Raw genomic sequence first — 107,692 nt, 5'->3', positions numbered from 1 at the left:
TTTGGCAACATTGCTTGAATACCTCCCCCAGTGGTGACAATTAGAATATATCCTCTGTCATTTTACAAGGCAAAATAAATTTCCACTTTTTGTGTCAAATTAAATAGGTTTTATTAAGATTTATTGGGGTAACTTTGTAACAAAATATTTCTGTTCATGATTCACTACATTATTCTTACTACAAAAAATATGGAAACAATTGACCATAAATTCATTTTATTATTGACCAATTTTTTTTACAAGTTTGTGTGAGCATTAAATCTAATTTAAATATCAAAGTAACAACTGATACAGATCTAGGGAATTGGGAGGTTGTTGTTTCCATCCCCCTCAAAGTGTACCTATCCTCATTTTTTTTCTACTTTGTGAAGATTTTTATTACCTGCCGACCTAGCTCTTTTTGTAGTCAGCCAACAAACAAGACAGCCTAATCAGACTGCAAAGCCGTAAAATACTCGACTGGTAGCCATGGTAGCAATTCCCATAAACCACCCGGGCTGTCACATAGGAGGCTGTAAAATAACCGACGCGAAAGGTCAAATGACATTTTCGTCAATTTCCTGCCCATGTTGGCAGGGAGTCGTGTAAAACTCACCCAGGGTGGGGATATCGACATCTTACATCGTGTCGGCAGACTTATTTTTATGTTTGGGCATTCATAATGCAGGTTTTCCTTGTCGGTATTTGAATGCTCTCGTAGATAGTAAAACTAAAATTTACGACCCAGGATATTTAGTCTTGTGTGGCAAGCACAGACGAAGGTCGTACTAATAGAGGGGCCTAAACTAGGTAAAAGGGCAGACTTCCAGTTAAAAAACAAATACAAAATGCAACAAAAATTTGTGTTTGCCTTTATTATTTTTCCAAGCTCATGAAAACGAGGAGTTTTCTCCTAAAAAAGTCTGGTATATATATTACTAATTATTACCCGTTGTTTAACATCAGACAGCTTTACGGACATCTTCAATGATATTTATTATACCGAAATTTGGTTGTTATTCTGACCTGGTGACGTGGCCACCCCTCTTCATCAATGGAAGAACCCAGTTGTGATTGTATTTGTTATTTAGTATATTGTGTTTTTGTTTTGTTTTTTATATATATTTTTCTCCTTGTACTTTGTGACCATTTTCTTTCCCTCCGGGGATTGTGTAAGAGTCAATAAGTAAATAAATAAATAAATAAATAAATAAATGTAATCTTTGATGTGTAAGCTACTGCAGAAATCATCTCAACTGAGACAACTGCGGTCTGAGGGATGGGGGCAAAGCTCGGATGGGACAGGTGAGAGATTTGAGAGTGGGGACGTATTCAACAGAGACGGAAACCGGGTACGCAGACATAGAAAGCAAGGTGGTGCAATATTTCACAACATAAAAAAGTTAATCAGATTTCCGTCGGGTGGTCCAGATAATAAAAACGGAAAACATAAAATTTAATAGAATTTTTATGACTGACCGTACTGAAAGGAATTTTTTTGTTCACACGTGCAAAGAGAGGTTATGTTACCTCACAAAACATGTGAAGAGATGGAATTCCTGTGTGACTAGTGTTAGCAATGAAAATGATCACAGATGCAACTGAAATCTGGTGCAATTCCACTTTTATGTCTTTCAAAAAGAGGTAAATATGAGTAGTTGTACTTCAAGTCACCAGCAAGCCCCAGTAACCATGACAACATCTGATAATTTATTTCTGCAATTTTCACATTGAATTTTGAAGAGCCACAGCAAGACACACGCACAAAAACAAAACATATTATTTAAAAAGATTTTTTATGAAAAATTTAATTAATTTATTAATCTGAAAAAAAAAACACACAATGCGTTGTATGTATCCAAGAGTGCAGCGCGAATATTCGAATTGCAAGTATCCCAAGGTGCAATGCGAGTATCCCACCATTATGAAGCACTTTGGATATACCTCTCCATGAAATAGACATGGATGGATAAACTTATAAAATTTACTTAATACATTTCATTCACAAAGAACCACATCGCATGATTCAACGTGATCTTGCAAGCACACTGTGGTAAATCACTTCGTTAGGGAACTGATCATTCTGAATTCTGGGGTTAGGATTTGAGTATACAAGTCTACACAGCAAACACTTTGAAAAAAAAAACTATAAGGAAATCGATAGAAAACATAAATATCGCAAAATCTAGCTCAAACACTAAATTAAAGGAAACTAATACACAGTTTTCCAACTATCACGCAGAGTTGGTCTTGCCTTACTACAGGGTGGAGGAGTTGCACCAAACGAAGCAATAGTCCGTCATCATAACGTACGCCTATAGTATCCTGCCATGCACTCTTACTGGATACATGCCAACCAATCGAAGCTGTAATTATTTGTGATAGATTGATTTTTTTCAGTCTTTGTCCAATAATTGATGGTCTGAGTTTCCGTCAAGTACCCAAATCATCTCACCCCTAGCCAATACATGTGTGATATTATTGCCAAAGAAACCAATGCTGATACACTACACAGTGCCATGGTTTTGTGGATGTCAACGAAGATTCTACAAGCCATAACAAACTACAAAACTTTCCCATCTCTGAATGCAATAACTTCTAATTCAAACTCGGATATAAATCAAATAACAGTTGTCCACAACATGGGATAATAACATGTTTCAATAAAACTTTGAAACAATAGAAGAAAGAAACAAACTAAACTAACATAGGTGTGTATTTAATCAGATAATATGTTCCAAACAGCACTCACATTAGTTCCCAGAACAAAAAAGACAAAAAGACAACTTGTGTGGAAAGAGACAATGCTTTTGCCATTATTTCCTGAATGAGGCAATTAATCATGGCAATGGAATCAACGTAACTACGGCTAAGAGTGTCTGAACCGGCAGACACGTGGTCGGTCCAGTACCGAGGTTAGTCCCACACCTCGTAAATTATGCCATTCCACACCATTAGCAGTTGTAGAACATGACAGCTACCAATACGTACTACTTCACACACAAAGTGGACCTGTCAAGGAATTCGTCCCCCTCAACAAATTGCTCCGTTTTGCTGCCATGATAGATTCGACTTGGATTTTTTTTTTTTTGTACTTTCTAAAATATCTGATAAAGTTTGTTTTCTTTTTCTTTTAGATACACAAGGTGGGCGTGAAGCTATGATCGTTGAAAGAATCTGATTGACCGTGTTAATCTGTCTCTAAACAAGGGATTGGTGAGGTTTTCGGGAATTGTACGATTTTTCTGCAATGTTGTTTTAAAGATTTTTATTGAATTACGTGTTTTTGTATTCGAACGTGTTTTTGTTTTGTTTTGTTTTTCCATAAAGTACATAATAAAACTAGTTCAAACTTGATTTTCATGTGCACTATTCTGGGTATGTCTCAACACATGTTTTAAACACAACAACCAACTTCTAATTTCGTAGATTATATCAGCATAGTTTCTGTTCTTCTCAATTTAGTCTCATGAAATTCTGGTCAGGATCTGTGAAGATTTTCATCTATATAGCTTATATTAAAAACAAGACTAAACCACAAGTGAACATTGAAAAAGTTGAATGAGATTGCTAAATAAGAAATGTTGAGCCATCATACAAAGATTGAACAATAGTTGAGGGAGATAGGTTTACGTATTCAGTTTATATTATTAAGTATAACAAATTAATACTTAATACTTACATAGACTATCAACTGAATATTATTCATAAATAATACCACATTCACTCTACTAGTAGAGTGATTGTGATAATATGAAACGTTGGAAAACGTTACACTTCAAAGAAACCTTTAAAAAGACACACTCACGAAATTCAAAGCACATTTGATTTTTTAATATTTGATAAAATTCACTTTTTACTATCGTAAAAGTACAAAGTATGATCTTCTCAAAATGTTAGGTTATGGTAAGATACAAATAATTGAAGGGAATGTCAGCCAAATGTTCTTAAAAGGCAGGACCAGTCTCTCTTACCTAGCTGGACAGAGAAACTCACAGCTGTTGAATGGACAGCTAACACTGTCTTATTAAGAGTACATAATTTTAGGACATCTTACTACTTCATCAAGACCATACCTATACACCAACACTATAAAACCATTGATACAAACTAGGATGTCCTCATCACAAAACCAACCTTCATGTCTGAGAACTCCTTATCTGGCATGAGATCTGGGAAAGCTTTCAAGAAATGTGTGTAGGAAAACACCAAACTGAATAACATAGTCTAGGAGTCTACCCTAGGTGATATTAGACATTAAATTATTGGCAATAATCCGCACTCAGTATAAAAGGAATAACTCAACCTATGTGTTCTGGTGGACAAGGATCATTTCCTCAGAAAAGTCCACTGAGGCAGCAGAAGGCAGTTGGTGGTTAACTGACGAGATTGATTCACAGTCCAAGAGACCAGGAAAACCGTTGTGACCAATAAAAGAGAACCCCCGGAATGAGTCCGGAATTCCATGGCTGATATATAGGGTATAACTCCCAATTTCTTGTCATCTGGCGGCATCATCTACTGATAGAACCGATATGTAAACAAAACAATCACATGAATCCGCTTTTGGTTAGTAGGAAGACCCCTGGATTGTTGCACAGTTGTTGCAGTATCCTTTCACATCTAGTAGATACAATTCAATTAGGGTAATGAAAATAAATTACCGAATCCAGTCTACAGAGTGATTACTTGTCTGCAACGACTGGGTACAATGCTCCGCATGTGTAGAACCTTACGACTAGATAACTTTGGTGGGTGATCCCACTTAAATTCATATTGAAATGTTGATAACAAGGGTCAGTTTAAAACGTGCACTATACCATTTAATCTATATATAAGTTATTATTTGAAAATATCAACAATTAAACAAGAAAATTAGAATGCCATAGAAGCAGAACAAGAGACAAGTATCAATCAAGGACAAGTAGAGGGGTAAAGACAACAAGGATGACCAAAGAGACAGTAGATGGACGATATCACAGATATAACTGACCAACATCAGATGTACCAGGGTCTCCAACCATCTTGTTAGAAACTCACTCCTCACACAATGGGTATATCAAACACATTTGCTGTTGCTAACCCATGGTTGGTTAAACTTGTCATATTGATTAGTGTCAGAATGGTTATGCTTGAGATCTGACTGTGGACAAGAATTGGTGTTACTGATTCTGGGCTTCTGACAGACAGAATCATCACGAAGCAGGCTTTTTCGAGCAAACTTATCGAAAACTTTATCAAACAAGGTGTCATAGCTGAAATCAGTGCTGGACAGCATGGTCTGTGCTGCATTGGCTGTTGTAGGTGGACTGGTAGTAGATAGACTGAAAAATCAAGGCTCTATTACCCTCTTTTACCCTCAAGGTGACATTGGCTCTGAGGTCTGACAAAGCGATGCACTCGTGATCAAAGGCAGGTCGACCAGACAATTGATGATGATGTATACTGATGCCTTGAATGTCTGGGTCATGGCCAGAAGTTTCCACAAGGAAATAATAGTGGCGAGGATAGGCGTCAATATGATTGTCCGGAAGCACATGTTGTTGGTGGGATCGGTTAATTATATATATTGAGGTAGAAGTTCCCCAGGAAGGAATTGCTTGAACCGAATCATGCAATATATGCAAGTTTTACACCTCCTGCTTAGTGTATGAATCTTGTATGTCTTGCTCTAGCTATGATAGTGCGTCTTGTTTTGGGGGGAACCAAGGACAACCACAGATTTAGTTTGGCGTTGGTGAATCCATTGGCTCCGATTTGTCCCAGTGGAGCTGTGGCCGTTTTCCAACACGAGGATCAGCTTCACAGGGGTATGGAGAAAAGCATTCAACTCTTGGATGATATCACATGAAGTGGGATCTCCCGCCAAAATATCTGAACCAACCAGCGCGCACACCACAAATGGCCTAATGTTTATTGTACTATTCCTGCAATACATCACCTCCCTGACAGAAATGTGGATGGAAATATGTATAGCAATGTATGCAGCCTGCCCAAACTAGGGCTTGTAACATGAGACGCTTAGAATGGTTGCCCATCTTGAAAAACGGGTTAATGGTGATAATTTTGGAAAGCCACTGGACAACAGTACGCCCTCAGAAATACTCCAATCTTAGATCAGATTATTTTAACTGCTAGTGTTGATGTCATGGACCAGAATATTTTTACTGGCCTATTGTTCGAACTTTGGACCAGATTATTTTTACTGGACATTGTGTACTGTTAGAATCTTGGACCAGATTATTTTTTATGGACTATTGATGTACTGTTACAATCTTGGGCCAGGCTATTCTGACAGGATATTGATGTACCAGATTATCTTTACCGGACTACAATGTATTTTAGCATCTTGGACCAGATTATTTTTACTGAATTATTGATGTACTGTTAGAAGCTTGGGATTATTGTTAGAATCGTAGAAAAGATTATTTTTACTGGACATTGGACTATTGATGTATTGTTGTAAAAGCTTGGACCAGATTATTTTTCTGGACTATTGCTAGAACCTTTGACCAGAATATTCTTACTGGACTATTGGTGTACTCTTAAAAGCTTGGACATGATTATTTTTTACTGGACATTGATGTACTGTTACAATCTTGAACCAGACTATTCTGACTGGACATTGATGTAACGTTACAATCTTGGACCAGACTATTCTGACTGGACATTGATGTACTGTTATAATCTTGGACCAGACTATTCTGACTGGACATTGACGTACTGTTACAATCTTGGACCAGACTATTCTGACTAGACATTGATGTACAGTTACAATCTTGGGCAAGACTATTCTGTCTGGACATTGATGTACTGTTACAATCTTGGACCAGACTATTTTGATTGAACATTGATGTACTGTTACAATCTTGGACCAGACTATTCTGACTGGACATTGATATACTGTTACAATCTTGGACCAGACTATTCTGACTGGACATTGATATACTGTTACAATCTTGGACCAGACTATTCTGACTGGACATTGATATACTGTTACAATCTTGGACCAGACTATTCTGACTGGACATTGATGTACTGTTACAATCTTGGACCAGACTATTCTGACTGGACATTGATATACTGTTACAATCTTGGACCAGACTATTCTGACTGGACATTGATGTACTGTTACAGTCTTGGACCAGACTATTCTGACTGGACATTGATGTACTGTTACAATCTTGGACCAGACTATTCTGACTGGACATTGATATACTGTTACAATCTTGGACCAGACTATTCTGACTGGACATTGATGTACTGTTACAATCTTGGACCAGACTATTCTGACTTGACATTGATGTACTGTTACAATCTTGGACCAGACTATTTTGACTGGACATTGATGTACTGTTACAATCTTGGACCAGACTATTCTGACTGGACATTGATGTACTGTTACAATCTTGGACCAGACTATTCTGACTGGACATTGATGTACTGTTACAATCTTGGACCAGACTATTCTGACTGGACATTGATGTACTGTTACAATCTTGGACCAGACTATTCTGACTGGACATTGATGTACTGTTACAATCTTGGACCAGACTATTCCGTCTGGACATTGATGTACTGTTACAATCTTGGACCAGACTATTCTGACTGGACATTGATGTACTGTTACAATCTTGGACCAGACTATTCTGACTGGACATTGATGTACTGTTACAATCTTGGACCAGACTATTCTGACTGGACATTGATGTACTGTTACAATCTTGGACCAGACTATTCCGTCTGGACATTGATGTACTGTTACAATCTTGGACCAGACTATTCTGACTGGACATTGATATACTGTTAACTGACTTTAAAACTTGAAAAACCAATGAATAGGTGCATCACAGGATCACAGTCCTCACAATAAAACATGTTCAACTGGTACTGGCAACATTGGAAAATTGTAGCCACCTGAGTTACACCCTCTAAATTTGTGAGTGCAACATTTCAAAACCAGTTAGTTCTCACAAACATTCCACTGAGAAATCTTATACTTCCCATATTCTGGTATTGCATGAAATAAAACAATTTGAATTCAAGCATGACAACCCTTGAAAGTTTGTTCGCAAAATATAAATGTTTCAAATTCGAGGCCTACAGTCTGTCAAATACATCTCTCATTCTATTGAGCAAACTTAGATTTTAGATAACAATCCAAACTTTATTTTATGGGTTACGTCTGTGCATGTGTCCATCTGTACCTGATACCTTTTCTCAGACTATTTTGTTCAAAGTTGACACAAAGACAAGTCATTATGAAGTACTTGTGCATGTAAATTTGTCGCTTGTTTTATTGGACTTTGATTGGCATACAGTCATTTTTGATCAAAAATCAACCTTTTAACTTTCTATAAACTTTTTCTCAGGTAAGTCAGGGATAGATTTCATTAAAACTTGGCATTGACATCACTTATTTGATTCAAAGTTCTCAGATGCACTTTCACTTTTTTTTATAATTTTTTTTAAGATAGGTTTTGGTGAAATTTAACTGCTACTGGCAATTTTATTTTTTAAATAACTTTTATCACAGAATAGGAGAATGTTTCTCAGGCATCCCTGGCCCATTTGCATATGCTTTGTAAACTAACATTTCGTAAAATAATGATTTTGTTTAAACACCCTGAATTGGTCATGTGATAAAAAAATTATCACCTAATATCACTTAAGATATCAAGTGATATTCTCATATTAGCGTATTTATTATTTTGTTTTGCTAAATTATGTGCATTTTATTCAGCTATTTAGCATAATCATTAAGACAGATGGTAGATGTACCTAGATGGTATTCTGCTTATATAAAACTTGACACACCTACAACTTTTATAGCTCACCTAGATACCCCAATCTGATTATTATAATATGATGTAATGTGTGCATATTTTGTTCTTATTTTTTATATTTTATTTTTACTATTTGTTTTTATTTTTATTACAAAATCTTTATTTTAAATTATTTTAATTATCATGGACATTCATGCTTACCAGAACTTTAAAAACTAATATGGTTACATGATTAAAAATAATAAATTAAAAATAAATTTTAATCAGACTGTGATGTCCCCGCACCGCACAGATCAATATTAAAGTCCTCAATACACACCCAACCATAAAAAAAAACATGAAACATACTCACAATGCTTAGTAACCTAATTATAATAACATTTTATATGACACTTTTGAGTTGTGCCGACATTTCTAAATTCATAAACAAGATTAACATAAACAGTTCACTGCTCTGAGACAAACCAGGGGTTTTAAATTATATGAGGCTAAATATTTTGCAAAAAAAGGAAGCATTTTTGGAAATGCCAATGTAATGCAAAAGTTTTGAGAACAAACACCTGTATAGATATGCAACAGACATAATCAAGTATTTTATTTTATTTTTATTTCCCTAAAAGATCTGTGCACATTTTTTTCTCTATTTTTAAGGATTAAATTGTTCATTTATTTATTTTTTTCTAATTTGTACTAAAATTCCAACAAATAACATTGGGGCCTGACCAACTTGCATATCTTAGCACAAAAACACAGATAGTGTTTGGTTTGAATGGCCCTGTAATCTGAATACTTTATTATAGAGCTTTGAGTTTTATGACTATTTGGAGAGAACAAAAAAAATGTTTTCAAGGCCGGGTGGATGGAGTCTGATCATATCCTGTGTAGCCCACTATTGTAACTATCCTTTGCAATCAGACAAGTGAGGTCAAGTACTGGCCCACCGACACTATAATTTGACCTAAAAATGGGGAAATTTACAACCAAACTAGCATTGTGATGTAAGAGGGCCTGAGGTTATCCGCCGTCTTCCACTGCAATGTGGCAGCTATGGAATTTACTAAAGAGTTATAAACAGTGCAACTAATATAGCCAAGTAACAATGCAATAAAACAAAAATAATACTAATTTTCTTTCGCTTGAAAAAAGACGAGGTACCTGTGTAAATCAATTGAGGATATTTCCATTTGTGGTCAAAGTGCACTCCATATCTGTGTTAATGGCAGCCCTCTGAGGGTCAAATGGGGGCATGTTTTGGCCTGCTGTCTGAAATTGTTCTGGTTTATGGGACCAAACGAGACTGCTATAAATTCAATTCAGTCAAGCTTTAATTTAGTCGCTGAATCTGATGCCGATGCTGTGGTACAGTCAGACATATATTATCATACTGATATCACCGGATAATGAGGGTTGACTTGTGAACGTCTCAGAAACCTCAATTTGAATTCTGGTTACGGTGTGTGATTGTATGTTGTGGTGGTTTAGTAGTGGGTTCCTGAATTTGTAAAACTTATTAAGCACCGATTTGCAATATGCGACATAAGAATGTATCGAATAGTTATCTAGACAACATGGTTTGATTGAATTTAACATCATATCACCCCCACCCGACCAGACCCCTCCATTAAGTCCAATCAAAGTTGCAGCAAATATATAAAATCAATGTTTTTACCTCAATCAGTTTTCATTTTATAAATTGTCTGACTTAAAAAAAAAATACAGAAGAGTTCACGCTCTATAAAACATTAAGCACTGCATCTATTGTTTCCATGGTTACAATCATATGCCCGTTTCCCATATAGCACCTTATGGCAAGTGTTTATAGTTAAACTGGAATGCTGACAGAACAAAATATGGTGACTGATGCAACACAATATCGTTACCATGGAAAAAAAAAATATACTTACAAAAGTATAGGTTTATATTCTATACCTCTGAGCTGTTATAAAAGTGGGACAATCCATTATTTCACAGGGAAGGTCATGATGATTCGGATGGTTGGTAGTAGCTCATTTTCAATTTTGAATTTCGTGAATGAGAATTTTGGTGGTTTAAAATACCTGAAAATAAAGTTAACAAATTTGCTCAGACAAGTGCTTGTCACTATAATTTGCTGAATTTATAGAAGCTTTTTTTTGTATTTATGAATGCATCCTCTCAAAAGATATTAAATTACAAAATAGAAAACATTTCTACAGCACAATTTTTTTTTTTTTTTTTTTTTTTTTTACAGAAATTATCATGATATTAATGTTATGTTTGTGTTCATATTATTTTACTGCTGTAACAATCTGCAGTATTTAATTCATAATACACTATATCTTTTGAATCAAAGGGGTTATTTTCGCCCTTGGTCAAAAACTTCAATTCAGAGATTCTTCTTTCCCTGCAACCTTACTATTGATGGTCATGCTCTTTGTATTAAAATGCATGATCATTATGAATATTGACAAAAATAATTTGCGAGGACCAATGCTTTCATTGGAATCAATTTTGGCACAATTCTTGGGCGATTTCATTCTATTGTGGATTCTCTTAAAAGTATGCATATTCAAAATTGTAAATATAACAAACATCTCAGGGATTACGTTTACATTTTTGTGTAGAGAGTCCCAATGAAAAAATGAACTTGAACTCACAATATATTCTGTGTAAAAATCAGACTCCTTTCTGTACTTAGGTAGGGTTCCCTAATGTCTGGGAAGCAGAATATGGAGTTAACGCAATCCCTGAACACAGTACGTTTCAATAATTTCAAATATTGTTATCATTTTATTTTGATTTAGTGATTCAGCGAGTCAAATCGTAAGATGTTGGACATCAATTCCCATATCCATATTAGTGTATTCTACAGCAATAACAAGTATGTGTACTTGACACGATCTCTGTCATTATCACATGTATTTGCCTTCTACTTTACAAGCTTGTCCACTTACTCATGGTCATTCTTGTTAATGTAGTAGTACAAGAGGTTATTCATGGCTAATACAATAGATAAGAAGTGATATTGTTCAAAAACAATGAATGCTGTTTATAATATCTCCAGCAGCAAGTAATGCCAAAAAACACTTAAATCAAAATATGCAAAAGAAGTCCTCAATAATTTTGTTAAATTATGATATTTTTTTTTTAAATTACAGAAAAGTACCATGAATACATTATTTTTACTTTGACTAAATGTTCCATATTTTCATGAAATGAAAAAGCAACAAAAGCAACAAAAAGTCCAGTGACTTTTAGATTATATCTATATTTATACATTCACTTTATGACAAATCAATGAATCAAATAAATTGACAGGTTCCAACAAGAAATAAATTCCAGGTAAAATAAATAATCTATGAAAGATTAAAATGAAAATAATACTTTTTTTATTATTGTATACAAATCATTTTGACTATGAAATATTTTGTAAATCCCATTTGTAAATGACAGCAGTCAATATTTCATCTGGTGTTCATTGTTCCAATAAATGTAAGCATGTATGAATTGTTTTGCTTGAATCAAATATAATCTGTTTTAAAGCCAACTGGAATGAATACAGATTTGAGAAAAGTGCTCTGTATAGAACCCCGCAAATTGAATTCCCCTCATCTCCCAGACCAGAATGGATCAACAAGTCTGATTAAAATTTTATAAAGGTATAGATGATTTTTTTCTCATACATGTATTTTAGGTAATTATTATTAGCAGGGTTTACCCCCGGTAATTGTTATTATTAGCAGGGTTTACCCCCGGTAATTGTTATTATTAGCAGGGTTTACCCCCGGTAATTGTTATTATTAGCAGGGTTTACCCCCGGTAATTGCTGTTATTAAATTTTTTTTTTAATTTTTCACCTCGGCAACCAAGATACAAAATAAAAAAAACTTAATACAGCAACAACAAAAATAGACAAAAATGCCAAAAAGATATTTCTAGCCCATACTCAGACTGCATTTTAATCAGCTTGGGATCAATAAATGCCAATACATTTCATTTTTGCACTCTCAATTCGGTGGAGGGGAAGATTTAACTCACAATTTCTTTATCAATATTATTATTCCACTGTGTTATATTACAAATGTGCTTATATTGCAAATTAATGACTGCACAAATTACACAAACATATTGAAGCTATACATATCAAACGTTCGGCTTATTAAGAATGCCATTCACTGTGTAGGTCTTGAACTTCACAGAGACTTCAATGCCAATATTGCCAAGACGTCCAATCAGTTTGTTGACCCTAATTGACCTAACAGAATTAAAATGCAAACAAAATTTATAATGATATAGTTCAATTATACTCGCTGTATTTCAGTTTGCTTTCAAGAAAATGTAAATAAATTAACTTTGAAGGGTAAGCCTATCTGCTTTTGGTTTCTCAAACAAGGTCTTCTGAAAAAAAATGAAATGGACTCTTTCAAAGAAATGAACATTGGAAATTTAAGCAATTTTTAATATATGCACGCATAGAGCATATTTTAACATTTAATCAAATAAAATATTAGTAATTGAATATGATTCAAACTTATTGAATATTTCATCATCAGTGTTTCCCTTCACCGTCTAAGCATCACAGTCAACTTTCGTCACTATTAAGAAAAATTATTCAAAGATAATTTTTTTCAAAAACATTGCTCAAAACCTGTATGGCAACATAAAATTATATAATATTTAAAATTAATCAAAAAATTCAAGAGATACACAAATATGTATAAAATGGGTGTATCAAAAATGAACCAAAATGAATATAATTTTCCATTGGAGATGACAATCATTTTATTTTGTGAAACGTTAGTAGAGTAGACTTTGGAATTCAAAGGTTTTGAAAAAACTAAGCATCTCAGCATTCTGCCATGGAACCATTGGCTTAGATGGAACACTGCATATCAGCAGTCTGCCATTGGACCATTGGTTTAGATGGAACACTGCATATCAGCAGTCTGCCATTGGACCATTGGTTTAGATGGAACACTGCATCTCAGCATTCTGCCATTGGACCATTGGCTTAGATGGAACACTGCATCTCAGCATTCTTCCATGGAACCATTGGTTTAGATGGAACATTGCATCTCTTTATTCTGCCATAAAACCATTGGCTTTGATGGAACACTGCATCTCAGCATTCTGCCATTGGACCATTGGTTTAGATGGAACTCTGCATCTCTACATTCTGCCATAAAACCATTGGCTTTGATGGAACACTGCATCTCAGCATTCTGCCATGGAACCATTGGCTTTGATGGAACACTGCATCTCTACATTCTGCCATTGGACCATTGGTTTAGATGGAACACTGCATCTCTACATTCTGCCATAAAACCATTGGCTTTGATGGAACACTGCATCTCTACATTCTGCCATTGGACCATTGGTTTAGATGGAACACTGCATCTCTACATTCTGCCATTGGACCATTGGTTTAGATGGAACACTGCATCTCTACATTCTGCCATTGGACCATTGGTTTAGATGGAACACTGCATCTCTACATTCTGCCATAAAACCATTGGTTTAGATGGAACACTGCATCTCTACATTCTGCCATAAAACCATTGGCTTTGATGGAACACTGTATCTCAGCATTCTGTCATGGGACCATTGGCTCAGATGGAACACGGCATCCTATCATTCTACCATGGGACAATTGGCTTGGATGGAACACTGCATCTCAGCATTCTGCCATGGGACCATTGGCTTAGATGGAACACTGCATCTCAGCATTCTACCATGGGACCATTGGCTTAGATGGAACACTGCATCAAACACTGAAAAACACTGAAAAAATCATTGATTCAGTCCAGTGGTTAGATGGGTTATTTATTAGGTGCAATGAAAAATCAGTAATAATAACCAAGATGTGAGATACTATTTACCAGCAACAGTGATTGCTACCACAAACATATTCAACTTTTAGTAAGCGATGGTGAAAACACGCGAGGCATGAGAAACGTTCCGAGTCGTAGTGTAAAGTAGGGGACTAAACCATTGTTTACCCAACAGAGGAATGGAAATCACTCACTTTTGAGGGTGTTACAAGAGAAAACCATGGGGGGATTCTGGGCGTACAAAAATGGACAAAATGATACAACAATGTAAATATATCAATAATTTTACCTAGTACATGTATCTTTTTTGTGTATACATAACAAAGCAATAAAAAAATCATGGTGCGACAAGAAAATAGTAACAGAATGTGTGTGTCACATGAGGAAGCATGGTAACATAAGAAAGTAATAACAAAATCCTGGTGATATAAGGAAGTAATAATAGAATTTCTAGTGGCAAGAACAAACATAATTGAAATTTGCTTACACAAAAAGTATTAACCAAATTCCTGGTGCGTATAGAACGAAATTCTTCCAGATATTTAAAAGAACAGAATTCCTTGGTGAGTGCAGAATGCAATAACAAAATCTTTGGTGACATGAGGAACAATGACAGAATATCTGGTGGCATGAGAAAGCAATGACAGAATATCTGGTGACATGAGGAACAATGACAGAATTCCTGGTGGCATGAGGAACAATGACAGAATATCTGGTGGCATGAGAAAGCAATGACAGAATATCTGGTGACATGAGGAACAATGACAGAATATCTGGTGGCATGAGAAAGCAATGACAGAATATCTGGTGACATGAGGAACAATGACAAAATATCTGGTGGCATGAGAAAGCAATGACAGAATATCTGGTGACATGAGGAACAATGACAGAATATCTGGTGACATGAGGAACAATGACAGAATATCTGGTGGCATGAGAAAGCAACGACAGAATATCTGGTGACAAGAGGAACAATGACAGAATATCTGGTGACATGAGAAAGCAATGACAGAATATCTGGTGACATGAGGAACAATGACAGAATATCTGGTGACATGAGAAAGCAATGACAGAATATCTGGTGGCATGAGGAACAATGACAGAATATCTGGTGACATGAGGAACAATGACAGAATATCTGGTGACATGAGAAAGCAATGACAGAATATCTGGTGGCATGAGGAACAATGACAGAATATCTGGTGGCATGAGGAACAATGACAGAATATCTGGTGGCATGAGGAACAATGACAGAATATCTGGTGACATGAGGAACAATGACAGAATATCTGGTGACATGAGAAAGCAATGACACAATATCTGGTGGCATGAGGAACAATGACAGAATATCTGGTGACATGAGGAACAATGACAGAATATCTGGTGGCATGAGAAAGCAATGACAGAATATCTGGTGGCATGAGGAACAATGACAGAATATCTGGTGGCATGAGGAACAATGACAGAATATCTGGTGACATGAGAAAGCAATGACAGAATATCTGGTGGCATGAGGAACAATGACAGAATATCTGGTGACATGAGGAACAATGACAGAATATCTGGTGACATGAGAAAGCAATGACAGAATATCTGGTGGCATGAGGAACAATGACAGAATATCTGGTGGCATGAGGAACAATGACAGAATATCTGGTGGCATGAGGAACAATGACAGAATATCTGGTGGCATGAGGAACAATGACAGAATATCTGGTGGCATGAGGAACAATGACAGAATATCTGGTGACATGAGGAACAATGACAGAATATCTGGTGACATGAGAAAGCAATGACAGAATATCTGGTGACATGAGGAACAATGACAGAATATCTGGTGACATGAGAAAGCAATGACAGAATATCTGGTGACATGAGGAACAATGACAGAATATCTGGTGGCATGAGGAACAATGACAGAATATCTGGTGGCATGAGGAACAATGACAGAATATCTGGTGGCACGAGGAACAATGACAGAATATCTGGTGACATGAGAAAGCAATGACAGAATATCTGGTGACATGAGAAAGCAATGACAGAATATCTGGTGGCATGAGGAACAATGACAGAATATCTGGTGACATGAGGAACAATGACAGAATATCTGGTGGCATGAGGAACAATGACAGAATATCTGGTGACATGAGGAACAATGACAGAATATCTGGTGACATGAGGAACAATGACAGAATATCTGGTGACATGAGGAACAATGACAGAATATCTGGTGGCATGAGAAAGCAACGACAGAATATCTGGTGACATGAGGAACAATGACAGAATATCTGGTGACATGAGAAAGCAATGACAGAATATCTGGTGACATGAGGAACAATGACAGAATATCTGGTGACATGAGAAAGCAATGACAGAATATCTGGTGGCATGAGGAACAATGACAGAATATCTGGTGACATGAGGAACAATGACAGAATATCTGGTGGCATGAGAAAGCAACGACAGAATATCTGGTGACATGAGGAACAATGACAGAATATCTGGTGACATGAGAAAGCAGTGACAGAATATCTGGTGGCATGAGGAACAATGACAGAATATCTGGTGGCATGAGGAACAATGACAGAATATCTGGTGACATGAGAAAGCAATGACAGAATATCTGGTGGCATGAGGAACAATGACAGAATATCTGGTGGCATGAGGAACAATGACAGAATATCTGGTGGCATGAGGAACAATGACAGAATATCTGGTGACATGAGGAACAATGACAGAATATCTGGTGGCATGAGGAACAATGACAGAATATCTGGTGGCATGAGGAACAATGACAGAATATCTGGTGACATGAGAAAGCAATGACAGAATATCTGGTGACATGAGAGAGCAAAAATATAATTCCTGGTTACATGAGAGAGCTATAACTGAATTCCTGGTGACATGAGAGAGCAATAACAGAATTCCTGGTTACATGAGAGAGCAATAACAGAACTCCTGGTGACATGAGAGAGCAATAACTGAATTCCTGGTGACATGAGAGAGCAATAATTGAATTCCTGGTGTCATGAGAGAGCAATAATTGAATTCCTGGTGTCATGAGAGAGCAATAACAGAATTTCTGGTGACATGAGAAAGCAATAACAGAATAACTGGTGACATGAAAGAGCAGTAACATAATTCCTGGTGTCATGAGAGAGCAATAACAGAATTTATGGTGACATGAGAAAGCAGTAATAGAATTCCTGGTGACATGAGAGAGCAATAAAGAATTCCTGGTGACATGAGAAAGCAATAACTGAATTCCTGGTGACATGAGAGAGCAATAATTGAATTCCTGGTGACAGAGAGCAATAATTGAATTCCTGGTGTCATGAGAGAGCAATAATTGAATTCCTGGTGTCATGAGAGAGCAATAACAGAATTTCTGGTGACATGAGAAAGCAATAACAGAATTCCTGGTGACATGAGAGAGCAATAACAGAATTCCTGGTGTCATGAGAGAGCAATAACAGAATTTATGGTGACATGAGAAAGCAGTAATAGAATTCCTGGTGACATGAGAGAGCAATAAAGAATTCCTGGTGACATGAGAAAGCAATAACTGAATTCCTGGTGACATGAGAGAGCAATAATTGAATTCCTGGTGACATGAGAGAGCAATAACAGAACTCCTGGTGACATGAGAGAGCAATAACTGAATTCCTGGTGACATGAGAGAGCAATAACTGAATTCCTGGTGACATGAGAGAGCAATAACTGAATTCCTGGTGACATGAGAGAGCAATAACAGAATTTCTGGTGTCATGAGAAAGCAATAACAGAATTTCTGGTGACATGAGAGAAAAATAATAGAATTCCTGGTTACATGAGAGAGCTATAACTGAATTTCTGGTGACATGAGAGAGCAATAACAGAATTCCTGGTGACATGAGAAAGCAATAATTGAATTCCAGGTTACATGAGAGAGCAATAACAGAATTCCTGGTGTCATGAGAGAGCAATAACAGAATTTCTGGTGACATGAAAAAACAGTAATAGAATTCCTGGTGACATGAGAGAGCAATAAAAGAATTCCTGGTTACATGAGAGAGCAATAACAGAACTCCTGGTGACATGAGAGAGCAATAACTGAATTCCTGGTGACATGAGAGAGCAATAACTGAATTCCTGGTGACATGAGAGAGCAATAACAGAATTCCTGGTGACATGAGAGAGCAATAACAGAACTCCTGGTGACATGAGAGAGCAATAACAGAACTCCTGGTGACATGAGAGAGCAATAACTGAATTCCTGGTGACATGAGAGAGCAATAACTGAATTCCTGGTGACATGAGAGAGCAATAACTGAATTCCTGGTGACATGAGAGAGCAATAACAGAATTTCTGGTGTCATGAGAAAGCAATAACAGAATTTCTGGTGACATGAGAGAAAAATAATAGAATTCCTGGTTACATGAGAGAGCTATAACTGAATTTCTGGTGACATGAGAGAGCAATAACAGAATTCCTGGTGACATGAGAAAGCAATAATTGAATTCCAGGTTACATGAGAGAGCAATAACAGAATTCCTGGTGTCATGAGAGAGCAATAACAGAATTTCTGGTGACATGAAAAAACAGTAATAGAATTCCTGGTGACATGAGAGAACAATAACAGAATTCCTTGTGATATGAGAGAGCAATAACAGAATTCCTGGTGACATGAGAGAGCAATAACTGAATTCCTGGTGACATGAGGGAGCAATAATATAATTCCTGGTTACATGAAAGAGCAATAACAGAATTCCTGGTGACATGAGAAAGCAGTAATAGAATTCCTGGAGACATGAGAGAGCAATAACAGAATTCCTTGTGATATGAGAGAGCAATAACAGAATTCCTGGTGACATGAGAGAGCAATAACTGAATTCCTGGTGACATGAGGGAGCAATAATATAATTCCTGGTTACATGAAAGAGCAATAACAGAATTCCTGGTGTCATGAGAGAGCAATAACAGAATTTCTGGTGACATGGTAAAGCAATAACTGAATTCCTGGTGACATGAGAGAACAATAACAGAATTCATGGTGACATGAAAATGCAATAACTGAATTCCTGGTTACATGAGAGAGCAATAACTGAATTCCTGTTGACATGAGAGAGCAATAACAGAACTCCTGGTGACATGAGAGAGCAATAACAGAACTCCTGGTGACATGAGAGAGCAATAACTGAATTCCTGGTGACATGAGAGAGCAATAACTGAATTCCTGGTGACATGAGAGAGCAATAACTGAATTCCTGGTGACATGAGAGAGCAATAACAGAATTTCTGGTGTCATGAGAAAGCAATAACAGAATTTCTGGTGACATGAGAGAAAAATAATAGAATTCCTGGTTACATGAGAGAGCTATAACTGAATTTCTGGTGACATGAGAGAGCAATAACAGAATTCCTGGTGACATGAGAAAGCAATAATTGAATTCCAGGTTACATGAGAGAGCAATAACAGAATTCCTGGTGTCATGAGAGAGCAATAACAGAATTTCTGGTGACATGAAAAAACAGTAATAGAATTCCTGGTGACATGAGAGAACAATAACAGAATACATGGTGACATGAGAAAGCAATAACTGAATTCCTGGTGACATGAGAGAGCAATAATAGAATTCCTAGTTACATGAGAGAGCTATAACTGAATTCCTGGTGACATGAGAGAGCAATAACAGAATTCCTGGTTACATGAGAGAGCAAAAATATAATTCCTGGTTACATGAGAGAGCTATAACTGAATTCCTGGTGACATGAGAGAGCAATAACAGAATTCCTGGTTACATGAGAGAGCAATAACAGAACTCCTGGTGACATGAGAGAGCAATAACTGAATTCCTGGTGACATGAGAGAGCAATAATTGAATTCCTGGTGTCATGAGAGAGCAATAATTGAATTCCTGGTGTCATGAGAGAGCAATAACAGAATTTCCGGTGACATGAGAAAGCAATAACAGAATAACTGGTGACATGAAAGAGCAGTAACATAATTCCTGGTGTCATGAGAGAGCAATAACAGAATTTATGGTGACATGAGAAAGCAGTAATAGAATTCCTGGTGACATGAGAGAGCAATAAAGAATTCCTGGTGACATGAGAAAGCAATAACTGAATTCCTGGTGACATGAGAGAGCAATAATTGAATTCCTGGTGACAGAGAGCAATAATTGAATTCCTGGTGTCATGAGAGAGCAATAATTGAATTCCTGGTGTCATGAGAGAGCAATAACAGAATTTCTGGTGACATGAGAAAGCAATAACAGAATTCCTGGTGACATGAGAGAGCAATAACAGAATTCCTGGTGTCATGAGAGAGCAATAACTGAATTCCTGGTGACATGAGAGAGCAATAATTGAATTCCTGGTGACAGAGAGCAATAACTGAATTCCTGGTGACATGAGGGAGCAATAATATAATTCCTGGTTACATGAAAGAGCAATAACAGAATTCATGGTGACATGAGAAAGCAGTAATAGAATTCCTGGAGACATGAGAGAGCAATAAAGAATTCCTGGTGACATGAGAAAGCAATAACTGAATTCCTGGTGACATGAGAGAGCAATAATTGAATTCCTGGTGACAGAGAGCAATAACTGAATTCCTGGTGACATGAGGGAGCAATAATATAATTCCTGGTTACATGAAAGAGCAATAACAGAATTCATGGTGACATGAGAAAGCAGTAATAGAATTCCTGGAGACATGAGAGAGCAATAACAGAATTCCTTGTGATATGAGAGAGCAATAACAGAATTCCTGGTGACATGAGAGAGCAATAACTGAATTCCTGGTGACATGAGGGAGCAATAATATAATTCCTGGTTACATGAAAGAGCAATAACAGAATTCCACAGAATTCCTGGTGTCATGAGAGAGCAATAACAGAATTTCTGGTGACATGATAAAGCAATAACTGAATTCCTGGTGACATGAGAGAACAATAACAGAATTCCTGGTGACATGAGAATGCAATAACTGAATTCCTGGTGACATGAGAGAGCAATAACTGAATTCCTGGTGACATGAGAGAGCAATAACAGAATTCCTGGTGTCATGAGAGAGCAATAACATAATTCCTGGGGACATGAGAGAGCAATAACAAACTTTCTGGTGACATGAGAGCTATAACTGAATTCCTGGTGACATGAGAGAGCAATAACTGAATTCCTGGTGACATGAGGGAGCAATAATATAATTCCTGGTTACATGAAAGAGCAATAACAGAATTCCTGGTGACATGAGAAAGCAGTAATAGAATTCCTGGAGACATGAGAGAGCAATAACAGAATTCCTTGTGATATGAGAGAGCAATAACAGAATTCCTGGTGACATGAGAGAGCAATAACTGAATTCCTGGTGACATGAGGGAGCAATAATATAATTCCTGGTTACATGAAAGAGCAATAACAGAATTCCTGGTGTCATGAGAGAGCAATAACAGAATTTCTGGTGACATGGTAAAGCAATAACTGAATTCCTGGTGACATGAGAGAACAATAACAGAATTCATGGTGACATGAAAATGCAATAACTGAATTCCTGGTTACATGAGAGAGCAATAACTGAATTCCTGTTGACATGAGAGAGCAATAACAGAACTCCTGGTGACATGAGAGAGCAATAACAGAACTCCTGGTGACATGAGAGAGCAATAACTGAATTCCTGGTGACATGAGAGAGCAATAACTGAATTCCTGGTGACATGAGAGAGCAATAACTGAATTCCTGGTGACATGAGAGAGCAATAACAGAATTTCTGGTGTCATGAGAGAGCAATAACAGAATTTCTGGTGACATGAGAGAAAAATAATAGAATTCCTGGTTACATGAGAGAGCTATAACTGAATTTCTGGTGACATGAGAGAGCAATAACAGAATTCCTGGTGACATGAGAAAGCAATAATTGAATTCCAGGTTACATGAGAGAGCAATAACAGAATTCCTGGTGTCATGAGAGAGCAATAACAGAATTTCTGGTGACATGAAAAAACAGTAATAGAATTCCTGGTGACATGAGAGAACAATAACAGAATACATGGTGACATGAGAAAGCAATAACTGAATTCCTGGTGACATGAGAGAGCAATAATAGAATTCCTAGTTACATGAGAGAGCTATAACTGAATTCCTGGTGACATGAGAGAGCAATAACAGAATTCCTGGTTACATGAGAGAGCAAAAATATAATTCCTGGTGACATGAGAGAGCAATAAAAGAATTCCTGGTTACATGAGAGAGCAATAACAGAACTCCTGGTGACATGAGAGAGCAATAACTGAATTCCTGGTGACATGAGAGAGCAATAACTGAATTCCTGGTGACATGAGAGAGCAATAACAGAATTCCTGGTGACATGAGAGAGCAATAACAGAACTCCTGGTGACATGAGAGAGCAATAACAGAACTCCTGGTGACATGAGAGAGCAATAACTGAATTCCTGGTGACATGAGAGAGCAATAACTGAATTCCTGGTGACATGAGAGAGCAATAACTGAATTCCTGGTGACATGAGAGAGCAATAACAGAATTTCTGGTGTCATGAGAAAGCAATAACAGAATTTCTGGTGACATGAGAGAAAAATAATAGAATTCCTGGTTACATGAGAGAGCTATAACTGAATTTCTGGTGACATGAGAGAGCAATAACAGAATTCCTGGTGACATGAGAAAGCAATAATTGAATTCCAGGTTACATGAGAGAGCAATAACAGAATTCCTGGTGTCATGAGAGAGCAATAACAGAATTTCTGGTGACATGAAAAAACAGTAATAGAATTCCTGGTGACATGAGAGAACAATAACAGAATTCCTTGTGATATGAGAGAGCAATAACAGAATTCCTGGTGACATGAGAGAGCAATAACTGAATTCCTGGTGACATGAGGGAGCAATAATATAATTCCTGGTTACATGAAAGAGCAATAACAGAATTCCTGGTGACATGAGAAAGCAGTAATAGAATTCCTGGAGACATGAGAGAGCAATAACAGAATTCCTTGTGATATGAGAGAGCAATAACAGAATTCCTGGTGACATGAGAGAGCAATAACTGAATTCCTGGTGACATGAGGGAGCAATAATATAATTCCTGGTTACATGAAAGAGCAATAACAGAATTCCTGGTGTCATGAGAGAGCAATAACAGAATTTCTGGTGACATGGTAAAGCAATAACTGAATTCCTGGTGACATGAGAGAACAATAACAGAATTCATGGTGACATGAAAATGCAATAACTGAATTCCTGGTTACATGAGAGAGCAATAACTGAATTCCTGTTGACATGAGAGAGCAATAACAGAACTCCTGGTGACATGAGAGAGCAATAACAGAACTCCTGGTGACATGAGAGAGCAATAACTGAATTCCTGGTGACATGAGAGAGCAATAACTGAATTCCTGGTGACATGAGAGAGCAATAATATAATTCCTGGTGACATGAGAGAGCAATAACAGAATTTCTGGTGTCATGAGAAAGCAATAACAGAATTTCTGGTGACATGAGAGAAAAATAATAGAATTCCTGGTTACATGAGAGAGCTATAACTGAATTTCTGGTGACATGAGAGAGCAATAACAGAATTCCTGGTGACATGAGAAAGCAATAATTGAATTCCAGGTTACATGAGAGAGCAATAACAGAATTCCTGGTGTCATGAGAGAGCAATAACAGAATTTCTGGTGACATGAAAAAACAGTAATAGAATTCCTGGTGACATGAGAGAACAATAACTGAATTCCTGGTGACATGAGAGAGCAATAACAGAATTCCTGGTGTCATGAGAGAGCAATAACATAATTCCTGGGGACATGAGAGAGCAATAACAAACTTTCTGGTGACATGAGAGCTATAACTGAATTCCTGGTGACATGAGAGAGCAATAACTGAATTCCTGGTGACATGAGGGAGCAATAATATAATTCCTGGTTACATGAAAGAGCAATAACAGAATTCCTGGTGACATGAGAAAGCAGTAATAGAATTCCTGGAGACATGAGAGAGCAATAACAGAATTCCTTGTGATATGAGAGAGCAATAACAGAATTCCTGGTGACATGAGAGAGCAATAACTGAATTCCTGGTGACATGAGGGAGCAATAATATAATTCCTGGTTACATGAAAGAGCAATAACAGAATTCCTGGTGTCATGAGAGAGCAATAACAGAATTTCTGGTGACATGGTAAAGCAATAACTGAATTCCTGGTGACATGAGAGAACAATAACAGAATTCATGGTGACATGAAAATGCAATAAACTGAATTCCTGGTTACATGAGAGAGCAATAACTGAATTCCTGTTGACATGAGAGAGCAATAACAGAACTCCTGGTGACATGAGAGAGCAATAACAGAACTCCTGGTGACATGAGAGAGCAATAACTGAATTCCTGGTGACATGAGAGAGCAATAACTGAATTCCTGGTGACATGAGAGAGCAATAACTGAATTCCTGGTGACATGAGAGAGCAATAACAGAATTTCTGGTGTCATGAGAAAGCAATAACAGAATTTCTGGTGACATGAGAGAAAAATAATAGAATTCCTGGTTACATGAGAGAGCTATAACTGAATTTCTGGTGACATGAGAGAGCAATAACAGAATTCCTGGTGACATGAGAAAGCAATAATTGAATTCCAGGTTACATGAGAGAGCAATAACAGAATTCCTGGTGTCATGAGAGAGCAATAACAGAATTTCTGGTGACATGAAAAAACAGTAATAGAATTCCTGGTGACATGAGAGAACAATAACAGAATACATGGTGACATGAGAAAGCAATAACTGAATTCCTGGTGACATGAGAGAGCAATAATAGAATTCCTAGTTACATGAGAGAGCTATAACTGAATTCCTGGTGACATGAGAGAGCAATAACAGAATTCCTGGTTACATGAGAGAGCAAAAATATAATTCCTGGTTACATGAGAGAGCTATAACTGAATTCCTGGTGACATGAGAGAGCAATAACAGAATTCCTGGTTACATGAGAGAGCAATAACAGAACTCCTGGTGACATGAGAGAGCAATAACTGAATTCCTGGTGACATGAGAGAGCAATAATTGAATTCCTGGTGTCATGAGAGAGCAATAATTGAATTCCTGGTGTCATGAGAGAGCAATAACAGAATTTCCGGTGACATGAGAAAGCAATAACAGAATAACTGGTGACATGAAAGAGCAGTAACATAATTCCTGGTGTCATGAGAGAGCAATAACAGAATTTATGGTGACATGAGAAAGCAGTAATAGAATTCCTGGTGACATGAGAGAGCAATAAAGAATTCCTGGTGACATGAGAAAGCAATAACTGAATTCCTGGTGACATGAGAGAGCAATAATTGAATTCCTGGTGACAGAGAGCAATAATTGAATTCCTGGTGTCATGAGAGAGCAATAATTGAATTCCTGGTGTCATGAGAGAGCAATAACAGAATTTCTGGTGACATGAGAAAGCAATAACAGAATTCCTGGTGACATGAGAGAGCAATAACAGAATTCCTGGTGTCATGAGAGAGCAATAACTGAATTCCTGGTGACATGAGAGAGCAATAATTGAATTCCTGGTGACAGAGAGCAATAACTGAATTCCTGGTGACATGAGGGAGCAATAATATAATTCCTGGTTACATGAAAGAGCAATAACAGAATTCATGGTGACATGAGAAAGCAGTAATAGAATTCCTGGAGACATGAGAGAGCAATAAAGAATTCCTGGTGACATGAGAAAGCAATAACTGAATTCCTGGTGACATGAGAGAGCAATAATTGAATTCCTGGTGACAGAGAGCAATAACTGAATTCCTGGTGACATGAGGGAGCAATAATATAATTCCTGGTTACATGAAAGAGCAATAACAGAATTCATGGTGACATGAGAAAGCAGTAATAGAATTCCTGGAGACATGAGAGAGCAATAACAGAATTCCTTGTGATATGAGAGAGCAATAACAGAATTCCTGGTGACATGAGAGAGCAATAACTGAATTCCTGGTGACATGAGGGAGCAATAATATAATTCCTGGTTACATGAAAGAGCAATAACAGAATTCCACAGAATTCCTGGTGTCATGAGAGAGCAATAACAGAATTTCTGGTGACATGATAAAGCAATAACTGAATTCCTGGTGACATGAGAGAACAATAACAGAATTCCTGGTGACATGAGAATGCAATAACTGAATTCCTGGTGACATGAGAGAGCAATAACTGAATTCCTGGTGACATGAGAGAGCAATAACAGAATTCCTGGTGTCATGAGAGAGCAATAACATAATTCCTGGGGACATGAGAGAGCAATAACAAACTTTCTGGTGACATGAGAGCTATAACTGAATTCCTGGTGACATGAGAGAGCAATAACTGAATTCCTGGTGACATGAGGGAGCAATAATATAATTCCTGGTTACATGAAAGAGCAATAACAGAATTCCTGGTGACATGAGAAAGCAGTAATAGAATTCCTGGAGACATGAGAGAGCAATAACAGAATTCCTTGTGATATGAGAGAGCAATAACAGAATTCCTGGTGACATGAGAGAGCAATAACTGAATTCCTGGTGACATGAGGGAGCAATAATATAATTCCTGGTTACATGAAAGAGCAATAACAGAATTCCTGGTGTCATGAGAGAGCAATAACAGAATTTCTGGTGACATGGTAAAGCAATAACTGAATTCCTGGTGACATGAGAGAACAATAACAGAATTCATGGTGACATGAAAATGCAATAACTGAATTCCTGGTTACATGAGAGAGCAATAACTGAATTCCTGTTGACATGAGAGAGCAATAACAGAACTCCTGGTGACATGAGAGAGCAATAACAGAACTCCTGGTGACATGAGAGAGCAATAACTGAATTCCTGGTGACATGAGAGAGCAATAACTGAATTCCTGGTGACATGAGAGAGCAATAACTGAATTCCTGGTGACATGAGAGAGCAATAACAGAATTTCTGGTGTCATGAGAAAGCAATAACAGAATTTCTGGTGACATGAGAGAAAAATAATAGAATTCCTGGTTACATGAGAGAGCTATAACTGAATTTCTGGTGACATGAGAGAGCAATAACAGAATTCCTGGTGACATGAGAAAGCAATAATTGAATTCCAGGTTACATGAGAGAGCAATAACAGAATTCCTGGTGTCATGAGAGAGCAATAACAGAATTTCTGGTGACATGAAAAAACAGTAATAGAATTCCTGGTGACATGAGAGAACAATAACAGAATACATGGTGACATGAGAAAGCAATAACTGAATTCCTGGTGACATGAGAGAGCAATAATAGAATTCCTAGTTACATGAGAGAGCTATAACTGAATTCCTGGTGACATGAGAGAGCAATAACAGAATTCCTGGTTACATGAGAGAGCAAAAATATAATTCCTGGTTACATGAGAGAGCTATAACTGAATTCCTGGTGACATGAGAGAGCAATAAAAGAATTCCTGGTTACATGAGAGAGCAATAACAGAACTCCTGGTGACATGAGAGAGCAATAACTGAATTCCTGGTGACATGAGAGAGCAATAACTGAATTCCTGGTGACATGAGAGAGCAATAACAGAATTCCTGGTGACATGAGAGAGCAATAACAGAACTCCTGGTGACATGAGAGAGCAATAACAGAACTCCTGGTGACATGAGAGAGCAATAACTGAATTCCTGGTGACATGAGAGAGCAATAACTGAATTCCTGGTGACATGAGAGAGCAATAACTGAATTCCTGGTGACATGAGAGAGCAATAACAGAATTTCTGGTGTCATGAGAAAGCAATAACAGAATTTCTGGTGACATGAGAGAAAAATAATAGAATTCCTGGTTACATGAGAGAGCTATAACTGAATTTCTGGTGACATGAGAGAGCAATAACAGAATTCCTGGTGACATGAGAAAGCAATAATTGAATTCCAGGTTACATGAGAGAGCAATAACAGAATTCCTGGTGTCATGAGAGAGCAATAACAGAATTTCTGGTGACATGAAAAAACAGTAATAGAATTCCTGGTGACATGAGAGAACAATAACAGAATTCCTTGTGATATGAGAGAGCAATAACAGAATTCCTGGTGACATGAGAGAGCAATAACTGAATTCCTGGTGACATGAGGGAGCAATAATATAATTCCTGGTTACATGAAAGAGCAATAACAGAATTCCTGGTGACATGAGAAAGCAGTAATAGAATTCCTGGAGACATGAGAGAGCAATAACAGAATTCCTTGTGATATGAGAGAGCAATAACAGAATTCCTGGTGACATGAGAGAGCAATAACTGAATTCCTGGTGACATGAGGGAGCAATAATATAATTCCTGGTTACATGAAAGAGCAATAACAGAATTCCTGGTGTCATGAGAGAGCAATAACAGAATTTCTGGTGACATGGTAAAGCAATAACTGAATTCCTGGTGACATGAGAGAACAATAACAGAATTCATGGTGACATGAAAATGCAATAACTGAATTCCTGGTTACATGAGAGAGCAATAACTGAATTCCTGTTGACATGAGAGAGCAATAACAGAACTCCTGGTGACATGAGAGAGCAATAACAGAACTCCTGGTGACATGAGAGAGCAATAACTGAATTCCTGGTGACATGAGAGAGCAATAACTGAATTCCTGGTGACATGAGAGAGCAATAATATAATTCCTGGTGACATGAGAGAGCAATAACAGAATTTCTGGTGTCATGAGAAAGCAATAACAGAATTTCTGGTGACATGAGAGAAAAATAATAGAATTCCTGGTTACATGAGAGAGCTATAACTGAATTTCTGGTGACATGAGAGAGCAATAACAGAATTCCTGGTGACATGAGAAAGCAATAATTGAATTCCAGGTTACATGAGAGAGCAATAACAGAATTCCTGGTGTCATGAGAGAGCAATAACAGAATTTCTGGTGACATGAAAAAACAGTAATAGAATTCCTGGTGACATGAGAGAACAATAACTGAATTCCTGGTGACATGAGAGAGCAATAACAGAATTCCTGGTGTCATGAGAGAGCAATAACATAATTCCTGGGGACATGAGAGAGCAATAACAAACTTTCTGGTGACATGAGAGCTATAACTGAATTCCTGGTGACATGAGAGAGCAATAACTGAATTCCTGGTGACATGAGGGAGCAATAATATAATTCCTGGTTACATGAAAGAGCAATAACAGAATTCCTGGTGACATGAGAAAGCAGTAATAGAATTCCTGGAGACATGAGAGAGCAATAACAGAATTCCTTGTGATATGAGAGAGCAATAACAGAATTCCTGGTGACATGAGAGAGCAATAACTGAATTCCTGGTGACATGAGGGAGCAATAATATAATTCCTGGTTACATGAAAGAGCAATAACAGAATTCCTGGTGTCATGAGAGAGCAATAACAGAATTTCTGGTGACATGGTAAAGCAATAACTGAATTCCTGGTGACATGAGAGAACAATAACAGAATTCATGGTGACATGAAAATGCAATAAACTGAATTCCTGGTTACATGAGAGAGCAATAACTGAATTCCTGTTGACATGAGAGAGCAATAACAGAACTCCTGGTGACATGAGAGAGCAATAACAGAACTCCTGGTGACATGAGAGAGCAATAACTGAATTCCTGGTGACATGAGAGAGCAATAACTGAATTCCTGGTGACATGAGAGAGCAATAACTGAATTCCTGGTGACATGAGAGAGCAATAACAGAATTTCTGGTGTCATGAGAAAGCAATAACAGAATTTCTGGTGACATGAGAGAAAAATAATAGAATTCCTGGTTACATGAGAGAGCTATAACTGAATTTCTGGTGACATGAGAGAGCAATAACAGAATTCCTGGTGACATGAGAAAGCAATAATTGAATTCCAGGTTACATGAGAGAGCAATAACAGAATTCCTGGTGTCATGAGAGAGCAATAACAGAATTTCTGGTGACATGAAAAAACAGTAATAGAATTCCTGGTGACATGAGAGAACAATAACAGAATACATGGTGACATGAGAAAGCAATAACTGAATTCCTGGTGACATGAGAGAGCAATAATAGAATTCCTAGTTACATGAGAGAGCTATAACTGAATTCCTGGTGACATGAGAGAGCAATAACAGAATTCCTGGTTACATGAGAGAGCAAAAATATAATTCCTGGTTACATGAGAGAGCTATAACTGAATTCCTGGTGACATGAGAGAGCAATAAAAGAATTCCTGGTTACATGAGAGAGCAATAACAGAACTCCTGGTGACATGAGAGAGCAATAACTGAATTCCTGGTGACATGAGAGAGCAATAACTGAATTCCTGGTGACATGAGAGAGCAATAACAGAATTCCGGGTGACATGAGAGAGCAATAACAGAACTCCTGGTGACATGAGAGAGCAATAACAGAACTCCTGGTGACATGAGAGAGCAATAACTGAATTTCTGGTGACATGAGAGAGCAATAACTGAATTCCTGGTGACATGAGAGAGCAATAACTGAATTCCTGGTGACATGAGAGAGCAATAACAGAATTTCTGGTGTCATGAGAAAGCAATAACAGAATTTCTGGTGACATGAGAGAAAAATAATAGAATTCCTGGTTACATGAGAGAGCTATAACTGAATTTCTGGTGACATGAGAGAGCAATAACAGAATTCCTGGTGACATGAGAAAGCAATAATTGAATTCCAGGTTACATGAGAGAGCAATAACAGAATTCCTGGTGTCATGAGAGAGCAATAACAGAATTTCTGGTGACATGAAAAAACAGTAATAGAATTCCTGGTGACATGAGAGAACAATAACAGAATTCCTTGTGATATGAGAGAGCAATAACAGAATTCCTGGTGACATGAGAGAGCAATAACTGAATTCCTGGTGACATGAGGGAGCAATAATATAATTCCTGGTTACATGAAAGAGCAATAACAGAATTCCTGGTGACATGAGAAAGCAGTAATAGAATTCCTGGAGACATGAGAGAGCAATAACAGAATTCCTTGTGATATGAGAGAGCAATAACAGAATTCCTGGTGACATGAGAGAGCAATAACTGAATTCCTGGTGACATGAGGGAGCAATAATATAATTCCTGGTTACATGAAAGAGCAATAACAGAATTCCTGGTGTCATGAGAGAGCAATAACAGAATTTCTGGTGACATGGTAAAGCAATAACTGAATTCCTGGTGACATGAGAGAACAATAACAGAATTCATGGTGACATGAAAATGCAATAACTGAATTCCTGGTTACATGAGAGAGCAATAACTGAATTCCTGTTGACATGAGAGAGCAATAACAGAACTCCTGGTGACATGAGAGAGCAATAACAGAACTCCTGGTGACATGAGAGAGCAATAACTGAATTCCTGGTGACATGAGAGAGCAATAACTGAATTCCTGGTGACATGAGAGAGCAATAACTGAATTCCTGGTGACATGAGAGAGCAATAACAGAATTTCTGGTGTCATGAGAAAGCAATAACAGAATTTCTGGTGACATGAGAGAAAAATAATAGAATTCCTGGTTACATGAGAGAGCTATAACTGAATTTCTGGTGACATGAGAGAGCAATAACAGAATTCCTGGTGACATGAGAAAGCAATAATTGAATTCCAGGTTACATGAGAGAGCAATAACAGAATTCCTGGTGTCATGAGAGAGCAATAACAGAATTTCTGGTGACATGAAAAAACAGTAATAGAATTCCTGGTGACATGAGAGAACAATAACAGAATACATGGTGACATGAGAAAGCAATAACTGAATTCCTGGTGACATGAGAGAGCAATAATAGAATTCCTAGTTACATGAGAGAGCTATAACTGAATTCCTGGTGACATGAGAGAGCAATAACAGAATTCCTGGTTACATGAGAGAGCAAAAATATAATTCCTGGTTACATGAGAGAGCTATAACTGAATTCCTGGTGACATGAGAGAGCAATAACAGAATTCCTGGTTACATGAGAGAGCAATAACAGAACTCCTGGTGACATGAGAGAGCAATAACTGAATTCCTGGTGACATGAGAGAGCAATAATTGAATTCCTGGTGTCATGAGAGAGCAATAATTGAATTCCTGGTGTCATGAGAGAGCAATAACAGAATTTCTGGTGACATGAGAAAGCAATAACAGAATAACTGGTGACATGAAAGAGCAGTAACATAATTCCTGGTGTCATGAGAGAGCAATAACAGAATTTATGGTGACATGAGAAAGCAGTAATAGAATTCCTGGTGACATGAGAGAGCAATAAAGAATTCCTGGTGACATGAGAAAGCAATAACTGAATTCCTGGTGACATGAGAGAGCAATAATTGAATTCCTGGTGACAGAGAGCAATAATTGAATTCCTGGTGTCATGAGAGAGCAATAATTGAATTCCTGGTGTCATGAGAGAGCAATAACAGAATTTCTGGTGACATGAGAAAGCAATAACAGAATTCCTGGTGACATGAGAGAGCAATAACAGAATTCCTGGTGTCATGAGAGAGCAATAACAGAATTTATGGTGACATGAGAAAGCAGTAATAGAATTCCTGGTGACATGAGAGAGCAATAAAGAATTCCTGGTGACATGAGAAAGCAATAACTGAATTGCTGGTGACATGAGAGAAAAATAATAGAATTCCTGGTTACATGAGAAAGCTATAACTGAATTCCTGGTTACATGAGAGAGCAATAACAGAATTCCTAGTTACATGAGAGTGCAATAACAGAATTCCTGGTGACATGAGAGAGCAATAACATAATTCCTGGTGACATGAGAGAGCAATAACAGAACTCCTGGTGACATGAGAAAGCAATAACTGAATTCCTGGTGACATGAGGGAGCAATAATATAATTCCTGGTTACATGAAAGAGCAATAACAGAATTCATGGTGACATGAGAAAGCAGTAATAGAATTCCTGGAGACATGAGAGAGCAATAACAGAATTCCTTGTGATATGAGAGAGCAATAACAGAATTCCTGGTGACATGAGAGAGCAATAACTGAATTCCTGGTGACATGAGGGAGCAATAATATAATTCCTGGTTACATGAAAGAGCAATAACAGAATTCCTGGTGTCATGAGAGAGCAATAACAGAATTTCTGGTGACATGATAAAGCAATAACTGAATTCCTGGTGACATGAGAGAACAATAACAGAATTCCTGGTGACATGAGAATGCAATAACTGAATTCCTGGTGACATGAGAGAGCAATAACTGAATTCCTGGTGACATGAGAGAGCAATAACAGAATTCCTAGTTACATGAGAGCGCAATAACATAATTCCTGGTGACATGAGAGAGCAATAACATAATTCCTGGTGACATGAGAGAGCAATAACAGAACTCCTGGTGACATGAGAAAGCAATAACTGAATTCCTGGTGACATGAGGGAGCAATAATATAATTCCTGGTTACATGAAAGAGCAATAACAGAATTCATGGTGACATGAGAAAGCAGTAATAGAATTCCTGGAGACATGAGAGAGCAATAACAGAATTCCTTGTGATATGAGAGAGCAATAACAGAATTCCTGGTGACATGAGAGAGCAATAACTGAATTCCTGGTGACATGAGGGAGCAATAATATAATTCCTGGTTACATGAAAGAGCAATAAGAGAATTCCACAGAATTCCTGGTGTCATGAGAGAGCAATAACAGAATTTCTGGTGACATGATAAAGCAATAACTGAATTCCTGGTGACATGAGAGAACAATAACAGAATTCCTGGTGACATGAGAATGCAATAACTGAATTCCTGGTGACATGAGAGAGCAATAACTGAATTCCTGGTGACATGAGAGAGCAATAACAGAATTCCTGGTGTCATGAGAGAGCAATAACATAATTCCTGGGGACATGAGAGAGCAATAACAAACTTTCTGGTGACATGAGAGCTATAACTGAATTCCTGGTGACATGAGAGAGCAATAACTGAATTCCTGGTGACATGAGGGAGCAATAATATAATTCCTGGTTACATGAAAGAGCAATAACAGAATTCCTGGTGACATGAGAAAGCAGTAATAGAATTCCTGGAGACATGAGAGAGCAATAACAGAATTCCTTGTGATATGAGAGAGCAATAACAGAATTCCTGGTGACATGAGAGAGCAATAACTGAATTCCTGGTGACATGAGGGAGCAATAATATAATTCCTGGTTACATGAAAGAGCAATAACAGAATTCCTGGTGTCATGAGAGAGCAATAACAGAATTTCTGGTGACATGGTAAAGCAATAACTGAATTCCTGGTGACATGAGAGAACAATAACAGAATTCATGGTGACATGAAAATGCAATAACTGAATTCCTGGTTACATGAGAGAGCAATAACTGAATTCCTGGTGACATGAGAGAGCAATAACAGAATTCCTGGTGTCATGAGAGAGCAATAACATAATTCCTGGTGACATGAGAGCTATAACTGAATTCCTGGTGACATGAGAGAGCAATAACAGAATTCCTGGTTACATGAGAAAGCAATAACAGAACTCCTGGTGACATGAGAGAGCAATAACTGAATTTCTGGTGACATGAGAAAGCAATAACAGAATTCCTGGTGTCATGAGAGAGCAATAAAAGAATTTCTGGTTACATGAGAGAGCAATAACAGAACTCCTGGTTACATGAGAGAGCAATAACAGAATTCCTGGTGTCATGAGAGAGCAATAACATAATTCCTGGTGACATGAGAGCTATAACTGAATTCCTGGTGACATGAGAGAGCAATAACAGAATTTCTGGTTACATGAGAGAGCAATAACAGAACTCCTGGTGACATGAGAGAGCAATAACTGAATTTCTGGTGACATGAGAAAGCAATAACAGAATTCCTGGTGAAATGAGAGACCAACAATAGAATTCCTGGTGTCATGAGAGAGCAATAACAGAGTTTCTGTATCATGAGAAAGCAGTAATAGAATTCCTGGTGACTTAAGAAAGCAATAACTGAATTCCTGGTGACATGAGAGAGCAATAACTGAATTCCTGGTGACATGAGAGAGCAATAACAGAATTCCTGGTGTCATGAGAGAGCAATAACAAAATTGCTGGTGACATGAGAGCTATAACTGAATACCTGGTGACATGAGAGAGCAATAACAGAATTCCTGGTTACATGAGAGAGCAACAACAGAACTCCTGGTGACATGAGAGATCAATAACTGAATTCCTGGTGACACGAGAGAGCAATAACTGAATTCCTGGTGACATGAGAGCAATAACAGAATTCCTGGTGTCATGAGAAAGCAATAAGAGAATTTCTGGTGATATCAGAGAAAAATAATAGAATTCCTGGTTACATGAGAGAGCTATAACTGAATTTCTGGTGACATGAGAGAGCAATAACAGAATTCCTGGTGACATGAGAGAGCAATAACAGAATTCCTGGTGACATGAAAGAGCAATAACAGAATTCCTGGTGGCATGAAAGTGCAATAACAGAATACATGGTGACATGAGAAAGCAATAACTGAATTCCTGGTGACATGAGAGAGCAATAATAGAATTCCTAGTTACATGAGAGAGCTATAACTGAATTCCTGGTGACATGAGAGAGCAATAACAGAATTCCTGGTTACATGAGAGAGCAAAAATATAATTCCTGGTTACATGAGAGAGCTATAACTGAATTCCTGGTGACATGAGAGAGCAATAAAAGAATTCCTGGTTACATGAGAGAGCAATAACAGAACTCCTGGTGACATGAGAGAGCAATAACTGAATTCCTGGTGACATGAGAGAGCAATAACTGAATTCCTGGTGACATGAGAGAGCAATAACAGAATTCCTGGTGACATGAGAGAGCAATAACAGAACTCCTGGTGACATGAGAGAGCAATAACAGAACTCCTGGTGACATGAGAGAGCAATAACTGAATTCCTGGTGACATGAGAGAGCAATAACTGAATTCCTGGTGACATGAGAGAGCAATAACTGAATTCCTGGTGACATGAGAGAGCAATAACAGAATTTCTGGTGTCATGAGAAAGCAATAACAGAATTTCTGGTGACATGAGAGAAAAATAATAGAATTCCTGGTTACATGAGAGAGCTATAACTGAATTTCTGGTGACATGAGAGAGCAATAACAGAATTCCTGGTGACATGAGAAAGCAATAATTGAATTCCAGGTTACATGAGAGAGCAATAACAGAATTCCTGGTGTCATGAGAGAGCAATAACAGAATTTCTGGTGACATGAAAAAACAGTAATAGAATTCCTGGTGACATGAGAGAACAATAACAGAATTCCTTGTGATATGAGAGAGCAATAACAGAATTCCTGGTGACATGAGAGAGCAATAACTGAATTCCTGGTGACATGAGGGAGCAATAACAGAATTCCTGGTGACATGAGGGAGCAATAATATAATTCCTGGTTACATGAAAGAGCAATAACAGAATTCCTGGTGACATGAGAAAGCAGTAATAGAATTCCTGGAGACATGAGAGAGCAATAACAGAATTCCTTGTGATATGAGAGAGCAATAACAGAATTCCTGGTGACATGAGAGAGCAATAACTGAATTCCTGGTGACATGAGGGAGCAATAATATAATTCCTGGTTACATGAAAGAGCAATAACAGAATTCCTGGTGTCATGAGAGAGCAATAACAGAATTTCTGGTGACATGGTAAAGCAATAACTGAATTCCTGGTGACATGAGAGAACAATAACAGAATTCATGGTGACATGAAAATGCAATAACTGAATTCCTGGTTACATGAGAGAGCAATAACTGAATTCCTGGTGACATGAGAGAGCAATAACAGAATTCCTGGTGTCATGAGAGAGCAATAACATAATTCCTGGTGACATGAGAGCTATAACTGAATTCCTGGTGACATGAGAGAGCAATAACAGAATTCCTGGTTACATGAGAAAGCAATAACAGAACTCCTGGTGACATGAGAGAGCAATAACTGAATTTCTGGTGACATGAGAAAGCAATAACAGAATTCCTGGTGTCATGAGAGAGCAATAAAAGAATTTCTGGTTACATGAGAGAGCAATAACAGAACTCCTGGTTACATGAGAGAGCAATAACAGAATTCCTGGTGTCATGAGAGAGCAATAACATAATTCCTGGTGACATGAGAGCTATAACTGAATTCCTGGTGACATGAGAGAGCAATAACAGAATTTCTGGTTACATGAGAGAGCAATAACAGAACTCCTGGTGACATGAGAGAGCAATAACTGAATTTCTGGTGACATGAGAAAGCAATAACAGAATTCCTGGTGAAATGAGAGACCAACAATAGAATTCCTGGTGTCATGAGAGAGCAATAACAGAGTTTCTGTATCATGAGAAAGCAGTAATAGAATTCCTGGTGACTTAAGAAAGCAATAACTGAATTCCTGGTGACATGAGAGAGCAATAACTGAATTCCTGGTGACATGAGAGAGCAATAACAGAATTCCTGGTGTCATGAGAGAGCAATAACAAAATTGCTGGTGACATGAGAGCTATAACTGAATACCTGGTGACATGAGAGAGCAATAACAGAATTCCTGGTTACATGAGAGAGCAACAACAGAACTCCTGGTGACATGAGAGATCAATAACTGAATTCCTGGTGACACGAGAGAGCAATAACTGAATTCCTGGTGACATGAGAGCAATAACAGAATTCCTGGTGTCATGAGAAAGCAATAAGAGAATTTCTGGTGATATCAGAGAAAAATAATAGAATTCCTGGTTACATGAGAGAGCTATAACTGAATTTCTGGTGACATGAGAGAGCAATAACAGAATTCCTGGTGACATGAGAGAGCAATAACAGAATTCCTGGTGACATGAAAGAGCAATAACAGAATTCCTGGTGGCATGAAAGTGCAATAACAGAATACATGGTGACATGAGAAAGCAATAACTGAATTCCTGGTGACATGAGAGAGCAATAATAGAATTCCTAGTTACATGAGAGAGCTATAACTGAATTCCTGGTGACATGAGAGAGCAATAACAGAATTCCTGGTTACATGAGAGAGCAAAAATATAATTCCTGGTTACATGAGAGAGCTATAACTGAATTCCTGGTGACATGAGAGAGCAATAAAAGAATTCCTGGTTACATGAGAGAGCAATAACAGAACTCCTGGTGACATGAGAGAGCAATAACTGAATTCCTGGTGACATGAGAGAGCAATAACTGAATTCCTGGTGACATGAGAGAGCAATAACAGAATTCCTGGTGACATGAGAGAGCAATAACAGAACTCCTGGTGACATGAGAGAGCAATAACAGAACTCCTGGTGACATGAGAGAGCAATAACTGAATTCCTGGTGACATGAGAGAGCAATAACTGAATTCCTGGTGACATGAGAGAGCAATAACTGAATTCCTGGTGACATGAGAGAGCAATAACAGAATTTCTGGTGTCATGAGAAAGCAATAACAGAATTTCTGGTGACATGAGAGAAAAATAATAGAATTCCTGGTTACATGAGAGAGCTATAACTGAATTTCTGGTGACATGAGAGAGCAATAACAGAATTCCTGGTGACATGAGAAAGCAATAATTGAATTCCAGGTTACATGAGAGAGCAATAACAGAATTCCTGGTGTCATGAGAGAGCAATAACAGAATTTCTGGTGACATGAAAAAACAGTAATAGAATTCCTGGTGACATGAGAGAACAATAACAGAATTCCTTGTGATATGAGAGAGCAATAACAGAATTCCTGGTGACATGAGAGAGCAATAACTGAATTCCTGGTGACATGAGGGAGCAATAATATAATTCCTGGTTACATGAAAGAGCAATAACAGAATTCCTGGTGACATGAGAAAGCAGTAATAGAATTCCTGGAGACATGAGAGAGCAATAACAGAATTCCTTGTGATATGAGAGAGCAATAACAGAATTCCTGGTGACATGAGAGAGCAATAACTGAATTCCTGGTGACATGAGGGAGCAATAATATAATTCCTGGTTACATGAAAGAGCAATAACAGAATTCCTGGTGTCATGAGAGAGCAATAACAGAATTTCTGGTGACATGGTAAAGCAATAACTGAATTCCTGGTGACATGAGAGAACAATAACAGAATTCATGGTGACATGAAAATGCAATAACTGAATTCCTGGTTACATGAGAGAGCAATAACTGAATTCCTGTTGACATGAGAGAGCAATAACAGAACTCCTGGTGACATGAGAGAGCAATAACAGAACTCCTGGTGACATGAGAGAGCAATAACTGAATTCCTGGTGACATGAGAGAGCAATAACTGAATTCCTGGTGACATGAGAGAGCAATAACTGAATTCCTGGTGACATGAGAGAGCAATAACAGAATTTCTGTTGTCATGAGAAAGCAATAACAGAATTTCTGGTGACATGAGAGAAAAATAATAGAATTCCTGGTTACATGAGAGAGCTATAACTGAATTTCTGGTGACATGAGAGAGCAATAACAGAATTCCTGGTGACATGAGAAAGCAATAATTGAATTCCAGGTTACATGAGAGAGCAATAACAGAATTCCTGGTGTCATGAGAGAGCAATAACAGAATTTCTGGTGACATGAAAAAACAGTAATAGAATTCCTGGTGACATGAGAGAACAATAACAGAATACATGGTGACATGAGAAAGCAATAACTGAATTCCTGGTGACATGAGAGAGCAATAACAGAATTCCTGGTTACATGAGAGAGCAAAAATATAATTCCTGGTTACATGAGAGAGCTATAACTGAATTCCTGGTGACATGAGAGAGCAATAACAGAATTCCTGGTTACATGAGAGAGCAATAACAGAACTCCTGGTGACATGAGAGAGCAATAACTGAATTCCTGGTGACATGAGAGAGCAATAATTGAATTCCTGGTGTCATGAGAGAGCAATAATTGAATTCCTGGTGTCATGAGAGAGCAATAACAGAATTTCTGGTGACATGAGAAAGCAATAACAGAATAACTGGTGACATGAAAGAGCAGTAACATAATTCCTGGTGTCATGAGAGAGCAATAACAGAATTTATGGTGACATGAGAAAGCAGTAATAGAATTCCTGGTGACATGAGAGAGCAATAAAGAATTCCTGGTGACATGAGAAAGCAATAACTGAATTCCTGGTGACATGAGAGAGCAATAATTGAATTCCTGGTGACAGAGAGCAATAATTGAATTCCTGGTGTCATGAGAGAGCAATAATTGAATTCCTGGTGTCATGAGAGAGCAATAACAGAATTTCTGGTGACATGAGAAAGCAATAACAGAATTCCTGGTGACATGAGAGAGCAATAACAGAATTCCTGGTGTCATGAGAGAGCAATAACAGAATTTATGGTGACATGAGAAAGCAGTAATAGAATTCCTGGTGACATGAGAGAGCAATAAAGAATTCCTGGTGACATGAGAAAGCAATAACTGAATTGCTGGTGACATGAGAGAAAAATAATAGAATTCCTGGTTACATGAGAAAGCTATAACTGAATTCCTGGTTACATGAGAGAGCAATAACAGAATTCCTAGTTACATGAGAGTGCAATAACAGAATTCCTGGTGACATGAGAGAGCAATAACATAATTCCTGGTGACATGAGAGAGCAATAACAGAACTCCTGGTGACATGAGAAAGCAATAACTGAATTCCTGGTGACATGAGGGAGCAATAATATAATTCCTGGTTACATGAAAGAGCAATAACAGAATTCATGGTGACATGAGAAAGCAGTAATAGAATTCCTGGAGACATGAGAGAGCAATAACAGAATTCCTTGTGATATGAGAGAGCAATAACAGAATTCCTGGTGACATGAGAGAGCAATAACTGAATTCCTGGTGACATGAGGGAGCAATAATATAATTCCTGGTTACATGAAAGAGCAATAACAGAATTCCTGGTGTCATGAGAGAGCAATAACAGAATTTCTGGTGACATGATAAAGCAATAACTGAATTCCTGGTGACATGAGAGAACAATAACAGAATTCCTGGTGACATGAGAATGCAATAACTGAATTCCTGGTGACATGAGAGAGCAATAACTGAATTCCTGGTGACATGAGAGAGCAATAACAGAATTCCTAGTTACATGAGAGCGCAATAACATAATTCCTGGTGACATGAGAGAGCAATAACATAATTCCTGGTGACATGAGAGAGCAATAACAGAACTCCTGGTGACATGAGAAAGCAATAACTGAATTCCTGGTGACATGAGGGAGCAATAATATAATTCCTGGTTACATGAAAGAGCAATAACAGAATTCATGGTGACATGAGAAAGCAGTAATAGAATTCCTGGAGACATGAGAGAGCAATAACAGAATTCCTTGTGATATGAGAGAGCAATAACAGAATTCCTGGTGACATGAGAGAGCAATAACTGAATTCCTGGTGACATGAGGGAGCAATAATATAATTCCTGGTTACATGAAAGAGCAATAAGAGAATTCCACAGAATTCCTGGTGTCATGAGAGAGCAATAACAGAATTTCTGGTGACATGATAAAGCAATAACTGAATTCCTGGTGACATGAGAGAACAATAACAGAATTCCTGGTGACATGAGAATGCAATAACTGAATTCCTGGTGACATGAGAGAGCAATAACTGAATTCCTGGTGACATGAGAGAGCAATAACAGAATTCCTGGTGTCATGAGAGAGCAATAACATAATTCCTGGGGACATGAGAGAGCAATAACAAACTTTCTGGTGACATGAGAGCTATAACTGAATTCCTGGTGACATGAGAGAGCAATAACTGAATTCCTGGTGACATGAGGGAGCAATAATATAATTCCTGGTTACATGAAAGAGCAATAACAGAATTCCTGGTGACATGAGAAAGCAGTAATAGAATTCCTGGAGACATGAGAGAGCAATAACAGAATTCCTTGTGATATGAGAGAGCAATAACAGAATTCCTGGTGACATGAGAGAGCAATAACTGAATTCCTGGTGACATGAGGGAGCAATAATATAATTCCTGGTTACATGAAAGAGCAATAACAGAATTCCTGGTGTCATGAGAGAGCAATAACAGAATTTCTGGTGACATGGTAAAGCAATAACTGAATTCCTGGTGACATGAGAGAACAATAACAGAATTCATGGTGACATGAAAATGCAATAACTGAATTCCTGGTTACATGAGAGAGCAATAACTGAATTCCTGGTGACATGAGAGAGCAATAACAGAATTCCTGGTGTCATGAGAGAGCAATAACATAATTCCTGGTGACATGAGAGCTATAACTGAATTCCTGGTGACATGAGAGAGCAATAACAGAATTCCTGGTTACATGAGAAAGCAATAACAGAACTCCTGGTGACATGAGAGAGCAATAACTGAATTTCTGGTGACATGAGAAAGCAATAACAGAATTCCTGGTGTCATGAGAGAGCAATAAAAGAATTTCTGGTTACATGAGAGAGCAATAACAGAACTCCTGGTTACATGAGAGAGCAATAACAGAATTCCTGGTGTCATGAGAGAGCAATAACATAATTCCTGGTGACATGAGAGCTATAACTGAATTCCTGGTGACATGAGAGAGCAATAACAGAATTTCTGGTTACATGAGAGAGCAATAACAGAACTCCTGGTGACATGAGAGAGCAATAACTGAATTTCTGGTGACATGAGAAAGCAATAACAGAATTCCTGGTGAAATGAGAGACCAACAATAGAATTCCTGGTGTCATGAGAGAGCAATAACAGAGTTTCTGTATCATGAGAAAGCAGTAATAGAATTCCTGGTGACTTAAGAAAGCAATAACTGAATTCCTGGTGACATGAGAGAGCAATAACTGAATTCCTGGTGACATGAGAGAGCAATAACAGAATTCCTGGTGTCATGAGAGAGCAATAACAAAATTGCTGGTGACATGAGAGCTATAACTGAATACCTGGTGACATGAGAGAGCAATAACAGAATTCCTGGTTACATGAGAGAGCAACAACAGAACTCCTGGTGACATGAGAGATCAATAACTGAATTCCTGGTGACACGAGAGAGCAATAACTGAATTCCTGGTGACATGAGAGCAATAACAGAATTCCTGGTGTCATGAGAAAGCAATAAGAGAATTTCTGGTGATATCAGAGAAAAATAATAGAATTCCTGGTTACATGAGAGAGCTATAACTGAATTTCTGGTGACATGAGAGAGCAATAACAGAATTCCTGGTGACATGAGAGAGCAATAACAGAATTCCTGGTGACATGAAAGAGCAATAACAGAATTCCTGGTGGCATGAAAGTGCAATAACAGAATTCCTGGTGACATGAGAGAGCAATAACAGAATTCCTAGTGACATGAGAGAGCAATAATTGAATTCCTGGTGTCATGAGAGAGCAACAACAGAATTTCTGGTGACATGAGAAAGCAATAACAGAATTTCTGGTGACATGAGAAAGCAATAACAGAATTTCTGGTGACATGAGAAAGCAGTAATAGAATTCCTGGTGACATGAGAATGCAATAACTGAATTCCTGGTGACATGAGAGAGCAATAACAGAATTCCTGGTTACATGAGAGAGCAATAACAGAATTCCTGGTGACACGAGAGAGCAATAACTGAATTCCTGGTGACATGAGAGAGCAATAACTGAATTCCTGTTGACATGAGAGAGCAATAACAGAATTCCTGGTGTCATGAGAGAGCAATAACAGAATTTCTGGTGACATGAGAAAGCAATAACAGAATTCCTGGTGACATGAGAGAGCAATAACAGAATTCCTGGTGTCATGAGAGAGCAATAACAGAATTCCTGGTGTCACGAGAAAGCAGTAACAGAATTCTTGGTGACATGAGAAAGCAATAACTGAATTGCTGGTGACATGAGAGAAAAATAATAGAATTCCTGGTTACATGAGAGAGCTATAACTGAATTCCTGGTGACATGAGAGAGCAATAACAGAATTCCTGGTGTCATGAGAGAGCAATAACAGAATTCCGGGTGACATGAGAAAGCAGTAATAGGTGACCTAAGAAAGACTAAACATTTACCTTTGTGTATAAATTTATTTATTTTCACTGAAACGTTATTTTTCTATTCCATATGTTTTAGGTATAGCCAGTGAATCACAAATAACATTCTATATATTTCTATTGTATTTTATATTTTCTCATAAATTATATAATATCTATATAGTTATAAAAAATAACATAATAAATAATTATACACAATATGTCTATGTATTGCTCCAAACTATGTTTAATTATTTATTAATAACATATACTTTGGTATGATTTTTTAACTTAAATAAAATATTTATAACTATACAAAAAAGGTTTATTTCCGCTTGACTGATACTCCATCTCCAAATCACTACATTGGGCATTAAACAACTAAAATAAATAATGATCCTCTCTTGCATCCGTTGCCATGGCAATAAGAGTATTATTATTATAATATACAACGAATTACGGCAGTGAGCAGTCGGTAGCAATTCAAATTTCGAAGAAAAAAAATCACGAATAATATATTTTGGTCCGTGATTAATAATTTGTTTCCACAAGCAATAAGTATGGTAGGTTATTTTATATATAATAGCAAACGTATTAAACGCCAGTGACGCGGGATCCATGGACCGATCAGCCACCCGCAAGTCGGTGATGAAAAATGACTTTCCCCGGCTGTCATCAGGCGGTGCCTTTGTGGTTTTAAAATTTTACTATTTCCGACGAAAACAGCAGGACTTCTAAAGTCATGTGGCGGTACTGATAGTAGTTTCTCTCATCTATGTCTGTAGTCGTAATTGTACTACCTGCATTCAACTGAGCTATCTTTTAACGGAGATATCGTGGAAATAAAATATATCACAGCAATTTGCTTGAGGAAAAAAATGGTTGTTTTTATTAGCTGCCATAGTGATAAAACGTAACACCAGCTCACGAACTACGTAGGTTAACCCTAACTTGCATTTACATTGGATAATATACTGTACCGTTAAACTGATCCGAATCCCTTCGGTTCAGCGAACAACTGAAGCTGTTCATCGTTGCATTTTTATCGTCAGCTGTTTTAGACGTCCCCGTGACCCGGAATTACTTGCTCAGACAGGAAGTATTGATATAATCAAGCGTTAATGACATTGTTTGTCGGCATGCGGCATACACAAAGCTATCCGATTTCAAAGGCGCTGAATAGAAATTAAGTCGAGAAACGAACAGCCAATTACAAACTTTTATTAGCATGATCACGTGTCAACGCTGTTTATGACACAGCCGGAGTGTGCAGTCGCTGATAATCTTCCGCGACCCATGAAAGTACCCGTTAAACTTTGAACAAGCGGTACATTTTCAAACTAAAATTACTTTTCGCGTCATTATTGCATCGCATTGATTTGGACATAAATTTGGTGAAATAAAATTACGCCAACTCGAAGAATATCGCGAAAGACCTCGGCGGATGGGTTTCTTTGTTTATATGTTAAGCGTCTAGTAGCATGTGTATATGGAAATAAGTGGTAGGGTTCTATTACTCGTACAGGCAACCTGTATTATGCCATTCGCTAACTATGATGTTTGGGTTTTAGCCGATTATCAGATATCTACAGAACATTGTTACCGTTTCATCGTGGATCGTTAACGGGAGGAAGCCATGCCCGTCGTTTGCAGGTCATGCAGACGGTCTGTCTCTGCTACGACGGTGGTATTTCGAGTACTGTATTGCTCTACACCGGTGACCGTATTACTACTGTTGTCGCTCGTCAACGGTGAGTATAGAGGGATTATCGTAATACACTGAAGTATGAACCACTACACGGTGTGACAAATATAGTCAAAGGACTTGAATGGGACCGCAAATCGCATTCATACAATTAGGGGGGGGGGGGTCGTTCGATCGACGATCGTAGGCTCCGACCTTCGACATTGCCCGTGTGTATGTAGCCCTGACTTCCCGGTGATCTCCACAGTATCACTGAAACTCTCATTTTATCACTGGGGCAATCTCTCCGTGTTAAACCCCGCTGTGTATTAAAACAAAACTTGGTATTTTAACAGCGCGAAATCACTTGGAGAAACTCACACTAACTCTAAGTATGAATGTTGATTAAAAATAAGTGTTTCTCAAGAACCGAGAAATATATACGGCTTTAGGTATGTCCTGGAGTGCGACGCAAGGTAATACGAACCGAGGCTGCGATTGCTACACAGTTTTCAGCCCCACTGCCATTGAAAGGTTTATCGCTTCGCGAGGGGGTCGTACATTGTGAAGGTAGCTTCGGTCGGATAAATGTTACACTACTCAACGTTATTTCGTGCGACGACAGAAACATTACAGTTTATGCATGCACTTTTGCCACTCAATGATGGAAGAAAGCTTTTTTATACTTGCTCGAGCATTTGTCAAACCCGAACAATACCGCCAATGTAGGTATTTTCTTGTAATGATCGGGGCTCGACAGCCCGTCCCAGCTCGATGTGACAGTTCACAAACACCGGCGAGCGCGACATTGTTTTTGTAGCGTCGCGGTCTCCGGGGTTTTATTGATAAATTAAATTAAATTATTTTCATTACTGAAAAAAATAACATTGATACCATTTATCCCCCCGAAATTACCCCTCTTATAGTCAGTTAATATAATAATTCTCTAAACTATGCGTGGGGTCAATTAAATTGTGTTAATTCGGACGCTGGTTAAAAAGTAGCAGAGACTGTAAGTAAAGTGCAAACAGTTTACGACTTCTCCGTGCATCTGAACCCGCCTAGTAGCCAGCTGGTAGCGCACATATTCACACAACCGTCGTTGACACTATTTTACCCAACACGTTGGGACTTTGAAATGTTTGCGCTACGAAAATAATGTATTTACCAGTGCTATTATGCGTCGACAATAGTCTTTGCATACGTGTTCTGAGCGAGTAAAAGGGGAGTCTTGTTTAGGGCTGAGAGTGATACCGTATTGTGCGAATGACTCGACTTCATTTATAAATGTTTTCTCTCTTTTCAATATTCAATTCTTTAACTTTATGTTCAAACTCAGACATTCGCTTCTAACCCGAACGTAAATTTCAGGGATTTCCTGTTATGTCGTCTATTTAGTTCGCCCACGTTATTTTGTTAGCTTATCGGCAACAGCAACTACGACCGTACGTGCCGCTATCGAATTGCAAGAGGGGAGACCGGCGTGGATCAGAATTATGCCTAAGAATTCGCCTTTGTTTGACTGTTTGCGGCTTAACATGGCTAAAGTCGGGTCGGTTTGCTAAGAGACTGATCTAGGTAACAGTAATAACCCCTGTGCGTGACTGGGACCAAAGTTCTTGACTGCGTTCGATTGCCGTTTTAAAGCGTTTCGCACGACTTTTTTTGGACCTTGGATGTCTAATTTCAATATTTGTAAAATGAAATAAAAATCCTTGTCGGCATGTTTGATATATATAATCTAATTCTGTTAGCTTTTTATAGTTTTTTTAATGTTGTTACATGTAGACAAGGCTTATCAGATGTTCAATAAAACTGAGAAAAGAGTATGAGTAAACATGACTAGAACAAAAAATCACGCATTAGCATATAAATGAAATAGTGTAATTTTATTAGGCTCCAACACAATGAGAAGAAGCCATACAACAGTCTGTTTAGATGAATACAGTTTCACAGTAAAGCCAAAAAAACAAAACAGTGAAAACCAGTTCACACTATCATTAAACATGACATTGACACACAATAGTGAGAATAGTGGTGCCAATCTATTTGAAACTAGAGAACTTGTCTGCAAGAGTCCCCCTGGCTGGAAATTTAAGCATGCATGCAACTCCTTTCTTCTCATGTGTGAAAAAAAGTTAGCAGGACAGTGCAATCTAGTCTAGTGTTTTGGCTTGGCTGCCAGACTGAATGTGTATGTCAATACACTCCCATTACCAAGCCGATATCTTACAGTAAAAGTCCTGGTTTAGGAATTCTATCAAAGAAACTGATCCAGTGCCAGGAAATTTAGAATAATTTAAACGACAGGATGATATTTTTGATGATAATTTCACTGCAAAACATTTTCTAATGATTTGAATATCTGTTGACTAGGAAGGGACGTTTTACAAATATATATATATAAGAGAGCAAAAAAAGGCTGCTTAACTCGCTAGGAAATATTCTTGCTCTGACAGTTGCAAGACTTTAAAACGAATATCAATCCTACATATTGAAATGTTTTTTTTTTGCTTGAAAAAAAAAATTGTGTTGTGGCTGCAAATGCTATACCGTACTGTTTTCTGTTTTCCAAACAACTGACCTAGATGGCCTAGCACTAATGTATATGATTGGAGTTTGTGTTTTCTAACTTAAGCAGTGTTGCGGTTTAGTAGTACTTTAATATGTTTAACTGCCCGACAAACAAGACAGGCTCTCAGGTGCCAGGATCCCCAATGTACGGCCATAAAATTTTATTAACCCACAGTCTTTGCAATAAAATCCCCTACAAAAGCTGTAGGCTTCGCTAAAAACAAAGGCCGAGTGGCCATGAACGCTTTGCACTCTGCCAAATGGATGATTTTTACGGTGCGAAAACTGGGTGAAGTACAAAGTTGTAAATACGTCGGGAACATTTAATTGAACAATTCCTGTGTACACGGGTGTATTGGTGAAACATCAGAAACATTCATTATGTGCTTAAACAAGGTCGAGATAAGAAATACATTAGTACCTCGCTATGGTACAAAGGGTGGCAGTAAACCCATTCCGTTGTTAATGTCTGATAATGGTAGCGTTAAAGATTGGAAAAAAAACATCTCTCAGCCCCTCCCTAAACACCCTGTAACCCCCTCTCTTCTGAGAAAAAATGGAGCAAGTGGGTTTTTATGACCCCCTAGTGAAATATTTGCTAGGGACATAAAACCAGATTTTAGCATGTGTATGTTTCTTTATGACCGGCATCAATAAAATGGTTTTTACCTATCCAATTCAGAATTTTTATGTCCTCTTCAGAAAGGCTGTCTAGCATGTTGAGAATTCCCTGGCTTCAAGACTCCTCAAGTCTGTCTTTATTTTCCCCAGTCCCTTTGATAATTTTCTCAAAACACTGCTCATCTTCCCAAATATACATAACTGTTTAAAATAGAAAATATTAGGTCATGCATTCGATGAAATTGAATAAAAACTTAGATTTAGTATGTATAAATTAAATGTGTATCCCTACACCTATCATCCTAGACACTCCTGAATTTCTATTTAATTAAAAAAAAAATTAATAAAAAATATTCTAATGTTTAAAGATAACAATTACAAAGATCAGAATCTCTGTTATTAAAAAAATATTTTTTTTTTTCTTTAGAAAGTGAATTGATGAAATAAATAGGTACTTTATTCGAGTGGGAGAACAGATATTTTGAAGCAGGAAATACATTGGTGTATCAGATATATCTGATCATAGGGATACCATTATTAATAAATTTAAATTTGAAGCTGCTATCACTCTTCTACTAATTTTTTTTTATTTTCAGTTAATAAAAATTATTAATAGAATTGTTGCAGCAATTCAAACTTCATTCATCAAATAATAAAACAAATCTTAAACAATATTGAAAAGAAAAGAATTAATTCTAGTAAACATTATATCTTTAGCGGGAAAGCTTCTTATGCAAGCTTAATATTTTTCACAAATACAATACAATCTTAGCGTACATGTCTTGTTTATTTCTTGGCCTCCTTGCGGAAGATGAGTCTAAGTTAGCAGGTGGCAAGACCAAAGCTTTCGACAGTGTAATAGGGGACAATGGGGACAAAAATCAGCTAAAATTTTAGCTCCAAGCTGTTCAGATTTTAAAAGGACCACTTCGCCCACCCCTTCTGGGGTTGACCAATCAGGAAGCCAGGTGAAGTGGATTAGAGATAGCTTGCCCCAAGCCTGGGATTTTCCATCTTTCACTTTATCCCCCACCAGAGGGAAAAGAACCATCAAACAGAAGGGCGACCTTTTTAAGGTTAAACCCTGCCAGGAGTAGCTGAAAACCCCTCCAGAAATGTTGCATTTTTACAGAACTCCCCTTTTGTAATCATCTTTGGAGTAATCCAAGCTTTTAGAAGCCCTCTAGCAATCTCAACAAAACATGTCCCTTTTTTAGGACGTGCCCTCATTTGCACTTTCAAATATACCCTATTTTATGTTCACATTTTCTTTAAACAGCAATTTCTTTCACGAATTGTCATTCACATGTGCGTAGGGATGGGTCTCTATGGATTTTAACTGTACTGTGTTTTAAACTGTCCGCTTCCTTACAGTTATGTCAACAGTGTCTAGTGAACGACATTTAAGTACGTTTACATAAATACATGCAGACAACAAAAACAAACAAACAGCTGGCCTAGAAGAAATATCAGTTTTAGAACAGCCATCTCTTCATACTCAGACATCCAATAGTTTAGACGAACGGACATACTATTTCTACGAAGTCACAATCTCATGCAAACATGTAAAGATAACGTGTTAGATGAGGTTTTCCAAAAATGAAAAAAAAAAAACATGTGTTATCTGATTGTCTTGTTTCTCAACTCATAAACAAGTTGTTTACAATATTGATAGTTTGAACTTGAATGCAATACTGTAGAATACTTTATTTTCGCTTGGAATTTATTTTCACTATTTTCGCTGAAGGGATGATTCTGTGAAAATAAAATCCAGCGAATATACTTTTTTTCCTATATTTCACATTAAACTCATCAAAAATCAGTGAAAATAAATTCCATACAAAATGCCCAAAAAGCCTTTTCAGCGAAAATTAATTCCAGCGAAAATAAAGTATTCCACAGTATTGTAATATGCATTTGCTTTTTAAAATAGAAGCACACACACATAAAAAATTATGTTTATCTCATGTTGGCTATTCAAATGGGACTCATATTGTCCGTGGAATACTTGTCAATTACAAATGTGTAAGCACATGTGCTACTAATAGAGCAAATACAATAACGCACACATTTGTTAGTTTCAGTATATCACCGTTCATGTAAATTTCAACAAAATATCATAAAATTTTTTAATAGTTACTATTCATGTATCAGTACAATTTTATAAATGATCCACTGAAAAATGAAAGAAGGAAGTTGCCAATTTCCTTTCCTCATGGATGCGTTTTCCTTATTTCTAATTAGGTGAAAATTGAAATTGCAGGAATAGTATCCTTGATGAACTTCCATCAATCATTGTTGGTCTAAATAGATTGTTATCTTTAGCATGACAGGTTAGGGCATCCTAATGAAAGGTTTGTGATTAGATTGGCCCTGGTGTCTACCACACAAGGTTGCTACCCTACTACACCTGTATTGATAACACCAGATAGCCATTTGAAAATCTCAACAGCCCAAAGTCAAAGTCAAATTTTTCACATTTCACAAAATAAAGCTGCATAATTATTTCCACATTCTGATCAATATTTGCAGCCAGTAGAGAAATTACGTATGTTTTGGGTTAAAATAAATAAGGAAATGAAATAAAAATATATGAAAATGTTCAAATTGTTACAGAATAAGAACAGCAAATTATAATTTCTTGTTTTAATTAATGTTTCAACTTTTTGTCGGTAAAACTCGTCCATGAAAATTTTGTCTAATACCAGTTCTCAACATTTCCCTTCTGAAAGAATTAACATTTCAACTTTTTAAGATTTTATTGACTTCTGAGGCATTAAAACATTAGATTTCCAAACTATTTAGTATTAAACTGCTTAAGGGTCAAAAGGTAAACAAGTAACGTTGTCATCGCGCGGACCGCTGATTAGAGAAGGATTCATTAGCAAAGGAGGGGGAAACGAGAAAGTTGGAGTGAGCTGAATTACCTAGTCAATATCACTGTGTCCTACTTTTACTTCATTATAAAAGAAATGACCCGATACAACTGTCAAAATGGGCTGGTCTCGTAGTTCAACGCGATGACAGAGCTTGTCACAATTTCCAATTTCAGAGGTGGTGGGATGACAAGCTCTTTGGGTTAAAGGTGAAAGGTTGGAGATCAGTTATCATGTGTATTTCCTCCCCCAAAAAACAAGCAAAAAGGAAAAAAAATGCTTGCTATTATTAGTCATAGCTTATAATAAAAATTAAATGATAGTTTAAAGTTGAGTACATTCAGGTTTCTTAGATGTTAAAAATAGCCTTGACAATGACAATTTTTTGTTAATGTATAATTGTTTTTATTCAATTTTTGAATGCCGAAGTCAAAATAAATTTGCATAAATATTTCAAATGTTGATCAAGACCTGCAGAAAAGGGAAATTATGTACATTTTGTCCAAAATTTACAAAGAAATTATTAAAAAGTACATAAAATTGGAGAAAATGTGTTGTTTTTTTTGTGAGGAACTGTGATAAATTTCTAGTTTAATGCCAAGATATGTATATTTAGGTAGCTCTACATATCACACACACATTTTGGTTGGTTTCCATAGCGTTCCACCTGACTGGTCAGCTTACATACTGGGCTATAGCGGCTCTAATTTCCCAACACAGTGCTAAGCTGTGAAATCATACACCCTGCTTAGTACTGGACAGTCTGCTTAAGCTTTGAAATCATACACCCTGCTTAGTACACGGCGGTTTGTGTAAGATGTTTTACTGTGCCATGTCATACTAAAAAACTAAAAACTTACTTTTTATAATCCATATCATAACAGGGATTGTCATTTAGTTTTTAGTTTCATTTCTCTTTTATTTCATGAAATACATCTTTGTACATTGTGTAGAGTTAGCGACGTCCAGTTGCCAAATTTATATAATTCTCATTTCAAAGTTTCCAGGTATTTATTAATAAGGTTAGAATTGGATAAGGTTACCATCTTGGATTCTAAAAAAAACGTTCACATGGGTGTATGCACTTCTTCAAAGCTCCCTGTTTTTTTTCTCTCTGCTTTAAAACATTTTTTTTTTATTGTGGATGAATTCATAAATCTAGCCCGCATCTTTTTGTGTTCATGAAAACGTTTCAGATTATAATAGTAAGCAGAAGTGTCACTGTACATGTTTTTTTTTCACTCGCTAGAACATACTGAACAAAGTTGCAGTGGGGGGGGGGGAGACTCTTAGCTTCGCAGTTGATTGCCAGTCATCCGTTCTCTGCTTTCTATTGTTGATTAGCAAACATTACGCTGTGAGCTGCTGCCAAATCGATCCATCACGGCATGAACTTGTCACTTTTCCACTGAAGAGGGCCTTTCTTCTCGCTTGGCTGTCTGAAGCTACCGGGCTCTGAGAGGTCTCGACCCAGTCGGTTGTCACAAAAGCCCTAATACGCATAGTAAACTGAATACCCTCGCAATGGATAGCTTAGGCTTTGGTTAAGTTACACACGAAATGCTAAGTCAAGCAATGGGAGTAGGGTCCTGGTATGGAATTGATGATGGTGTTTTTAGGGTGCGTGAAACAAAAGCCTCTACCGCATTGAGGCGTGACTCGTATGCCAAGGGAACACAACTGAGCCCACGTTGAGCAAAAAAACACCAAACTAAATGACACCCTCACGGAATGTGTGACTCATCGCAAATCTGTTTTGTTTAGTCTTCAAGTTTTTTTTGTTTACAAGATCAAAGAAAAAAAACTGGTAGAAAAACACAATTAAGTCATTGTTCTTATGCGACAAGGTTAACTAAGCAATCAAAGGGGACAGTTGTCTCTCGATAATTGGTATTTCAACATTACTGCTCTTCAATAGGGGTAATGTCTCAAACTCACAAAGACAGAAAAAGCAATCAAAACTGTTAGCAAAGTGTTATCATACTCTTTAACTCCACTGAAATTATGCTGTTGAACCCCTAAGCCTGTCTGTAATTATAACTGCCAATGTTACTCAGATTTATGCCTTTATAAATTTGATAAATGTACTTTAAAAGAAAAACAGTTATTCAACAAAACAAACATTTATTTCATTGAATCTTTATATTCTCCTTTGTTGCTTATGGGAGGGAGGGAGGTGAGAGGGGCTGAGAGGGTGCCATCATGTTAGTTTATGGTTTCCTTATAAAAGAAATCAGTTCACTTGATTTATTCCCCTGCTTGTGAATAGAATTTTAGTTTTAATGCAGAATTAAAAAAATCTCTAAAAGAAGGTAACACTAAATATAATGAACAGATGTTCGGTTTTATTCTTATACAAACTAGTCCATGGAGAACCAACTAGAAATTATATTCATTCATTAAAAACGTTTTTGGTTTCTGAAGAGTTTTGTTTAGTTGGATTTCGCGAAATTGTCCGATATTTTAACATGTACACATGTAAGAATCCTCCTTGCCTATTTTCGCTCACTTAAGTAGTCTTCTCATGCATTAGTTTGGAAGAGAGCAAAAATTTGCGGTTAAATCTTTGAATACCTCGTTTGTAAGATTATCACTACATCATCGAGACATAAAAAATATATATGCTTCCTGTGCATTACCCACTCTAGTTTTATTGAGAAAACTCGGTCTCTTTGATCTCGTAATTTCTTTTACTATCAAATAGAAGATATTTTTATGGATGATAAAAAAAGATCAAAAGGATAGATTTTGTTGATCTATTGTTAAGTTATTTATAATCTTTTCTGTAAAAAAAAAATGGAACAGTGCTCATCATTTATATAACAACAAAATTTGTTTTCACAGATTCTAATTTGGTTGAAATAGTCTTTTTTCTATAAGCTGAATATTTAGTTATGTATACCAGAGAAATATGAAGGTCTATTAACTAAAACTGTAATGTAATTTTTCTTTAGATTTTATGGTTACAATCCTCACATTTACCAGGCTGTATTTTCAGACAATATTCAAAAGTTTTTTAAAACAAAACAATTGATACATGTGTGCTGGTTTGTCTATAGAACCCTTACCTGTGTTAAAAGAGTTTTTTTCGAGTTAAGTAATTGGTGTATGTAAGTTCTCTTATCGTAAGAGTGCCTCTTATAAGATATGTATTAAATACAATTGCTACTTTGAAACTTGTGAAGTAGACAATAACCATATTCAATCAATTTCAAATCAGATCTTTTGTACTTTTTAGCATTTCATTAATAACTGGTTAGCATTATCGTCCTCATTAATAAAAAAGTTTACTGAACGCTATTTCATTGCTCACAGTCATGGGCCAGATTTTCAACATTATTTAATCAGAATTATATTATGGCGCCCTGTACTGTTACTATGGAAACCAATTTATGTTATTGCAAGCATAAAGCTACAAATGATGTGTTTGTCTCATGATCTGGAGGGGATATCTGGCTTAATAGCGTTTGCTACCGTTGCGTGAATAATTAATCGTATTTTGTAATCTTCTGTGACGTCATTCATAACTTAAACATTATTTCAGTTGATTCACCTTTATTTCACCTTGTTGCCTACCTCTCAAAAATAAAAATAGAATTGAAAAAAACAAACATCAAAATAGGATGAGGCGTTATTTTTGCATTTTTCCTCTATAATTTTCTTGTCCTATAGTTGCCATGGTTACTATCCAGGTAAACTGTTCCATGCAGTATAATCTTAAAATCTGTCCTAGTGTGTGCTATAAGGCAACAATATATTTGACAATTTTTCAATTATTTTTTTTTTTTAGGAAAAAATAATCTTCCCATTTTTTAGAGGCTGTTAAAAAGCATTGCAGGATTGCAGCTCAATTGTCATTCACACTAACACGTTTTAAACACCAGTACATTTCTCCCAGAAAATCCTTGCGCAAGTTTAATTTCCAACTGACATCCCGGTTTTATATATTTACCAAAATCCGGGAAATTTTACAATGATAATGCTCGATGATTAATTGTTTTCACATTTATCTATCTTTATAAGTATGTGTATAGTATTATAACATTGATGTCCATATACACACAGGAAGGTAGCTGCAAAGCATGATGGGATTTTTTCAGAATGCTCTTCTATTTATAGAAGTATACTAGAGGGGGAAATGATCGTCGGAATCTTTTATTGAAAAAAATGAATGCTATGTAAATATTGTGACTGTCCTTTCGCTGTATATATTTCACCAAATCGGTGACTGAGACTTGGGAAATTTTCATATTATTTGATTGTGCACAGCTGTTGGTTCAGGTGGACTCATAGATTTATAGTCATAGATGGGTCTAAACAAATTAATTATCATCGCTTGGTGAAACATGAATAATATTATGTTACAGATCCTTTAACATGACTGGTTTTTGTACATTGATGATGGGCAATTCGTTTTGGCTTTGATAATTTGTCTGGATGAGGGGGGGGGGGGTCCTCTTACCTATTTGTCAGTATTAGTTTAAACCCTCTTCGACAAATCTGAATTTTGTTGATTTAAAAAAATGAATTCAAAATGGCTGCCTGTGAAAGTGTTTCCATGGAAACAAAATGGAAAACCCCCGTCGGCTTGATGCAGCATGTTGTTGAGTGGAATATGTTGTAGAAATATACATTGCCTAAAATTCTCCGTTTTCTGCCATTTTTTAATAATATACACTGTACTGTGCTGCATATTTTTAAAAAAAAAATGCTTTCGTATTAAATTTTATCCTATTTATTGATTGGATGCAGAATTCGAATTTTACTGCGAATACTCAATTAAACAGACACATCTCATTAACATATTTGAAGTAAGCAAGCAGTTACGCATATACCTAGCTGTTGATAGATAATCCTATACTGTTTAAAATGTTTGACATTTTTGTAAACTGAGATATACCATACGATTTGTGTAATTTGGACTCATTGAAGGAGTCCGCGGTACATTGCACTAGTAACCGGGTACTGCAGACTTGTTTGCAGTAGATGTCATTCCATGCCAGTGATGAAGCTACAGCAAATATTCGCTTTCCAGAGAGGGCAAATATTGATTCCCCTCTTTTATGGTTTCCCGCCAATCATCCTGACTAACTTTTTTTCTGTATCTTTTTATTTAGTCACTACTTCCGGTAAGCCGGGCAACCAGGATGAGTGGAGTTCGTTGTCAAGGTTACCAGCTGAGTTTTCAGTGACTGACCGTAGAGGAGTGTTTTTTCTGAGCAGTAGTGTGCCGGTGCCGATAAACAGGCTGAATTCTACGGAATCGTACTCCGAGGAACTTATCGGTATTGTGAACTCACAGAATCATGTCATAAGGGCATCATACGGACCTTTTCATGTAGAACAAGAGATATTGAGGCAGAATACATCTAGTAAATATTATTCGCATACTGATATTGCTTCATATATCGTTAGGCCAAATGTTAGGACATTTCGGCCAGCTATTAAAGTGGTCTTTCACATTACCAATGGGCTGGAAGCCCACAACGGGGCCACGAATATTAATCTCAATAAGCAGGTGCCATGTTTGAAACTTTACGTACTTTACAATGACCATGAACTTACAACAGCGTGCAGGCCGCACGGTCACAAACTTATCTGTCTCGCTGAAGTTATCGTTCCGCAGAAGTGGTGGAACGAAATGTCACACAATAGGAATGATCAAGTCAAAGTGTATTATACAATAGAGGACTACAAGGAAAATTCTCCGTGCGAGCAGAACAGCGATAACTCAATCAGAATAGGGAAGTTAACTGGTGGCCAGAAGGAGCAAGCGTTGCACCGCATTGGAGACGTTACAATGTTGTCGCCACTTTCGAATTTTGACATTATTAAAGATGATCCTCACATATGGCTGAATATCTCGCAGGAAGATTTCTTTCCTGGCTCACAATTTGGGGTTAATGTAGTCCTTCCTCCAAATTCTACTTTGACAACTTTTTCTTTGAGGTAAGTTTAATAATATTTATTTTGGTCGTTAATTTTTCTTAATTTTGGTAATTTAACGTCTTTCGTAAAGTTACAGTCAGTCATTGTCTTTAAAGCGTGGTAGTCGACGCGTGGCGCTTATTCAAATTTCATGTAAATAAACAATGTATTTTACACGCGTTGTGTACGCCGCTATGAGTCCCATATCGAACAGGACGTGGCATGACGACTGCTGCCCTTTCAGATTCCAAAATATAAATGTTCACTGCTAAAATAATGTTGAACTTCTCGTTGTGCAATTCGCCAAACAATCTTCCACTAATATTAACATCAGAAATTTTTTTTTTAAATTAAAAAAAAGAAAATCCTAAACATTAAAACTCTGGTTCAAGTTAACACCTCTGAAGTGCTGAAACCTGGTGTACCTTCCCTTAATCTATTGCTAGTGTGAATATAATATAATTAAATCTACCCAGCTTATATGTTGTTTTTTTTCTTTGCTTGAGTGTCCTCCATTTAAACCATGCTAGAGATAATAATCATCTGGTTGTCATAGTAACTCAAGAACCCTTTATCAGCTTGTTAGTCTCATGTAAGTTATGTAAGTTTCAAAGTCCAAAAGTCTCCTTCAGTAGTTCAATATCAAGTTACAAAGTCAATGCTATCCAGGTTAAAAAACTAATAATAGAATGTGAAATGTACCAAATTTGTATCTGCTGAATTTTTGCATTTTTTTGTCGTGGATGGATTTAATTGTTATTTACTGTAAAATATGTTTGATTTTTCAGCTTTTAAGCATAAATTTTGGTAAATATTCAGCTCAAAATATTGCTAATTTAGTCTGATTTTCCAGAGTAATATTTGTTGCTTTTAACTGTTCGGCAAATTTGGTATATATTGCGATATTAAATCATTATCTGGTATCCTTCTGAGCATGATTGAATTTGTCCCTGTGATCAAAAGTTTGTACTTAACATTTCCATGAAATTTACAAAAAATTAACGTTGTAGCACAAAATAGGGATGGGGGGGGGGGGGGGGGGGCTAGGTCTTGGTCAAACTTCTATTTGGTTGATACACACAATTTATCTATTGTCAATTACCGGTAGTATGTAACATGTTATCAAGTATTCATACGTTACAAAGTTCAAAGTTCAAAGACAATTCCTTAGGGTTTTGGAAGCAGAAGTTGATGATTTTATTCAATTTCGATTAAAATAATATGCTACTTCACAAAGTAAAAGTGCGGTAATTTGTCTTAAAGTCTATTTTTATGAGCATAAAAACAAAATCTGTCCACATACGACTTTAAATTCAAATATAAATTCAAGCGAGACAAATTTTTGTAAATTTGACAGTCATGAAGAAAAAAAGGACCAAAGAAAATTTCTAGCCTTGGTTCATGTGGATCTGTGTATTTGATTCTGAACAAGTTAAACAACGGTTGTGCGTTCTGTAAAGATTTTTTTTACTTAACATCCGCAAAGTGAAATAGAATAAAAATAAAATTCATTAATGTGGTTGGGTGGTTGCATAACAGACACCCAAAGACAATTGCCTTCTTGCTCACAGTTAGTGAGTTTTTGACCCTTCCATTGAAGAAGGCAAAATAGAACTTTACAAATAATATAGAATGGAGAGAATGGAGTCTGAAAAGCCTATCATAGAGAAGTAAAGCTGCCTCCCTGGTTTTGAATGTTTTCCTAACAAACTTTTCAGTTTTATGTGATTGTTTGTCAGTCACACTGTCTATACCTGTGGTTTGAATGGCCCTAGGGCAAGAAAGCTAAAACAAGAGCTGCCCAATACAACCGCGGTGAATTGATATCAAAGGCTAAGAAACGGGAGAAGATGGTTCTCTTGTTCGCTGTAAATAGCCGCCTTTAGAACACTGAATTTTAATGCAGGAAAGAAACGCCCAGTGCAAGGAGGGAAGGATTTTCTGCTTTAGTTAAATACTGCAATAACTGGTTTTGGGGGTGATGCGTTTTATTTAATTCTTATTGGCCATAAAAGGCCGGTGTTGGCTTTTGTCTCACTGTACTGTTGCCAAACAAAATGAAAACATGCAGAGTCCCCATTGCAGAAAATGCATTCGGCTATTGTACACGGGCTGTTCGAGTTTGGTATCACCAAGGCACGTCTAACAAAGCAAACTGACTGAAACTCACGATTGGGTGCATCTACCATGGTTCACAAAGGCGGACTGAAAAAGGGAGATATGGAATCACTGTGCGGCTTTGCATGGTGGGTGTCGCTATAGCTCTCACGAAAAAAGGAAAAAAAATGTTTATTTTGACTGGTCTGCAGTGAGTAAGCTTTATAAGAGTCACAGAGATCTGGCTAATCCATTTAGCCTTAGAACCCTTCTGTTTTGTAATTACGATTTTGTGATACCTCAGTCAAATAGTGTAAGAATCATTTCTTTTGAAACTGACGCTTTGTTCGTGATGAAATTAAACATCTCCTTGACGTCATTATCATTAGACGAATTACTGCACTCTCCAATCATCACAAATAATTGTTAAGTCCTCTGTAATAAAGCAAAAGTTTTTTACATATTTCAAAGTAGTATTCACCATACTTTTTATCTTCATTTTCGAAAAATGTATTGACCTTTTGATTTGAATTTGAGATTTAAAACCCAAGTTTCCAGAAACTAAAATAATATGATACAATGAATTCAAAAAAAATATTTTCTGTCCTCTGTTGCTTTCTTTATAGATGTTTATATTAAAGCATAAATAATATTAAAAATACAATTTTTTTTTTTAATTTGGAATGGGAACCCTATTTTATCTTTCGTATTTCGTAAATATTTTAGTATAGAACATTGAGTGAGGTTGAGAGATATGGATTTGTTTTAAAACTAAAATTGATAGTGTTTACTTTGACAATTTTCTTCATGGGTCTGCCTAATTTTTTTTTCTTTTGTATCAAAATACGGAAGTTCATCCTATTTTTAGAAACTGAATATTTATTGACTTTTACTGAGCCATACGGTCAATATATTATCCAATATACTTGCAAAGATGTTTCCTAACGCTTTTAAAGCGATACAGACAACGCAAGTAAAATGCGATATTTGTTTGCACGAAATTCTTACACACGCTGCGCGATGACTGTAGCACTTTTAATATGCCTTTATTGGGTATTGTTTCCCTCTAACAGTTAGAAGGCCCCATATTATACATTAATTTTTGTCTTTTTGCCATGAAGTTCAATGACAATTGTTGGTAGTTTTGGAGGAAAATCATGAGAAATTCTCATTGATAAGTAAATTTGTACCCTCAACAGGACTAGAATGTGTGACCTTTTGAGGGTCATGTATTTGTTTGATAAAGAAACAGAAACTAAAATACTTTGAATTAAATTGTCTGACTGTTTTTATGACCTGGTACACCGAGTATAATGTTTTTTTATATTCATGTATATTTTCACAAAAAAATCTATCAAAACAATATTTTTCCCTGATGATTTTCAAAATTTATATTCTAATAGAATAGCTCGAATTTGTTTAATTTCTGTTTATCGGTTACTATTAATATTAAAATAATAACCATGTCATCTTTACTTGAAATGTAGAAAAATAACTCAATAACAGGAAAAGTTGGTCAAAAGGAATGTGAACAATGCTTGAAACAAAAATACGTTTTATTCTGGTTCCAAGAGCGTTCTGGCTTATTGAGAAGGTTTTTTGAAAGGGGTTACAGATACTGAAAATCAGTGAACCAGTTATTGGTTGGGAGTGAACCATGGAGTAAAAAAAGAAAAAGTGTTCTCTGCGAAGAGGGGTAGGCGAATAAAAAGAATACTTGAGAAACATGGTCGCTACGTGCGTGAGACTGTTAAATAAAAAAAAACAACAACAACAATGAGTGTTGCAAGGAATATGGTACATTCAAACGAGCCCTTCAGAATAAGATAAACTAAAATTAAATGAAAATGTATTCAGGGACCTTTAGAGATTAATTTAGAAATTATTTAATGATAAATATAATATTGCTACACTTATTATTTTATTTGGCGAAGAAAATAATTTATAAATCGTGATTTTCGTGTGTTTTTTTCAATCAGAAAACCCTAGTTACGCAGTGTTTGCCATAATGATGTGTGGTGATCTGAGTGCTCTCATTCTGATTGGACAAGCAGTGGTCAAATACTTACAAATAATAAATTTCTTGTACTCTCAAACAAGCTGTATTTGATTTTCTCTTGTTAAATCGTGTTTGACCTTTGACCCTATCTTGAAGGTCAGCGGATAACATCACTAAGCAAACCCCTCAGTCTTGTCTCTGATAAGATAGTTACTGATAACAAAAACCTTATCTAAACCCAATCTGATTAATTACTCTCTTTTATTTTACCTGAGTCCCCAAAAAATTTTAAAAATGCAAATGGTGTTTTTTTTTTTAAAATGATTGTCAATTAATTTTACAAGAGTAATTCTTTCTTGATTCTATGATTCAGGAGAAATTATGAAACAACAATGAAAACTTTGCTGAGACGTTCTCATTTTTGACTTTTTAAATGCCCCAGCTAATGTTCACCTTCAACAAAATAAACTAGTACCCCCCCCCCCCCCATTTATGGAAAAATACATTAAAGTCTTGCATCACAAGTTTGGCTAATTATGACACTGAAGTTAAGACCAAGATTTTCTGCATTAGATACTCTATATACATTTACAAACATTTCAAGGATTATAAATTTAGCTGTATTTCAGAAGATTAGAACCTACTAGTCTATACAATTATAATTCAGACAGAGTGTAATTTGAGTTTAAGCATTGCCTTTTGCTACCCCTCCAAAATTTATTGGTAACGAAAAATTCAAAAAAATTTTGAACATTAAGGGATGGCTGTTTTTAACAAGAGCAGTGAAAAATTGAAAGACAGAATTTTTAACTTTTAATTTATTCACATTAATAATATCAAGAGTATGTAAAATGACATTTTATTTTACTTTTATTTTTATTTTTATTTATTTTATTTTATTTTATTTTATTTTATTTTATTTTATTTTATTTTATTTTATTTTATTTTATTTTATTTTATTTTATTTTATTTTACCCTGCCCTTACTTTTCTAGACCCTCCATTGGGTTACAAATGGGTCATCCCTAGGCTTCTTTAATTTAATCATTCATGATTTTCAGATTAAACTTTAAAATGTAATTTTCTTCTGGAACCATTCCATTCCAATCGACTCTGTGGCATTATCCAATCTTATGTCTGAATTTGTTTTATAATGAAATTGTATATTTTTTGTTCGATTTTCAGAGCTAAGGCTAAACGGGGAATCAAGTTTTCTTCAGCAAGCGAAATATCCAGTAGCGGTTGGAGAGTCTCGTCAACAGTCAATCCAAAACAGTCTGGCACTCTTATCAATGTCGACATGGAAGAAATATCTTCTTCCAGGTAAGCCTAAAATATTAATAATAATAACAAATCATTACCATGGTTACATTTGTTTATGCAGAACAGAAACCTTGTGATCTCAGTGTGGCTTTCTGTGTGTATGTTTTCTTCTCGGTTCCCTGATATGAATGAAATGCTGAATCTTGCTTTTTTTGAAACACTAGAAGAATATTAAGTCGAGAAAGTCTCTCTGTTTCTCTCCCCTCTGTCTGTCTGTCTCCCACTCTCTCACCCTCTTTCTCACCCTCCCTTCCTCTCTCGAAGCACGCACCATGACATGTTCTTATCTCAGTGCTGGTCATGCAGAAACATACATCCTTTGATTTTTCCCGAGCTTTACGGAGGATGACTGTTCTTTGTTTCACTCGTGAAGCGCACATTATGCCATGGAGTTAATGTAATATTCGCCTGTGGGAGGTAAACCAATAGTGGATGCTTTACTAAAGTTGTCATGGCGATGTGGAAATTGTTCACAGACAGTTTTTAATTGGTTATACAACACACTGACGTAGTGACATCACAGGTCAGAAAATGTGTCCCATAATAGTCCACTCACTGCAAAAAGCTAACTGGAATGGAAACGAAGAAATCACCTTTGTGATAATTTGGCTTTTTTTTTCTTCTTAAAAAAAAAAAATAAGTGTACTTTCTGTTTTGTTAATTGAACCCTTGAGAAAACCCAAGGCTGAGATTTTGTTGTGTGCATTTAACTAAGCAAGATATAAGAACAGACACATTGCTACGGCTTGCAAAATTAACTTACTGCCATCAATTCAAGTGGAAATCCATACCGTAAACAAGGTAGGTGAGGGTGTTCACAAAGCAAATCAAGTTTTTTTTCCTCAGAGCTGTGCAGATTCACTAAAGGGGCTCCTGGAGCCTTAACATGTGCGTTCTGCATCACTGATTAGACATTACAGGGGGGAACACCCAGTAAGTGGCAGTCGACCATGAAATTGCTTCAGTTTTCTAATCTGATTCGGGGCTAACTTCTAGTTAGGTCCTCCTGTCATATTTCACAATATTGTCAGAAAAAAAAATATTTATTAAAAATGTATCTGTTCAGTTTAGAGGACTTCTAGTTTTCTATGTTTTTTTCTCTTGTGCCAGTGCAATGGCGGGTTACAATGGATTAAATCAATGTCTGCTGTGACCTCCCTTCATAAAAACCTGCAGTTTGTTATTGTTGTTACATTATGAGATTTTGATACACCATTCAGTCAATCACTATTACCATAAGATAGGCATCCACTCTCTTTATACCAGCCTCGAATATATTTGCTCAGTTCTATTACTTTACGCTGTTTTCCTCTTCCTGGTGGTTTTAAAGGAGCAGTCAACAAAACGTTAGTTAATATTTTTTTAAAACAACTTGTTGCAAGTTTTTTACTTTTTAATGGCTTGAAGAAGTGAGTTAGTTTTGGTAGTTACATTATAGTTAAATTGTATTACTCCTGCTGACTGGGACAAACTGTAGAGTTTTAATGTAAGAGACTAGTCAGTATGGTCAGTGGTGAAGACAACATTGTTACTACACACATGTGCGATTTATACGTGTGTTGTTCAATCTAATAGTAGATAGATTGAAAATCCGTGCTAATGAGACTGCTTATATTTATTTATTGGTCTTCATGACATGTTTAATAGAAATCACAAGTGTGAAAGATTTTATTATTACATTATACAAGATATTCACATCCTCTTCCCAGTCTTTTTTTTTTGAGAGAGAGGGGGCTGTTTTAATATTAGCAAAATTTAAATGAAACATAATGTGATGAAAATTATGACTTACCCAGGGTTACTCAAAAAAAAATTACTGGGAATATACGTAAAAATTATTCAAAATGGCAGACAACTATAGTCCTTATCACAGCTGTGGTTTTTTCGGACTATAGAGGCAGGGTAGAGTAGAGATCATCACGGTGGTGAGAAAAAAAAATGCCACCACAAAATCAATGTTTTTAAGATTCATATAAACAACAAGAGGGCCGAACCGTCACCTCCGGAGTGTTCAGATTGCTTTAAAAAACATCCAGAAGTGCTCGTGGGCCTCACTTTTCAACATTTTTGTTTTGCGCCACTTAGTGGAAATTTTGGACAGTGGAGGTCTTGGCAATAGAGCATAGGGTCAGTGTAGGGCTTTGAGTGGTGCGTTAATAATCTCCACAAAAGACTGGATTATCTGGCATTTCTGTTTTTACCCGTCGTCTTTTTTCAATTGGCACTATACCTTGTCCCTTTCAATCAAGGTCTTTCAAGCGAGTTTCCTTTCTTTGAAAGTACCCTGTATATATATTGCCTGTCTGTCTGTCGCTATATCACACATACAAGTGCATATCCTCATCTCCAAAATATTAGACTCATCTGATGCTTTTTTTTAATTTTCATAAAATAAAAACTAGTCACATGCTGCTTTTTCATTAAAGAATGTATTTTGCGAATGCTCAGTTTGTTCGTTCACTTTCATCAAAATCATTGTGACTCTTGATAAAATGTTTGCTGCTTCAAAATTTCTCTGTTGACTTACATAATTATGAAATTAAAGCAGTTTCAGTGATTTGATTTGATTTGATTTGATACAATGATAACCATTCAGATACATCATGCTGAATCAAGTTATTAAAAGCACAAATATAATTATAGTACTCAGTCACAGAATTAATCAGCCCCTCCTGTATCATATCATGTGATCTTTATCTTCCCCCCTATAAATAATGGTTCAGCCCTTAGGGAAATATTAATGCCTAGTACTATTTATTAAATTCATTACATAACACTGCACCGCATTTTGATCGATAAGCCCTTTTTTGATATTAAGTAATATGCTGTAAACAATATTTATTACTGCGTCTTTAAGATTCAATTTATAGCTCAGAGATGAGGTCACTGATGTGTCAGATTGTAGAAGACTATGAAAGCATATTTGGTCACCATGGCAACACTCACCATGCAACTTCTTTTGGTAGCAAGAAAGATTTTATGTCGCTAGCTGTATACGTATTTTTCCCTCAGGCACACTCCCTATTTCTCCTCGTCTAAAAAGGTATTAAAACATTCAACTGATCACTTTGGGGGAAAAACACCAGGTGGTTTTCAAAGAAACATTTACACAAAAAATGTTGTTAAAGATGAAGGGGAGTGAAAGAGGAGGGATTTTGGCGGTGGGATTACAAAAAAAAAAGTGTGCATGATGATCACCTCGGTTTTTAGAGGTGACATGCATCACTAAGGCACTGTCAGCGTTCACTGGCCCGACCAGTTTAAGAAGATGATCAAATAGCTGAGCTAGGAGCTGAATACTGAAGGCCGAATGAGTGACAGAAACTCAATAAGTTGGATTGTGAGGACATCATGGCTCAGCCTCTATGGTCAGTTAAATACGGACAATTTATGCTGTATAACGTGATTATATTTGTGCAACTGAGCAAACCCGTGTTTTGTGTGACGGCTGCAACTCATAGATGACCAGTTAGTCCCCCCCCCCTCTCCCTGCATAATCACTACCTTAGATTCCGTTTCACCTATTTACACTGTTCTGGCTTTAATCTTTTTTAAGTGCAATTACTATAGCACTGGTTTTTGCTTTAATTAGGGAAACTTTACCCCAGTGAAGGGGATCATGTTACCCGCTGAAGTATTGCTATCTGTGCTCCTATCCTTCTTGTTCAACCATCGTGACCCCAAAGACGTTTTGTGTGCGTGTGTGTGTTGTTGTTTTTTTAAATCTAAGGATTTTAAAGTTTGAATTTCACTTTTTGACCATATTGACCCCCGTCAATTCTGCTGAATGGAATGACCTGTGTGTTTGAAATGGATGGGATGATACCATATTTAATTTGATTAGGGATGAGTAGGTTGCAAGCGATTCAGTTCATGGGTGGTATAGCTTTGGCTTTTTTTTTTCCCTTCCGTGTGACTGTTTTTGTCTGAACAACTAGGGAGGGTAATGTTTGTTGATAATACTCCTGCTAGTTTTTGTCTTCAGGTTGCCACTATTGATTTTTTGATTTCCCCAATGAAATCAAGCCCGCTTAGAAGTATCTCCTATCAGGTAATCAGAAACCCAACAACAATACCACAGTCTATGTAAGGATAGGCAAAAAAATGCAAAGTCGGCATAGTCTATGGGATATACTTTCAACTGTTTGTGACTTGTTTGGTAACAAGGGAGCAAACGTTCATTTTTGTGTAAATTAAAAATAAAACCAAACCATATGCCTGCGGTTTTTCCGGAGATCAGTTCTGAATTGAATGGCAAGTAGGTCCCCTACCTACAGGGATAATGTGTTTGAGGAGTGCTACAAGAGGATTGGTACATGCAAGTCTGTATGCGAGCAGAAACGATGAAACCAGATTGGGTTCGGCAAAATGCAACAATTGTGATAATACAGAATTTTGGGAGTTAAATTGACATTTTTCTCGTACTTTTGTTTCATCCCAAGATCCCCCTAAGTGAATTAAATATTAAAATATTAAAAAGTTTTTTTGTTTTGTTTTTTTTGTATTTTTGTTTTGTTTTAATGAGCAGATCATATGTACTCGTGTATAAAGCACGTTGTATTTGAACTTGTACTACCCCTGCTATACTGTCAATTCCCACTGCTATAAATTTTTGAGATTTGCTAATTTGAAGAAAATTTCCCGAAAGCTGCTGTGGCTTGTCTTGAGAATTCTAATGAAGTGTTCTCTGCTACACAATGATGCAGGTTTTCCTGGTTTTGCATTTGTAGTAATTTAACTTATTTAGCAATAATTTATAACTATACATTGCATACCTTTATAAAATTTAAGTTCAAAAGTATTCCATTATTGTTAATTAATATATAATTCTGGGGATTAATGGGGGAGTAATGAATCACATGTCATACCAATGTTGGGGTTTCACAATATGTAGCAAAGTTTGGCAGGCATGTTCAGACGTCATTGGTTTTATTTCCTAACTTGATTAATCTCTTCGAATTAACGAGAAAGTGCGAAATTGTTCATTACATTTCTGTCATCGTGTCTTGAAATTGACAAGTTTTCACATGATTTACATTTGACATGTTACTAGAAAATAATAATGTAATTTTTTTAAGAAAAAAAAGGAAGAATTTTGTAAAATGGGTGGGTTGTTTGTCTTCTTTTATAAACAGCCACTTAAAAGTCAGTATGTGCAGAGTTCAGACTAATAAAAATGGTTGTAAATTTCATTCTTTGAGCACTGAAGTTTTTATGAGGTTACGCTGTGATATGCTGAGATTGGTACGAAAATCTATAAAAAAAAAAAAAAAAAAGTAGTGCCTACAGAGCTTTACGTGCAGGGTGGATGCATGGTAAGATGACATCCTATCACTGTGACCGCCTCACAGACTGTCCAATGTCTGCAAAATAGACAAAATAAGAACCCCGTAAAAAAATAGATATTTTTCTCATTTCTAATTTGATGTTATTTTAATTGAAACAAAATTTTGTAAAATGTATCAATTATTGCTCTGTTTGATTTACGCTATGATTTAATTAAAAATTCTTAATGAAACCTATCCGAAGTACTAAGTATGAAAATACTGTTACATAATCCTAGTGAAATACAATGCCTAGAAATCAAGCAGGAATTAATTTATACTAAGGTGCATGTCCCCTTTCACCCCAAGCTGTTACTCCTATTAACTTATAATGGTACAGCCCCACAAGGGAAAACAATAGGGTTGTACCAATAAGTGAGATGCTACAGGTGATTTCATACAATGGCAGCCACATGAGACATGCCACTTTTCACTTTGATCATTTGAAAGCAAGATGCACACAGGCGTACGTTTAATGCGTGAAAGTGTGAAATCAAACTTCCCGACTGGCATGTATACGTGAGTGCTGGAATGCTTTGTATGCTTGGTGTGGGTCGCATGTGGAACATATTACGTCAAAACTTTTCAAACAAAATATTCGTTAGTTTTCAATATCTTCTATTCTGACCTTCCTCTCATGTTACTGTATGTGCTGAGTTAACAAATTATATCTTTTTTTACGGAAAATAATTTTGAACTTTTTTTTGATACTTAAAATTGTGATACTTAAAATGGAGGCTATATTCATGTCGGTGTGCATGGTTTGAGAGGAAAAAGACTCTTCTCAAATTAAAAACTAACTCAAGGATGCAAAGTTTTCTAGGTGATGAACAAATCACCTTGGAAACCTGTTTTACCTTTTGAATAATGTAATCGGTTTCTTCATTTTGTTTATGGTTCGTAAGTTTTATGCGTTAGGCTGAGCTTCAGCCAGAGGGGGTTTCCATTTATTTTTCTATACCAATACTTTCAAGTTTCCGGCCGACTTAGTCTATGTCTATGCCCATTACTATTGTGCGACAATCAGAGATCGCTTCGGAGATTTTAATTTTCTTCATTTCAATGGCAGTCTTTATTTGTAACTTTTTTTTGTTTAAATGTTTGGTTGTCAGTTTCACTTTACTTCTGAATTGCAACAAGTTTTATTTTATTTTTTCAGCTCGGCCTGACACTGTCTGCTTCATTCTGTTGTGCTTGTCTTTATCGCTTCCCATCAGCTTTTCGGTATTCCCATTCTGTGACATCATTTTGGATTTAGTAGATGATTTTTCTGAAACCCTCCAACACATACGGTACTATGAAAAATAGTATGATATTTCAATATCGGTATAAATATTTAAATTAGAACATCAATTATAATAGCCAGTGATTGGCTGGCAGAAAACATGTAAATGATTATCATAGTCACCTTTGCCATGGAAACCAGTTATTCTTGATTTGATTTAAATGGAGAAAAAAACTTAGTACTTTTAAAAAAAGTCATAAAGTGGAAAGATTTATGCCTATTAACAATAAGTACACCCCCCCCCATGCACACGCACACACAAATATTCTAACAAACAAACTCTGATTTTATTAACTTTTGAAAATAATGTTGTTTATTACTCATTTTTTTGTTTAACTGTGACTAGAATGACCTACCAAAGATAATAATTACAGGGGGAGTGTCTGAATTGCAATAAAATTCTTATCATGGGCATTTTTCCAGCAACTGAGTGGTCCAAAACGTGTTTCAATTTGCGGGTAGAATAATTGTGAATAAAAAAAAAACTCTTTAAATCCAAGAACGAAGATTAGAGTGGTTTTATTTTACTGATCTCTTAATCTCCAATGCTTCACTTTTTAGTTCAGTTAAGCTTTTTTTTTTTCTTCATCAGATTTTTGCATTGTGTGTCTGGAATTTGCAATATTACATTTTGTTTTCTGGCTAAAGAACTAATGAAACTTGTGAGGTTATATTAAACGTTTTTTTATTATTATATTAATTGCCTCACGTTCGCGTTTATATACTGACTAGCAAACGGCGTTCGGAATCAAATGTTTGATTACCAGAGGGGGTAACATCAAAGCTTTGAGTCTATTTTAATGCTTCCAATGCAAAGAAATCACGTTTTTCTGAAACCATGCACTTTACCGACAAAATTAAATTAAATGAATCTGTTCTTAGCAGATGCCGCTGCTGCCGCCAAAAAAAAAGAAGAAAACCCTCAAGACTTGGTTGTCTGGAGTTTCACATATGTGTATTCAACATTCACAATTATGTTTTTAATAGCGGCTGGCAGCGAAAGCAAGATTGACATTATTGGAATTTTTTTTATTCCCAGCTTAATCATACAGTGAAAATTATCCCTACTTTCCATTAGCGAAAATATTTACTCCAGTCTGACCGAAGGGGACTGAAAATTAACCAATTTAAATGGTAATTGCAGTGTATCGATATGCTTGACTTAAGTCAAGAGTGAGAAGGCGTTGAATAAAGTTTCTACATCTTGCTATAGTGGTGGTCTGTGCAGTTGAGGATGCTTGCTTGCCTGCCTGGTTTTCTCTCACTTTTAGACACTTGCTGCCATTCAGGTTGCGCACTTACTCTGGCATTGGTGTCAGTGACCACATTCATCATCCGGGCAAACAAGAACAAATGACTAGCTTGAGCAAATTATGAGTGTTCTAAACGAGAGTACAATATGCGCTGTTGCCAATCAAGTTCATGCTGTTGACGCTGATTATATACATCGGCGTCTCTCACTTGGCCTGAAGCAACAACTTTCAACCAAATGTTTTCTCCCACTGCAAATTTTTCTTCCTCACAAGCAGTGATTAAAACTTTGTTACGAGCATATCTATCAGTTTCACCCCCCCCTCCTTTTTTTACTTTTATGTAGTAGTAGTAGATAAGAAAGGTAGTCGAACACGAGGTTTGTTTGCAGGCCGCCAAAATAAGCATATACAAACTGTAAACACTTGAAACTCAGTGTATCAAGGGAGTGAGGCAGATCGGCATATTCTCAGTCTTCATACCGGCCGCTTCCCCCGATAGACACAACAGTATCTAAACCAGTACTCCTTTGGCACAGCCAGCTTGAAAATAAGCCCCAATAGACTTCTCTGTCTAACCGTTCAAGTTACATTATAATGGCATGAAACAGCAGACCCCAAGCAGAAGGGCAACGTAGCTTTCACTGCTGGTACTCTTATCAGTATGTGCACTTTAAACCTTTCGCTCTTTCAACACTGACACATCTGCTGTGTGAAGATGGATAATACTGTAAAACTGCTGTAACGGACAGCCGTCTCTGTAGCTCCCTTCAAATACATTACTAAAAGCATTTATGTGGGTTTTTTTTCAAATTTTAAGCTGGACCACATGTACCTTCTTATTTGGGGTGACAGGGAATTTTATGTTTTGTTGAACTTTATTGTGAAATTAGTCATTGCAAAGGGATTACTTCATATCATGGGGATTGGTAGAGAAGCTTTTATTCAATTCATTCGGCTTTTCAACTTTTAAGATAATGGAAACAAATGTTTAACACTCTTCATTGTTGAAATTTGAAGATGGACGACTTGTAAATTTGTAAGGTTAAACTTTGATGTCAGGGAGAGAGGGGGGAGAAAGCTCATTACTGAAAAAAGCTACATTTGATGAGGTCTGAGCAGATCCCAGGGAAAGTGAGTAACTTAAAGGGGAGTTTAATGATGAGGATATCTTTTTAATTGGTTGGCATGGCAACATCATTTCCAATGATTGAGTAGTCTCCCTGTACCTAGCTGTGTCAGATGTGATGTCAATTTCTCTGGATCACTCGCCTAAAGTAAGCTGACTGGTAGATGGTGCAATAACTTCAATAAACAGACCATCGGCAGCATTATTGTATGTCTAGTATATTGGCCAGGTCATCACGGCTTCCACTCTGTTTGAATGTTTTCTGGCATTTTCTCACACATGCTTTGTTATTTTGAAAAAAAATTCCCACCCCGTTATATTACTGTGATTGGACTTTTACTCGAATTTTCTACTTAATATTCATTAATTGCTATTTACAAGCAAAAAAATTGAAAATTCAGTTGGAATTTTTGCTGATTTAGCTGCTTTAGGGAAGTTCCCAGTTGGGAAATTCCATTTTGAATGGGTATATTAATTTAGGGGGTGGAGGGTGTGTTATGTGGTTAATTTAAAATAATAAATAATAAATGCTTGTTATTAGAATAAAGTATCAAATTTAAGTAAAAATTGTGAGAGAATTATCTGACTGGCGCATATAGACTGCATAGAGACTGGGGGAAATATATCCATTCTCCCCCCTCCCCTAACACTCATAGACTTTTAATCAATTACTTTTTGCAACTAATACCATATCCTCCTCACTTTGTGCATCTCACTGTATTTTCAATTTTCTTCTAAAAAGAGGTCAGTGACCTGAAAACAACTTGATCTAAGAATCACTCTATCAACTTGTCTTTTATTGAGAATAGTGTATAATAAGCCCAATTGTTCCAAAGAGTTCTTTTGTTGAATGAGGTTTTAAAATGTTTACAACTTTCAAGGTTTCTGGTCATCTTAAGTTCTCAGTGGTGAAGATATTTTTCACATTTTTTATTAACTCCAGTAAGATGCTTAGATATGAACATTCGCTACAGGCATATTTAGTGGCCAGTACAGTGATCACCATGGAAATAGTTTAGTTCTAATTTAGATATACATACTTTTAATATATTTTAATATACATACTGTCTGTTTTTATATTTTTTGGTCATGTATTATTGCACAAAAATTACCAAATGTGTAAATATGTGGTCATATGTCATGTGACATATTGTTTATTCATAAATTCAATTTCCAGCTGTCTAGCTGAATAAGGTGCTGTTTACAAATATATAGCATAAACTTTCTATAATTCTCATGTGTTTATTGGTACAAAAAAAGTTGAAATACAAACCAGTATTAAAATAAGGACACAGGAGTTGCTTCATGTGAGATATGATTGTTTGCTTCCTGTTGTGAACTATGGTTAGTAGTTATGTATCATACCACTATACAGACGCTATATAGGTAAATCACAGTAGATATCTGCTTAAAATACCTTGCCTGTCAGCAGGATTCCAACCTGCATCTTATGCTATAAATATATTTGAAACGATGTGAATGTTGGTCAGTGGACTAGAGTTCAGATTATCAACAATATTTTCTGTGTCAGTAATTTTATTTTCAGCAAGTGTTTAGCTAATTTTAGCTTTGTTTTAAAAATATTCAAATAGTTGTGTTGTAGTTGTTGTTGTTGTAAAGTAAATGAATGTTACTTAGCGCAGGAAAACAAATAACATTTTGAGACGTGTCATTGAAAAAATGTAAGAAATATACTGTAAAATACTTTATTTTAGCTGGAATTAATTTTCGCTGAAAAGACATTTTTGGTGTTTTGTATGGAATTTATTTTCATTGATTTTTGACAAGTTGAATGTAAAATATTATTTTCACTGAATCATTCCTTCAGCGAAAATAGCGAAAATTAATTCCAAGGGAAAATAAAGTATTTTACAGTAATTAAATTTGAAGATGAAAACTTTTTTTTTTAAATTTTATTAAAAATAGTGAGAAGTTTAAAAGAACTTTAATTGTTTAGCGTAATAGTTGAGATACTTGATTAAACTGAAATTGAAGATATAAGATATGGACCGTTTCAGTGTTGGAGTTAAAGACTACTTCGAACTCAGAGTTGAAAGTTATTGACTAAAGGAACGGCTGAAAGCCTGGTGAAGGCATATCACTTGCATCTTTGCCTTCTATCGTGGATACCTAATCTACGTGATGACAACTACTATGGCAACAGATGCCGTTTACAGATTCCTTTCTGTCTGGGCCCCTTAACTTACTTGTAATTAGACTTTTAAAAGTCCTTTTCTGCAAGATCACATGAGGTTTTTTTCCCCCCTAGTGGCTGGACTTAGTGACGTTTTTTTTTTTTATTTTCCATATGAAGTTATGTTAGCATGTTAAAATTTATTACATTTTTAAGGTGTGTGTGTAATTTTTCATTTTTTCAAAGTAATTTTATACAATATTTGTGTGGTTTAGTATTGAGAATTGTGCAAGTTTGGTTTGACCTGTATTTGTATCGATAGCACAGCCGTCTGCAAGATGTTTGTGCATGGGTGATTTTCTCGAGAGGCTTGATGTATTTTTCCAGATGAACTACCACTAGTTTAAAATTATTTTTTGCCCCGAAGCAGAGCAGTCCAGCCCAAGTAAATCTCAGCCTCTGGAAGGCATTTGAACTTTACCCAGGCCCTGATGTAAATATTTGGTGGATTATGTCACTAAATGTGAGAAAATACGCATGTTGTATTCCCAGATGAGTCCGGGACAGTAAAAAGACACTGTGGAAGTTCTTCACTGGGAATGTTTGGAACAAACAAGCTGTTGGAAAATATGTGGATTTTTTTGGTTCATAACAGGCAATCATTAACAGAGCGAAATTAATACTTGGTTACACATTTTCAGATTATCGTGTAATTGCACTCAATTATATTCATGCCATACGGGGGAAAAATACCAATAACTAAAAATAAATTTTGTAATATATTATTGGTTGTGGTTACAGATTTTTAATATCCCACTTGTCCATTGAGTAACAAAAAATCCTTCTATTCTGATTTTTTTGTTTTTCTTTTCGAAAGGTCATGCCCGAACCATTCATTGGAAAAAATTTCATTATGATGTTGGTGGATTTCAATATGTTTAATTTAAAATTCGCATGAATGAATGCAGACCATATGGACTGTCATTTGGCGGCAAAACAATAATTCAGACAAATTGAACGAGTTAGTATTTCTCGCATGTTGATATGTGCACAAATTACAAAAAAGCCAGGCATTAAAATATTGATGTTCTGAAAAACTTGTGCCAAAAATTTAAATAAGTCACAAGCTTAAAAACAAACAAATTTGAGTAAAAGATTATGCCATTAATTTTTAACAAATAATTAACAAAAACGTTTTTTTTTTAGGCCAAATGTTCCTGTTACTGTGTGTTCGTTCATCTTTGAAGTGGAAAACATCACGTCTTACAGTTCTTCATCAGCGCACATAAATTGGAAAATTGACTATGAAATGGAGGGAGAAACAAACACTGTCAAAACAAACACTATCATAAACGTGCTTGGTGGAAATACAGAGGCTGTGATGATCCTGAGAAAAGTAAGTATTGTATGGCGCCCTCTAGAGTCACAATAAAAGGGGTCTTGAGATGTAGAAGCATTTAATTTCACTATACTAATATTCAAGCATATTGACTGAACTTAAATTCACAGATTTTCAAATTATTTTACGATGTCACATGAATTTGATTTAATCCCACATATAGTAAACAACACAATCATATGGATAGTAGTTATTGGGTTGCGGTTCATCGGTAAAACTGTAAAACAATTATCAAATCATTAATCATTTCCAGTATATGTTGTGAAAAAAAAAAGACAATAAATATGTTTATGTTACTGATTCTTGTCCAATTTCAGGATCGTGAGTTGGTCAATACTGCTTTGTTGAATGGTAATCAAGTCAGCCATGCTCTCAGTATTATTGCAGTTGACTTTGATGGCGAAGTTGAGGATATAACAGACAGAGCGCATTGCAGCTCTGGAGATCCAGCAGTTTTGAAAGTAAGCATGCTCGCTCATTTACATGAAGTTATTTGTTGGAGAATCACAGAGCTCTCCTTTTACTAGTAGGTGCTGCTGCAGTATGGCATAGTGCGCCCCCAGTGTCGAATAGTGTGATTCTCTTTTTTTTATTTGACAATCCTGCTAAACCCAAAAATTCGATTTTGCCAACAACTCTCAATTTAGTTGCTGCAACTGAATGAACTAATTGATTAAAAATCTAAAAAGACACTTTATTATTCTGCTTATTTTGAGAAATGTTAACGTATTATTATCAATGGTATTTTTAAGGTGGCCACAGATTGCAGTATGGTGTACATGGATGGCACAGAAACGAATGGGTCGGTTAATGTTGCTGTCACAGTGCGTCATAGCCATTTGAGCGAGTTTGTCAACTTCAGTGTCTACATTCCAGAATTCCCGTTGACCGTGGTTGTTAAAGACGACAAACTTAGCCTGATAAAAAGTTGGAAGGTGCCAACAAATGAATTGCCTGATCGGTAAGTAGCGTGACATTTCCAGACCAATATTTTTTTTTTATTTAGGAAATTAGAAAAATTAATTCTTCGTGGGAGTAGAATTCAGAATAAAACTGTACCGAATGTAAATTTGTCCTGTTGAGAACTTTTCTTATACACCCTATCTGTAAACTGAACATATTTCAGTCCTGTTGGTTTTTGACTTAGACAAATTTCATAGTAGATTCATTGGAGTTTGGCATAGACAGGTTTCACTGTAAATTAGTAATTTTCTTCTGTTCCATTTCTCACAAATTATTGTTAAAAGTTTGTAGTCAAACTTGTCACTAATGAATTTACCATTTTGCATACTGTAAATGCATTAATTATACAGTGGGTGTTAATTTCGCTATTTTCACTGATAGGTAAAATTGGCTAAATTAAGTCTATGTGAACATGTAAAATAACAATAAATTTGTGAAATTAAAACACAGTGCATTAGCTCAAAATAGTATTCACTAAATGTCAGTGAAAATAAAAGGCTTTATAATACATGTCTTATGGTACAGGCACCAAACATTGCGAAAAGTGTGTGTATAATGTTTTGCTAACATGACACTTTTTTAAACACGTTTACAGGTCGACTAGAAACACAGACTACAGCAATCCAAGTATGCTACTTAAAGAAGATACTGGTGATGAAACCGAGAGAAGCCGCTGCCATCTTAGGTACCAAGACACGGTGGTTGAAGTTTACACCCATTTCTACGCTCCTGGTATCGTTGAAGGTCATAACGTGCCGCTATTCAGTGAATCAATCATGCAAAGGGTCACTCATCTTGTCAAGAATCAAATGCAGATGGCTGACAAAAACATCGCATCGCTGCATGAAAATAAAGTGAAAGGATTAAGCCCCGGGACGACATATGTTGAGGTACGTCCAATACACGTACAGTCTTTCAGATCACACTCAATTGCTGAGCTGTCTTGCGTTCAATATTGGCATCATGTGAAATGCACACCGAGGCACTTTAATGTCACCCCTATATTGTTTTGTAAGCCAAAACAACAAAATTGCCAGCTTATGTTGCATTGTGCGTCTCAAAATGAGGTTATGTTACTACTGCCCAGATTTTGTCAAATGAAGCGCCATAGTTTATGTTACGATTTTGAGACATCCATAGCAAACCAGTAAGCAATGTTGTTGTTTTTGGATCACAAAACAATTAGACAGTGACTGTGTTTGCTAAAATCACAATAAGGTCTGTATTACAAACAATACGTCTTTCTGAACATATTTATAGTTTTTCTGTCCCTTATTTTTTTTGCTACTATATTCTGCAACAAAATTGAAAAAAATTCTAGTCTATGGAGACAGTTCATGATTCATGCCATCTTAAAAGTATATAAATTCACCAAGAAGCATAGCGTGAGCCTTGCGTGTTGTGTAATGGTGGTTATTACCAAATCATCAGTGAATTCATGGATTTTATAAATTATTAATTAATTTAATTTATTTTCCAGGTTATTGCCCCTCACAGTAATGCCCTTTTTGGAAGTAAAGAAATTATGGTAGCTGGTGATAAGGTATCCATAAGAGAACTTCAGTTGAACCTGGTGACTGGTTTGTCGTTAACGACAAAGTCCTCTGATCAAGCCACGAATGTGTACATTACCAAAGCAACGGCACAGAGAGCCCTGTTTGCCCAAAATCAGGTGAGTGTATATGTAACAGTTGTATTAAAGCGAGAAGAAAGTTGTTATTATGAGTGATTTGACCTTTATTGTAACATGAAGTGACCAATCCTTACGAATATCACAGTGCTAATACTGTGTCAATCAGAGCAATCGTGACAAAAATATTTTAACTTATTTTCTTATTGTCATCATTCAACAGAAAGGATTCGTTGATGTTCTTGTTCTTTTCGATGATGGCCATACCATGTCGCTGCATGAAACCGACAGTGCCGATTATGCTGTTGAAATGGATAACTTGGGGATGAAAAACAGCAAGATTGTTCCAATTCCACGAGCTCACCCTCCAGGTTTGATTGCGCACGAGGAAGGCACAACACTTGTGATGGTGAAGTTATTAGTCCCCGAGTCTTGCCAGAAACCAAACAAATCAAAATTACTTAAAGAAACGCTGCTGTTTGTAAACGTGGAATTTACTGACAGTGGGCGACAGAAGATAATGAACAAGTCTCGGGATAATTCAATAGATCCAGGAATAATGCACACTGACCCTGCCACGTTTCCCGAGGTGCCCCCCAAAGATAATTCTGTTGAGGAGCATTCAAAACATAGTGGCTTTGACACAATCCCAATTGATGACCTGCCTGGAATCAAAACAGTTGAATCAACTCCAGAAGAAAATGATTACGAACCCCCACCGAGTGTTGCTCATGAAACCGTTGGTTTGTCAGATGTTGAAATAGGAATGTACGCGCTACTTGGAATATTCTGCCTCGCTATAATCATTTTCCTCATAAACTGTGTATTATTTGCGGCTCGCTATAAAAGTAAAAGACTTCCTCCTGACATGAGGAATGCCAACGCACATGATTGGATGTGGCTGGGAAAGTCCCCAGAGAGTTTGCAAATGAAGGGGGTCATACACGAAACAATACCCCTCGAACTAAGGTCAGCACAACCTGACCAACAAGAGGGGAGTAGGGGGGAAGGTAGCGGGGACGATGACAGTAGTCATAGTAACGGTGAACAGGGTAATAATGAACCACTTCAGGTTGGTGACAACCTCAATTCAGAGAGTGGTTACCATAGCAATTCAGGCTCGCAAAACGAGATTCAGATCATTGTCAATCCTGGACATTCAGACAGTGACGAAGAAGAGAATTACACAGAAAACGATCGATGTCTGCAAGATGTAGATACAGAGGAGGAAAATGTGAGGGTGGGAGAATTAGACGATTCAGATAATGACGTGAAAATAAATATGTTGTTTTCCTCAAATATGAGCACAATAGAGGAAGAACTGCCACCGAGCACACAACAGATGTCAAAATGCTGAGTTGGGTTTAAATGCTAAGCATTGGATTCAAATATTAAAAATGGCAGCTACTTGGCCCGAATAGAGCGGATATTGTGCTGCAAACGTATTGCAGACGTAAACAATTTTTTCCAAATATTGCAATGCCAGGAGAAAGTGAAAGATGAATTTATTTAAAAAACGTTTGTATGGATGTGTATAGAAGGTGGAAATGTCGCATGTTCTGATGTAGCTAGCAATTTCTTGCACTGCTGAATTTCCACTTAAGATGGATGCAAGAATTTCTGCGCAAGTTACTTGCTGCCTCGCAATATTTTGACGTTTTGAAGAGAGCTGCATTTTAAATCTGTGCCCTTTTACATTAAAACAAATTGCAAACTTTTACAGCAAGCTTTCACAAAATCAGCTAATAAATAACTTAGTAAAAATAAGTTGGCATGCCAAATTATAGAACTCATTTGCATTTTGCCAAATATGGTCTTATCAGCAAGGAAAGATGCATGCTAAAGCAGAAGTGCTTTGTATATTACCACACACTTTGCATAAATTAGCATATTTTACCCACATTTGGGAAGGCTGGGTGGGCACAGATTTGTTTTGCCATGCAACTAGTCTTACCAAAATCGTGTAATATTGTTTAAAAATGCTGTAAATAAAAAAGAATACCCATGGTTTAAGGCTACTCGAAAAACAGAATTTAGTTCTGGAACATGGGTTAAACCATTATCAATAGGGATGTAAATATATCTAAAAAAATAATTGCCCCTGCAATTGCAGCCATATTGTTTGGCCAGTTGAAAAATCCATGACATTTAAGACTCCCTAACTGAACTTCAAAAAGTTGCATTGGACCCACTTCCAAGTTCAGATCTGTACAGACTTCAAAAATGCCTAAATTTTAGCTACATAGGTAGAATTTGCTACATTTTAGATGAAAAAATTTGTATTTATATATTGAGCTTATTTAATATGTACATAGACCTGTTGTTTACATTTCTTTACCTGTCGTTTTCTTTGCCTCCCAAGTTGTATCCAGAATATTGTTGACTTTCCAGGATCACTCCATTGTATGTCACCGCACTGATCATCAGATTTCTTATGCTCTCCATTGAGCCTTCATGAATGAGGCCTAAACAGAGAGTATGTTACAGATTTACCCATAATTCCGTTGTCTATTTTCTTGTCATAAGTGATGTTCTGGATCATGACATGGAAGATTTTATGTGAAATAAAAAAAGTTTCTTAGACAAGAAAGTTACATTTATTTGTTTATTTTATTGTGTTTGGTCCTTGGAATCCAGAAGTGCAATGGATGGTGGTCATCATGACTCCCATACTACGCAATGTGTGCTTTTTATTTACATAAAGTTCAAAAACATGCATATACCGTGACAATCGCCTTTTTCATAAAGCCTGTAGTAATAATGGAAATACCCCATTTGTTATCGATGAAAATTTAACCAAAATCCTGACAATTATACATTACTGGTTTCAGATTATACATGATACAAAAAAAGACGCTTTACGCCGGCCTAAATAATGACATTTTGACACTGAAAGGGACACAAATTTTATTCTTGTTTATTCAGTCTCAGGCAAGCTAAATTTGAAACAAATTTGATGTTAAATTTTTAAGCTAATTAATTTGAAAAATATCTATATCACTTTCTCAATTTTTTTTAATTAAAATATACTGTAAGGCTTGATGGTAAAAACAATTTCAACACAAGAGGGATATATTTTGCCTCAAACTGCTTATAAGTTTGGTCCTAATTTTTGCCAAACTAGAATACCAGAAAAGCACTCAGACAGTGCAGACCTCCACCAAGAAGGTTATACACAACATATTGTGATGTACATGGCAACCAGATCTACATCCCTACCAATATTTAATGTTAATTTGTTCATAATTGTTTGAATTATGAATGTAAAATAATTGCCAAAAATCAGTGTTTCCATGGCAACCATATCTGAATCTCCACAAAAATTGATTGGTCCATATCAAGGGAAATCTCCACTGAAAATTTTATAAGAATCCATCTTAATTGTAAATTGTCAGACAACAACAAATAATCAAGTACAAAAGTTGAAAATTGGAATATCTTTAGTACGAGGATGAAGCAGAACTCAGATTAAAATCATAATTATTTCGCAGCCATTTTAAATTCTCAATGTCAATTGGTTCCTCCAATGTTCGTTCCACATACTTGACTTTATTTGCAGTGTTCACCAGAATTATGGTATTTGTCCTGTAAGAAAAAAAGACATTAAAAAATATGGCAACAACAAAAATACATCTTTGCTGCGAAGATGTGTGTAATATGACATTTACTGAATTTAGCAAGATTCACTACGATATCAAGTCTACAGAACCCAACTGACATCACAAAACATTTGTCAGTCGTAGAATTAAAGATAGGTGTCATATTTCTGGATATATAGACTAAAGGTTTGCTTAATATATCAATTTCTGTTTAGAATTGACAGTAAATTTTATGAAAATTGTGCCAAGACTGTGACCATAAAAATCCTGACACTGAAAAATATGGTAATACAAAAGCCCTGGAATTCAATTTGGCAAGGGTAAAATCTGTATTTTCTTGCTCATAAAAATCATAAATATTTCAAAATTAAAAAAAGAAGATTGATTTATGTTTCACTAAGTAAAACAGGTCGCATGTGAGATAAAGATCGGTATGGACCACTTTCCTGGAAGTAGCATGACTGGAGTTTAGAAATATGCCTGGCTTTGTCATAGCGAAAAATACAAACATGTTGGTTTGCTGATATTTGATAGAAGGAAATTTTAATTTTGTGACGCTGATTGGTACACTCAAAAACACAGTATCACACATGCAAGTTTACGTTACAACCCAAATATGTATGTAAGTGCATGTGAAACGCTGCATCTTCGTCCTCCGGAAAAGTGGTCTATTGTGGTCCAACATAGAGGGCGCTGCCACAGATATTTTTTCATGGTTTTCTTCAGGTACTCCAAGTTAGTGTCAGATGTTTATTTATGCCTTTAGTGTGGTTGATACAATCACAGTACACCTTGTTCACAGATTATGTCATATTTTAAGACAGCGCCCTCACTGTGGCTGACACAACCACAGTGTAGCCTTGTTGACAGATGATGTCATATTTTGGGACAGCGCCCCCAGTGTCTGGAGTTTCCAATTGAACATAAAATAATAAAAAAACTGGCCATAATTTCACTACCTTGTTCCATAATTTGGTAATCTGCATAATAATGCACCAAGCCTTGTCAATATAATGTCGGGATATGACCTACCGTTTTGCTCACTAGGTTGGGTATCATAATACCTAATGAAACAAACAAAACCCCAATGTAACAGAAATACTATAAAACCATACCACCCCTTTAAAAAATGGTTTCACCTAAGGATGGGTGAAACCACTGTTTATAGGGGAGGCAGGTAGATAAGCTTGGTGAATTATTATAACCTCGAGCCATATCCCATGTCTGGGGACTGCACACAGACAGCGCTTCGTTCCCGTTGTTGTTTTGGTGTCAGTTCACCACTGCACTGAATGTGGATCTGGGGCTCTGGATGTCTGTTGGTATAAAATATTGCAATTTCAATATAATAGATGAATTAGATTATTTTTGCTTTGTTTACTTACTTTCATACCTGGTACTTAGTTGATTATTGAATTATTTAATTTATTAAATTGTTTACTTACTCATTTACATATTTACATTCCCCCAACACACAGCTGCCACACTAACTCTCCAGTTGAGAAAACATAGTAAAACTATAGTAGACCTGCCAACTTTTGTCATATAATTCTTCTTCCCTAAACTTTTGATCAAAACTTGTAAGTTTCAAACTATTTAGACCAGAAAAAATGCATTCCCTGACAGAGTGGTTTAATGCTGATGTTAAATCATTAATCAAATTGGAAAAAAAAAAGTGCCAAGTCACATGACTGATGGCAAGTCACATGACTGATGGCAAGTCACATGACTGATGGCAAGTCACATGACTGATGGCAAGTCACATGACTGATGGCAACATAGACGCACTGTAGACCAGTCTGAGAATGGAAATAGTTTGAAGCGTGAATTGCTTCAATCTTGTGAACATTAATTTTTCCAAAATGTTGTAGCCAACAGAGAAATATGCCCATTTGGTCCAAAATTAGCCAAATACTAAAAACAGAAAAAATTATGGCAGTCAAAGAGTTAAAAATGAAATAATTTATGATTGTGTTCTGTTTTGTTGTCATCAAAGTACAAGATTTTTAGCATACAGGTGTTATTCTTATCATGTGATATGAATCAAAATAAAGTATAAAATTTCACTCTTATAGACCTAATTAATAATGACTTATTTTGCATATTTATTTTTGCTACTTTATTCATTAAAACAGATACCGTGGAATACTTTATTTTTGCTGGAATTAATTTTCGCTAAAAAGGCTTTTTAGGAATTTTTTATGGAATTTATTTTCACTGATTTTTAATGAGTTTAATGTTAAATATAGGGAAAAAGGTATATTCGCTGGATTTTATTTTCACAGAATAATCCTTTCAGCGAAAATATCGAAAATAAATTCCAAGCGAAAATAAAGTATTCTACAGTAATATGTTCTTTAAGTTTACCATTATTCTATATCTGCACCATGCTGAAAGAAAATTCTGTTTTTTCGGCCTTAGACAAAAGTATTTTCCTTGACAAGATAATATTATTAATTGGCACAGAATAACACTGAAATTGTGAGATCAACAAATGCAAAGTTTTTCAATTTTAACAAATATCGGACCAACATAACGATGTGAACTTGAACTAGACTGTACTTACGGAGTATCATCATTCAGAAACTCAATTAATTGGTCTACTAATTTCTCTTCTGTGCCTGTGGTGGCGCTGTTCACAATTTCTTCAAATTTCTTTTTCCCCACAATGGCTTTTTTCCATGGTTTATCGATGGTTGCATTGCATAGACTATAGATTCCTGAAAATACATTTAAAGTTTCAAAAATCAAGTGCTGGCTGGAATAAAAATTGTTGAATGCAGATTCATAAAAATCCACGAAGGGTAATAGCACTCACCTGGACATAATAATTCAGGATCCTTTCCAATCTTGTTGCTATAGTAACCAATCTGAGGTATATCTGAGGTATTGGATCTAGCAAAAATGTAAATGACCACATATCACACATACAGTGATATTTCTTATTCTCAAAATACCAGATTGTAAGTTCATTCACTGCTGTTCATCATTATAGAATCTACTTATTTGGCACGAAACTGAAGCTGAAGCACTACAATTGTGTGAAATGCATACAACTGCATGCTCCACTGCATATAATCGAAGTATATCAACCGTTCTTTGCTCATGGGGTCAAAAATGTTGACTATAGTAAAGATTTATTATCAACAAAAGTTTCTCAGTCATACTGTCTCGATAATAGCATTATTGTACACTGTGTTTTCATGGTCAACTCACAACATGCATTGGCAGTCGTCGCACAACATGTTGCCGCTAACACACACACCACTAAAAAATTTTATTAGTTAAGCGATCAACATTTATGCAAGTCGACGATTGCATGTTTTAGTAAATGACTACTGTAATGTGACTTTTACCTGGTGAGGTCCATTACTAGTAAATTAAAGCCATTATAAAGGTGACCTTCTTTCGCAATCCCTTGTAAATATGGTAAACAATCTACATCGCCCTTGATAAAATCAGTGACCAGTGAACCTAGGTGAAATGTACATTAGCATGAATAAATCAGTTGGCTGATATAAGCTTCTCTGTTTGCCTAAAAACAGGAAATCAAATATAATGTAATGATTGGGCAAGCCATTTTAAGAAGAAGTTGGAAGTGCAATTTCATACCAAAAAATTAAATTAAATTATAGTTATCCTCAAAAAATTAACAAATCTGAAATATGAAACCATACAACTGATGGATTTTAAGATGACATTAAAAATGTAAAGTTGATGACAATTATTGAATAATGAATTATTTTTACACCACACCTCTGTGAATAAAATCATTTTTTGTCAAGTGGAACAGAACAAATTCCCTCGTTTGTTTGCGCATAAAATAAATTTCCAATTTTTCTCAAAAAGTCATATCAAATTATGTTCATTTCATGCCAGTAACATACAGTATAAGACTTCTAAACTTTATCATTTACAGACATTGCTCAATATTACAAAATATTTAATAATCTCATGATGTGAATATTACAGGTAAATACCTCTTCCTTTTGCATTCAGGTCCAGCTGAGGTTGTAAAATGTTCAACAATGACGCTAACCTTCCTTCCTTGGAGATACCTAACCAGGTACCACCAACTCGGCCTTCTCGCATATCTAACCCTGTCCAGGAGAAAAGAACGAGTCAATTATTATTTTTGTGAGTGTTTGCTTGTTAAACGAGTCTATAATATACAATCTTAAGATGGTATAACGTATGCACATACTTTCCATGTTGTTAAACTATGAACAGATTCAAGCAACAACAAACAGGTTTAAATTCTAGTATGGATGATAGTGATTTCATTAAATTTCTTAAAGAACATATTGTTTGTTTTTCAGAGGTCTGCCGAGATAGCAGAGAGTTATTTATGCTTTAGATTACCGATAGATAGGAAAATCGAGTAAATGCTGAAAAATCATCTGGTAGTATCTTATGTTTAAGTCTATTTTTTTTGTAGTCTATATGTCCCTTCTAAACAGGCTTTAGTGTAGTGATACTAACCGCTTAGAATATGAGGATGATCTTGCCACCAGGACGCTGGTTTAGTCGGCCTATCTAAATACTCATCTCTGTTTGACGCTAGTATTAACTTATAACCATCAGTCGGTTTGACATCCAGTTTGAAAAATAAAATACACATTATCGGTAACCTTGGTAATGCTCACATGGAAAAAGGATGTGAACTGAAATAAGCAAACAAAATTAGTTATACAAGAAGTCAATGCTTAATTTGCACAAAAACAATGGTTCATGAATAGCCTAGAGTAACATAATTACAATGTCAGTGGTTTGAAATGAATAAAATCAAATAAAAATAAGCTAAGTAAATATGCATATATATTTGACTCCCGGGGGGGGGGGGGGTTTACTCACATTGAAGTGCTATATGTATATGTGCCGCCAAAAGGGGTCCCAAATTCATAAATTCTGAAAAAGGGTATGTCATTTTACCCTGTCTGTCTGAAAAGAAGTCCATATTTTCCAAAGAGCTTGAGTGATCCAACAATCAGGAGAATGAAGCTGATTTTTTTCTTTCTGTAACTTCATTTCGATCGTCAAACCATTTTGGTTTTTTTCTTTCAAGCCCACCTGCTTTTCCCTTGGTACCATTTATGCTTATTGTCTGAAAAGGGGTAGGCAATTTGAGTTTATTTCTGTCTGATAAAGGGTAGGGGTTCCAAACAACCAGCTACACACCCCTGCCAGTATTTTTTGCAAGTAATGTGGCAAAAATGTCGCTAATTTCTATCTTTATAATCAAACATTTCCAAGCACACACTGCTTTTTGTGGTGATGCTATTGGTTAGAACCAAGCTTGATTGATGCATACGAAACAGGGTCGGTTTTAAGCGTTCGGAAATTACGAAAGTTTTCTGTACAACCATATATGGTTAATAAATTTGCATACCCTTATCTTATGAATCCACGATAATACTAATAATAGTGCCAAATACAGTCAAGGGCAGAGAGCTGTACCTTAGTTCATAAAGATATTTATACAAATTTGTAAATATCAATCACCAGCCTTCATTCAAATTCAAATACTGTAAAAGGGTTAATTATTCATTGGATTTTAATTTAGCTTATTTCGCTGACTGGAAAATGCGCTAAATTAAAACCCAGTGAATATGTAAAATTTAGCATAGAACACATTATCTAAATGATAAAACCGTGAATTTAAAACCCACTGAATATGCCTGAAATGGTAAATCAGTGAAATTTAAACCCAGTGAAAATTAGTCATTTTACCGTGGCAGTATTTAATTTTGATTGGCCCACGAGCACAACATTGTCCCATAATGCCTACGCAACACATAACAACTGCAACTGCCCACTTATTGAAAATGCAGCACTTTCCTGATTGGATGATGTTGAACTGAATAATTAATATTAATTAGAGCACATAATACCATAATACCGGTAAGGTCAAATTAAAATCTAACAGCCATTTTGATTTCTGAGAACGTATATTTATATAAATATATTTTTTTTTAAAGTTTATAATGTCCCCAACTTTCTGCTCTTCACAGTACTGCACAGGCGCTTAACAATAAAACGATAAATAAACAAATCAACTTGTGCCATTGGTATCGGCTAGCCATGATCTAGCTGCTCTGTAGCCGTGGTTTCGCGGCGTTTTGGGTACGGGAAGACATTTTGCTTCGTCTATCAGTTATATATACATCGTCGGTATACAGTCGGACCCTACTGTATACCGACGATGTATATATAACTGATAGACGAAGCAAAATGCCTTCCCGTACCCAAAACGCCGCGAAACCACGGCTAGCTGCTCTCTAGCTCACGATCCCTGTCTTCAGCTCGCCATGACCATGTATCATGTGTAATCCTACCTGAGTGAGTGTGTTGATCGATCACAGTATAAATGTCGCTAAATGGTCGATGTATTTAACAGAGAGACAAGTTCGCCAGCTGACTGAAGACGTGTATTCATCCTGCTGCGTGCACGTTCATCATGCATATCGGTGAAAAACCTTCCTGGTTGGCGCCACCAGTGTTGAAATTGATCAATGCTTTTGCTTTTATAAGTGGAACATTTAATCACACCAATCATCATGGTACTACCGTACCGGTACTAGTCGAGATAACAAATATTATTTAATCAATAGTAATAATAAAAGTGATAAGTATTATTATTAATATTAAGGTTGTCAAGTGGATGGAAAAAGTTCTATTGTTGAAACTAGCAAAGAAAAAAAAAAGTATGAACAATACTAATACATATTTTCATAAAGTACTGTTAAATTGCTACAATATGCTAGAAAAAAGGATAACTGAATCGCACACACACATAAACTGTTTGCCAGAAAGGAGGTACTTTAATACAAAAACTAGGCCTGAACAGCGCCCTCAAAGTACCCCAGACTACAACAGGAAAGTTTAAGTAATTACTGAAACTTAATAAATTCACAATGCTGTTAAAACTGTAACAATACAGAAATGGGGGTGGGAAATAAAAAGAAAGGAAATGGGGAAGTGGTGGGGGTGAAAAAATATAAAGCAGCCGGGAAAACAAAAATACTGAAGCAGACTGAGAATCTACTGCCACTAGGTGGCGCTATAAACTGGCGGTTCCAACAGAGAAAACTGAACAGGCAAATCTACATATGTGAATCAATTAACCAAATTTATACTGAAAACAAATTTAACACTATATTCACAAACATATACGTGACCCCATTTTTTTTTTATTTTAAAAATGTATATCCTGACACATTTTCGGTATTTGGGGCATTCCATGAAAAATGGCTAGTTCTTATTTGAGTTATTGAAATGGGCATTGACCACAAATGTTATCTTCTAAGAGTGTTTTTTACTAAATTAGTGTGCTTTTCTTTTTTCAATAGCTAAATTACAGTTGCTTGTTCTGAACAAATTCTATGTTTTGGATTCAGTATAGCTAATTAATCTTCAAAATTGTTTTTCATTTTAAATGTAGAATCTGTTCTCAGTTTGCTATTTGTTGACTATATGAGTTAATATATCTGTGTTTAATGGCAGTTCGCTATTATTAAAACATAGAAAAATAGATCACAGTAAATCATTAAAAAATTGTTGTGTGATGACTCACATCCATGCAAATCATTCATATTTGATTTTTTTACAGAGAAAGGATGTCTTTCCAAGAAAACATACACAAAATAATCCCAAAAGGGCCATTTTTAAACAATTCCATAGGAATCCATGTAAACATATTATTCCAAATATAACTTACACCGATATTAAAAATTCTTTGATTTTTTTGTGATAACCATATGTAGCCCTTATAACAATACATAGCACAGGTCACTGAACACAATTTCGAGATATGATGAAATGTTTCTCCTGCAGGGAAATCAAAAAATGCATTTTTGATCAATTTTCCAAGTTATGTGAAAAACTTCAGTAACTCCTGGTATAAATTTTTATTTCTGAATTTTGAACATTACATTACAGTAACCTTGATTTCAAGGATTTCTGAGTATGTACTCCCTATGGTAGCTCACTGATTTCAGATGGGAGTGCTCAGAAGCCAGTTGAGCCAAAAAGATCAACGTTGAGGGCGCTTGTGGCCTAAAGCTGTCTAAGATGATTGAAATTTTTAAAATTGGGGGTCAAAAAGATCATCTCAACCATGAAAACTGGGGTTTAATTTCAAACCGCTTTGCGTTGTCTTCAATGACTGAGCATGCTTTCAAAAGTCAGTATTTCATTGACCTCTCTAACATTTATTTTTTGGGAGAAACTTCCGACAAATGAAACATGGTGAAGTCACTGCTGAGCACCAAAACTTTCAATTTGGTGACATCAGCTTGTGTAGTCAGTCGCACCAAAGTTTTATTTTGGCCGCTACTTTATGCTGGTCTAGAAGGTTTACTTGTCAACTTGTAGTCGCATGCATTTGGGCTGGTTTTTTTAGTACAAAACTATATGATTTAGTCACAATTAACTGTTAGCATTTTCCCTCGCTTTCGGTAAAGTTTGATAGCAGTCCCTTTATCACAGGCAGAAGTTTCATTATTCAGAATAATTGGCCATGTATAAACTTGTTCTTTTTAAAGAAAAATCTGGTCAATAAAATGGCCAATAAATTACAAACCTTGCGAAAAATATTTACCCATAGCTTGACATTCCAGTCTTGACGCAGAGGTAGTGCAATAGTCAATTTTTCAGTGCACAGTGGTGATTTGACAGTACATAGCCAAGAGGTTCATGTTACACCTCCCTGTCAGTATAATTAAAGTGAAACAAACATACCACAGTCGTATGTAAGCCCGAAAGTCACAAAAGTAGTTAGATCCCAGTTGCATGACATATTGTTAGAGTTGATTGTCAGTTTGGCGACTCGAGATTGGGTATTTTCGAACACATTCGATAAGGAATGAACTATGCACAACCAGGGGAGGGTATGGAATGTAATGTGATGGGGGGGGGGGGTTAAAGTGTCTATATTATATACATGTATAGTAGTACAAGTCTATTATGACTAGATTCTTTTTCATGAATTCGGATTTTAAATATGTTTTCCTCTAATATTCCACCTACCGGTATTATTGATTTCAAGTTCTTCATTCCTAACGGAGTTGATCACAAAATCATACAATTGGCAGTCAGTCAATTGGTGTGCTTCGTTGAAAATAAATGTTCTAATTTGCGATAATTGTGATCAATTTTTAAGGTATCACAGATTCAAGGCAAATTGTCTTGTTTTAAGGAAAACACCCGTAATTGGACGGGACACGTCCACAATTAGATGGAAGTAATGAAGCATTACTCTCGTTTAAAAAAAAAATGATAGACGTACAGACTTTAATATCAACACACTATTTGCATAAAGGGATAGGCGGAGAATGTGAGTGATGTATCTGTATGCTAGTAAATCAACTAAACATGAATCATAACAATATAATATTTTAATATGAATGTCAATAAATATATATAAAAAAAAACATTATTGTATTAAAAAAACTCGCTCCTCATTTTTCTGCTTTAAATTTTACTGCCCCCTTTAAAACACGATTTAAATTACTACCAACATTTAATGTTAATTATCTCATAATTGTTTGTGTTATAAATGTAAAATTGCCAACATTATTGTTTATATGGCAACCACATCTCAATCTCTAAATTCGACTGGTCCATATTGAGGATGATTTCTCCTGAAAATTGTATGTAAATCCATTGATAAAATCATTCTCGAAATTGATGTTTCCATGGTAACCACATCCCCATCTGTACCAAAATTTAATTGGTTTGCACTTGTAATAAGGGCAGACCCTACTAGAAATTTTATTTTATTGAAAGTTGAAAATTGGAATATGCATAACACTTCTTTAGTACGAGGATGAAGCAGAACTCAGATTAAAATCATAATTATTTCGCAGCCATTTTAAATTCTCAATGTCAATTGGTTCCTGCAATGTTCGTTCCACATACTTGACTTTATTTGCAGCGTTCACCAGAATTATGGTATTTGTCCTGTAAGAAAAAAAGACATTAAAAAATATGGCAAGAACTGAAATACATTTTTGCTGCAAAGATGTGTGTGATATGACATTCACTGAATTTAGCAAAATTCACTACGGTATCAAGTCTACAGAACCCAACTGACATCACAAAACGTCACAAAAAAATTTGTCAGTCATAGAATTACATACATGTCAATTTTTGTCTAGAATTGACAGGAAATTTTATGAAACTTGTGCCAAGATGGTGATCGTAAAGATGGTGATCGTAAAAATTTTGAAAAATGGTAATACGAAAGTTCTGCAATTCAATTTGGCAAGGGTAAAATCTGTATTTTCTTGCTCATAAAAATCATTATATTTCAAAATTAAAAAAAAAGATTGATTCATGGTTTACTAAGTTAAACATGCAAGGTAATGATTGGTATTGTGGTCCAACATAGCCCTGCCACATATTTCATATTTGTTGCAGGTTACTCCAAGGTGGTGTTTATGCCTTCAATGTGGCTGATACAATTACAGTGTAACCATGTTCACAGATGATGTCATATTATGGGACAGCGCCCTCAGTGTGGCTGATACAATTACGGTGTAACCATGTTCACAGATGATGTCATATTATGGGACAGCCCCCTCAGTGTGGCTGATACAATTACAGTGTAACCATGTTCACAGATGATCATGATGTCATATTATGGGACAGCGCCCTCAGTGTGGCTGATACAATTACAGTGTAACCATGTTCACAGATGATCATGTCATATTATGGGACAGCGCCCTCAGTGTGGCTGATACAATACGGTGTAACCATGTTCACAGATGGTGTCATATTATGGGACAGCCCCCTCAGTGTGGCTGATACAATTACAGTGTAACCATGTTCACAGATGATCATGATGTCATATTATGGGACAGCGCCCTCAGTGTGGCTGATACAATTACGGTGTAACCATGTTCACAGATGATGTCATATTATGGGACAGCCCCCTCAGTGTGGCCGATACAATTACGGTGTAACCATGTTCATAGATGATGTCATATTTTTGGATAGCACCCCCAGTGTGGCTGATACAGTCACAGTACACCTTGTTCACAGATTATGTCATATTTTGGGATAGCGCCCTCAGTGTGGCTGATACAATTACAGTGTAGCCATGTTCACAGATGATGTCATGTTTTGAGCGCCCTCAGTGTCTTGATTTTCAAAGTGAATATTTAATTTGAAACGCTCAATTATAATTTTGTGAAAATAGAAAAATCAAAGAAAGCTTTAGAAAGAACTCCCATGTGCTGAGAGAGTATTGAAGACACATTAAATATAATTCAAAATTACTTGTCAGAGATAGTAATAGTGATAGAAACGCCGAGAACTAATAATGGAAATCAGAAAATTAATATGAACAGATTTTAATGGGAAACTAATGAGGTCTGCGCAATGTAACAGACCAAGTTTTATTGAAATGTGATTGGAACCCAAAAAAATTATAAATATTTATGCTAATTAGGGAATTAATATAAACAGATTTTAACCCCAAACTAATCAGGTTTGTACATTGTCCTAGAGCATCTTTGCACTAAGTTTCATTGAAATGGAATAAATAGTACTTTAGATAGCAGTGTGATAGCTTAAAAGTGGTTAATTATGTAAATTAGTAATTAATATGTACAGATTTTAACCCACAATTATCCAGGTCTGTCTATTGTCCTACAGCATCCATGCACAGTTTCATTGAAATGTGATGATCAGTACTTGAGATATCCGTGGAAAAGCTGAAAATTAACTAATTATGCAAATTAGGTAATTAATATGCACAAATATTTATCCCAAAACAATCAATCTCTGCATAGTCTTTGAGTATCTATGTACCAAGTTTCATTGAAATATAATGCTCACTACTTGAAACATCAAAAGCTGAAAATTAATTAATTATGCAAATTAGGTAATTAATATGCACTGACATTACCCTAAAAACTATCAGGTCTGTGCAGTGTCCTATGACATCTATGTACTAAGTTTGGAAAAACCGAAAATTGACTAATCATTACGCAAATTAGGTAGTTAGTAATTAGGTAATTTTTACCAAAAACTAATCAAAACCAAGCATTAGTTCAGAGCATCCATGTACCAAGTTTCATCAAAATCCAATAAGTGGTTCTTTAGATATCAATTAGATTATTATCATGCAAATTAGGTAATTAATATGCGTGAAATTTTACTAAAACCTAATCAAATCTGCGCATTAGCCCAGAGCATCTATGCACCAAGTTTCATCAACAACTAATGTATGGTTCTTGAGATATCAGTGGAACAGACGGACACACATACACACACATACATACACACACACATACATACATACATACATACATACATACATACATACACACTAATCGCAAAGACTGGGAGTCGCACATGGGAGTCAAAAAGAAATAATATTCACCAAAACTAAAATAATAAATGACTGGCTATAGTTTCACTACCTTGTTCCATAATAATGCACCATATGAAAGAAACAAAACCCCAATGTAACAGAAATACTATAAAATCATCCACCCCTTTAAAAACCTTTAAAAAAAATGGTTTCTCCTAAGGCTTTCAGTGTGTGGATGAAACTATTGTTTATAGGGGAGGGAGGTAAATAAGCATGGTGAATTATTAACCTTGAGCCACATCTTAGGTCAGGGGACTTCACACAGACAGCGCTTCGTTCCTGTTGTTGTTTCAGTGTCAGTTCACCATTGCACTGAATGTTGATCTGGGGCTCTGGATGTCTGTTGGTATAAAATATTGCAATTTCAATATAATAGCTTAGTTAGGTTATTTTTGTACTGTTTACTTACACACTTACTAAATTGATTATTGAATTAATTGTTCACTAACTTAGTCCTGCCAACATTTCTCAAGTATTTCTTCTTCCCTAATCCTTTTACTGTAAAATGACTAATTTTCACTGGGTTTAAATTTCACTGATTTACCATTTCAGGCATATTCAGTGGGTTTTAAATTCACGGTTTTATCATTTAGATAAAGTGTTCTATGCTAAATTTTACATATTCACTGGGTTTTAATTTAGCGCATTTTCCAGTTAGCGAAATGAGCAAAATTAAAACCCAGTGAATAATTAACCCTTTTACAGTATCAACACTTGTAAATTATTTTGACTAAAAAAATTGTGCTCCCTGACACAATGGTTTAATGCTGATGTTATGTCGTAGATCAAATTGAAAAACAAAGAAAACATGTGAAGTTATATTACAGATTACAACACAGACCCACTGTAGACCACTGTCTGGGAATCAAAATAGTTTGACGCGTGAAATGCTTCAATCTCGTGAACAATGCTCGGTACAGGTATCTCATGATGTGACGAATGCACCATAGACTTGCATTGCAAACAAAACATGTCTTTTAAGATCTATGTCTGTACTTACGGAGTATCATCATTCAGAAACTCAATTAATTGGTCAACTAATTTCTCTTCTGTGCGTTTGGTGGCACTGTTCACAATTTCTTCAAATTTCCTTTTTCCCACGATGGCTTTTTTCCACGGTTTATCAATGATTGCATTGCATAGACTATGGATTCCTGAAAAAAAAGTTTAAAACTAAGTGCTGACTGAAATTAAAATTGTTGAATGCATATGCATAAAAATCCACAAAAGATAATAGCACTGACCTGGAGTTAATAATTCAGGATCCTTTCCACTCATGTTGCTATAGTAACCAATCTGAGGTATCGAATTGGATCTAGTATAATAGCAAATGCAAGGATAATAGATAATAATTTATTTCCTTTAGCATGATCACGAAAACTAACCTGACTGCTAAAGAAATCCCGACTGGACGCATCTGTGGGCATTTGACTGCTATTAATTATTCATGAGAGGGTGTGTTAAAGTAAACATGACCTTTTAAAAGTTGATTTGATTCGATTGCAGAGATGGATACTTTATCTTTCTAAGTCTAAGTCCATGTTTACTGAAAACAAGTCGATTTAAATGTGTTTAAGTAGTCTTTCAAAATCGCCGGGACCTCAGAAGTGAAAGGTCACATACATTAACATACATAAGATATGATGTATACAGCTGCACTCTGATTCGTTGTCAATGCTAGTAAACAACTTTTAATTAGCATAATCACGGAAATGATTCCGCTCCGGTTTTCACTCCAACGCAGGGGGTCGCTTGCAGATGCGTCCAGTCTGGATTTCTTTCGCAGTCATGCTATTTTTCACGATCACAATAAAAAGGCTAAATTGACAATTAATTATTAATTAATTTTTGTTTGTAAGACAAAAAGTCTCGACTTTGCCAGTTTACACTTACAGCAGCAATTTAAATACAGCAACACTCATTTTACCCAAAGTTGTATCAAGTCAGTTCATTGCAGTTAAAGGAATATATAAAATGGCCTTAGCATATAGAAACAGTGAATCAAGGCAAGTTCAAGTTCTATTATGTCGTCTTCGTACTAATTTTTTTCACAGCTCAAGCATTTTCAAGGGACACATGAAAATAAAACCAACTCGAGTATTGGTACCAAATATTTGTCATTATGATTAAAGTATAACATACAAGAAAAAAAAATTGGTGCTGATGTATTTTCATTAATACTAAGATTAAAAAAAAGAAGGCAAATATGTAAAAAAAAAACAAAAAAAACCAAGTCGGTGAAATTTGTTTGTTTGGTCAATGAGTGTCAGAGAAATGACTCCAGACGGACGGACGGACAGACGAACAGACGAACAAACGGACGGACAGACGAACAAACGGACGGACGGACGAACAAACGGACGGACGGACGGACAGACGGACGGAGGGACGGCCGGCCGGACGGACAGACAGACAGACAGACAGACGGACGGACGGACGGACGGACGGACGGACGGACGGACAGACGGACGGACGGACGGACGGGCAGACGGACAGACAGACGGACGGACGGACGGACGGACGAACGGACGGGCGGACAGACGGGCGGACGGGCGGACGGGCGGACGGACAGACAGACAGACTGCAAATTAATAGTCCTAGTTTTCAGATGGTGCCCAAACAGGGACTGAAAATCTACTTACTATTGGGTACAAAACTAAAGCTGGAACACTGACAAATTGTGTGAAATGCATACAAATGTATACTCCTCAGGCTGATGACCAAAGTATAGCAATCGTTCTTCAAATTGTTTTATTATAGTTCACATATCATAATCATCATTTATGCAGTGTGTCAATGATGGCATATTGAGGTAAAAGATGGAAAACACATAATATTTCTGTGACTTTTACCTGGGGAGATCCATTACTAATAAATTAAAGCCATTATAAAGTTGACCTTCTTTCGCAATCTCCTGTAAATATGGTAAACAATCTACATCACTCTTAATAAAATTGCGGACCAGTGGACCTAGATGAAATGTATGTTAGCATGAAAAAAATGTGATAAATCGGGGAATGAAACTTTCAGCTTATATACCTCTTCAGTTTACAGAAGGTCAAAGATATTGCCATGATTGGGCATGATTTTCAAGAGGAACATGGAAATGTCATTTATATACCAACAATTATAAAAATATTCACTAAAAAATGAACAAATCTGAGAGATAATAATAAATACTTATTTTAACAACACACCTCTGTGAATACAATCAAATTCACTAGTTTTCATTAAATATATTTCCAATTTTTTTTGAAAAGGCACAAAAATGTATGTTTGAGTCTGAAGATGCATCGAAAAGGCTTCTGTCTAAGGAACGACGTCAAAAGATCGATGTCGGATAAAAAACTTATTTCCTTTAGTTTGGGGGTGGGGGTTTTGACCTGAAAAAGTTTCCATCCTACAAAAACGATTTTATTTTTTAATGAAGTCAAAAAAAATATTGGAGTATTTGTAGTTCGTTTTTTTTTCTATCCAATCATGGACAGATATATCCGAAAAGGGAAAAAAAACAGAAAAATGGTTTGGTTGGAGTGTGAATCTGTGCGTCAAATGAGGTGCATTTGTACAATCTTTTTACACCCACCCGACAGCCAACTGCTGTGCCATACTACTGTCCGATTATCAATTTGTATTTAATGGGGAATGTAGTCTGACGCCATGACCATATTTATCAATTAAGTTTCAGTGGAGGGTATGGGGGTTTGGAAAAAAACTAAAGGAATTAAGTTTTTTATCCGACATCGATCTTTTGACGTCGTCCCTAACATATAGTATAAGATTTCTAAAATACTTAATATTCTCATGCTGTGAATATTACAGATAAATACCTCTTCCTTTTGCATTCCGGTCCAGTTGAGGTTGTAAAATATTCAACAATGACGCTAGCCTTCCTTCCTTGGAGATGCCCAACCATGTACCACCAACTCGGCCTTTTCGCATATCTAACCCTGTCCAGGAGAAAAGAACGAGTCACTTATTATTATTGAACACCTTCGAAGGACAGTGGTAAGGATGGTGGAGGAAACAAAACATCACTCACAAACTATCATCTAGAGCATACTGTGAAATACTTTATTTTAGCTGGAATTAATTTTTCGCTGAAAAGACTTTTTGGGTTGTTTTGTATGGAATTTATTTTCTCTAATTTTTGGCGAGTTGAATGTAAAATATAGGAAAAAAGGTATATTCGTTGTATTTTATTTTTACTGAATCATTACTTCAGAGAAAATTAATTCCAAGCGAAAATAAAGTATTTTACAGTATTTATTATTCAGTTATAATAATGCTTTGAGTGAAATAAATCAAATTTAATAGTTTTATTGTGAGCGAATTGTTTAGTACACAATTTTGTGTAATTTTTTGGCGGGTTATTGCACCATCTATTTGGTTCTAATGATGAGCAGAATAAATGTCATTTTGTGCACTTCCATGTCCAAAAAGCTTTTTATTTTACCCAAATTTAACCTACATATTGATAATTATAAACAAAAACTGAACTCATGAACATTTTATTGAGACACAATTATCACACAAAATTAATTTGATATTTGCTGACACAAGAACAGAAAAAAAATATCAGAAATTCAGAAGAGTTTTGATGGTACATGGTGATCGTCTGGCCATTTTGGTTTATATGTATTATACATCAAATGGAACTTGTGTTACCCATGATGCACTGGGAGGACCATCATCTTCAATTTGGAGTGAGCGTGGAGAATGTGTTTCAAACCAATGTCATTTTGAATATACATTGGTCACTCCCGTCTCAGTGAACACACTTTAGTGTAGTGATACTAACCGCTTAGAATATGAGGATGATCTTGCCACCAGGACGCCGGTTTAGTCGGCTTATCTAAATACTCATCTCTGTTTGATGCCAGTATTAACTTATAACCATCAGTCGGTGGATTGACATCCAGTTTGAAAAATAATATACACATTATGGAAGGAGATTACTGTGAAACTGAAAAAAAAATTATACAACAATTTAATGTTAAATTTGCCAAAAACAATGATCCATGAATGAATAGCCTGATGTGACTTTCACATTGCCAGTGCTACGAGAATAAGATTCCTTTTAGTAGGCAACTTGTGGAGGTGATTGATTACTAGGTAAATAAATAAATAAATAAATAAAATTATAAAAAAAAACGAGCTAAGAATAAGCAACAGAGAAAAATAAAATTAGGTAAATATGTAGCTCACTAACTTACACCACTAGCGCATTAAAATTGCCATTTGATAGGGAGATGGCCACACAGCTCTGTCATGTAGTCCCAAACAGGAAATGACTTCTGTGGCAAAATGCACTATGTGTCAACACTAGCACTTGCAATTTGCACTTAAAAAAAGTCAGGAGTGATAACAGTGACATTCAATGTCCGGAACTGTCGCCTGGCACAAAAAGATTTTAAAAAAAACTTACACCACTTACACAAGTTAGATCACTCTGGATGGAGTTTGAACAAAATACCTCTTATAGGAGTGCTGATACATGTAGTTCGTTTGAAACTTGGAACATTTCAAAGTCAGTTGTTGGTCGGCACATTTTATGGGTATAATAAATCAATTCAGTTACTTTTTTACTAAATAATCATAAATGAAACATTGTAGAAATAAACTGGCCCTATAAAGTTGTGTAATCTGCAATCAGTTTATGCTGCTAGTTCCTTGTTTAGAACATGTTCTACACATGTATATGTAATATTATTGCATTAAAGGATTTACTATTTCAAGCTAATTAAAACCTGAAATCACATGGTGAATTTTGAACTCTATTATGTGTTTTTGAATGTATGACATTAATATTTTTTTCACAAAACAATATTTCACTGAAAAATGCGATTAGAAAGTAACTTAAATTGTAAAACAAAATATCAAGTTCCATGTATAATGTAAAAAGTAGGCGGAGTGCTATTTTAGCCGAAATCGGCTAGTAAGTGTCATACGACACAGGTCTGTGCTGAGATGGTGCGTCCTAATGACACAACGATGGTGATATAAATGAACACTGAAGTCAACTTTGGAAGTGTTGAACGGGGACCCGATCAGTGCACGTAATCAGACTACTGCTCCATTACAATATCAGCTTCCTACTGAATATTAAATACATTTAATCACTTAGTTGCGTGAGCATATCAAGTTTTCAAACGCATTGTCCATGAAAACTATGTTTGATCTTCAGAAAAAAATTTCACAAATTTTTGGAAAAATCAAAATAAAGAGAAATACTACTACTATTTATATTATTATTTATTTATGTGTTGCTGCTCTTTTATAACAAGGGCTCACTAATCTATCAAGAATATGAGCTGAATAATACTTGTACACAAATACAAAATACACATTTTGTTAAATAAATTACAAATAAGTAGCTTGAAGTTGATAGAATCAAGTTTAAGACTGCTGTTAATAATATTAGTTAAAACAAAATTTTACTGTAAAGTTTTACTATAAATTTCCTCATTATGTATTCATATGATAAATATCATAGACAAAAGTAGGAGATATTAAAAATGCTGTAACTCGCCCAAAAATTAGCCGATTTTAACAGAAAAAGAAATGATCGAAAGGTCAAAAAACAGATTTTATTTCCGGTTAGATCTGAAATGACATTACGAAAATACACAAAGCAAAATTTGATTAACACGTGTCAATAAACTACCGGTATAGTCAGTCGGGCAAGGTCTGTCTAGGTATGCATAATCTCTGATTCACACATACAATAGGCAATTTTATTCTGTTCTATAGTAGTCTGAGATCAAACCAAGTGTCACAATACACAGTGAACGCTTGGAAATGTTGATACTATAAACCTTAATCTGATATATCCAAGCATTCAAAACAGCAAAACAAGCACTGCCAAAAACAATGCGAGATAAACACATTTTTTAAAGACAATCACAGAATTCTAAAATGTTTTACATTTTTTATTGAGGCGATTAATCACACTAAACACTATGCAATGTCTATGCAACACACAACAGCTGTGACAGCCAAGTTATTCAGCTGCTGCTGATTGGATGATGTTGAACTGAACTCGTAATACCGGGAAGGTCAATTTGAAATCTAACAGGCATTTTGATTTCTGAGAATATATATACAACTATCCTTATAATGCAATCAAAGTAAAGTAAAGTAACCAAAATTATCAAGACTATAAGGCAACATTCTTACTACAATTTAAAAACAAACAAAAAACATCAACAATTAAAAACTATATTTATATATTGTCGTCATCCATTCCATTTTCACTTTTCAACCCACCTATTGAAATATGGAAAGAGTTTTCTCAGATCAGATTACACACTACTGTATACCCCATTGGTGCTATTTTTGTGCAGTTAACCATGAAATGAATTAGGAAATTATATTTCCATCTTTTGTCTGTAATTGCATTTCACCTGATTCATCTAGCAGGTTTATGTCAGTTCAGTACAAGCAGTCGTCCATTTAGGCATCAAAAACAGAATTACAGAACCAATTTAAAGCATTTCAAATTATGTACTAGTACATTACATTTTATGAACTGAACACAAGACTATGCATGTCAGACGACTTATTCATTATGTATAGAAAACAATTATTATCTAATTATGAAAAACTAAATGTGTATATGCAGGGGTTTTTCTAGAAAAAAATTGCAAGAGGGAGCACTGCAATTCAGCAGCGACACCAAGTGGGGGAGATACGGTTTTCCCTACCAGAGTGTGGATTTTTTTATAATTCTAAGTTAAAATGGCTTCCTTGGGGCCAAAATTGCTATCAAACAGGTCACAGTTGAAGACTGTGTCCACATGTGATCCCTAGTCAATCAGAATTTTATGGTTGTCAGAGGATCTGCTCCCCTGGGTAAGGGGCACATGGCCATAGCATGAGGGCGCTGCGCCCCTATTCCCTTGTTTAAACAAATCCCTAGTATGTTGATACTTTAATAATTATCCAACTCTGTTTAGCCATCATGAAGAGTTGGGAGCAGATTTTCTATTAAAAATTCTTTGCAAAATCTTTATATTGTATAAAAATAATCATGCAATATCCCAATTTAATCAAATTATTTACATATGGCAAAGAATTCTACTCATTACAAGACTTATTTATATCTATTAACTGTCGCTGGGGCGCACCTAGCACAGCTGTGAACGTTACAATCAAACCAACATATTTCTGAATTTATCAAAAAAAAATCACATTTCAATTTGTTATATTGCAATACATTAATAATTATACATACATACATTTCATTATTTCATTGCAAAGTGAACAATTAATAATGTGGACGTGGACAGGGATGATATGACATGCATGCTTGACTATTTTAGGGGGACGCCATCCTGTCCAACTGATTTCCCATGAACTAGGGCACTGATGTAATTGATTATATCACTCTCATTCACAGGTTGAAAATAAAAACAATAATTGCCAGTTGAATATTGATTAAAATCACCCAGCACAGTCATGTTATACATGATTTTAGATCCGATATTGGTGAAAAAGTTGTTAAACTCTATCTGTTGTTTCTGTTAGGATTCTTTCGTAGGGCAATTGACTAAAGAAATTTAAAGTATGTGATGATGTTTTAAAATTTAAAATATTATTGCTCACTTTCCACGTTTTGTTAATATTGCCATGCACGGACTTGAATTTGTATCCCTTTATATATAATTATACCTTTTGACAACCAAGGTTTTGATGGCTTTTCTTTTTATTAATTGGACTTGCACATGCTTACACAAAACTGTATAAAATAAGTCATAAAATGTATTATAGATATCATTAGGGTCAAAGTGAGTACAAGTACTAAAATTATCAGCGGTGTAGGTGTGTTAAAGGTGTGTTTGTAGTAAGCGGCAGAAGTGTCAATGTTCATGTCATCAAGTATAATAGAATCAATACTCTTGGCTGACAACTGGTGTAGACATAGCTCTAAACAGTAAAAATATTCATGATATGGGGTGTTAGGTGTACGGTACTTAACGCCTATGATAATCTTTTTGTTGTTTATGTGGGTTTCCACAAAGATCGATTCACGATGCATAATTTTCAATGTGTTAATATGGGTAAAAGACAAGGATTCGTGAATGTACAGTGCTACGCCTCCGCCTTTTGAATTGTCACGATTACATTATTAAATTAAAGATTAATAAATTATACAGAAAACAGAATTTGAATCCATGTTTCAGTCAGGCCAAGATAAAGGAAATTATGTTTTATGACAGTCAAAAAGTTTGTCAAATGTTTAGATTAAGGTAGCAAGACTATTATTTGTGTTGAAAATTACGATTTTCACATTTTTTTTATTAATTGATGAAATGCACTATAAACTTTCATGTGATAAAGTCAACATAACATAGAATGTCATGTAAGTTGGTTAAAATGTAGATTTTCTGAAGGGAAGCAAGGCAGCCTCAGTAGTGTTTTCCAAAATCAACAACACAGGTTTAATCTGTGTGCCTATAAGTTTCAAAGATAAACTCAAGACAAAGCATTGTTAGGATGTGTTATCAGTAGCTATCTGACACACAATTAGTGTTTTCAAACATTTGACTAGTTTGTCTCCGCCCCTATTTGTTTCACAGATTATTCATTTGCATATGAATGTGTCAGACACAAGGTCACACAGCCACTGAAAAAAATCATTGATTTTGGTGTTTTCATATGCCGAATTTATCCAATTATAGCTATCCCATTCCTTTATTTTTTGGTTTCCAATAGCCTTACACATTTGGATGCCCCTACACATGTTAAAACAGACCTTGATGGGAAAACAAATTGATTGTGCCGATAAACAAGCTTGAACATCTTTGCTGTTACTTCATGGACATTTTCTAGGAGTTTATGTTTTTCAAAATACAGGGTCTTTAACAAAAAATAACGTATACTTATTATCGTCGGATTGACACCAAATTTTCACAGCTTTAAGGTGACAGTGAGAGGAACTTGAATGTGTCCAGACAAACTATTTCATCGATTATTTACCAACGAGTTGTGGTTTGAGTTGGAGGCAATGCGACTAAAACAGTAATTGAAATTCAGCACACTATTTTTTAAAACGCGTTGCTTGAATAAAACTGACCAGACACATTCAATTTACCAGACTATTGAACAACTAGGAAAAGTGAAAAAAATACTTCTTATCGCCAGCATAAATGCGTAATTATTTTTTTTACAGAAAAAGTAATTTTTCACCTTTCGTTGAGTAACGCGTCGTAGAATGCAAATACGGGCATGCAAAATACACTTGTGAAAAGCTTGAAGTCTGGCGATTCTAAAAATATATACTTTCCCGGGTCTATTTGTAGTCATTTAGTCACAATTAGAAGATGAAAACAAGTATGCAAATAATAGTCCCACTACCTTAAGATCTGATATCGAAATGGATTAAATTATGCAAGCGATTGGAAAAGTTAGAATGTGAATTGAATTGTTCAACTGAGTAAGAATTACAATGGTGGAAATATCATATTTTGTATCCATGATAGTTTGAGTCGTTATTCAAAAGTTTGTTATATTTACGTGTATACAAGTTTATACAAGTCGTAGGTTCTCCTACTTTTTTATGCTTATCCACTGTCATTTTTTTTTCGTGAAACACGCCATAACGCAGCAATTGTTTTATTTAAGTAACTTAAACATTTTCCAAAATGCTAAACAATTACTGACATAGCATCGAATAAAACATAAAAAAGTTACAAAAATAACGTAACTCCGACAAAAGTCTGTACATCGACGCCATTTTATTTGTACCCACTGTTCATATCATCATTGAGAATAGAAAGCAGTTGAATACTACAACTTTAAAAAAAAATCTATCCAAACTAAATGACGTATACAACAAATGTTGTATATTAAATTATGGGGAAAGTAGCCATCAAATCACGGTTACTGGAACCGAGCAACCGTGATAAAATACAACACCGTTTTCACACAAGTCCTGCCCACTCGTCAAAACGGGTCTGTTTTCTCGTCAATTATGAATCGTACATATTTCAATCTGTACACTTTAATATTACAGGAGAAAACGAATTTCTAGTAACCGTGTCTACACGTAAGTGAAATTACTCACCTTGCTTTCAGGCGTATAATGGAAGTTTTCGGTATTAGAAGTCTCTTTAAAAAAAAATTGAAAACAAGAAGTTGAAAGTGTGCAGTGGCGCTAATGACGTCACTATTAGTCGATTTGAGCGAAATGCACAGCGTGCTACTAATTTAATGATTAACACCTTTAGACAATAGCGTTGGAGGACGGTGACAATGGTATCGACTGGCCATGCCAGGGCAATCTGTAGTCCTACTTGAGTGTGTTGATAGCATATATTTATAACAAACCACACAATTCTTATCATACTCGCCAAATTTCCGACGTGCTTAGCCGCTGACAACTAATAATAATTGGTTGTCTGTGGTTTAGAAGAGAGGCAAGTTCGCCAGATGATGTGCGCAAGTTCAACGTGCCATGTGTAACCCGACTGGTATGAGTATAACTACTGCGCCCTCTATCTTATATCCGCCCATGCTCGCAGTGCTGGGAAGTTTACAGTAGGGGAAATTATTGAACGACAAAATCGATCATCATCCGCCTGCACAATGTTGTTCCGTTCGGACATTTCTCCCTCCACAAGTAGAGTGCTTTGCCGGAACATTTACCTTGAAAACTCAAGATGAAATCGATAGTTTAGGTGATTAGGTGATCTCTCAACAACAAAAATGCACATGTGTGTGTGTTTTAAAATAAATTACAGAATAGTCCTCAACAAAACTTAGAAACATCACATAAAAAAAATACAGGCTCTAAAATTATGTCTTTTGCAAAACAATTCAACCGACAACCAGTTTTACGCCACAATTTCTTGATGGCGCCTCAGTTCTACGCGTTATTTTACTGTGTTCAAAATTGTTTCAAACTGCGCATGCACACACAAAGTGGTTTCCCAAAATGCGTAATAATTAGGTAACTTGCCACTGATAAAAGTTACTGAAGACATTTTGAGCAATTTTCAGCAATAGTAAAATATCAACGTGCCTCTGCATTCTCCATTTATTTCGCAACTTAATATAATCAAGGTCAAGAAAAAACTGTCGTTACTTGCAACAGTTTGCTGGAGTGTGATTAAAAACGTGTCCAAATAACATTTTTACATCAGTTTTTTTATTTTATTTCTGCTAGTAATTACAAGGATACTGCAAAGTATGCATGAAGACAGTACAGCGGGAGTACCGACCGACGCACAGCGGAGGTCGATGCGACCATGTACTGTCTGCGTGCATACTTTGCAGTATCCTCATAATAACCTTATTATTTATACATCTTTTCCTCCCAGGAATATATTATGGGAAAGCCGAAATCCAAAACGTTTAGAACAGATTTAGCGAACTTCTTTGTGTCGGGTCTGGTTAAACCCTGGGGGCAGCCATGTTTGTTTTTATTATTAGAGAACACTTACGCGCGTAATCGTTCCATTTTTGGAATTCGCATTTTCTAATATGTAGGATGAAAATACCCACTGAAATACCAAAAAAATACGGCACGCTGTAACTTATGGTGTTACGGTGACCGATGTATAATAATGATAGAATAAGTCAATTTATAACTATCATGTTGTGGATGTTGATTAAAGGAAATCATTTTGGCACAGTTTTACTGAAAAGACGAGTGAATATTAATTTATGCAAATAAGGCAATTTGTTAAGCCAATCGTGTTATGCAACTCCCCCTGGTGTGCTTTATAGTTGCATAAAACAGCTCAGCATATTTATTACCTCAAAAACGTGGTGACAACTAGAGGACGGCAGAATAAACCAGTTGCTCGAGTACTGTTTTTTTTTTTGCATTTCTGGCTACAATGTTACTAATAACTTATTTTAGCCAAAAAGGAAAATAGTCTTGTACTATGTACTAAACCAAGCACTTTTGCCTACTGTCCTTGGTAAAATTACAGTTCTGCTATTCCAAAGCTTGAATGTACAGATGCAGACATGACTC

At 36.0% G+C, this 107,692-nt stretch overlaps 3 protein-coding genes across 6 annotated transcripts; 1 reads left to right on the top strand and 2 right to left on the bottom strand.

Annotated features, from left to right (window-relative positions):
- Positions 1-46,036: 46,036 nt before the first annotated feature.
- LOC100376532 (transmembrane protein 132E-like) lies at positions 46,037-81,319 on the top strand. The gene is made up of 9 exons (XM_002738430.4): positions 46,037-46,265; positions 57,387-58,218; positions 63,478-63,615; positions 75,944-76,133; positions 76,454-76,597; positions 76,889-77,097; positions 77,695-77,989; positions 78,580-78,771; positions 78,953-81,319. Exons 1-9 carry the CDS (start codon positions 46,151-46,153, stop codon positions 80,084-80,086), a joined length of 3,249 nt encoding a protein of 1,082 aa, XP_002738476.2. The 5' UTR covers positions 46,037-46,150; the 3' UTR covers positions 80,087-81,319.
- A 1-nt stretch (position 81,320) lies between these two features.
- LOC100376379 (transport and Golgi organization 2 homolog) lies at positions 81,321-88,906 on the bottom strand. Of its 3 annotated transcripts, XM_085491291.1 has the most exons (9): positions 88,664-88,906; positions 86,811-86,992; positions 86,309-86,428; positions 85,685-85,802; positions 85,147-85,223; positions 84,895-85,048; positions 83,534-83,644; positions 83,288-83,392; positions 81,321-82,314 (listed from the first exon to the last, which is right to left on the bottom strand). In XM_085491291.1, the coding sequence occupies exons 2-9, from the start codon at positions 86,947-86,949 to the stop codon at positions 82,170-82,172; spliced, it is 969 nt and encodes a 322-aa protein (XP_085347417.1). In that variant the 5' UTR covers positions 86,950-86,992; positions 88,664-88,906; the 3' UTR covers positions 81,321-82,169. The 3 variants fall into 3 exon arrangements, with proteins under 3 accessions (XP_085347417.1, XP_085347415.1, XP_085347416.1); XM_085491289.1 differs by lacking the exon at positions 83,288-83,392; XM_085491290.1 differs by lacking the exon at positions 83,534-83,644.
- Positions 88,907-91,701: 2,795 nt separating this feature from the next.
- On the bottom strand, positions 91,702-106,176 carry LOC102800555 (transport and Golgi organization protein 2 homolog). Of its 2 annotated transcripts, XM_006821027.3 has the most exons (9): positions 105,933-106,176; positions 105,776-105,819; positions 99,509-99,673; positions 98,538-98,657; positions 97,560-97,677; positions 95,952-96,022; positions 95,708-95,861; positions 94,937-95,047; positions 91,702-92,288 (listed from the first exon to the last, which is right to left on the bottom strand). In XM_006821027.3, the coding sequence occupies exons 3-9, from the start codon at positions 99,648-99,650 to the stop codon at positions 92,144-92,146; spliced, it is 861 nt and encodes a 286-aa protein (XP_006821090.1). In that variant the 5' UTR covers positions 99,651-99,673; positions 105,776-105,819; positions 105,933-106,176; the 3' UTR covers positions 91,702-92,143. The 2 variants fall into 2 exon arrangements, with proteins under 2 accessions (XP_006821090.1, XP_085347738.1); XM_085491612.1 differs by lacking the exon at positions 105,933-106,176 and having other exon boundaries at positions 105,776-105,865.
- Positions 106,177-107,692: the final 1,516 nt, after the last annotated feature.

The sequence above is a fragment of the Saccoglossus kowalevskii genome, chromosome 16 (assembly GCF_978046115.1).
Source record: "Saccoglossus kowalevskii chromosome 16, keSacKowa6.1, whole genome shotgun sequence".
In the NCBI taxonomy this organism is placed as follows: domain Eukaryota; kingdom Metazoa; phylum Hemichordata; class Enteropneusta; family Harrimaniidae; genus Saccoglossus; species Saccoglossus kowalevskii.
The sequence above is the reverse complement of the archived record's forward strand: the minus strand, read 5'-3'. Positions and strand labels throughout refer to the sequence as shown.

Excerpts from the sequence above, each read along its gene's own strand:
- LOC100376532 (XM_002738430.4), top strand. The coding sequence starts at position 46,151 with ATGCCCGTCGTTTGCAGGTCATGCAGACGGTCTGTCTCTGCTACGACG. Across the intron at positions 76,134-76,453 it reads CTGTGATGATCCTGAGAAAA|GATCGTGAGTTGGTCAATAC; the intron begins GTAAGTATTGTA and ends GTCCAATTTCAG. Across the intron at positions 77,990-78,579 it reads CCGGGACGACATATGTTGAG|GTTATTGCCCCTCACAGTAA; the intron begins GTACGTCCAATA and ends TTTATTTTCCAG.
- LOC100376379 (XM_085491291.1), bottom strand. The coding sequence starts at position 86,949 with ATGTGTATTTTATTTTTCAAACTGGATGTCAAACCGACTGATGGTTAT. Across the intron at positions 86,429-86,810 it reads TCATCCTCATATTCTAAGCG|GGTTAGATATGCGAGAAGGC; the intron begins GTTAGTATCACT and ends TCTCCTGGACAG. Across the intron at positions 85,224-85,684 it reads CTAGTAATGGACCTCACCAG|ATCCAATACCTCAGATATAC; the intron begins GTAAAAGTCACA and ends CATTTTTGCTAG.
- LOC102800555 (XM_006821027.3), bottom strand. The coding sequence starts at position 99,650 with ATGTGTATATTATTTTTCAAACTGGATGTCAATCCACCGACTGATGGT. Across the intron at positions 98,658-99,508 it reads TCATCCTCATATTCTAAGCG|GGTTAGATATGCGAAAAGGC; the intron begins GTTAGTATCACT and ends TCTCCTGGACAG. Across the intron at positions 95,862-95,951 it reads TCCTGAATTATTAACTCCAG|GAATCCATAGTCTATGCAAT; the intron begins GTCAGTGCTATT and ends CTTTTTTTTCAG.